Source organism: Botryllus schlosseri, chromosome 16 (genome assembly GCF_051294905.1).
Source record: "Botryllus schlosseri isolate E-star chromosome 16, Bs_hap1, whole genome shotgun sequence".
Taxonomy (NCBI): domain Eukaryota; kingdom Metazoa; phylum Chordata; class Ascidiacea; order Stolidobranchia; family Styelidae; genus Botryllus; species Botryllus schlosseri.
In genome coordinates, this window is record NC_137251.1 from 2522524 (window position 1) to 2658823 (window position 136300).

General features: G+C 41.6%; 6 protein-coding genes and 1 non-coding gene across 11 annotated transcripts; 2 read left to right on the forward strand and 5 right to left on the reverse strand.

The window, feature by feature from the left end:
* Positions 1–3274: 3274 nt before the first annotated feature.
* LOC145458980 (metal-response element-binding transcription factor 2-like) lies at positions 3275–13120 on the reverse strand. 2 transcript variants are annotated; one of them, XM_080337494.1, is made up of 14 exons: positions 12243–13120; positions 11040–11259; positions 9715–9849; positions 8754–8839; positions 8608–8689; positions 7439–7550; positions 6898–7021; positions 6717–6790; positions 6440–6598; positions 6285–6378; positions 5855–5946; positions 5690–5792; positions 4797–4900; positions 3275–3989 (listed from the first exon to the last, which is right to left on the reverse strand). In XM_080337494.1, exons 1-14 carry the CDS (start codon positions 12891–12893, stop codon positions 3773–3775), a joined length of 2253 nt encoding a protein of 750 aa, XP_080193620.1. In that variant the 5' UTR covers positions 12894–13120; the 3' UTR covers positions 3275–3772. The 2 variants fall into 2 exon arrangements, with proteins under 2 accessions (XP_080193620.1, XP_080193621.1); XM_080337495.1 differs by having other exon boundaries at positions 5861–5946; positions 12243–13117.
* Positions 13121–21352: 8232 nt separating this feature from the next.
* On the reverse strand, positions 21353–21424 carry Trnap-cgg (transfer RNA proline (anticodon CGG)). The gene has a single exon. It is a non-coding gene; the product is annotated as a tRNA-Pro (tRNA).
* Positions 21425–23178: 1754 nt separating this feature from the next.
* LOC145459058 (uncharacterized) lies at positions 23179–32859 on the forward strand. 2 transcript variants are annotated; one of them, XM_080337645.1, is made up of 18 exons: positions 23179–23369; positions 25836–26041; positions 26963–27044; positions 27099–27282; positions 27342–27404; positions 27479–27524; positions 27601–27691; positions 27756–27899; positions 29014–29180; positions 29241–29341; positions 29765–30268; positions 30337–30474; positions 30532–30625; positions 30969–31029; positions 31139–31275; positions 31911–31971; positions 32090–32226; positions 32501–32859. In XM_080337645.1, exons 2-18 carry the CDS (start codon positions 25890–25892, stop codon positions 32589–32591), a joined length of 2253 nt encoding a protein of 750 aa, XP_080193771.1. In that variant the 5' UTR covers positions 23179–23369; positions 25836–25889; the 3' UTR covers positions 32592–32859. The 2 variants fall into 2 exon arrangements, with proteins under 2 accessions (XP_080193771.1, XP_080193772.1); XM_080337646.1 differs by lacking the exon at positions 23179–23369 and having other exon boundaries at positions 25793–26041.
* Positions 32860–37294: 4435 nt separating this feature from the next.
* LOC145459059 (uncharacterized) lies at positions 37295–60094 on the forward strand. Of its 2 annotated transcripts, XM_080337648.1 has the most exons (16): positions 37295–37489; positions 37544–37727; positions 37787–37849; positions 37924–37969; positions 38044–38134; positions 38199–38342; positions 39949–40115; positions 40176–40276; positions 40688–41188; positions 41258–41392; positions 41460–41553; positions 41862–41922; positions 42032–42168; positions 42788–42836; positions 42957–43103; positions 43377–43845. In XM_080337648.1, the coding sequence occupies exons 1-15, from the start codon at positions 37346–37348 to the stop codon at positions 43059–43061; spliced, it is 2022 nt and encodes a 673-aa protein (XP_080193774.1). In that variant the 5' UTR covers positions 37295–37345; the 3' UTR covers positions 43062–43103; positions 43377–43845. The 2 variants fall into 2 exon arrangements, with proteins under 2 accessions (XP_080193774.1, XP_080193773.1); XM_080337647.1 differs by lacking the exons at positions 41460–41553; positions 41862–41922; positions 42032–42168; ... (1 more) ...; positions 42957–43103; positions 43377–43845 and adding exons at positions 58050–58167; positions 58442–58582; positions 59223–59283; positions 59401–59537; positions 59805–60094 and having other exon boundaries at positions 37313–37489.
* Positions 60095–64599: 4505 nt separating this feature from the next.
* On the reverse strand, positions 64600–96493 carry LOC145458471 (uncharacterized). Its single transcript, XM_080336845.1, has 14 exons — positions 96008–96493; positions 93686–93862; positions 92672–92793; positions 90517–90661; positions 88787–88930; positions 88569–88730; positions 85038–85229; positions 80420–80509; positions 79268–79347; positions 76831–76927; positions 76250–76305; positions 74400–74549; positions 69243–69393; positions 64600–65680 (listed from the first exon to the last, which is right to left on the reverse strand). The coding sequence occupies exons 1-14, from the start codon at positions 96110–96112 to the stop codon at positions 65576–65578; spliced, it is 1776 nt and encodes a 591-aa protein (XP_080192971.1). The 5' UTR covers positions 96113–96493; the 3' UTR covers positions 64600–65575.
* Positions 96494–100916: 4423 nt separating this feature from the next.
* Positions 100917–103210, reverse strand: LOC145458328 (uncharacterized). 2 transcript variants are annotated; one of them, XM_080336663.1, is made up of 4 exons: positions 102136–103210; positions 101689–102068; positions 101432–101568; positions 100917–101174 (listed from the first exon to the last, which is right to left on the reverse strand). In XM_080336663.1, exons 3-4 carry the CDS (start codon positions 101506–101508, stop codon positions 101084–101086), a joined length of 168 nt encoding a protein of 55 aa, XP_080192789.1. In that variant the 5' UTR covers positions 101509–101568; positions 101689–102068; positions 102136–103210; the 3' UTR covers positions 100917–101083. Both variants share the same exon structure in this region; 1 of them encodes a protein (XP_080192789.1).
* Positions 103211–105703: 2493 nt separating this feature from the next.
* On the reverse strand, positions 105704–130050 carry LOC145458982 (uncharacterized). Its single transcript, XM_080337498.1, has 14 exons — positions 129912–130050; positions 128821–128997; positions 127812–127933; positions 124381–124525; positions 120403–120546; positions 120175–120336; positions 118973–119164; positions 113625–113714; positions 112725–112804; positions 111113–111209; positions 110528–110583; positions 108577–108726; positions 107191–107341; positions 105704–106054 (listed from the first exon to the last, which is right to left on the reverse strand). The coding sequence occupies exons 1-14, from the start codon at positions 130014–130016 to the stop codon at positions 105950–105952; spliced, it is 1776 nt and encodes a 591-aa protein (XP_080193624.1). The 5' UTR covers positions 130017–130050; the 3' UTR covers positions 105704–105949.
* Between the last annotated feature and the right edge of the window lie 6250 nt (positions 130051–136300).

The window sequence follows — 136300 nt, forward strand, 5'->3', positions numbered from 1 at the left end:
GCGCACCCATAGCGTGATAAACCGAACTTATGAGGGCTTCGCCCCCACGAACCCCCTATCGTGATTTCGATGGTCAGCAAAGTTTGTGTGGCCTGGTCGCCCTAGGTACCAAAATTTTCTATAATGCATGAATGAATAGGTGGTAATTACATATATAAGTCGCGATAAACTGAGTGGGCTGTTGTGTAGGAAGATAAAGGGCATGTAATTAATAATTAAACATATTCGGGCGTGCCCGCAGGTACAATTATCCGTTACCAGGGCCGTAAGAGCCCTTCGTCAGCCCCCCCCCCCCCAAACAAAAAACGTTTGTCCTGGGCCCCCATCGGGTGATAAACCAAGCTTCCGGGGGACTTCACTCCCAGACCCCCATTAGGCTGTCCTCTATTTGCTGAAAGCCTGTTAGGTATCTACGTTGGGTGTCCATTCACTGAGGCGGCTAGTCGCGCGAAGCGCGAAAAATTTCACTAATTAATGATTGAATTGGTCAATATCATCAGGTATTGCATGTAACTTGAGATTAATTTTTATCCTCTCTCTGCTCACGTAAACACATTTACCGGTAGAGCTGAGTGAGGTGCAATGTTCCCTCTAAGCTGCGCACGTGCGCAGTGCTTACACGGTCTCTGCGCACAGAAAATCTACGTTGCGCACAACAAATCCGAAGTTATTACCTTTTTTTAGTCGATACGCACTGTTGTCCAGGGTTTAGCGCAGTGAGTTGTTGAGTGTGCGCAGACTCATCAAAACTTAAAGCGAACATTGTGAGGTTTCTTGGCAACTAGGGCCCGTTACTAATAATTAAACATATTCGGGCGGGCGAACCCGTTGGTATGACTTCGTTGCATGATGTTATTTCGTGACCCCCTGTCTGCAATATCAAAAAATATAGAATCGCTCAACGGGGATATCGCCCAACAGGAATATCCCTGTCGCCCAATCGTACTAAACTAAAACACGCACACGATTTCAGATTGGTATTTCTTCACTGACATATAATTTTTCCCTGCCAGATGGAATTCGTCTTCTGGGGTTCAGATTGCCAAGACATGAGCATTCGGTGTCAGTCATTTAGGCGCCCATTGACAATTAAACCTATATGTATTTTGAAGGCTATATGTAACGAAGTTTTCGGTGTTAATTTGCTCTGAATACTCATTAAGGATATGTCCTATCACCACATTATCTACTGCGAAGCCATTTTTCTCCAGCGCCCCCCATACCGCCCCCTGAGCCCAGCGCCCCCCATATCGCCCCCTGAGCGTTTCCGCCCCCCTTCAAAATCGCCAGCGCCCCCTGGGGGGCGCTGGGGGCAAGGTTAAGAACCACTGATTTAAACTAAAGCGAACGAATATCGTTCGCACGTTTATAATTGTAGCCTATATCATGGAGATGTAGGTGGGTATAGCTAGGGTAGCTGGGTATCACATTGGGTATTGATCATTTTTTGAACTTTCCGCGCGTTCGTCGTCCTGTATTTTGGCTGATAAATTGTATAGACTGCGGAGGCTATAGGCCTAGCTACCGCTATATTTGCGTAGTTGTAGCAGTTCTACGTATGCGTGAGCGATACAGCGCCTTTTTGCGTGTATAATCAACTTTTTATTCGGACCTTGATTCAGAATATATGGTGACTTCATCTGTATTTAAAACAGTTAGCAAAATGCACCTTGATCATGTCTCGTACTTTGAAAATTCAACTTGACTCGGCGAGTCACACGTCCAAAAATCAAGTGACTTGACTCGAGTCAAATTGTGCAATGACTAGAGATGACTCAACTCAATAAGTGGCCTACTATAGTTAACTGGACCACGACCTGACACATCGATCTCGCCTTCCTACACATGTCACCTTTTTCTGTCACTTTTTATGTTATGTTCTTTCACTTTTCATTCAGTGCGCATTGTGCATGTGCAATATTGTGCATGCCTCCTTTTTTGCATCGCCTAGGCCAGGTGGGTGTCTGATTTCGAGGACTACTCCAAGTCGTTTCGACACCTTTCTATCATTCATTGTATCGCAGTCTTGTGGTGTATTGAAATGATAAAAATTGTAGCATTGAATTGAATTGAAGGTATAGTAGGCTTACCATATTTTGGAAATGTAAAAAGAGGACACTTTTTGAGAAATTTCAGACATGCAAAACTGGAGAAGAATTCTCAAAAACCGGCAAATTTTTCCCACTTCGTGATCGGCTGATTAAAAAAAAAAGTCTTCTTTTCGCTCAGAGCTAAAATCACCGTTTTCCCTCCGAAATACCCGCCGGAGCTTCACTCCTGCGCTAATTTGCGGCATATCACTCGCAATTTCCTCTAAATCTGACCTCAATTTTCAAAAAAGAGGACAAAATCTCAAAAAAGAGGACAAAAGGGCGTCCTCCGAGGACAATTTCAAAAAAGTCAAAAAAGAGGACGTATGGCAAGCCCAAGGTATAGTGACTTGATCTAAGCACTATAAGTGTATTTTACGTCGAACACAAAGGGGTGCTATATATCTTTTGTCGCGAAAATTATTTGCTGATTATAACGGCAAATCAGGCGGGATTGCGTATAGCTTTTGGAGAAAGGAAATAGTACCAATTCTCAGGCATGCCGCGTAGTACACAACGTCACCAATTTTCGCCGGAAGTAGTCGGTCTACGCTTCATCAACTCGGTCATTTTGACAGCGGCTATACCTGCGATCGAATGATAAAAATCTGCAACGCTCTATTCCATAATACCTCTCCAAGGACTTGATTGATTTTTTGACTGCCAGCCCAGCAGCTTCGGTTGGTCTTTAAAATCGCACTTCTAAGGATGACCGACCCAAGGCCACGATTAAGCAGGCATTCAAAGACAAGTCAACGCCTGGTACAGTAGCGCATGGATGGGATTTATTCACTTTTAACCGGTGTCGGATTCGTGTTTCTGTAGTAACCGCCAACCACATGTTACCAATACAAACGTATCAGTTTTCATTCTCCTGTTTCTCAATAATCGCCAGATTGCATGCTTCTTTCGTTGCAATATTAAATATATAACTTGAACCCGTACCGTACATATGTTAGACTGTTTTTGCAGTTTACTATAAGAATAGCTAATCGTAGATGATTATCGGAGCTTTCGGATCGTATCTCATCGGTCATTGCAAGAATCCGACGTAGGGCTAAAGAATTCGTCGATCCTCCCGCGCTATCGCTCAACCAACACCACGTAACGACGTTGCTTTCAGTAAACTTCAATGACAAACCACACCCTAAAATACACACTTGCAAAAAAACCATCACACTGAATGAAGATACGTTCGTTCTCTTTCACAAAGTATAAATATCCGATACTCCGCCAACTGGATGCATAATCAATTTTAGAAGACTATCCCCGAATAACAGTACATAATTTTCGCTAAAATCTCACCGAAAGCCCGCGACACAGGTCGACAGGCAGCCTGCTCCATCGAGGTTCAGGGCAAATAAATAACGATATCGGGAGCCGAGTGTCGTGTCTCTCAAGAGGAAAAATGCACTAAAACATAATCAAAAATTCGCGCGCAGCGGCTCTTTGTACACCGACGACCGATTAACATCTTCGGTGCGTAACGGGTAGGTACTAGGTAGTCGCACGCGAGTGTAGAACACGATAAAAACTCGCTATCCTGACGCCTACAAACAGTACGGTCATTCCCTAGCCACTGATTTCTCGCCTCTACGAGCCCTAGGACGCGGCTTAAAAACGTAGAACGCGCTCTTAGCGACGCAACAATCAAAATTCCCGGCACGAATCACGACAGCGACTCAAAACTTCTTCATCAGATCCAAATCGGACGCCGTGTAGCCTTCCCACTCGATGAGGTATTGCACGCGGCTGACGCCGTCTGGCCCGGAGACGGTTCTCTTGCCGAGAATGCGAAAACATTCGCCCGCGTTGACGCGCTGTTCGACGCCGAAGTATTTCGACACCGCTTCCTTGTAGGACTGCACGTCGGCGACTGCCTTGTCCGAACTCCAGGAGCTGCACGGAAAACGGTTTGGCCTTGACTTCGGGTGCATTTATTATAATCGATGATTATATACAATTTTGTAATAAATGTTGCAAGTTGCAATGAGAGTCTGCGACTCCGCGCTGTTAAACCCACCACGTGGAAGCATAACTAGTGAGGCGTAACACATATTCTGTGTCGTGATTAAGGCCAAGGCCCAGAAAGTGCAACAGTGAAGGAGTGTGGAACGATGGCATGTCACCTCGTTCACACAGAGATTGCAACAGTGGATGTGACCGCTCGCGAAAATCTTTTTCCCGAGGAAAATTGCTGTAGCCAAATTTTTTTCCACACTTTCATCACTGATTCAAGGCAAAATATTCAGCCCGCAGCTGGTCCCCACTACGGATTAAATCTGGTTTTAGTGTCTCATGGTACGTCTGAGGAGCAAAATCAGCAATGACGCTGAATTCCGGCCGTGACAACGCTTCCCCACCGGCACAGGGATATCTAATAAAACTACTAGAACTTCCAAGCCATCTATACTGCTGTAAAGAACAGCTTGAAATTGTAAATATAACGCTTGTAAAACAAGCGACGCATTAGCCGCAATCATCATATTGTCCAAATATTAGGCAGCAATATGTCCGTCGTTCCACAGACAGTGAGTCAAATCCGCTAGAACGGATGCGTTGCGACTACAACTACAGCAGATTACACATGTCGAAAAGGCTAGCCATGAAAAACACAACCCCCTGACGGGAATCTAAAACTTAGCATACACAAACATCACAAGACCCAGTACAAACCACACTAATCAAAATCAAGAGCGAACCCACCTAGTTGACGCCTTATCGCTCAGCACCGATGAATTACTCCTCCACAACTTGGGCGCGGCAAAACCATTTTCCGATACCTCGCCGGGAGACGATGTTTCCGGCAGCTAAAAAGCAGAAGTGAAAGTTTGCGTCGATGCCAAAAAATCTGAAGGTCGTTTTGACGCTTGCTTAGTGTCCGCTGCCAGGAGTAGTCAGTCCACAGCGATCGCGGACCGCATTCTTTGACGGAAGCTGGACAAGTTATAAATTGGGTTTGACTGACGGCAGTATGCTCATTGCTCACGTTCAAGATGTTGGGACATGGCTCTGAATAGGGCTGGGCTTAAAGTAGTATCGCTACTATGAAGTCACAACAAAGAATATATAACGACAATTCTACAGATTATTTCATATTTTTTCGAACTTAACAAACTGTAAGGAAAGTACCAGTAGCCGTCTCGACAAACTCGTGGTTTTAAGCGCGCGAGTTAAGTTCGAACTGTTCTGTTGGGATGTATACAATAATTTCATCGATATTTCGTGTAAACAATTTCGCGATCTCGTTAAAAACGATACTTCCTTAATGGCAAAAGTTGAGGAACTGCATATTATTCATGGGCCGAATCTGACAAATTAATTTTGATGGGGTTGTTTTTTTGCCCGTTTTCACAACTTTTGGTCACTTCTTTTTGTCATTTTTGCCAGTAATTACCAACAAAATGTAAAATATCGAACTCAAACGCAACAACTCTACTTTCGTTTTACTTGCTGACAAAATATGTCCTCTTCAGGGATTCTGAAAATACTGTAGGCCTATCTACGGTATCTCGTGAAAGGTAGTGTATTAACACTGAGAGAGAGAATTTATTTGTCATCGTAAAAGGTCATGCAACGCTACCGACTGTTAACCAAACCTTTCTTTTCCTGGCGCCTGTCTTGGAAGACGTGGACTTTCGTGAGTCGTCCCGGGCAGCCTTTGGACGTCCTCGCTTACGCCTTTCGGGCGGAGGCATATTACTGAACAGAAGGATACGTTTCGGATTAGCGTGGTGATAATTGGGACACAGCAAAAGTCATACTCATACGTGGCGGGCAGCTTGTCCGATTCGGATTCGGCAAAGTCGAAGAGACGGCTTTTGACCGTGTCTCCCGCCAATTTATGTCCGGGGACCTGAAATATATATATGAAGTTGAAGAGCTTCTTGGAGGTACAGAACTTCAATATACAATTGAGCAGCATATTCCTATTGAAATGAACCTAAATATTTTAGGCTGACACTCGTTAGGGGTAATCGTCAGCAACTTGCAGAGAATTGGAAATAACATTGTATATCAACAATTGTATCTCAAAATACGTCACTGGCATGAAATTTCGAATAATCGGGGCGACGAGATCGCTTAAGCTCAACCTTATAATGACCACGACCAAATTTCCTCATCCTTTATAATCATTAATCAAGCATCACTATTTCTAACAATATCTTGACCGTTCTTCCTCAGACAACTCACCGGTGTTCCGTTGACCTCCCCCTTTTCCAACGACCTGGGTGAAGACCCGTCAAATTGACACGGCCCCAGCTTTTTGAGGGGTGTCGGCGAATCGCTGTCAACACACACATAAACGGTGAACGCAAGAAATCATGTGTCTGTGACCCGAAACTTACCCGGTCGCAGCCGATCCGTTTCTCAAGTCCAACGACGCCAGCGTGTCCTCGGTGATCTCGCCGTGCGCAGGCAGCGGGACAGTGGTTGAAACGGGCGGCGATCTGTTACGCAACCCCCACGACACTTTCGACTTCTTTCCTTCGCCGCTGGACTGAAATCTGACAAAAAGCGTCAGTACACATGGGCACAATGGCATCACATTTAAGAGTCACACATTCGTAATCATAGCGCTCGCTACAATGTAAGCGTTTATCCGATAACATTAACCGTACATACCGACTTCTGTTATGTGTCATTACGTCTACAATTTTCTTTCGAAGGTTCGCACGCGTTCCCACCTCTTTCGCCATCTGCAAAACACGCACAAGTCAGTATACAGAAGAAATGTATAGTAATAAATGGCTGGCAAGACAGTATAAAAGTATATTACTGAGCGGAAGGAATAAATGCCATTTACCTCGCTTGTTAGGCGCAAAGAATCGACGTGTTTATTGAAGAAAACGATCATACTCTCGACGTCGTAGTACTTAATTTTCTTTGCTATCGTGATATTATACAATACGAGATGGACTACGTCAACCCTGTTAACGTAAGAGTATAATTAGCACACGTAACAACATTTCAGGACAATAAAATCAAATTTCCATGTAGTTACAGAAATTTTTGAGTTTACAAGGTTGTAAAATGGACGCCTCTGATAGCTCAAAATGATCAACAACATAAGTCAACTCAAATTATCCCGCTAGTTAGGACTGAGTATTGAACGCCCGAGGAAACGTTGGAAAATTTTGGCTCGTCCGCACCGAGTAGCATTTTGTTGAATAGCTATGACCTACTTTGAGGTTTTGACAGTTTTTTCAATATTTTGCGTTTTCAGACGGGCATAACCAGAGCTATTAGACTTGGAGTATAATGCAGTGAATACAGATCAATCGCTCACGTCTAAAACATTAAACATAAACTGCTCGCATGCACTCAAACGGTCACAATATGCTTACCATTTCATGGGCAGTCTTTTGATGAATTCATTGCCTTCGTTGCAGACGGAACAAACAAACAAAAAGAAACGGTCTCCGTACAAGATCGGAGAGTCCAGGCATTGCAGACACGCTGTGGACACAAAACAATTGAGGAATAGATGGAGAGATCAGTAAGATAACCAGGACACGACAAAATTGAGTGGCTGGAAATTTAATTACGAGCCGACTATCAAGCTAGAAGTTATGTCGAGAATTCAAATATCACCAAAGGGTACAAAGCCAAGTTACATATCAACAAAAAATCATCTGGTAATTTTTGATCACGATCATTTCATGGAACTTTGCTCTGGCTCAATTTACATTAAACAGAATTGTTGTTACCATGGATATACGTAACAACGTGCCAAATGTTTGTATGCTCAGTTATGACGAACCAAGGTTTCACGGCTCCTACGGTCGTATGGAAGTGTCAAATCTGTATTTCTACATGGTAACATCAGTGTGAATTGCGACGGTCTAAAAATTTAGTTACCGTACTCAAAAAATCGACTCTGAGTAGCAAGAGTAGTCATCTTGAATAATTACAATCCATAATTGACTCGGATTCAAGTATCTAAATTGTTTTGCCTGTGCCTCACACTCACACAAGTCATAACACTTTAATTATTGTTTTGCTTACATAATTAGCACATCAATATGGCTACGCTTTTTATTATAGATACATCTTGGCAACAAATACCAGTGATTATTGCACTTCACATTAATGTTCTCATAATTTAATTAGTAAAAGGTTAGACTAGGCTGGTAAATGAGATTTCAAAATTTTACCGACTATTCGATCACAGGCACAATACCAACAAGCTCACAAACTATATCCGACATTCACAGCCCTCAAAAACAACCATTTCGAGACATAGTGCTCACTGCTCAGTGACAGAATAGAAAATCCTTCAATCGAGCTTTTGAGTTAGCCGCGAAATCTCAGTATGGCTATTCTGCCAAGGATATTTTCCGTCTCCATGAATGTCTAAATCAACAATGGGAACTGCTTGCTTCCGAACCTCACATTTGAAAATTCCAATAGCATCAACCAGATAGCATATGCATGTTTCACGTCTGCACATCAATAAGTAGCGAACATTGATCTACTCTAATCCACAGAATCAAAATACAAACAAAAGAATTACCTTCATGGAACCATTGAGTACAACGAGCGCATTGTAGCATCTTCAAGTACCAATCGCCCGGACCACCACAGTAGCAATATTTCTAGTAAAACCGCATGTTAGAGAACGGCATCCAAATCATTGTACGGTAATTGGCACCAATTTACCTCTTCATCATTGATCTTGTGTGCCTTATTCCACGTCAATGAGTGCAGATCGTAGGGGAACACGCGTTTCATTTGCTTCATGATTTCTACAGTAACATCAGCACTTAATAACCAGGATACCCAATGCTAGTTAATGGTGAAAAAGTTCAGGGCATCAAAATAAGTAGTAGTATCGGAAGCAGTCGGAAATTACACATGCAGAAGACATTCCACGAGATTTAACGCTTATAAATAGAAACTAATATATAAGAGCTGAAATTGTTAGCGAGTCCAATCTCAAATTGAAAACGCAAATCCCCGACTGGATGCCGAATATAAAGCAGGACTATTACAAAAATATAATTTTGGGTTCTGATATAAAGCAAAATTGGGACAGTTTCACTCTTGAAGAAAATTATGCAAATATATTGATATTGATAAACTATATACTTGAGAAGTATTTCATAGTTTTGATTAAAGAGAATTACTTGATTGCTGACCATGACCAACTCTTAATAACATAGTAATGTTTTGACCGCTGTGCGGGCTAAAACCATCCTCAAGACAAGCACACAAACAAGCAGATATTGTGCAACAAATGCACAACTAATCACAGTTCAAAGCAACAAATTTTCGCCTTTTGATAAATAGATGACATATCAAAAGCAATAGAATCGAATGTTTGCGCCAACGATGTTATGGCAAGACCTGTCTTGCAACACAAAATATTAATCATTACAAGATAAGCATCTAGGTCAGTGAAGGGACATGGGACAAAATAGCCAAACAATCAGACTTTTAGTTCAAAACACAACCCACCCTACACTGGCAGGCTACCACGGCATCATATACACTCCATCCCTCAAACCTAGACCTTATACAAGTAGCAATGACGATTGATCTATAGTAAAAGTCATATTTTCAGAGGAAGTCTAAGAAATAGCAGTACACTGGAAGATAGTAAACAATATTAAAAACATACCTCCCAATCCATGCTTGACAGCGCCTCCTCGTTTAACGCATGCAGAAAATACACAGTTCCTGCACTGCCAAGGAACTTCCTCGTCCTTGAGCACATTATCATCAATATGAGGTAGATGACAGAGCTGGTGATAGCCTAAAATAGTAAAAGCATGAAAGGTACACAATACAACATTTCCCGTGAATTGTTGTTTTGCCAGGGTTGTAATGACTCGAGTGACGATTTTCTGATGACTCGGGTCATTTTCTCAAAATACCGAAATCACTCGACTCGAGACAATCTGTGTCTTGACTCGACTTGGACTCGAGTCATTGCGCATGACTCGAAACAAGTCATATGACCCGAGACTCAGACTGCCAAGTCCGACATTTCATTGTAATTTCGAAGAATAGTAAAGTAACCACCCTATTGGTACTGGTACTTGAAAATGTGACCTGAAACTGCTAAAAGTGAGAAAAATTAGTATACTATAAATGCGAACCATTCAATATCACCAAGCAGTTATAAAAAGTGGGTTTAACAATACTTTAACTGGAAACTTGGACTCGGTCTCGAGTCATAATACCATGACTCGGTGATGAATTGAAAATGATTCGACTTGACTCGAGTCAAAACTATAAAAGTGAGATTGACTTGAGACTCGGAGCCTTGTGACTTGGTTACAACCGTGCTCTGCTCTATAATATTCTGAATGTTGTGTAACCTTGAAGTTACTGACACGTGCGTTTGATTTGTCGACTATAAAGGTTGCAATAAAGCCATGATCACCAATACATTGCTCTACCTGTTAAAGCTCTGCTCTCATGTTTCTGAACGATTTCCATGAGCTACAATGCCAGGATTGTCTGTCAGAAATGACGCAAGGCAAATTCAGACATGCATTGATGCAACCAGGATTAGAACTTGGGAAGGAGAGAACAAATTTCAGCAATGACATGACATCAAGGTTCCTAACACCACTGAGTTCACAATGACCAAGTCCAAATATTGTAAGGGGTTGAGTACACTACAAGCGGAAAAGAGTGCTTACTGCTTTTCAATACACACTAGCTAGTAGCTACACTAGTGAATGCAACTATGTGCTCGAGAGTGATATAATTAATACATTGAACAAAGAAAAACTAAAAAAAAGCACATCAATAACCCCCACTGTGTGCTGGAATGATAGGTTGATCCTCCGGTGACTAATAACTCATCATTACTTTAATTATCATTATTGACGCGAAATGTAATCGCTCTCGCAGACAAGACATACACATTTAGACCTACTATGTTAACCTTTCTCAAGTGATACTGAAACCAGCACTAACAGTGAATTAGAATACCTTGTCCACATTTGTCGCACAGCACAATCTCGTTCGGTGGTTCGGACTTTCCACCTCTGCATAGAACGCAAGTTACATCGGACTCCACCTCTTCGCCCTTCGGCACATGCTTCTCGTCATCGGAAGCGGACTCTTCGATATGGTGGAGATCTTTGAAATGCACCCAAAAGCGAGAATCGTCTTCAAACTTCATCTGACACTGCAGCTTGTGATCGTACACCTGGTGATGAAAAATTGAACGATGTAATCGTTCCTGGATGTGAAAGATATTCGGTGTTCAATTCAAAACTGGGAGACATTTTTGTTTTTGATTCGGCCTGCCGTAAGCATGAATATTATCAAAACTTCAATGAGGTAGGAAACTGAAAGTTTGAATCTTGGGGACACACTTGTAACCTGCATCTAGAACCCACTTACATATAGTAGTACCAAAACGTAATATATTGCAATGAATGGTAACTTTTATATGATCAATGCCAAGGTAATGATGACGCTCAATTTCAAAAGTATCATGAAAATGCGATGGAAAAACTTTGGAAGGTGCACAGCAAGTTTTCGGCCCTACCGCAACCAATAAAATATGAGACGCAGCAAAACGGCTTTGTCCGTACTGCAAAAATAGCAAAACTAATAGGTAGACCCATTAGTGTCATTATTAAAACTGCAAATAATAACAGAGCCTCTCAAACTTTGAGACGCTACTCCCTAAAAATACAATTTGACAAATCTGTCCCTACCCTTGAATGAAATCAATAGACGATGAATTCACAAATCCAAATTTTTCATGCCACATATAGGTGACCTTCGCTTTAGTTTGATTCATTCGATTAGCCTGAAAAAATGTGGGCGATGACAGCAGAACATTCGTGACGGCAGTTCCTGCATAAACGCATTCCTTTCTCTACCAGTTTTGACAGTCAATCTTTCGACGTTTCAGATATAGATGATAGGTTACACCCGTTACGGGTTGAGAACTCTATAGTAAATCGATAGAAAACTATCATCGTAATTTGAGTTGAATTCTGCAGATCGTTTACATGATTGCTTCATTTCCTATAAAGATGGACGAATCAATTTTTGGAGGATAACTAATCATAAATCAATGAAAGAGGCATTGAAAAGATAACATCACATCATGATGCCCACTAAGGACAGCATTCAACAACAGACCTATAGAGCGTAAATCAGTTAATTTGGACTCACATCGCAAATAACGCCAAGATAGTAAAGACCATCAGACCATCTTGCCAGTAATTCTTGCCCGACTTTGTACCGTCCAAACATTTTCCTGTACATGTTGATACTCGCTGCATGCATCCTCGATCCAGCAATGGCAGCCGCTTGTGTGTTCGCAACTTCATGAGGTCTCGCATTCCGAGATTTCAATGGACTTGTATTAGTGTCATTCTGGGTGTTGCCCTTTGGACAGCCATTCTCAACCACTGGACAAACCAATGCACCAGATGAGCCGTTAAGTCTGCCACGAAGATCGTCAGACAGTTGTACTTTCTTGTCCCCATCCATCGGAAGATAACAAATGTTTACTTGTGGTGAGGATATGACATTGTTTTTCCAATTTTTCAATGTTGAAGAAGTGATCCTTCCCACATCAAGCAACCTGGAAGACTCGGTTTTATCGGATTGGTTCGCATCCTTATTAGCAGCGGCGAGTGTTACCGAATGTGAGGTTGACATGCGTGGAGTGTTTTTATTTCTGACCATAGTTTTAGATTGCTGTTCATTCACAGCATTATATCCTAAAGTTAGAAGTAATATACAGTTGAAGTAGATATCGATATTCTGTTGTCTGCTAAAATATGAAACGTACCCGACCTGTTTCACCTGACAACTCATGATAATAACGTACAACTCTATGCTCAACAGCTCGAAGTGACCCACAATGCAACGCGTTACTATAACCCGTGCACCACCAGTACTTCAACGTCAATATACGGTACTTATTGCGCAGTTACTTTACTACACGTTAATAGTTATATCATATTTGTCACGATACGGTTCGCAGTTATAGCCAAATCATGGGTTATCCGCTACAAAATGGAGAAAGAAAGCAGCACTCGTCATTTCCCGCGTATTCCTGGCACATCTGGTCATCCGACGAAGACCAACTTCAGCTGCCATCTTGCGGTTTTGGCGACCATCATTCTGACTCGAAATATCAACAACGTAATTTCGATGTCGTTTACAACTAATTTCATCCGGTTTCCATATGCTCCTCTTGCAGACCGCGGCCAAGCTGTTCGACCGAGTGCTGCTCCTTCGGATACGTGAGCAAGCAAGCAAGCAAGCAAGCTCCTGAATAGTGTAGTGGTTACGATAAGCGCCCAGCACGCAGGCGACCCGCGTTCGATTCCCGTCGGAGGTTTATCTGGGCTCCTCTTCCCCTGCCGTTGCCGTTCTTACGGCGACAAAAGAGCCCAGAAAAAGACCCGACGAAAGAAAGCACTCACAATGAATGGAAAAGAACTAGTAGAAAGGGCCGCGGCTTCAAAGAGATCAACATCGAAAAAAAGAACTGTGACATCGGGCACTCTAGGCCGAGGTGGATATTAGAGTAAAGGATCGCTACTGATGCGTGTCGTTCTACATCCACCTATCTGTTCATGACATCGCATTGTGTCTTATCGCATTGTACATTGTGTGTGACTTGTTCAGATAAAAATATAACCCAACCATGTTATGTTATGTTATGTCCAGAATGGATTTCGACCATCCCGCGGTACAACAGAGCATATCCTGGCACTGCGCACAATCATTGACGCCTGCCGCTCACACAAAAAGAATGTCGTGGCTGTCTTTGTTGACTTTACGAAAGCTTTCGACTCGGCGAAGATCGGCGAAGATCCTCAGATTCTATGGAATTCTTGAGGTGATAAGGTACGCTATTATGGCACTCTACATTGACACACGAGCGCGAGTCCGAACAGATGACGGCCCAAGCAGTGATTTTACCACTTCGGCTGGCGTGCTTCAAGGTGACACCTTGGCACCATTCTTGTTCGTGATAATCCTTGACTTCGTGCTACGAACGGCCTTCCCGGACAAATCGGACTTCTTTGAATGGCGGCCACGGCAATTAAGGAACGCGTATGCGTACGACTCGCGAGGCTAACCACGTAGGTATTCTTGCCTACGCAGACGACCTCGCCTTGATTGCCCCGAATACCGCATCGGCACAGCGCCTCATCAACCAACTAGAGGCCGCGGCCGCTCTTATTGGCCTCCAGATCAATGTCAAGAAAACTGAGGTTCTGGCCATACCAGCTCTGTCGGAGAACGCGACACCAATTCAACTGGGAGAAGTCAGGCCCAAGAATGTCAAGAGCTTTATATACCTTGGTATTGACGTCGCGGACCCCGGAAAAGCACTGAAGGCGATGCAAGCAAAGGCCTGGGGCGCGGCAAGACGGCTACATTGCCTCTTCCACTCAAGTGCCTCACCCCAGCTCAAGACCCGCATTTTCAGTGCCACTGTCGAGCAGGTTCTTCTATACCAGTAGTTCCCAACCTTTTTCGACTCATCGCCCCCTTTTGAAGCTCCACACCGATCATCGCCCCCCAAATATTGGGAGCCGAAAAACAGCACTTCGTCAGCACTAAAAGACGCACATGATTTCATATTGGTATTTCTTGACTCGCAAATAATTTTTTCCTTGCGGGATGGCATTTGTCATGTAGGCTAGGGTTAAGGTCGCCAGGACAGAAACATTCGTCGCCAGCCATTGAGGCGCCTGTGGACAATTAAACATATATGTATTTTGTATATATATCGAAGTTCTCGGTCTTCTCGCTGCTGATCGTTCTGGCACACTTCTCGGAGTCGCATGTTACATGGCCTCCAACTTCATATGTATTGGTGCGTCGTGGCGCAGTAATGGCCGACGACGAAGTCTTCCATTTGCATAAATCATGCGTATTTTTGTTGGGTGATGGGGACCCCAACATCAAGATACATGAAGATATTAAATCGCGCGCAGAGCGAAAAATTTTTGAAAAAGTCGCACGAATTTCTAAAAAATTAGTCTATCATTCATGTTAATTCATAAATAATTTTGGGCTTCCTTCGATATCTGGCCCCCACCTCCAATTGAGGGGTTGGGGGTGCGGTAGCCATTTTAACGGGCTATCGCTCCCCTATCGCTCCCTTCGTAGTCTTCACCCCCTATCGCCCCCTTCGTCCGTTTTCGCCCCCCTATCGCCCCCTTCGTTATTTTCGCCCCCCTAGACCGCCAAATCGCCCCCTGGGGGGCGATATCGCCCACGTTGGGAACCACTGTTCTATACGGAATAGAGGCACTCACGCTGACTGGCTAAGACACTCAACGCCAACTACGATGCACTCCTCCGCTACGCACTCGGCATCCGCCACCAGGAGCACATCCACCAATGCTCTGCGCAAACTCACAAAAACGGTCCCATGCCGTTTGCTGGCTGCTGAACGAATCTTCAGCCTAATCGGTCATCTAGTGCGGCATCAAGACGATCAACCAGCCGCCGCCATCATCAACAACATTCCGACGGAGCCATGGCGCAGGGGTGGCTGGAATAGAACCACATGGCGCTCGACAATAGAGACCGAGCTAACGCAACGCGGGCTAGCGCTCGAAGACGCCCACGACCGCCCACGTTGGAGGCGCTTAACAAGGCCCCAAACTGATTATCTTGATGTTCTTTTGTTTCCTGTTTTCTTTTGCCCTTTTATTTAATTGAAAGTCGATAGCCTATATATATTATACATTTAACGCCAATGATATGGATAAATACAGGGCCTAGAGCAAGTGTGTCAAACTCAACTTGAATCGCGGGCCGGATACAAACCTTCAGATTGCTCACGGACCGCACTATTATTATTATTATTATTATTAATGATGAGTTTTAAGTGGCGCGTGTCGCCGTTTCCGACCTTGTGCACCACGGACAAAATATGTTATCAAGGATCGAGTTTTGGTGCTCTGGGACATAGGCTTATAATAAATTTCCAACTATATAAACTTTCAAACTATATATACAAGTTACATGCAATAATAAACTCGGCGACCGGCGTAAATAATTGCGGCATAGTAAGTAAATTGGTTAAAGTAAGCGGTACATTGAGCGTGGTACACCGCACTATCCATCAATCAGTTTTAATAATATTTTCATCGTTTCAAAACATCACAAGACTGCGATACAATGAAAAGATAGGAAGGTGTCGAAACAACTTAGAGTAGCCTTTAAGATCAGACACCCACCTTAGCCTGGGCGAAGTAAAGAAGAGGCGTGCACAGTTGCACATTGCACACTGAATGAAAAGTAATGCAGAGAATATAAGACGCAAGCGACAAAATGAGCTGGCATGTGGCGGAGGGCGAGGTCGATGTTAGGCCGCGGTCCGGTAATCCTGAAGGCTGGCTAGTATTCTAGTATACTAGTCAAATGATTCCAAAATATTACCTCAAAACTCTTGCCTTGCCCTTGATTTTCATTTGAATATTTTATTATCAAGCCTATGCACTGCACATTGCACATAATAGAATATTACATTAAATTGCGGATCATAGGGGTTCTATTCTAGCTACAGCGTTATTCGCAAACAATGGAATTATGCAATAATACGATGACAGAGGCTCTCTCGATGATATGAGTTGTCTGACCCTTTGTTTTAGTCGTCTGTACAGTGTACAGCAGGGGTGGGCAAACTACGGCCCGCGGGCCGCATGCGGCCCGCCACACCGTTCTGTGCGGCCCGCGAGAGTCAAAAGAAACTTTTTAAAAATATTGATAAAATCCGTACTAAAAATCGAAATAATGCAGGGACTTAATTAAACTTTTTCTTAGTATATTTCACCATGATAATTTGAAGACAGTGGTTCTAAAACTGGGGTGCGCCCCCCTCCACTGAAAAAATTTTTCGCGCTCCGCGCGATTCTCATTCCCGTCATGATTGTTACTGTGTATTTAGTCTAAATTTCATATTGAAAAATTCCTGATCCACATTCGTAACCTTCCGTGCCATCTAACTATCTGTTAGGTTTGCTAGCACCCTATAGTTGCGTTTTGTGATATTACGATAAGGGTGGCGCGAAATTTTTCACCATCATAAGGGGGGGGCATGTCACAAAAAATTTGAGAGCCACTGTTTTAAGGTAAATACTTTCTTACTTTATGTTTAATTTCTGACGCGACAGCCCGATCCCAAGGCCCACGCAGTTTGAAAGGTTTCAACTATATACTAAACATCACAGAAATCCTAAACGAAATTGATGTAACTCGGATAACGAGTGGGATTTCATATTGGCCACTTCAGTTTTAATTATTTCAGTGATGTGCTTATACAAACGATTTACGCGTGTCTTAGGTAGATTCGTTCTCTGTATGCGTAGAATTGGGGTATTTATATTTTATCCACACATCGTAGATGCGTGTTTCAAGCTAACATGGTTATGATGCTGTGAGTATTGTGTGTCCTGGAACTGAACCAAACGTGGAATTAGTAAATCTATGAACAGATCGCTGCTCATAGATTTTAATTTCAATCCTGTTCTAAGAATCGGGACAACCGATTTTCATCTACATAGTTTTGACAAATTGGTTATTGAGGTCGACCAGCCAATGAAATCTCGCCATGTTTCTGACGTGTGTACGATATCATCATAGCAATGTTTGTTTTGTTTTAAATAGGAACATATATAATCTCCATATGTCCTCACTATATAGTCTCAATTTTACATAGTGCGGCCCGCGAATGACTTTAGATGTTGAATGCGGCCCGCGAGCTCAAAAGTTTGCCCACCCCTGGTGTACAGGTACAGGCGTCAGGCGAACTCTGTATCCACTTTTTTGCCTTCTCGAAATTAGATGTCAAACGTGAACGACTTGTTCCTAGTGGTGACAACAGTGAAATCACCTGCCGGATACGTTTATGGCCTACAATGATATATATGTATATATATTTCCGGTCCCTGTCTTGAACAGACGGAAGAATTACTCTTACCAGGACTACATCGTCATGCAGCGATGCAGCGATGTCGGGGTTCCAATTAAAGCCTTTATCGATAACCCCGATTTATTTTCAGCCGATATTCAACAGTTATGGCATCTAGCTTGAGGCGCATTTCCCAAATTGTAGAGCAAATATTTGACTTGAAGAGATTTGCAGTCCATGCTATATGCTTGGACAATATGGATGGATACGAAATATACCAGAAAGGTTGCATCATGGACATCTGTAACCTATAATACGTGATATATCAGTGTTTCCAGCCTAACAGCGGCAGATTTTAGTTATCTGACTATCTACTGAGACGTTGTGACGTCACCAAAATGGCCGATATTTGTTTGTCTCTATAATGGCCGATACCGTTGGATAGCGTAGTGGTGACGACAAGCGCCTACGAATCGGGCGGCCCCGATTCGATTCCCATCGGAGGTTCATCTGGGCTCCTCTTCCCCCGCCGTCACCGTTCTTACGGCGACAAAAAACTTCCAGACAAAGACCCGACGAAAGAAAGCACTCACAAGGAATGAAAATAACTAGAATGGGCCGTGGCTTCAAAAAGTATCAACACCGAAAAGAACTGTTACATTGGGCACTCTGGGCCGAGGAGGATGTCAGTCTAAAAGGATCGCAACTGCGTGCCGTTCGATATCCTCCTATCTGTTCATTACATCGCATTGTGTCTTATCGCATTGTACATTGTGTGTGACTTGTTCCGATGAAAAATATAACCCAACGATTATTATTGCAAAGTGCGATATCGACTCGATATTATCCGTAAATCGATAATATTCGGTCGGGATCTGGTTAAACACTGCCGCCACGACACCAATGTTTGATGGTTCGAGTCTCGGCTCTGCCATGTTTCTATGTGTCGGAGGTTTATCTGGGCTCCTCATCGCCGATCCCGCTGTAATTACAGTGCCTTGAAAAGCCCAGAGGAGGAGAGAGTCGAACTCATGAAAGAAGGCAGCAAACGACCAGGAAAAGGACGCAAGAGAAAAGCGGAGAAATACATTATGAAATATAGCCTACTGTGCGGGCGCAAATGACCGAAGTGTTTACAAGCGCCGATTATTTCAATAAAACAAACAAACAATACCGAATCGGGCTCATACTGATTGCGTTTTTTCCGAAAGTATTTACACAACAATGATATAATTGTATAAATTTTGAAAAGAAAATTGGTCTTTTTGAAACCGTATTTGTTTGAAACACTCTTCAAAACATGTTTTAAAGAAAGGTTTTAAAACTACTCTTCTTTTAAATGCGACCCTAGTAAAGGCGTATACCAGATTGGTGCGATTGCTGTGGAGAATGATTACGGAGACCGTCACCTGTATTAAAGTGATTGGAATCCTAATTCATACTGAAGTTCCTTAAAGGGTGAATTTTCGCGTTCCGCGCGATTTGCCTCCAATGCACGCGTGTTTCTCTTTATGTAGACCCAATTTCATATTTTTTCATTCTCTCATCAGCATTCATAACCGTCCATACCACCAAACAATGTGTTGGGGTTGCTAGCAGCCCAGTTGGATTTCGTGATATGACGATAAGGGGGGCGCAAAATTTTTCACTGTCAAAAAGGGGGGCGTGTCTAAAAAAAGGTTGAGAACCACTGGTCTAGTATATATAATTCGAAGTGTGCGACGAGCGCTAATAGGGCAGATGATTAATTCACCTCGGCTAGCAATTGTGTTTTTGAAAATGAGTAGTTACAAAAATTTGGTACGTCATGCAATACGAGGGCTCGTCCGGGATTTGAACCCGGGACCTCTCGCACCCTAAGCGAGAATCATACCCCTAGACCAGGGGTGGGCAAACTTTTGAGCTCGCGGGCCGCATTCAACATCTAAAGTCATTCGCGGGCCGCACTATGTAAAATTGAGACTATATAGTGAGGACATATGGAGATTATATATGTTCCTATTTAAAACAAAACAAACATTGCTATGATGATATCGTACACACGTCAGAAACATGGCGAGATTTCATTGGCTGGTCGACCTCAATAACCAATTTGTCAAAACTATGTAGATGAAAATCGGTTGTCCCGATTCTTAGAACAGGATTGAAATTAAAATCTATGAGCAGCGATCTGTTCATAGATTTACTAATTCCACGTTTGGTTCAGTTCCAGGACACACAATACTCACAGCATCATAACCATGTTAGCTTGAAACACGCATCTACGATGTGTGGATAAAATATAAATACCCCAATTCTACGCATACAGAGAACGAATCTACCTAAGACACGCGTAAATCGTTTGTATAAGCACATCACTGAAATAATTAAAACTGAAGTGGCCAATATGAAATCCCACTCGTTATCCGAGTTACATCAATTTCGTTTAGGATTTCTGTGATGTTTAGTATATAGTTGAAACCTTTCAAACTGCGTGGGCCTTGGGATCGGGCTGTCGCGTCAGAAATTAAACATAAAGTAAGAAAGTATTTACCTTAAAACAGTGGCTCTCAAATTTTTTGTGACATGCCCCCCCCCTTATGATGGTGAAAAATTTCGCGCCACCCTTATCGTAATATCACAAAACGCAACTATAGGGTGCTAGCAAACCTAACAGATAGTTAGATGGCACGGAAGGTTACGAATGTGGATCAGGAATTTTTCAATATGAAATTTAGACTAAATACACAGTAACAATCATGACGGGAATGAGAATCGCGCGGAGCGCGAAAAATTTTTTCAGTGGAGGGGGGCGCACCCCAGTTTTAGAACCACTGTCTTCAAATTATCATGGTGAAATATACTAAGAAAAAGTTTAATTAAGTCCCTGCATTATTTCGATTTTTAGTACGGATTTTATCAATATTTTTAAAAAGTTTCTTTTGACTCTCGCGGGCCGCACAGAACGGTGTGGCGGGCCGCATGCGGCCCGCGGGCCGTAGTTTGCCCACCCCTGCCCTAGACCAACGAGCCGACAAGGACTATTGCGGCGGTTTATAAATTGACCTCGGCTAGAAAGTTAGGCAAAATTATAGGGTCAGACAGGAGTGAATCCGGAACCTCTTGACTCAAAGAGAGAATCACGCCACTAGACTGCGGTGATCAGATCGGCAGCGAAGTTGAATCGTCTCAACAACGAAATGGTCATTTTGAAATCAGTGTGGCACAAATATGAAACATGAACGCTGATGTCGCGACTTAAACCTTGGGCGAGCACGCGAGCTTGAAACGAGAACCATACCGCTCGTCTAACGAGCAAACATAATAAAAAAAAATGTGAACCTCGCAGCTCACAATAAAAGTATTTTTTCGAAGACATTCGCTGCGAAAATTAGGGAAAGGTTCCGAAACGGGGCTCGTCCGGGATTTGAACCCGGGACCTCTCGCACCCGAAGCGAGAATCATACCCCTAGACCAACGAGCCGACGAGGTGTTGAACGAACAGCGAAATTTATTCACCTCAATGACAAAATGATACACCAATCTTAGTCACCAAAATGTTTGAGGAGTGGTTACGTGTGTTCGGCATGTCCGTGATTAGAGTAAAAGTGTTTTCATGTACTAAACTATCATTTGGAAGGCTGCGACCGAGGTTTTCTGAATTAAAAAATCGGAACAACCCTATTGGTCATATCCCAGCATACGAAACATCCAACAAGTCGTTGCTGAAGAGATTCGGTGTCCTAAACACAGAAGATATGCGGAAACTAGAAATCGCCAACAAGTGTATGTATCAGTTCCACTGCGATCGTTTCCCCGAATATTTCAATGACTTTTTTTTTACCTCGGAAACAAAAGCGCACAAGTACAACAAACGCGCATCAACGTCGTCCAAATATCATATGATAGACCGAAAAGATCATCGCCCCATCAAATATACCGGCCCTGATGTGTAGAACAGTAACCCGTCGGCCATCCGACAGTCGACGAGCATGTCCACATTCAAGTCGAAATACAAGCAATTACTACTGAATGAATACTAGTCCACCCTCAAGATTACCGGACCACGACTGACCTATCGATCTCGCCTTCCATGACATACCACCTCATTTCTTGTTGCTTGCTTTTTTCCTATACTATCTTCTTTACTTTTCATTCAGTGAGCATACCTCCTCTTTACATCGCCTAGGCCAAGGTAGGTGTCTGATTCTATAGACTACTCCAAGTCGCTTCGACACTTTCCTATCGTTTCATTGTATCGGATTTTGTGGTGTATTGAACTGATAAAAATTGCTAATAAACCAATGACGATGATGCTGTACAATGTCACGCGCGTTAGCGAAAATGGCATATATGCAACGTCGGGATTGACCCACAGCATTGCCACAAATAGCAATGAAATATTTGTGGTCGAAAAATTACCCAATCTTCTTCAATATGATGTAGAAAGATGGGCATTATATTATTTACTGTTGAAAAACGTGCATATATTCAAATTTTCCTCATCATTCATACTGTTATGTCGTCTTAACGAGACATCGTTACTCGGGTCGTGACCTGTAGGGAACACCTGACACTGGCTCACAGAAACGCTGGGGTTTCAGGGAACACCGGTTGAAACCACAGACTTACATCGATACGACGCCTTCGATATTCTACAGTGTCACCAACCGTTTACCGCAATTCTTTCCGTCCAGCAGGAATTCAATGCATAAATTAAGATGCGTTTCTACATTGCCGTGTCTCCACGGTGCCCACATATACGTCCCATGCGATGCCGTTCCGTGTACAGATTTAAACATCACACCTAAGAGTCTAAATAGATAGAAATATGAACCAGGGCGTGTTGACGCACGCCGATTCTCCTCCACGGGGGTATACGCGATAGGTGGATCGTGCGGTGTAAATGCACGGTGCAGGTGGGGCCTGTATATCCAAGTGGTTTAATTGCGACGTATGCATACAAAGGTCTGCACGATGTATTTCAAGTGTCCCGCAGTGATATTCGTTTGAGTAATCTGTTTGAGCCATTCAAAATGTATTCCGTGATTATCGTTCTATGGAGTTCGAACTTGCATTGTTCCAGTCACACGGTAAATGCGCTCAGCGTGCTCATCAATTGAAAGAATATATTTTCTCACCACTTTGCAAACCCTTGCCAGGTGTGAGATCTCTCCCTCCAGCTTTGTAACCAAATTTGACTTACTATAGCTTATAAGAAGCTGGTAGAAGCTGATGAGGCTGGTGAGTACGTGCGTTTTACGTGATTGCCGTGGTGTTCTGGTGACTATCGGACACTTGCACAATGCATGGATAACTGGATGGATAAGGATACGGATATACAGCTGATGCCGCATCTGAACGTCCTGGAGAGCGAGGCCATTACAACTACGCGTCCAATGCTGATCAAGATCACCATTTGAAGCTAGGTAATTAATTATTCACACGTAACTTCATGTTATTTGCTAATGGCACTTATCCATCGTAATGAATCTGCACTGCTACGAATATCTTTATATAGCACACCCTAATATCGCGTATTCGGCGGTGTATAGTGTCGCACTGTATACCGTGTTTCAAGGGTGAATCCATAGTGTGTGTGGGTGCGACTGTGCGTGCATATTTTCTGAACAGTGTGTGCTACTGGAGTTGAAAATTACCGGTAAGCAGGCAATTGCGGGCAGCGCAGAACAATAAGTTGGCAATCTGTTCCGTTTGCGCGGTGTGATGCGGCACCCACAATGATACTTTACTATATGATGAGATCGATTAAATAGGTTAAATTGTTTACCTTGATTTAATAGATGTAAAATTCACCGCATTCGATAAAGTAATATAAAACAAAATGAAGGAACAGTCCCATTCAGTATCCATTTTATGCAACCTCTAGCCAGGAACATGACGTTATTTGCACTGACAAGAACGTGGTAGGGAACTCGCAGCGGCCCAGCGGGTATCACAATTATACGCCGTAACTAATTAGTATTGGCTATCTTGATTGCGTGGCTCGCAAGGTGCCGATCATGTCTCTCTATAGGTTTCTCTCGGACGGGAACCTATCGTACACAATTCGTGCTTATCGTTGTCAGCAGCCAAAACGAAGGTGATTAAACCGCGCGTAGTGTGCGCCTACTAATTATTATAATTTGAATGATGACAGACGCCAATTATACGTGTCAATTGACCGTATGGTTACCTATATTTGTTCACACACAATTTTAGTTAGTTCTTAACAAGTAATTATGAAAACGCCATGGTACCCTTAACAGGAAGTGTGCCCCGGGAAGAAAGGTCTGTTCTTTGAAGTAAACATCAAAATTTAGTTTCAAATGTCCTAGAAACAGCCGAGTACAGCCTGAAACATATTGCAAAGAGCTAAATTGAAACCGTCTCGTCCACGTCCCATCTTCGTGCAATCAACTAGTCCCACCCTTACCACATCTCGGGCAGCATGGAGCTGCAGATACATCTTTATGTATACATTGGTATATTTCTGAAATTGTAGCCAGCAACTTCAATGATGGTATTTTGTTAGGGGCTAACGTACATTCTTCCGATGATGATAGGATATCTCTTCTGCCGGTGCAAACTGCTTGTTTTGATTGGCGAGAGAGCATAGTAGTATAATCCACAGCTTCAACACCAATGGGTTGCGGGTTCGAGTCCGAACGAGGTCGACTTCAGAATTCCTAACCAAGTGTTGGAGGTTTATCTAGGCTCCTCCTCGCCATCTCATTCACGTAAGCGGTGTCTTATAAAACGCCTAGCAATGAGACGTGCTATAAGTCGGCATCTATGGAATAAAAATGAAGAGAATTGGCCTGGTGTAAATCACCATAGTAGTCGACTAACACCATGAATACCACAAACAACAACAAATTTTTTTTATTACGCATGCGGTCGTACCGGCATCTGTGCGTAATGCGTATATTCCAGGGGTTCTCAAACTGGTCGGAGCGCCTCCTTAGGGGTGCGTGAGCGTATCCGAAAGGGGCGCGCGAATTCGCCAGCGCGAAATGAAGTTTACGAACTCGGGATGAGTTTAATTTGTGCTGAAACTTCCAAATCTCCACAACGACAATAATCGAAAATATATTTCGATCTTAAATGTCGCAGTAGCGTTGTACTATCCATACACCGATGTTGGACTGTGACTGATACCGGACCTTGCGCCGATCAGGAGATGTAGCTGAATTAGAATTAGCTGGTGAATGCGAGTGGGTGTTAGCTGGCTGTCTGTCAAGCATCTATGCAGAATGCGTAGAATTACAAAAAGTACTGGAGAAATAAAATATTTGCTTGTCAGGTCATATCATATACCATGTAAAATATGCCTTTTGAATCTACGAAGCAAGAACGTTGCATAACGTCGAAGTAGCCACTCCGAGTACACTTGATTAAGACGCATTTTGTAGAATGACACTCTTAAGAAGAGCATTTTAAGGCAAACCAAGAGTAATCAATTGAATTCTTCTCTTGCCGAACACCTGCGACCCGAAAAGAAAAATCTTGGGTTGTATACCCTGACCAATGAACATGAGACGACAAATTGATTTACCGCTTAATTCAGCGAAACGGCTATAGTTTATTAACCGGTCGAAAGAAGAAATAATAATGTTCCTGCTTTGTCCCAATGCTTATCAAAAAATTCAAGACACGAATGGATTCACGGTGATAATGTAGCTTCCCTATAATAACAAATGACTTGTTCAATTGTTTAATTAACGATGGCGGATATGTTTTGCATGAAAAGATACTTGATAATCGCGACGCGTTGATTAAACATTAAAGACCGCAGTCTCTACTCTTATCAGTACGTTTCTATCTTAATTGCACACCAATACACAGGGTTACCTAAGCTTGCGCTTATATGCGCTTTCGATTCTAAACAAAAGGAGTGCGACGCCCGGATTTTACGTGAGCAAGGAGCGGACGCCACTGCTTCAAGTATGGAGAATTCAAGGACAGCGCATAGATGGATTTTTACGGAAGATCAGCTTCGAAATTCGCCCAGTCGGAAGAAAATTAGCGCAGCGACCGAGTCTGATTACAGGCGGCAAGCTGCGTATCTGATCAGAGACGTTGCGCAGCAGCTTAATTTGTAAGTCTCCAAAATATTATCGTACATTTGACTGCGTTTAGCCCGTTTTCGCTCCACGGAATTGGTTACAGAAGTAGCTGATGGCCAGCATCGTACTTAGATGCAACCGTTTTAAACAAGGGCCTTCTTTTAAACATGTTTGTTTCAAATAGCTTTTTGTTTTAAATGCAACCCTAGCCACTAGAGCAGTGGTTCTCAACCTTTTTTCAGACACGCCCCCCTTCATGATAGTGAAAAATTTTGCGCCCGCCCTTATCGTCATATCACAAAATCCAACCGGGATGCTAACAACCCCAACAGATTGTTTGATGGCATGGAAGGTTATGACTGTTGATGTAAGAATTAATAAATATGAAATTCGGTAAATATATAGAGAAACACGCGTGAATTGGGTGTAAATCGCGCAGAGCACGTAATTTTTTTCAGTTGACCGCTTCTTCGCCCCCCCTTGAGATGCTTTCACGCCCCCCAAGAGGGGCGCGCCCCCCAGGTTGAGAACCACTGCACTAGAGAGTGCTGATTTTCTGCAGTACGACAGCGTTCCAAATATACCTAGATATTGCAATGTTGCAATTACTGGGTGGGTGGAACGCTGTTAAGCAGTTTATGTATATAGGACCGACAGATAAAGGGTTATGGTAAATTATAAAATCACTGTCATTTGGCAAATTGTACGCTAAAAATCTCCAATTAGATAATTGAAAATGTAGCTTATTATCTGACTGCAATATAATTCAGGCGTGAATTTTGCCATTATATTAGCTGATAGGCAGCCCTCAGAGCGACTTTTTGAGTCTATTCTCTAAAATCCACTAATGTCTGGGTTCGGGTGTAGTCACATATATCACTTAGCGTCCATGCATGTATATTATGTTGATTATTATCTACACTTTATGTTAACGTCGACTGTACGTTTTACAGAAATCAACTGGTCATCAGTACAGCGATCGTTTACATGAACAGATTCTATATGTGCCATTCGTTCAAAACCGTTTCCAGAAATGTGAGTATAGTGGAGTCCACACTTTATGCGTTATTAATAGAAGCAAACTTCCAGGATATCGCGATTGCGGCGTTGTTTCTGTCTGCTAAAATTGAAGAGTGTCCGAAGAAACTAGAACATGTTATCCGCACGCGTCACATGCTTGTGAACCCCGGCACGCCGCAGCCAGACTTGAAAAGTTATAATTCCGTTGCAGAAGACATCGAAGATCACGAGTTGATACTGCTGCAAACACTAGGTAAATATTGTCTTGCTTTATTTCGTTCCATTGTGCTGCATAATTGTTTTTTGTTTTAGGTTTCGACCTCATGGTTGACCATCCGCATAAATATATTGTGCAATGCGCGCGACACGTTCGAGGTAGGATATATTCAAGAATACCTATGACACTTATTTATTCATTCACTTATCGTGTGTTGTTTCCTTCAATATAGCAAGCATACAACTTTCTCAAATGGCATACTCCATAGCAACTTACAGGTGAGTTATTGCTGGTTTTATGCATACGACATCAATCGTATTTTACTATCTTAGCGATGTTTTATTTTTTATTCAGCCTTCTCGTGACGCATTTCTGCTTGAAATACAAGCCGACTGAAGTAGCCGCGATGTGCATCCGACTAGCTTGCAAATGGATGGATACGGGGGTTGGTTTCGAGACGGAAAAATGCCGATACTTGTGTAGTTATACGTACAGTCACTTGCCGGCAGGTTTTATTAACATCGGACGAAAAGCCGTGCTGGAAGACCTTGGATACAACCATCTCTGGCGAATTAGTGGAATGTATGGTGTCTGAGTTCCTTACAATATTAAAAAGGTATCCCAAGATGTTGCAGAAACTGAAAAGTTTTGCGGTGAGTATAACAATAGTACATTCTTAGCGGGAAAAAGTGTGTAAAGGGGTGTCAAGATACACCTGTGGTAAAATCAAATATAACATTATACTCCAAATGATGCTCGCAGGTATAGGACGGTAGGAAGGTATTCACGTAAGCCCTTCTATAGAATTTATAATCACGATATACTTCCGAATTAGTTTCTACTTTTGCGTCCCACCCTTGCCATCCTATGCACACTCTTTACGGTCAGTGTGTCGTGTTTGCCTAGTGAAGCTGCAATGGCTTAACTGATCGTAAAATGCCTTTTCTGAAATTGAATAGGCCATTCTCCAGCGATATAATCGTCATGGATTCCCTGCGGAACTAAAGTTTTACATGGGTAATCTCGTGTCCCGCGGCTTCGGCGAACAAGTGACTTATCATTTTTCGAAGAACCAGGGTTGTAATGACTCGAGTCCTTCTCGAGTCACGATTTTCTGATGACTCGACTTGGACTCGAGTCATTGCGCATGACTCGAACCCAGTCATTTGACTCGAGACTAGGGAAGGCCAAGGCCGACATTTCATTTTAATTTCAAAGAATAGTTAAGTAGCCACACTATTCGGAGTTCGTCTAAAATGCGACCATAAACCGCTGAAAGTGAGGAAAATTGGTATATTATAAATACGAACCAATCGATATCACCAAACAGAATTTTCAAAAGTCGCTTTAACAAGACTTTAACTCGAAACTAAGCAGTCAACACAATGTCGTGGATTCGTTCTCGAGTCATAATACCATGACTTGGACTTGACCCGGTGGTGAATTGAAAATGACTCGACATGACTCGAGTCAAAACTATAAAAGTGAGATTGACTTGTGACTCGGAGCCTTGTGACTTGTTTACAATCCTGCAAAGAACATATATCCATATCCAAGGCTTACTTATCAAATCAAAATGAGTTTGCTATGTCTGACGTTACACCGTAAATTTCTAACTCCTATTTCTGCATTACTGCAGTTTTCATTCCGATGATATTCATTTAAACATGAATAAATGCTCGAATATAACAACAGCATTGAACGGTCAAATTTTTTACCGCTTAATTAAGAGGATGAATCGGTAATTATATATTGATGATGTTCCAGGGAAACCCACCGCCGAAAGATACGCCTAACCGGTTGGAACCGTGCGCTACGAAAGGTCCAGATCAAGATCAGACTTCGGGTCGTCCCAAAACGAAGCCTTGTGCAGCCGAGACGAACCGACCCGTTCCAAAACAGTCTCCAGATGCGATCGCTGCTATCAGCTCCAAGTAAGTTTGCGTGTGTTATCGCGACTTTGCGATGTGATCAATCAAAATTTCCTCAAACAGTACAAGAATCGTCAAATCAAAGACCCTGACCGTCGTTCAGTACCAACAAAGGACGAAGATGTCACAATTGGAGAAAAAATCGAAGGACCAATTCGCTAATGGTAAGTTCACTTTATTGACGCATCTTCGGCGCTTTCTGCCTATATACATCTGTAGTTGTGAAAGATGGGTTGGTACATTATATGAGTTAGTTTCGTTACATCAGCTAAACTGAACTGTCTGGGTGATGAGTTTACCTGATTTCATTTGAGACATGAATGTGCTAACAAGTTGATAAGCGACAGTAATGTCTAAGCTATTTATCGACACGTATGTATCTGTGCACGGCGCGGTAGACGGCTAGACGGCCTAGACATTTTTATCTTCTCATTAAGTATCCATGGACCGTGCACTTATCAATAGAGGTAAATAGATTGTTTCGTTGATCAGATTTAGAATTGCTGCAGACAGCAAGTAGCAATACAAAGATAATGAGGTTCCAGCGATCGTCCAAGAATTTAACCTTTGTTATTCGTATCATTCAGTATCAAAGTCACAATCGTCCACTCCCGCCGTTCAGAAGAAATCTGACTTCGAAGCGGTAAATCATGGAAAAGCCGCTGCATCCCAACATCGCATGAAAACAGCAGCAGTCCAGTCGCGATCAACCATTTCCGCCGGTCAGAAGAAAGCTAACCGCCGGGTTCAACATCACACAAAAGCTTCTGCATCCCAACATCGAATGAAAACATCACCAGCAGTGAAACCGCAATCAACTATTCCTGCCGTTCAGAAGAAAGCTGATCTCCGAGTTGAACAGCACACAAAAGCTGCGCCATCCCAACATCGCTTGAAAACACCACCAGTACAAAACGGAGTACATTCAGCAAGCCACTCGTACCGGGAGCAGGTTCAAATGAGTTCGCCGTTGGAAATGTCGAGTTTAAAAGTGCCCAAAGAAGCCCGCAGACCTGAACCTAATCTCGCTTCAACAACGAAGAAGCAGAAGTCTTCAGAATCAAACTCGGTAAAAAGGCACAGAGAACCAGGTATGCTGTTAAGATATATTCATAGCGAAGCGCACGCAAATTAATTTCGTTTTCATTTGATGCATCAGATGAAGAGCGACATCAGACCAATTATTTCAACGGTTGGCGGAACCCCGCTGCCGAAGACACGGATATAGTCAAGAGAGCAAGACACGAAGTGGCCAGCAGGCCATCAACTTCAAATCCAGTCAGCACCAAACCACCAAGTAGGAAATCATCACTCTGATGTGACGTAGACTATGTATTTAACTAAATCGATCAAGGTGCGAAAAAACGAAGAATATACGATTTTTCGGAGCTCTCCGAATCGGAAGTTCAGGAGCTCCGTCAGCGATCGCGAAGATCTACCGATCAAAGGTTTGTAAACTCGGGTTCACCGAAAGCAACCACGGAGCTGTATAAAATTTAAAATTATTCGAGAGTATAACCGGTGAGTGACATTGGCCCTTGGAAGTTGACTGCCGTGGAAATTTTCGAACATTATACGATACTCGGCATTTCTGAAGTTCAACTTCTTGGGAATGTGAAAATGTGCACAATATATTCTTCTCTCGATCCTGAAAGTTTTTAGCGTTGAAAATCCATCATTCAGTCTGTAATATGCTTTGCCGAGGATATTCCTTGTGGTTTGAATAAGGAACGGCATATAGCAGCAGTACGTTCGTAACCAATATTTCCTAACATTGAAAATATTTTTCAGAAGTCTGGGCGGATATCTCTTCGATATGAGCGCCTCCGGTCAACCAACTGCTAAATTTCAAGTAAGACTTATCCGCAGATTCCATTGTGAAATCCTCTCAGCTACCGACAATACGGATTGGGATATTGAATGGTGCTTATTGACTGTAATTCCCTTTCTATGTATTTCAGAAGAAAGCGCTTCGGTCCCAAGTGCCTACAGAGCGCAAGGTTCAAGTAAAAATGAATGGAGCTATATCGAAAGCGATACCAACGAACGGACACGTCACCGCGCATTCTATACAAGCAACAGGGCCCAAAAAACTCACGTGAGACACATTTCGTATAACCGTGTGTCATGCGAAATCACGTTCTCATAGTTCCTTAATGACGGCATAGTCGTCTGACATGTTGGAGGGGCGGATCGCGCTACCCGTGCTGTGAATTTAGCAGTCATATACAACCCCGTTATAAGTCCATCGCTTTCGATCCCGTGGATCTCAGTAATTACTTGTGATATTGTACAACGATTCATCTGCCATGATTTATTATTAATTTTGGGATGCTTCTGTTACGTTTTCTGTGGCCCTGTACCAAGTATGTGTACTGTGTAGTGTTGACGTCCGCATACATTTAATATCGGTGGTAATATGGTTTTACTTAACCTTTGATCCTGAGATTGTTTTGACTATTTAAATTTGGAGACTTACATGACCTAGACTCCAACCATCTGCAGTACACACCAAATGAAAAAGCGTAAGTCCTATCGCCTCGAATAAAAACCTATGTAATACATCGATAGCCATATGACATTATGTGGTCCAGCTGTAGTTAGTTCAATCGAGATTTGCCGAGTCGAATCATGGTAAAATTGGGATTATTATCATCACAACCCTTCCTTCAACCCTACGGTGCAGCAGCAGCAGCTCAATGAGCAATATTTTAAACGGTAAATTATTTTCAGGATTCAACGCAATGGTGTTCACAATGGGACCTCCAGCAGTCGGCATCCTGCCAAAGTTAAGGTAAGACTTGAATCTTTCCAAGATGTTTAATTCGCGTATCAGTGCTCGACAGTAACTACCTATATCAATGCTCAATACTGCCTCTTTACTTGAATATATTGCCCCTTTTGTGTTTTAGAAGGAAAAGCGTCCATCCCAAATGCCAACAGAGCGCAGAGCTAAAGTGAAATCAACTGGATTGTTGGGGAAAGTGATGCCATCGAACGGACATGCCAAAACACCGTCTACACAAGTATCAGGACCGAAAATATTCAAGTGAGTAACTATTGCAACATCAACGTGTATAGTCAATGGGTCGTCGCATTTTGGCGTTATTCAAAGTCATATTGTCACGGCTCGGACTGTTAGAGGATCATAATATTGCAAGAGCTTATTCATCGCCTCTGCAGCGTATATGGAGAATTCTTTCTCTCACTGTACTGATGTTCCTGTGTGCTCGAAGTTTATCTGCAATCTATGGACAATTTTATTCTAATGGTTTTGCTCTTTACCAAGAACCGTATATGTTTAAGTTTGCGATTTCTTCCAGCGGGGATGCACTTAGCAGGAAGTACGGATTCGACCCTACAAAACCGGCGCCATCACTACCTCCAAATGACATCTTCGATAGCGATAACTGATGCATACGGATTAAAGAAGATTCGAAACACGGCAAACCACGAAATGCGGCCTTACGTTTATACTACATCAATGCAGTTCGAAACATTTTATGTAATTTTTCCTGTTTCATGTCAGTGTGAATTTGAATAAACATGTACCCACTGTGCATATTTTGATCGCATATATGCGTCACAGTGTTGTCACGATCCGATATATTAAAAATTCCTTCCACTTTGCCAGATAGCAGTAAGTAAACAGATACTTTGAATAAAATAATGTCTGGAATAAGATGCCGCAACTCAGGAGCAAGTACTTTGATGAGCAGGGAGAGTGAGAATGTGAATGCTCAATCGATTGCGCAACAATGACCAATACACTTGCGGTTTGCGTTGGTCCTCACTTGCTGATTAGCTGTGGCATCGGATTCTGTAGGTAGGCTGTTTCTCATTGCAATAACACGCCACTCCATATATATTCAAGGCCAGGGAGGAGTTTGGGGGTACGGAATTGTGTACTACTTGTGTCGCTGTTAGCATCGGAAGTCTCTGCATTGCGGTGTAACGCACCGTCATCTATCGTCAATGCTCGCCTATACCAGTCGTTCTCAACCAGCGGTCCGTTGCAAGATTCCCGCCGGTCCGCCAAATAAACTAGAATTTTCTATTTAAATTCTTAAATGCAAGAATTTAAAATTAATTAGGGAATTTGAAATTAATAAGGGAAATTAAGCGTCAAATTGTAAATAGATTAAGAAGTTTGAAACGTACTTTCTGCATGGTGTCGTAATGGACAGATCCGTCGTCTACTTTTAGTTTCAGCGTAGGCGTAGGCGTAGGCGTAGGCGTAGGCGTTTAGTACAAAACTGTTTCCAAGTAGCCTACAACTCGTTTGGCACAAGTTATTTGGGAAATCTAATGATACGTTTACAAAAAGTTCGTTAAATTCCGACAGTGCGATTAGGCGTCACTTGCCATAAATATAGAGGCTATAGCAAACAGCAAAGTCGCTCTCTTCCAGCATAACCGAACAATCACAATCTAGTGGTCTCAGATGACTTCGCTAGCTTCGAGTAGAAACTTCAACAAAACCAAGTACAAATGCATGATATCAAATAGACAACATTAAACGAAATTTGCGAAATTACTTTTGAATTGCAAACATTTCTCGTTGTGAAACTTTGGTTAAATTTTGATATTGAAAGGTAGACCGGTCCGTAACACTTGTTTTGATGTTTTACCGGTCCGCCAGGTCAAAAAGGTTGAGAACCACTGGCTGATACCACTTCTCATGATACTAGGGTCCGATGCTTAAATATATTAAGCAACTGTTGAAAATGTCATGCCTCTGCATTTACTTTCCCGGAGTCTTCCGAATCGATATGGCCCAGGGCGCGAACTGCTGGAGTAGGGAGCAGCGAGTATTCACTGTTGCTGTTAGTAAGTCAAAATGGCATCTTGTACCCGCACATAAAGTAGATGCGTGATGTTATAATATGACACGTGTGCAGGGTCGTAATGACTCGAGTCAAGATTTTCGGATGACTCGACTCGACTCGAGTCATTTTCTCAAAATACGGAAATGACTCGACTCGACTCGAGTCAATCTGTGTATTGACTCGACTTGGACTCGAGTCATTGCGCATGACTCGAAGCAAGTCATTGACTCGAGATTCAGACGGCGAAGACCGACATCTCATTGTAATTTCGAAGCCAACACGCTATTGGGATTTCGTTTGTTGGTACTGATGCTTGAAAATGCGACCAGAAACTGCTAACAGTGAGGAAAATTGATATATTATAAATGCGAACCATTCAATATCACCAAACAGAGTTAAAAAAGTGGGTTTAGGAAGACTTTAACGAGAAACTGAGCAGTCAACACAATGACTTGGACTCGGACTCGAGTCATAACACCATGACTCGGACTCGATCCTCTGTTCGCTGACTTGGACTCGGACTTGACTCCGTGGGAATTGAAAATGACTCGACTTGACTCGAGTCAAAAATATAAAAGTGAGATTGACTTGTGACTCGGAGCCTTGTGACTTGGTTACAGCCCTGCACGTGTGTGACGTATAATATAAGGCGGTGCGGCTGTTCTATTGAAAGTCTTACAGAAAGGAGAGGCTCGATCGAAACTTCAATATATACAATGCAAATATGCATTCCTAGCGTACTTGCGTTATGTCGGTCTGTTGTACAGTCGAATATCCATAATTCCGACAGCGGATAACCAAGACAATCGCTTTATTCTACAAGAATGCTCAGGAATGGAACAGACGAAAACTTTCACGTAAAAAACTTCCGTTGTACACAGGTTTGCAATACCTATAGCTATTAGCCAGGTTATATGACACAATTAACAGTGCTCCGTTCGTTTCAACACAAGCTGATGATTATGGTGTAACAATGACGATCCATGCAGTAACGATCGACAGTGTACTCATATATCGGCCTGTATTGGCCCACGAAAGCATTGTGCTTTCTAGATTTGACCTTGGCGTCAACTTCTCTATAGATGATTTCTGCCCGGCGTAAAGCTCATTGCCAATAAATCGTAGTGTTCTGTGGTGTTTTGCTACATCAAGCGAAAATGCGTTTAAGCCAGGGACCTCCAACCAAAAATTGACCAATAATCCAGCTTGGTATAGGCGTCGCCTGCCAAAACATAGCAATATCGACAAACAATGGTTCTACGATACTCCTGCATCAAGCAATCAATACACCGTTTCCAATACATGTTTTCATCCATTCCTGGAGGGCTTGCTGCCTTATGTGTTAAATCAGGGGCGGGCGACTTCTTCAGTCGGCGGACCGGATAAGGGAAAATAAAGTCCTTGGCGGGCCGGATTCCTAAATCGAAGGAATAGTCACGTCTTTATCAACCTATAGAATACATTTGTCGTTATCAATGTAAACTTTAAGGTTAAAGCATGGTAACCGAAAACAATATTTAATGAATTTATCAGCGTAATGTAGGCTACTTCAATAGCTGTCGGAGTCAATGAGAAATCTGTGGTCCATCAAAATTATTAACAAGTTCTTTGACCTCTAACTGCAAGACGAACGTAGAAACTCTTAGTGAAAAATGCTCGTGAACATCGGTTAAATTTGAACGCAGCATTATCTTGTTATTGTTGATGGCGGAAAATGTTTGCCAGCAAATGTATGCAGACCCGCGGGCCACATTATCATGGAAAACTGGAAAATACCTGCTGGCCGCTCAAAATCCAGTCTCGGGCCGGATCCGGCCCGCGGGCCGTTTGTTGCCTGCTCCTGTGTTAGATAGCAATAAAGTATAAGGGATTTGTTATATATCGTTTGGTATCGAACTACTGTGCAATACAACTAACCTGGAAAACACTTGTGCGTTTTACAAGATCAGTTCCAATTACTGCAATATAGCGCAGCTGCAATTCATTTATTACGCAACCGTACAGTATGTTTAATGGGTTATATTGTATGCCTTTACCCATGACTATAAGACAGTGGTTCCCAACCTTTTTGTCTTCACCGTTTGGGAACCACTGCTATAAGACGATAAATAAATTGATGTTCCGCTTAATTCAGCCAAACGTTATCGAAACCAAAGCGTACGAATTAAACGACTGTAGTTTATTTACCAGCCGAAAGAAGAAATACCTATATTCATGCTTTGTCCCAGTGCTTATCAAAGAATCCAAGACACGAATGGATTCACGGTGATAATATACCTCCCTTAGTATCAAATGGCCTTTTCAATAGTTTAATTAACGATGCCAGATTTGGGTTGCAAGAAATGATACTTGATAATCGCGACGCGTGGAATAAACAGTGGGGACCGCAGTCTCTACTCTTATCTGTCCATTTCTATCTTAATTGCATACCGCTAATTGGTATAACCAATACATAGGGTCACCTAAGCTTGCGATTATTTGCGCTCTTGATTCTAAACAATAGGAGTGCGACGCCCGGATTATGATGAAGTGACTTCAGGAATAACGCCTTATCAGCTCTTACATTTTTTCTTTAGCCCCAGTTGTCCATGAGGTTAGAAATACGCACCGTCTATGCCAACACAACGCATTTTACGTGAGCAAGTAGCGGACGCCACTTCTTTAAGTATGGAGAATTCAAGGACAGCGCATAGATGGATTTTTACGGAAGATCAGCTTCGAAATTCGCCCAGTCGGAAGCAAATTAGCGCAGCGACCGAGTCTGATTACAGGCGGCAAGCTGCGTATCTGATCAGAGACGTTGCGAAGCAGCTTAATTTGTAAGTCTCCAAAATATTAACGTACATCTGACTGCGTTTTGTCCGTTTTCGCTCCACGGAATTGGTTACAGATGTAGCTGATGGGCAGCATCGTACTTAGATGCAACCGTTTTAAACAAGAGCTATGATTTAAACATGTTTGTTTTAAATAGCTTCTCGTTTTAAATGCCACTCTAGCCAGCACAGAGTGCTATTTTCTGCAGTACGACAACGTTCAAAATATACCTAGATATTGCAATGTTGCAAATACTGGCCGGGAGGATCGCTGTTAACCAGTTTATGTATATAGGACCGACGGATAAAGGGTTATGGTAAATTACAAAATCACTGTCATTTGGAAAATTGCGCACTAAAAATCTTCAATCAGATAGTTGAAAATGTATTATCTGACTGCAATATAATTCAGGCGTGTACTCTGGCATTTTATTAGCTGATAGTCAACCCTCAGTTCGACTTTTCGAGTCCATTCTCTACAATCCTGGTTTCGGGTGTAGTCACATATGTCACTTAGCGTCCATGGATGTATAATATGCTGATTATCATCTATACTATGTATGTTCACGTCGATTGTACGTTTTGCAGAAATCAACTGGTCATCAGTAGCGCGATCGTTTACATGAACAGATTCTATATGTTCCATTCGTTCAAAGTCGTTTCCAGAAATGTGAGTATAATGAAGTCCACACTTTATGCGTTATTTAATGAAGTAAATTTCCAGGATATCGCGATTGCGGCGTTGTGTATGTCTGCTGATATTGAGAAGTGTCCGAAGAGACTGGGGGATGTTATCCGCACGCGTCACATGCTTCTACACCCCACCACGCCACAGCCAGACGTAAAAAGTTATAATTCTCTGAGGAACAAAATCCAATATCACGATGTGATACTGATGCAAACACTAGGTAAATATTGTCTTGCTGTAACTCGGCCCTTTGTGGTGCATAATTGTTTTTTGTTCTAGGTTGCGAGTTCAGGGTTGAACATCCGCATAAATATATTGGGCAATGTGCACGACACGTTCCAGGTAGGATATATTCAAGAATACCTAGGACACTCATGTATTCATTCACTTAACGTGTGTTGTCTCCTTCAATACAGCAATTATCGAACTTTCTGAAATGGCATACTCCATAGCAACTTACAGGTGAGTTATTACTGGTTTTATGCACACGACATCAAGCGTTTTACTATCTCAGTGATGTTTCATTTTTTATTCAGCCTTCTCGTGACGCATTTCTGCTTGAAATACGAGCCGACTGAAGTAGCCGCGATGTGCATCCGATTAGCTTGCCAATGGATGGATACAAGGGTTGGTTTAGAGACGGTAAAATGGCGATACTTGTGTATTCATACGTGTAGTCACTTGCCGACAGGTTCCACTAACTTCTGAAGAGAAGCCGTTCTGGGACATCTTGGATTCAAACATTTCCGGTGCATTGGTGGACTGTATGGTGTCTGAGTTCCTAAGAATATTAGAAAGCTATCCCAAGATGTTACAAAAACTGAAAAGTGTTGCGGTAAGTATAACAATAGTACACTCTTAGCGGGTATAGGACGGTAGGAAGGTATGCACGTAAGCACTTATGATTTATAACCACGATATAATTCTGAGTTAGGTTCTGCTTTTGCGTACCACCCTTGCCACCCGATGCACACTCTTTACGGTAAGTGTGTCTTCTTTGCCTATAGTGAGGCGGCAATGCGTTAACACAGTAAAGGCCTATAGACTGTTGATCGTAAAATGCTTTTTCTGAAATTTGATAGGTCAGCATTTTTCAGCGATATTATCGTCATAGACTCCCTGTGGAACTAAAGTTTTACAGGGGTAATCACGTGGCACGCCGCTTCGGCAAACACGTGACTAATCATTTTGCGAAGAACCAGGGTTGTAATGACTCGAGTCCTACTCGAGTCACGATTTTCTGATGACTCGACATGGAATCGAGTCATTGCGCATGACTCAAACACAGCCCCATTTGAATAAAATATTCATATTTATTCCCGAAGCTTTTCGGCTGACCCTCGTCAGGGGATATCGTCAGCAATATTGCGAGAATTCGAATAACTATGTTCAACAACAATATATATCGTTAATTATGACGTCACACAGAAAATATACAAAGTTAGGAAAACGAGAGAACTGAAGCGTTGGCATGGAGATAGCGAAGCAAAACAAGTTAATGCGCGATTTTCAAATGATACACAAATTCTTTCTGTCGGCATAAACTAGGTTTACTCATAGTCATGATGGTGGACTCAAGAACAGACAAATGAAATAAATTGTGACCCTTAGCCAATACAGAGAACATGTCCTCGTGGTAGTTAGCAGCACATGTAAGATTTTCTAGTAAATGTTTGTCGATTGAAGATTTTTGACTCATGGCCTGGTTATGTTCTAGAACAAGCGGGTTATGCTGCGATTTCGAGATATATGATTTGACAGGGTCTGTCAAATGTGTTATGAAGTTCTGTACTCCTAGGCGTCTCTTTCAAACACAGTCATATGACTCGATACTCAGACGGCCAATGCCGACATTTCATCGTAATTTCTAAAAATAATAAAGTAAGCACGCTATTTGGATTTTGTCTATTGGTACTGGTACTTAAAAAAGCTGATAAAAGCGAGGAAAATTAGTGTATTATAAATGCAAACCATTCGATATCACCAAACAGAGTTATAAAAGTGTGTTTAAAACAAGACTTAAACTCGAAACAGAGCAGTCACCACAATCAGTTAGATTAGTAATCGAGTCATAGTACCATGACTCGGACTCGACCCTTTTCTTGCTCACTTGGACTCGGACTTGACTCGGTGGTAAATTGCAAATGTCTCGACTTGACCCGAGTCAAAACTATAAAAGTGAGATTTATGTGTTACTCGGCTACAACCCTGCGAAGAACATATATCCTCGCAAAGGTTTCATTTTCAAATCAAAATAAGTATCTTATGTAGGACGTTACACTTTCGAAATCCTATTTCTGCATTAAAGCAGTTTTCATTCCGATGATATTCATTTAAAAATGAGTAAATGCATTAATATAATAACAACATTGAATGGTCAAATTTTGTACCGCCTAAATAAAGAGGGTGATATCCGTAATCATACATTTATGATATTGCAGGGAAACATAACGCCGAAAGATACGCCGAACCGCTTGGAACCGTGCGCTACGAAAGCTGCAGATCAAGGTCAGACTTCGGGTCGACCCAAAAGGAATCCTCGTACAGCCGAAACGAAGAGCCCGGTTACAAAACAGTTTCCGGAAGCGATTGCTACAATCGGCTCCAAGTACGTTTGCGTGTGGTATCGTGACTTTGCCATCTAATCAATCTACAATTCCTCAAACAGTACAAGAATAGACAAATCAAGGACTATGACTGTCGCTCAGTACCAACAAAGAACGAAAATGACTCAATGGGAAAAAATATGGAAGGACCAATTCGCTGGTGGTAAGTTCCCTTTATTGACGCATCCTCGGCGCTTTTTGCTTATACATCCATAGTTGTAAAGGATGGGTTGGTGCATTATGAAAGTTTGTTTGGTTTCATCATCTAAACTGAACAGTCTTGGTGATGCGTGTACCTGATTTTATTTGAAATATGAATGTGCTAACAAATTGGCATGGCGTAAAGTGACACTATATAGTGTCTATGGACGCGTCTGTATTTGTGTGCGGCGCGCTAGATCGCTAGGCCCCCTAGACAGTTTTATCTTTTCCCCTAAGTATCTACGGGCCGTGCACTTATCAATAAGGGTAAATTGGTTGTTTTCGTTGATAAGATCCTGCAGACAACTACATTACTGCAGACAACAATTAGCGGACGTCCTCGGATCTAACCTTTGTTATTCGTCTCATTCAGTATCAAAGTCACAATCAACCGTTCCCGCCGTTCAGAAAAAAGCTGACCTCTTAGCTGTAAATCACAAAAACGCCGCGCCATCCCAAAATCGCATGGAAACAGCATCAGTACAGCTACAATCAATCATTCCCGCCGATCAGAAGAACATTGACCTACGAGTTGAACATCACACAAAAGCCGCTGCATCCCAACATCGCATGAAAACAGATCCAGGAAAGTCACAATCAACTATCCCCGCCGTTCAGAAGAAAGCTGACCTCCGAGATGAACATCACACGAAGGCTGCGTCATCCCAACACCGCGTGAAAACAGCACCAGTACAAAACGGAGTGCATTCATCAAGCCACTCGCACCAGGAGCAGATTCGAATGAGTTCGTCATTGAAAAAGTCGATTGCAAAATCAACCAAAGAAGCCCGCAGACCTGAAGCTAATCTCGCTTCAACATTAAAGAAGCCGAAGTCTTCCAAATCATACTCGGTAAAAAGGCACAGAGAACCAGGTATGGTGTTTAGGATATAGTCATAGCCAAGCGCACGCAAACTAATTTCGTTTTCACTTGATGCGTCAGATGAAGAGCGACATCAGACCGATTATGTCAACGGTTGGCGGAATTCCGCTGCTAAAGTGACGGATAAAGTCGAGAAAGAAAGACATGAAGTGGCCAGGCCATCAGCTTCAAATCCGGTCAGCACCAAACCACCAAGTAGGAAATTATCACTCTGATATGGCATAGCCTGTGTATTTAACTAAATCGCTCGACTTACATCAAGGTGCGAAAAGACGAAGAATATACGATTTTTCGGAGCTGTCCGAATCGGAAGTTCACGAACTCTGTCAGGCATTGCGAAGCTCTTCCGATCAAAGGTTTGTAAACCCGGGTTCACCGAAAGCAAGCATGGAGTTGTATATCTATAATTTAATAACTTTCAAGAGTATAATCGGCCAGTGACAGTGGCCCTTGAATATGCTTGGAAGTTGGCTGCCGTAAAAAGTTTCCAACATAATATTCGACACGCGATACACGATATTTGATACTTTTGGCGTTGAATATCAATCATTCAGTCTGTAATCTGCTTTGCCGAGGACATTCCTCGTGGTTTGAATAAGTGAGCTCTGCGTAGCAGCAGTACGTTCATAACAAACATTGCTTAACATTGAAAATCTTTTTTCAGATTTCTAGGTGGATATCTCTTCGATATGAGCACCTCCGGTCAGCCAACTGCTAAATTTCAGGTAAGACTTATCCGTGGATTCCAATATAAAATCCTCTCAGCTACTGACAATACAGATTGCGATATTGAATGGTACTTATTTACTGAAATTCCCCTTCTATGTATTTCAGAAGAAAACGCTTCGACCCCAAGTGCCTACAGAGCGCAAGAACCGAGGAAAAGTGAATGGAGCGATTTCAAAAGTGATACCAACGAACGGACACGTCACCGCGCCTTCTATACAAGCAACTGGACCAAAAAAACTCACGTGAGTCACATTTGGTAGCTGTCAGACATGCTACATCACGTTCTCAGTGTTCCTTAATGACGGTATAGTTTTCTGACTTGTTAGAGGCGTGGACCGCGCATCCGCGATGAATTTTACAGTCATATACAACCCCGTTATAAGTCCATCGCTTTAGATCCCGTTGATCTCAGTAATTACTTGTGATATTGTACAACGATTCATCTGTCATGATTTATTATTATTATTGGGATGCTTCTCTTACGTTTGCTGTGGCCCTGTTCCAAGTATTTGTAGTGTGGATGTCCCCATACATTTAACATCCGTAGTGATATGGTTTTACTTAACGTTTGATCCTGAGATTGTTTTGAATATTTAAATCTGGAGATTTACGTGGTCTAGACGCTAACCGTCTGCAGTACACACCAAATGAAAAAGCGTAAGTCGTATCGCCTCGAATACAAACCTATGTAATATATCGATACCCATATGACATTATGTGGTACAGTTATAGTTAGTTCAATCGAGATTTCCGAGCCGCATCATGGTAAAATTGCGACTAGGGTCGTCACAACTCTTCCTTCAACCCTACGGTGCAGCAGCAATTCAATGATCAATATTTCAAGTTTCAAATTACTTTCAGACTTCAACGCAATGGGATCTCCTGCAGTCAGCATCCTGCCAACGTTAAGGTAAGACTTGAAGCTTCCCAAGATTTTAATTCGCGTATCAGTGCTCGACAATATCTACCTGTATCATTACTTAATACTGCCTCCTTACCGAAATGCATTGCCCCTTTTTTGTTTTAAAAGGAAAAGCGTCGATCCCAAATGCCAACAGAGCGCAAAGCTAAAGTAAAATCAACTGGATTGTTGGCGAAATTGATGCGACAGGCCAAACGGACCGAACGGACATGATAAAGAACCGTCAACAATTATCAGGACCGAAAAGATTGTTAAGTGAGTAAAAATTGCAACATCAACTTATATAGTCAACGGGTCGTCGCATTTTGGCGTTGTTCAAAGTTATATTATCCCGGCTTGGATTGTTTGGGCGTCATAATATCGCAAGAGCTTATTCATCACCTCTGCAGCGTATATGGATAAGTCTTTCTCTCACTGTACTGATGTTCCTTTTTGCTCGTAGTTTATCCGCATTGTATGGACAATTTCATTTCAATCGTCTTGCTCTGTACCAAGAACTGAATGTTTAAGTTTGCCATTTTCTTCTAGCGGGGATGCACTTAGCAGGAAGTACGGATTCGACACTACAAAACCGGCACCATTACTACATCCCGACAATGTTCCCTCTAATTTATGACGAGTCTGCGCACGCACCCTAACTCTCTGCGCAGACCGTTGGACAACAGTGCGTAACGACTAAAAAAAGCTCAACACTGCCAAGTTTTTGTGCGCAACCTAAATTTTCGGAGCGCAGGTGCGCAGCTTAGAGGGAACATTGCCTCCAGATGACATCTTCGACAGCGATGACTGATGCATATGGAATAGAGAAGATCGAAATACCGAAAACCACGAAACTCTACATCCCGCTAGCTCGATGACGATATATTCTAGTTAGGCATTTTTGGGAATGCGGCCTTACGTTCACTACACCAATGCAGTTTGTAACATTTCATGTAATTTTTCCTGTTTCATGTCAGTGTGAATTTGAATAAACATAGTACCTATACTGGGGATATTTTGATCACGTATATGCGTCACAGTTTTGTCACGGTTCTGAGTCCCGGATTGAACCAGGATCCGATATATTCGAATTCCCACCACTTTTGCGAGGTAGCGGTAAGGAAGCAGATACTTTAAATACTCAAATATTCCTCCAATTTTCTTCAATTTCGGTCTAGCCCAACGGTAGGTGTCGCTCGCGTTCGACCACTGAGTCGAGCAAACTCGTGAGATATAATTGACTGCACTAAGAGCGTGAGAACTTGACGCTTCGCACGGGCAGTATTTGATAGAGAGACAGACAAGCGAAGCTAGTTTACTGCGGAATATTAGACGCCCCACGTGACAGTGGGTTGAATTCTTGACTGCAATTCAACCAGCTCCCATCCCGAAGAGGATCGATAGGTTCACGTGTGCTGTGATTGCGTGCGGTCAATATGACAATATTAATAGTACAATCTAATACAATAGTTCTTAACACTATTATAGTCGTGGTCCACTTTTGACTTTGGAAACATTCTGTGACCGACCTCAAGACCCCCTCGATATATAGAAGGAATAATGTCTTTGTGTCGTGGTAGTGACGAGTATGCAGAGATACGAATCGCAATTTATTACTGTTCTGTTAATTTCACCGCTTGTTTCATAAATGAAATTCTATACTTCTTCTATGCGAGAAGTGCTCTCCATGACCACTATCGAAGGCCACATTAGTAATATTTTCATCAGTAATGTCATTGCTCTGCACTACACGTGTCTTGGACATTATTTACAAGGTAGGTCTAATGCACAATCCATGCTAGACCGCTGATATGCGAAGTCGATAGCAAAGTGGCATAGGATCAAGTCTACCTTGGAGTCGATAGTCGTTTCGAGTCAACTCTTTTCAAAATGTTTCAAGTCAAGTCACGAGTCTCGTCGTGCCAATGTTCAAAGTACTCAAGTCAAGTCAAGTTAGCCATCTCAAATTTTCCATTTCGAGTTGATTCCAAGACACGTTTGGGCTGATTGTGTATGCAAAGGAAGGATGTTGGACTATAGAGCAGTACCGTAACTTCCGCACCCACAACCCCTTAATGGAGGGTGACCGAGCTTGAAGCAGGCCAAAAATTATTTCGTGAATGAACATAAATTACTGAGTATTTTTTTGAAACTTTATTCAACTTTGTTCAACAATTTTTTTGGCGTCATTAAATTTCATGATTATTGGGCGTCTCTCCCCCATGAAATAGGCATGATTTACCTAGGCTTACCATACGTCCTCTTTTAAGAGGATTTGTCCTCTTTTTTGACTTTTTTGAAAGTGTCCTCGGAGGACGCCCTTTTGTCCTCTTTTTTGAGATTTTGTCCTCTTTTTTGAAAATTTAGGTCAGATTTAGAGGAAATTGCGAGTGATATGCCGCAAATTAGCGCAGAAGTGAAGCTCCGGCGGGTATTTCGGAGGGAAAAGCGGTGATTTCAGCTCTGAGCGAAAAGAAGACATTTTTTTTTTCTTTTTAGTCATCCACCTGGCAATGTGGAGTGGAAAACGTGATTTTGAGCTCTGAGCGGAAGTGATGACCTTTTTTTTTTAGTCAACCGATCATGAAGTGGGAAAAATTTACCGGTTTTTGAGAATTCTTCTCCAGTTTTGCATGTCTGAAATTTCTGATAAAGTGTCCTCTTTTTTCATTTCCGAAATATGGTAAGCCTAGATTTACCGCACTAGACTTTTTCCATTAACCATTACCGCGCCACGACGCACCAACACGTAATAAAGTTTAGGCCAACATGGGATATGACAAAATGTGACAAAAATAGACGGCGAGAAAACCTAGGCCGAAAAGGACATGTTTTGGCTGACCGAAAACATCGATATCTAATTATCCATAGGCGCCTAAATGGCGGGCGCCGAATCTCACTGTCCCAGCAATCTGTACCACATAAGACAAACGCCATCCCACAGGGAAAAATATTTGCCACTGAAAAAATCCCAATTTGGAATCGTGTGCGACTTTTAGTCTAGTTCGTTTGGGCGATTTCAATATATATTCACTATCTAACAGTTCACGAAATAATAACGTGTCCTGTCCAAGACGGCGAATCACTCATCTCTATACCAGAAAATTTGATAATTCTGACAATAATAATTATACAATTATAACTAAACATAACAATATATATGCAATTACCGATATTATTGACCGATTCAGTAAATCAATTATGGAATATTTCGGAGCTTCGAACGATTAGGGTACATGGGCTACCTGCCTACACCGAGTAGAATGAATGTGCTCACAAGTACTGGTGAAAACGTCTGCGGGTGCCCCGAGATCAACGTTTTTTGGAGGTGGGCCGACGAAGTGCTTTTTCGGCGCTGATTTTGTGGATGGCCTGATGGCTGTTGTCAGTGGACTTCGTGCCGTACATTGTATTTGCAGTAGCTAGAGTAGCCTACGTTTGGTGCTAGTGGGCAATGTGCAAGGTTACACGATAGGGGGCTTAGTTGCACACCGAAACGCTTCTTCTCACGATATTGTCTAAGACAAGATTATTTTTCGAGTTGGCGTAGTCGGTTAAATCCACGGCCTTTTGCCCGATAGACTGTAAACGATTATCGGCGATCGACTCACAGCATATGGATCATATCATGAAAATTATTAATTACGAAAAAAACCCTCAAATTGTCACTATTTAGCACCGTATACTTGCAAAAAAACGATTGGATACATTACATTTTTGGTTGATTTCAATTTTTGAAAGTCCACCGGCCCGCCATATATTTCTTGAAATTTTACCGGTCCGCGAGATGAAAAAGGTTGATAACAACTGATGTAGTCAATATGCATTCACGCATATTGTTGATATATCGGGTTCCAGTTTGAGAACCTAACCTAACCACGATTACCTCAAGCCGCTTTCATGAAAATGGAGCTTGGAAATGAGCCGGCCAAGAAGCTTGAAACGATTGATCGAAACCAGGGTCCACCAGCTCAAAACGGGTCGCATAAAGCCTCTTCTCAAATTTTGTAGTATACCAATAAAATAGGCCACACAGTTTAACAAGTATACATTTATAAAAACTTTACGTTAGCACAGCGCCGTGCTCTCTAATACGCGATGTGCACAGTTGCCATAAAAGAAATAATATAATATTAAAAAAAAATGCAAATATAACAAAAAATATCGTGATCATCACTTTTTTCTGCTTTGATATGTGAGCTGCGCCCGATACTTGACAACTTTTTGGTGGCTAAAGAATCGATTGGGGTTAGCTGGACATGGAACTTGCTGGAAAACTATCTTGCTGTAAAGCATGATCTTATAGGGAAGTCCCAGTTCTTTTTCTAAGCGCCTTGGTCATGGTAATGTTTGAACCTTTACATGTCAAGGCAATATGCCGTATTGCGCATTCATATCAGCTAATTCTTCATCCATGGAATGCTATTACCATCGCCGACGTCGTATCAGCTATTGAGGTATGGTGATATTGGCAGAGGTGGTCAAAGTAATCGAGAAAGCTACTCAAGTAGAAGTAGAAGTAGCAATGGAAAAATCTACTCAAGTACGAGTAGAAGTACTTCTTCCATATACAACCTAATACTACTTGAAGTAGAAGTAGATTTGACTGACTTTAACTCTACTCAAGTAAGTAAGTAGTTGGGAAAACGATCGGAATTCGTTCGCATGGATTTTCAAAAGCTGCAAATTGAGCTATGCGAAAATACCATGGTATGGCGCCCGCCCCATATTATACGGCCCATGGTTTAGTCGAAGAGAAATACGAAGTTGTATCGGATACGGTGTAAACACTTTGCGCGATTAGTAAACGTTAATGAAAATATGGCGAATCGTAAAAATGCTATATTGTGGGGCTTTATTTTCTGAAATTAAAGGCATTATACTATACTTGCTTTTATCCTTCAACATGTATGTTCTCCAGACAGAAGAACAGATACTAATTAGAACTCAAAGTATGATTCTGGGAATTTAAAGTGAAATGTAACTACTAGTTCTAAAATCGGAAAATGTATTTCATATCTTTAGTCGAGAAAGTTTCAAAGGTGGTACACGTTAATCTGATGCTAAAAAAGTAAGAGTCCATATTAGGACACGCCACGGACTGATAGATTACGATATGATAACTAAATGCTAGATTGCGAAACATCGCAGTTTCGAACGCTATGATGGGGCATATATACTGTGTTGAAATACTTCATATGGGCGACAATTCGGTGTGAACGGAACCGCTACCTAAATTATATTCGCCGATATTTTCGTGAAATCATATTGGTCACTTCATATCCACTGAGCGCGAAGCGCGACAATAACCGTGGGCTTTACTCAACTTTTATGAAAATTAAATGTTGATACTCCGTGAAAACAGCCCCGAACTTCCTCAGGCTATCTTCCTGCTTGGAGGATTAAACTACATCTACTTCACAAACTGAAAATAGCGAAAAATAAGTAAGTAGATCACAAAATATTACGAAGTAGGAGTAGAAGTAGCGGTAAATGAGATATACTTGAGTAAGTACCAAAGTGGCTGAAAACAATTTGAGTACTTCAACAAAAAAGTAGAAGTACTTCGTTACTAACCACCTCTGTATATTGGACACAGGAGAAAAGACGACCATTGATCTAATCAATGAATGTTTCTAGTCTGGGCAATGCAAATGACAGCCCCCATGCTCTGATTAGATTTCAAACATCTGATTTCGCGGATTTCACCAATACGCATACAATTTGTGCAAATGCATGGCTAAAACTCTCAACGTAACCAGGCTGAGTCCACAAAATTCTAAAAGTTCTCATTCCGGTATGCATGAGCTCTTGGGGCCCCTCTAGGGGTCACAAAAGGCCTCTAAAGACAACGATTGGTTGCACATGATGACATGCGTGTTGCATGATTCCATTGATTTTACCAGAGTGTCGAAAGCATTAGGGATGGTGTGAACGTGAGTTTCACGTTCGCGTTTTGTGTGTGACTGTGAATCCTCGGAAATTTAGAGGTTCACGTTCGCAAACGAACCTTGGTAGGTTCCGCACTGTGAACCTTTTTCATATATTACAATTTTCGCTCCATTATAACATCTTTGGTTAAAATTTACTGTATTTCAACTGCGGGCCAGTCTATGCATGGCGCTGGCACTACAAAAAAGTCACCACTAAACGGGCATGCACCTTGACAATCTCAAAAATTTTACTTGATTTGTTACAAAAGTTTGCTCGAAATATCCAGCTTTCCGTTTCTGAATATTTAGTGACTCTCTGGTGTGAACATTAAGAACGAAATAAACTACATGTAGGTAGTCAGCGAATGATGCATATTCATTTATTCAACCAATTAGTGAAATTGATATCATTGTCTGATGTAAAATATCTAGCAGGCGTACGTGGTGAGTCTTGATGTTTATTGTAATATTGTATCATAAAAACCAAATCCGGGCGATTGGGGTATTGGCTACTGCTGTAACTTGTTAAATGGGTAATATCGGTGGCAAGTACACAAACCCGTTTTACACTATGCTCAATATCAACGTATAGCAATACTCGGACGCCGAATATATTGTGCGGTCTGGCCTATACCCTTAAGGCGTAAGCATCCTTGCAAGTCCTCGACGAAATTGTTGGCATATTGACGGAAAATATTGACTTTAGTGGATTATTATATATGATATAGGCCAGGGTTGTAACCAAGTCACAAAGCTTCAAGTCACAAGTCAATCTCACTTTTATGGTTTTGACTCGAGTTAAGTCGAGTCACGTTCAATTCACCACTGAGTCAAGTCCGAGTCCAAGTCATCGAACAGAGGTTCGAGTCCGAGTCATGGCATTATGACTCGAGTCCGAGTCCAAGTCATTGTGTTGACTGCTCAGTTTCCAGTTAAAGCCCCGTTAAACCCACTTATATACCTCTGTTTGATGATATCGAATGGTTCGCATTTATAATATATATATTTTCCTCACTTTTTAACAGTTTCTGTTCGCATTTTCAAGCACAAGTACCAATATACGAAATCCCAATAGGCTGGTTACTTTACTGTTCTTCGAAATGACAATCAAATGTCGGTCTTGACCGTCTGAGTCTCGAGTCATATAACTTGGTTCGAGTCATGAGCAATGACTTGAGTCCAAGTCGAGTCAATACACAGATGTATTCGAGTCTTGTCGAGTCATTTCCGTATTTTGAGAAAACGACTCGAGTCAAGTCGAGTCATCAGAAAGTCGTGACTCGAGTCTGACTCGAGTCGAGTCATGACTCGAGTCATTACAACCCTGATATAGGCTATCACTTCACTGAAATCTAGGGTTGGAATTAGCAAAATGACGTGACGTGACGTCATAAGGTTCACGTTCACGTTCACACAGAGCCTTTAAAAATGGTTTGCGTTCCGACGTACCTGAACCTTTCAGAGGTTCACACCATCCCTAGAAAGCATGTATTGTATTTAGCATGACGCAACGCATGTCCATTTTCCATGTTCATAGAAACGATACTTTTGTTAGACGCAAACGCTACAGGGTACAGCCAGCGCTATGTTTAAGATTAATTCAGGACATGATGAACAAATAATAGCTGCTCCACAAAATCTTTTACAGCATGACTGCATTATTGTGAAGGAAACGGTTACAGCCTAGGCCTACATGCCGTGTTTTCATCGGGGAAAACCGGATCCGGCTCGCGGGACGTATGTTGCCCGCTCCTATGTTAGATAGTGATACAGAATAAGGCATTTGTTATATATCGTTTGGTATCGAACTACTGTGCAATACAACTAACCTGAACAAACGTGTGCGTTTTACGAGATCAGTTCCAATTACTGCAATATAGCGCAGCTGCAATTCATTTATTACCTAACCGTACAATATGTTTAATGGGTTGTATTGCATGCCTTTACCCATGAATATAAGATGATAAATTAATTGATTTCCCACTCAATTCAGCCAAGCGTCATCGAAACCAAAGCGTCCAAATTCATCGACTGTAGCTTATTTACTAGTCGAAAGAATCCAAGACACGAATCGATTCATGGTGATATAATGTAGCTCAGGGTTGCAATGACTCGAGTCCGACTCGAGTCACGATTTTCTAAAGACTCGGCTTGACTCGAGTCATTTTCTCAAAATACGGAAATGACTCGACTCGACTCGAGTCAATATGTGAATTGACTCGACTTGGACTCGAGTCATTGCGCATGACTCGAACCAAGTCATATGACTCGAGACTCAGACAGCCAAGACCGATATTTCATTATTATTTTGAAGAATAGTAGAGTAACCACCCTATTGGGATTTCGTCTATTGGTACTGGTACTTGAAAATGCGACCAGAAACTATTATAAGTGAGGAAAATTAGTATATTATAAATGTGAACCATTCGATGTCACCAAACAGAGTTATAACAGTGGTTTTAACAAGACTTTAACTGGATACCGAGCAGTCAACACAATGACTTGGACTCGGACTCGAGTCATTATCCCATGACTCGGAATCGAACCTCTGCTCGATGACTTGGACTCGGACTTGACTCGGTGGCCAATTGAAAATGACTCGACTTGACTCGAGACAAAACTTCAAAAGTGAGATTGACTTGTGACTCTGAGCTTTATGACTTGGTTACAACCCTGATGTAGCTTCCCTTATCAAATGGCTTGTTCAATTGTTTAATTAACGATGCCGGATATGTTTTGCATGGGAAGGTACTTGATAATCGCGACGCGTGGAACAAACAGTGGAGACCGCAGTCTCTACTCTTATCTGTACGTTTCTATCTTAATTGCATACCGCTACTCGTTATAACCAATACATAGGGTCACCTACGCTTGCGATTATTTGCGCTTTCGATTCTAGACAATAGGAGTGCGACGCCCGGATTATGATGATGTGACTTTGGGAATAACACCTTCTTTATCAGCTCTTACATTATATCTTTAGCCCCAGTTGTCCATGAGGTTAGAAATACGCGCCGTCTAGCCAACACAACGCATTCTACGTGAGCAAGTAGCGGACGCCACTTCTTAAGTATGGAGAATTCAAGGACAGCGCATAGATGGATTTTTACGGAAGATCAGCTTCGAAATTCGCCCAGTCGGAAGAAAATTAGCGCAGCGACCGAGTCTGATTACAGGCGCCAAGCTGCGTATTTGATCAGAGACGTTGCGCAACAGCTCAATTTGTAAGTCTCCAAAATATTAACGAACATTTGACTGCGTTTTGCCTGTTTTCGCACCATGTAATTGGTTACAGAAGTAGCTGATGGCCAGCATCGTACTTAGATGAAACCGTTTTAAACAAGGGATGCAAATTATAGTATTGATATGAAAATGCGATACTAATCCTTTATTTACTAGAAGACCCTGTTTTGTAAAATATCATGGCATGGCGCCCCATCCCATTTTATAAGGCCCCAAGTTTAGGCGAAGAGCAATACGGATAAGTTGTATCGGATACAGTTTCAACACTTTGCGCGATTAGTATACGTTAATAACAAATATTGTGGATCGTAAAATTTATACTTGGTGTAGATTTATTTTCGGAAAATAGAGGCATTACTACACTTGCTTTTATGCTTCAACATTGTTCTGCAGACAAAAGAACTGAAAGTAATTAGAACTCAAAGTATGATACTCCAACTATCATACTCGGAATTGAAAATGAAATACAAATACCACTTCTAAAAATCGGAAAATATATTTCATGTCTTTTGTCCATAAAGCTTCAAAGGTTGTCTGCTAAAATAGGTGTAACGTTCCAAAAAATCAGGACACGTCATGGGCTGCTAGATAACGATAGGATAGGTAATTGCTAGATTACGAAATGGTAGTTTCAAACGTTATGGTGGGCCATATTTACTGTGATGAAATATTTGATAGGAGCGACAATGCGGTGTGAGCGGAACCATAAACAATCCGGTACCTAAATTATATTCGCTGATACTTTCGTGAAAACATACTTGTCACTCCACAACTACTGTGCGCGAAGCGCAACAAAATGTCTGGACATTTACTTGACTTTTTTGAGTATTAAATGTTGGTACTCCGTGAACACAGCCCCAAAATTCCTCAGGCTATCTTTCGTATTGGGGGATTAAACTACTTCTACTTGACAAACTGAAAATAGCGAAAAGTAAGTGAGTAGATCACAAAATATTACGAAGTAGAAGTAGAAGTAGAGAAAGCCGGTCTACTTGAGTAAGTACCAGAAGTAGAGGAAAACTTCTTTAGTACTTCCAAAAGGTAGAAGTACTTCGTTACTGACCACCTCTGCCAATCAGATAATTTAAAATGTTTTATCTGACTGCAATATTTATTCAGGCGAGAACTTTGCCATTTTATTAGCTGATAGCCAGCCCTCAGTGCGACTTTTTGAGTCCATTCCCTACTATCCACTAATATCTGGGTTCTGGTGTAGTCACATATGTCACTTATGTCCATGCATGTATAATATGTTGATTATAATCAGTACTGTATATTCACGTCGACTGTACGTTTTGCAGAGATCAACTGGTCATCAGTACCGCGATCGTTTACATGAACAGATTCTATATGTGCCATTCGTACAAAGCCGTTTCCAGAAATGTGAGTATAATGAAGTCCACACTTTATGCGTTATTTAATGAAGCAAATTTCCAGGATATCGCGATTGCGGCGTTGTTTCTGTCTGCTAAAATTGAGGAGTGTCCGCAGAGACTGGAGCATGTTATCCGCGCGCGTCACATGCTTGTACACCCTGGCACGCCACAGCCAGACGTGAAAAGTTATAATTCCCTTGCGGAGAACATCGTAAATCACGAGTTGATACTGCTGCAAACCTTAGGTAAATATTGTCTTGCTTTAACTCGGCCTTTGTGCTTCATAATTGTTCTATGTTCTAGGTTTCGAGTTCATGGTTGAACATCCGCATAAATATATTGTGCAGTGTGCGCAGTATGTTCCAGGTAGGATATATTCAAAAATGCTTAGGACACTTATGTATTCATTCACTTATCGTGTGTTGTTTTCTTCAATATAGCACTCATCGAACTTTCTGAAATGGCATACTCCATAGCAACTTACAGGTGGGTTGTTACTATGGTTTTATGCACACGACATCAAGCGTATTTTACTATCTCCGTGATGTTTTATTTTTTATTCAGCCTTCTCGTGACCAATTTCTGCTTGAAATACAAGCCGACTGAAGTAGCCGCGATGTGCATCCGATTAGCTTGCAAATGGATGAATACAGGGGTTGGTTTAGAGGCGGCAAAATGGCGACACTTGTGTAGTTATATGTGCAGTCATTTGCCGACAGGTTCCACTAACTTCGGACGAAAAGCCGTTCTGGGAGACCTTGGATTCAGCCATCTCCGGTGCATTGGTGGACTGTATGGTCTCTGAGATCCTAAGAATATTACAAAGGTATCCCAAGATGTTGCAGAAACTGAACAATTTTGCGGTGAGTATAAGAATAGTACATTCTTAGCGGAATAAAGTGTGTATTCGTACAATTGTACCAACCGTGATATATGAGACCAGAACATACCTCCGGCAGACCGCGGTCAAAATCAAATATCACATTTTAATCGAAATGATGCTCGCAGGTATAGGACGGTAGGAAGGTATGCGCATAGGCACTTATGATTTATACCCACGATATAATTCTGAGTTAGTTTCTGCTTTTGCGTACCACCCTTGCCACCCTATGCGCACTCTTTACGGTAAGTGTGTCGTGTTTGCCTATAGCAGTGGTCGGGAACCTTTTTTGTCCGAAGAGCCATATTGGCCCTATTTTTTACATCTTAACTGCCAAAGAGCCATATATGCCAATCAACTGTTACGTCACAATTGAAAATTCGTGACGTCATGGTAGCACTAATTCGATCTGACTACATGGGATTGCTCGTGTGCGTCATATTTTCTCTGTAAAAACTGGTATTTATTGTTCGAAAATAAAGTTTGAAACGAGAGGTAAGGCACAGACAGGCTATGCAAGTCTCACCATTGATAACGCAATTCATCGTAAGTAGCTTGGAATTTATTATAACTGATTTTAATCGAATGTGACTGTCACACTGATTCCAAAAATTTAAATACTTATCGACTTCTCAATTCTCAAAGTCTTCGGCGGTATAACATAACGTCGCGCTACAGGCATATATTTTACCGCCTGTACTACACAGAGCTATATACTTACCAATCAAGAACGTGGATGGCTATGGCGTTGTTTGTAATTCGAGTTTGTTATTGTGAATGTCCAATCCACACCAGTTCATTTCGCGCCGTGGATCAGGAAGACAATGTGCATTTGAAAACTACGTTTTGAAATGGGCGCCGCCATGCTCTTTGATTAATCAACGTATCGCACAATGCAAGATTTCGAGTCGGGTACACAGAATTCGCAAGTGATATTGGCCAACGGCGTGACAGTAACCTAAATTAGATAATTTTGAAATGAGGGGCTCGAGCCCCTAAACCTGAAGATGGCATTTTCTTTACCTCTCAAAGACATGTTTATACTGCCACGAGAATAATTATTCTGGCCGTGATGAAAATTTACCAACAAGTCGCTGCAATATTGATCAATTCCGCACAAAAATAAATATTTGGCAAAGAGCCATATCTTATACCCAAAAGAGCCATATATGGCTCGCGAGCCATAGGTTCCCGACCACTGGCCTATAGTGAGGCGGCAATGCGTTAACACAGTATAGGCCTATAGACTGTTGATCGTAAAATGCCTTTTCTGAAATTGAATAGGCCAGCATTCTCAAGCGATATAGTCGTCATGGACTCCCTGTGGAACTAAAGTTTTACATGGGTAATCCCGTGGCACGCGGCTTCGGCGAACACGTGATTAACCCTTTTGCGAAGATCAAGAATTGTAATGACTCGTGTCCTACTCGAGTCCCGATTTTCTGATGACTCGACTTGGACTCGAGTCATTGCGCATGACTCGAGACTCAGACGGCCAATGCCGACATTTCGTCGTAATTTCGAAGAGTAGTAAAGTAACCACGCTATTTGGATTTCGTCTATTGGTAATGGTACTTGAAAATGCGACCATAAACTGCTAAGATTGAGGAAAATTAGTATATTATAAATGTGAACGATTCGATATCGCCACACCGAGTAATAAAAAGTGGGTTTAACAATAAAGACTTCAACTCGAAACTGAGCAGTCAACACAATGTTTTGGATTCGGACTCGATTCATAATACCATGACTCGGACTCGACCATTTTCTTGCTTACTTGGACTCGGACTTGACTCGGTGGTGAATTGAAAATGACTCGACTTGACTCGAGTCAAAACTATAAAAGTAAGATGCACTTGTTACTTGGGGGTAACCCTGCGAAGAACATATATCCACGCAAAGGCTTCATTTCAAATCGAAATAAGTTTCTTATATATGACTTTACACATTCGAATTCCTATTTCTGCATTAACGCAGTTTACATTCCGATGATATTCATTCAAAAATGAGTAAATGCATTAACATTAACATAATAACAACATTGAATGGTCAAATTTTGTACCGCCTAATCAAGAGGGTGATATCCGTAATCATTTTTGATATTGCAGGGAAACATAACGCCGAAAGATACGACGAACCGCTTGGAACCGTGCGCTACGAAAGGTGCAGATCAAGGTCAGACTTCGGATCGATCCAAAAGGAATCCTCTTGCGGCCGAAACGAACAGCCCGGTTACAAAACAGTCTCCGGACGCGATTGCTACAATCGGCTCCAAGTACGTTTGCGTGTGGTATCGTGACTTTGCCATGTAATCAATCAATCTATTATTCCTCAAACAGTACAAGAATCGACAAATCACAGACGACTGTCGCTCAGTACCACCAAAGGACGAAGATGGCTCAATGGGAGAAAAGATGGAACGACGAATTCGCGGGTGGTAAGTTCCCTTCATTGACGCATCCTCGGCGCTTTTTGCATATACATCTATAGTTGTGAAGGATGGGTTGGTGCATTATGAAAGTTTGTTTTGTTTTATAAGCTAAACTAACTGTCTTGGTGATTCGTTTATCTGATTTCATTTGATATATGAATGTGCTAACAAATTAGCAAGCGGAAAAGTGTCTCTAGACTCGTGTGTAGTGCGGACGGCGCGGTAGACGGCTAGGACCCCTTCTCCCCTAAGTATCTACAGGCCGTGCACTTAGCAATAAGGGTAAATTGGTTGTTTTCGTTGCAAAGATTCCAAATTACTGCAGACAACAATTAGCGGACGTCCTCGGATCTAACCTTTGTTATTCGTATCATTCAGTATCAAAGTCACAATCAACCGTTCCCGCCGTTCGGAAGAAAGCTGACCACCTAACTGTAAATCACACCGAAGCCGCGGATTCCCGACACCGCATGAAATCAGCACCAGTACAGTCACGATCAGCCATTTCCGCCGTTCAGAAGAAAGCTGACCTCCGAGTTGAACATAACACAAACGCCGCGACATCCCAAAATCGCATGGAAACAGCACCAGTACAGTTACAATCAACCATTCCCGCCGATCAGAAGAACACTGACCTCCGATTTGAACATAACAAAAAAGCCGCTGCATCCCAACATCGCATGGAAACAGATTCAGGACAGTCACAATCAACTATCCCCGCCGTTCAGAAGAAAGCTGACGCCCCAACTGTAAATCACACCAAAGCCGCGGAATCCCGATATCGCATGAAATCAGCACCGGTACAGTTACAATCAACCATTCCTGCCGTTCAGAAGATAGCTGACCTCCGAGTTGAACATCACACAAAAGCTGCGTCATCCCAACATCGCGTGAAAACAGCACCAGTGCAAAATGGAGTGCTCCCAGCAAGCCACTCGTACAAGGAGCAGATTCGAATGAGTTCGTCATTGGAAAAGTCGAGTTCAAAAGCGACCAAAGAAGCCCGCAGACCTGGAGTTAATCTCGCTTCAACATCGAAGAAGCAGAAGTCTCCCAAATCATACTCGGTAAAAAGGCACAGAGAACCAGGTATGGTTTTAAGAAATATTCATTGCCAAGCACACGCAAACTAATTTCGTTTTCATTTGATGCGTCAGATGAAGAGCGACATCAGACCGATCATGTCAACGGTTGGCGGAATCCCGCTGCTGAAGTCACGGATAAAGTCAAGAAAGCAAGACACGAAGTAGCAAGGCCATCAGCTTCAAACCCGGTCAGCACAAAACTACCAAGTAGGAAATTATCACTATGATGTGGGGTAGCCTATGTATTTAATTACCTCGCTCAACTTACATCAAGGTGCGAAAAGACGAAAAATATACGATTTGTCGGAGCTCTCCGAATCGGAAGTTCAGGAACTCTGTCAGCTAATTCGAAGCTATCTGGGTACCACGATTTCACCGGAAGCAAGCATTGAGTGAGTTGATTATCTATAATTTAATAACTTTCGAGAGCATAAACGGCGAGTGACATTGACCCTTGAATATACTTGGAAGTTGGGTGCTGTAAATAGTTTCCAACATTATATACGAAACTCGATACACGATATTTGATCGTTTTGGCGTTGAATATCAATCATTCAGTCTGTAATCTGCTGTGTTGAGTATATTCTTTGTGGTTTGAATAAGTGAGCGCTGTGTAGCAGCAGTACGTTCATAACTTATATTGCTTAACATTGAAATCTTTTTCAGATCTCTAGGCAGATATTTCTTCGATATGACCACCCCCGGACAAGTGAAAGTGAAAGTGAAGGGAATGATGTCGAAAGCGATGTCAACGAACGGACACGTCACCGCGCCTGCTGTACAAGCACCAGGACCCACAAAACTCACGTGAGTCAAATTTCATAACCGTCAGACATGCGACATCACGTTCTCAGAGTTCCCTAATGTCGGCATAGTCTTCTGATCAGCGAAATGTTGGTGGAGGCGCGGACCACGCACCCGCCTTGAATTTTACAGTAATATGCAACCCTGTTATAAGTATCGGTTTGGTTCGTGTTGATCTCAGTGATTAGGCCTACCTTTGATATTGTACAACATTCATCTGCGACGATTTATTATTATCAGGGGGATGCTTCAGTTACATTTGCTGTTGCCCTGTACCAAGTCTTTGTAATGTGGAATGTCTTCATACATTTAATATCCGTAGTAATACGGTTTTACTCAACCTTTGATCCTGAGATTGTTTTGATCGTCGACTATTTAAATCTGGAGGTTTACATGGCCTAGACTCCAACCGTCTGCAGTACACACCAAATGAAAAAGCTTGAGTCCCACCGCCTCGAATACAAACCTATGTAATATACCGATAGTCATATGACAATACGTGGTCCAGCTATAGTTAGTGGAGTCGAGATATCCGAGTCGAATCATGGTAAAATTGCGACTAGGGTCATCACAACCCTTCCTTCAACCCTATGGCGCAGCAGCAATTCAATGATCAATATTTTAAATTTTTATTCGTTTTCAGGGACCAACGCAATGGTTTTCACGATGAGACCTCCAGCAGTCAGCATTCTGCCAAAGTTACGGTAAGACTTGAAGCTTCCCAAGATTTTTAATTCGCGTATCAGTGCTCACAATATCTACCGTCATCATTACTTTATACTGCCTCTTTACTGAAATACATTGCTCCTTTTGTATTTTAGAAGGAAAAGCGTCGATCCCAAATGCCAACAGAGCGCAGAGCTAAAGTAAAAGCAAGTGGATTGTCGGGGAAAGTGATGCCATCGAACGAACATATCGACGTACCGTTTACACAAGTATCAGTACCGAAAAGTTTCAAGTGAGTAACTATTGCAACATCAACTCATGTTCAACGGGTCGTCGCATTTTGGCGTTGTTCAAAGTTGTATTATCACGGCTCAGACTGTTAGAGCGTCATATTGAAAGAGCCAATTCATCGCCTCTGCAGCGTATATGGATAAGTCTATCTCTCACTGTACTGATATTCCTGTTTGCTCGTAGCTCATCCGCAATCGATGGATAATTTAATTTTAATGGTTTTGCTCTGTTCCGAGAACCGAATGTTTAAATTTGCCATTTCTTTTAGCGGGGATGCACTTAGCAGGAAGTACGGATTCGACCCTACAAAACCGGTACCATTACTGCCTCCAGATGACATTTTCGATAGCGATGACTGATGCATAAAGATTAAAGAAGATTCGAAACACGGCAAACCACAGAACTCTACATCCCGCTAGCTCGGTGACGAGATATTCCAGATAGGTATCCTGGGAAAGGCGGCCTTACGTTTACTACACCAATGCAGTTTGTATTATTTTATGTAATTTTTCCTGTTATATGTCAGTGTGAATTTGAATAAACATAGGACCCATTGTAGATGTTTTGATTACGTATATGCGTCACAGTTCCGAGACCAGGATCCGACCAGGATCCGATATATTCGAATTCCCTCCACTTTTGCGAGGTAGCAGTGCGTAACAAACTGCGCCACTCGCTTCCCCCAAACAATCCTCTAAATTTTTTTCAAATTTGGTCGAGCCCAACGGCAGGCGTCACTCGCATTCGACGACTGAGTTTAGCAAATCCCTGGGATAATTTACTGCACAAAATGCGTGCGAAATTGACACTTCGCACCAGCAGTATATAGATTTACAGACGAGTGAAGTTTGTTCAGTACGGGATATCAGGCGCCCTAGGCGACAGTGGGTTGACTTCTTCACTGCAAACTATTCAGTTCCCAGCACGATGGAAATCCATAAGTCCGCAAATTTGGGATTACGTTGGCGCAATATGAATGCAACCAACTCATAAAGTGGTTCAATTTCATTCAAAAATATTCCGTGGCCCACCACAAAACTCTAGTCGAAACATACAGTGGAAGGAATTATGTCTTTATGGCGCGGTAGTGACGCGTATGCAGTTTAAAGCACATTCCATTACATGTGTAGTGACATTGGAAATAATTTATTACTGTTTCGGTATTTCCCCGTTTTTTTCATTAGTGAAATTCTGTATGCATATTGCATACAGCATATCGTGAAGTGGCCTACGCTACTCTCCATGACAACCATCGAAGGTCGGTATTGCTAAGAACAAACATAACGGCCACATCACTAAAGCCAGGTAATTGCTCTGCACCTATGAATATTCAGTTTTTGGACCATTTTTACCAGAAAGATGTGAAATGAGTGTGCATCTTTTTACCTTCTCGAGATTTGGTATCAACTGTCAATACAACGACTCGTATGTAACGGTGACTATGGCTAGGGCTGGGCAAAATCGAGTACCTGAGTGATTCGATTCTGAATCACGTTATATGCTTCGAGTCGAGTCGAGTATTCGAGGATCACTCATTATGACGTCACAGCAGGAATGAGACGTCAATTTTCAAATATGTACCTTTTATGCCACCACAAAGAATACAATGAGTGTTATCCATCGCAATCCCATTAAAGATGTTTGGTGTTTTTTGATCATACCGATTTCCCTGCACTTTGTGACAATGTTGTGGGATCATTGCGACTTCGAAAATGTGCTGCTATTTCCAGTAACGGTCGTAGCTTTGTACTATATGTTTCGTATGCTGCGATACGGCCAATCAAGATTTCAAGGCTTTCAGAGGGGATAATTGCATCGAAACTATAATTCCCGTTGATAATTTAACTTTCAGTAGCGAGGAGTGTAGCATTTCAGTACTCGAAAAAATCGTCTTTTACTACTCGACTCGAATCATGGAAATTACTGCTCGATTCAGATTCGAGTACTCGAATCATTGTGCCCAGCCCTAACTATGGCCGATGTTCGACGTCTACTGTCTTGAGATCTTATTTACGAGAAAGTATTCCTTACTAAAACGCGCAACATATGTTGGATATAAGCTGCATAATGTAGATACATATAATTTTCCATATACTCAGAATTGCTTCATGGGCCAGATGAAATGATTTGGTGTGCCTGATGCGGTCCGAGGGCCGTACGTTCGACACTCCCGTGCCCGTATAGGCCTACTTGACGCAGCATTATGAGTGCGAATGATCGTACTTGCATGTATGTTTCGCACTTGCACTTTTTCTGTTATTTGCGTAGTATTCTATTTATAATTTATAATACCTAAACGTACGCGGCATAATTAGTAATTTCTGGATCATATGTTAAGTTGAATGAGTATTCTAGCGTCTCGGAACTTATGGGATGAGAATGTCTCTTGCAATCCGCACATTATTCTAATTATGGGTTGCAGGGTCAACGATTGTTTTGGATACGGTCTGTCTTAGTTCAGTTCGTCACAACTATATCGCCTAGCTGAAGCAGTAGGCATAAACTACACCGCATAAATTTGGGATATTTTTCATGAGAAAAGCATTGCTTTGCAACACTCTGTGGATTTCTGTAACACGTTTGCGAGTCCGTCTGTGGAATGCCGCAATCCAGGTAACAAATGATCCATGAGTATTTGGATGATGCCAACATGTAAATTAGGCTTTGAGTTAATACGTAAATAACTTTCTGACTTGCTGTATATAACTTTTGGATCGAAAGTCATCAAGTATTTGATACTATTCTACATGTAAATTAGCAGCGTACAATCCGTAATCCGTAAAACAGTAGAACAAAACTGTTCCCTTCTGCAGTACAGTAACCTATAATTCTTACAGTATGCGCTTTACGCAAGTCATAAGACAAAATAACAGACGCTGAATAATATAAAAAAATTCATATATTGAAACGAAACAGTGAATAGGCCTTATAGTACAGACAGCATGTGAGGCGGAATTCCTCAGGACGCAAAAATTTCCACGATCAAGGACGCGGCTGCCAGAGCTTCATGTGGTCCATGTTGCTAATCATTTCTTGCGTTTACGTTCAGTCATCGTAATCGAAGATGTCGTCTGGGGGTAGCAATGGTATTGGTAGTTTTGGATCGATTCCATACTTTTTGCTGATTGCTTCTTGACTGAACGAAAATATGTAGGTAATCATCCTTTTCTTAAGATCCTTAAAGTTGAAACGAACGGCATTAAAACTACGTAATTAACTATAAATTAGAATAGGTTTGGTAGAGGAACTTATCTTAACCTCATCGATAGGCCCTAATAATAATTTCTTCATGATTACAAGACTAGGCCGTAATAATATTAATATGGGACTTAGAATCACGTTGGTAAGACGTGAAGGTGGTTGCTTATTGTAGCAGTTCTGGTCATTGCGGAATTTGCCTCACCTGAGTGCAGGTGGTCTCACTGCGGTTGCAGAGGACTCATCCACATTTCCATTCGATGAAATCGCCTTTCCCGACATCCTAACAGGTTTCACTTAGTCTCCACGATTTACAGGGAATCGGCGACGTGACTTTTGCCTCTAAAATACAATGAAAACATGTCTATTACAATAAATAGCGGTATTCGATGTATAAAACCACATCGCCGGGAACTGGTAATATCGTGACTTGACATTAGTGCAGGACCGTAACTGCCGCACCCGAAATCCCGTAATTGGGGTGGGACGAGCTCGAAGGGGGCCCAAAATTATCTCGTGAACGAACATAAATTATATGGAGTATTTTTTGAAATTTATGCGGTTTAATTAATTTTTTTGCCGAATGTTGCCGAATATCTTGATTATTGAGTACCCAACCCATACTCATGATTTATAGAAATTGACATTTCGACCTCGGTCATTACCGCGCCTTGAAGCAGCAAGACATGAAGTTTTAGGCTATGCGACATGCGGTAAATGACAAATTTCGTTGACAATAGCGGCGGTAATGGATATGCAGAGGGGTCTGGGGACGTTTAACAATTACACGTTTTTAAAAACTTTACGTTAGCACAGCGCCGTGCTCTCTAACACGCGACGGGCACAGTTGCCATAAAAGAAATTATATTTAAAAAACAAACAAATATTACAAAACATATCATGATCATCACTTTCTTTCTGTTTTGAACTATGAACTGCGCGCAATACCTGACAACTTTTCAGCGGCTAAAGAATCGATATTGGGGTTAGCTGGACATGGGACTTGCTGGAAAACTATCTGAATGTAAAGCAATATCTTATGGGGAAGTCCCAAGTCGTTTTCTAAGCGTCTTCGTCTTGGAAATGTTTGAACCATTGCACGCCAAGGCAATATGCCCAATTGCCCATTCATATCAGCTAATTCTTCATCCATGGAATGCTATTAACATCGCCGACGCCGTATCAGCTATTGAGGTAGAGTGTTATTGGACACAGGAGAAAAGAAGACCACTGATTTAAACAATGAATGTTTCTAGTCTGGGCAATGCAAATGACAGCACCCGTGCTCTGATTAGATTTCAAACATTTGATTTCGCGGATTTGGTCACTGGGCATACAATTTATGCAAACGCAAGGCTATCACTCTCAACGTAACCAGGCTGAGTCCACAAAATTCTAAACTTTCTCAATCTGGTATGCATGATGTTTCTACGCTCGGGTCCGCGGAACTCTTAGGCCCCTTTTGGGGGTCACAAAAGGCCAAAGACACCGATTGGTTGCACATGATGACATGCGTGTTGCATGATTCCATTGATTTTACCACAGTGTCGAAAGCATGTGTTGTTTTTAGCATGACGCTACGCATGTTCACGTTCATAGAAACGATCCTTTTGTTAGGCGAAGGCGCTACAGGGTACAGTCATCGCTATGGTAAATATTGCTATCAAATATGGACATATTTAGTTTTGGTAATTGTAAATTGTTATTTTCATTCTGATTGTGTGCATGGTACAGATTTGAACTTGTAAATAATTCTTAGTACGTATATGATGTCATAATAAATGGTACTCGATTATTCGACTCGAACGCTTAATTAGTCAGGTACTCGATTTTGTCCTGATCCAGTCGTTAGGGAGAACAATAGATCAAACATTATGTTAACATGTATTGCGTTATGTTCAATTAATGCAGTTCACAAAATAAATATTATTGCACTAGATCACGAAGGGGGTACATGCAAACCAGCCAAAATAGTCCAGGGTCCGCGGTGAAAAGAGTTTAAGAACTCTTGCAGTATTGTATCCCGTATGTATATCGTACGGTATACAGGTTATTCGAACCAAGTCTCTTTGATTATAAAAGAAACAGTTAGCAAAAGAATTAGTATAACACGATACAGTTGTCCTAAATGAAACATTTTTACGTGCTTTAACAGCTTTTCCGCCTCTAACATACTTTCAAGTCTCTTAGCATACAAATATGATGGACAATTCTAAGAATATAGGTAGGACAACCTGCATATTCGTGGAAAGAAATTACTTGTATACCTCGAATCATATAGAAAATCATCATATCAGATAATTTTGTGCGATTGTAAATCACGACATGTGCACTGTACAGTATGCATGCTGCAGAATCAATCGATATATACGTCAGATATGACACAAATCACTTTCCTAACATTGACATGGGTGTAGCTTTGCTGAAGGGTATGAAGAGATATAGATTTTACCAATACCATTACCGAGACGCCAATCGTAATTGCGGTGTAACAGACAGATTGTGGTTCAACCGTCACGATCCAAAATTAGACGGAGCTCTCTGACTCAATCGTTGATAATATTGCCTCCAAGGAAGGCACGCTAGTAATAGAAGACTAATATATTTCAATACACGAAATAACTGAAATAACTGAACAAATGACGAATAAATGTAGGAATATCTTTGTTTCTGATTATGGAACGCAAGAATGTGCAAGTCAAATATAGACTTCGCAAAATAACCATCAATCGTCAATGCCGTCGTGACATCAGAATTTCGGCAAAAACCAGTATGCGTTTAGCTTAGCAGAAGGCAAATTAGTAGTTCGTTTCCACTGCCAGCAAATCTCCCATTTTAAAACTAGAAGCACACGGTGCGAACTATTTCCTCCAGCGGCACCAATCTCAGTCCTTCGCCCCGGTGTTCCCCGGGATTGGTGGATATCGGTAAAGCTGACTCCATATTCTGCAAAAATATGTAAAATTCAATGAAAACTACACACAAGGAAACTCCAAGACAACAACCGATCGATTGACCCGGGTCAGGATAAACAAATTTAGTAGAAATTGAAATTGAAGTCAAGGCTGCTTTCGTCCTATTAAATACTCCGAAAAAGTATAGAGAGAGAGAGAGAGGGAGAGAGAGAGAGGGGTAATTACTATTATTTTACGCCTGCACCATCGAGATGCTTTGACGACGGAGATGCGATGCGGTCATCTAGTCTGCACCACCGTTTTTCTCTTCCATGCAGACACCACTTTTCCAGTCTGACCCGGCCGGGAATCGAACCCGTGACCTATCGATCAAGATGCCGGACGCATCACCATTACACCAGTGTTGGGATCAAGTCACTACCTTCGAGTCACGAGTCATTTCGAGTCATTGCACATTTTGACTCGAGTCAAGTCAAGTCAATCGATTTTCGAAGGTGACTCGAGTCAAGTCAAGTCACTCGATTTTTGGAGGTGACTCGAGTCAAGTCGAGTCAAGTCAAGTCAAGTCACGAGTCAAGTCACAATTCAAGTCATGTTGCCTTTTCGAAGCATGAAGCATGATTACATCATTGTATTTTGCTAGCTGTCTGAATTACAGATTGAGTGGTCATTGATGAGCGAATGTAGAGTTAAATATATACGCAATAAGGAGATGTATCGCTCACATATACGTAGAACTGTTAAACTATGTAATAATTGCATAACCTCAGTGAATAGTTGTCAGCCTTGATAGAGAATAGAGAAACTAATTGATAAGATGTAATACATTACTCATTTATACATATTGCTATGATACACTTCAAGTCTGCGCCAATGGTTGAGGAGTATTTCGATTTCAATTTCAATAAAACAAGAGTTTTGAGTAAGATAAGCACGGAGAACAGAAATATAAATTTACTATTAAATCACTTTAGTAGGCCTACTATGTTTCGACAACGTAAGCTGTAAGCTTCGATCAATTCGATTGTGGTCAATTGATTTGTGAGAGAACAATGCAGTCTCAGTAAAACGCACGATCATTGAATGATTGGTCGCTCTCACGGGTTACACCAGCGTTGCGCGAACAATCCGAACATTGTAAGATACAGTGATTTTTATCGACACCGATTACTTGATGACTTGAAATTGACTCGTGGGATTTTGCTCCGAGTCACGAGTCAATTCACATTTCTGATACGCCGAGTCAAGTCAAGTCAAGTCATTTTAGCAAAGTGACTCGAGTCAAGTCAAGTCATACGAAAAAGTGACTCGAGTCTGACTCGAGTCAAGTCATGACTCGAGTCCTCCCAAAACTGCATTACACTATCTCGCTCGTATTCGTTGCATACTACTACTACTACTGCTACTACTACTCACTCTCACTCACTAATGTATATTTCATAGGGTTACCATATTTTGGAAATCTAAAAAGAGGACACTTTTTCAGAATTTTAAGACTAGCAAAACCAGAGGAGAATTCTCAAAAAATGGTAAATTTTACCCCCTTCGTGGTCGGTTGACTAAAAAAAAGTCAACTTTCCGCTCAGCACCCGAAATACCCGCCGGAGCTTCACTTCGGTGCTGATTTACGGCATCTCAGTCGGATTTTGTTATAGATATGACCAAAATTCTCAAAAAAGGGGACAAAATCTCAAAAAAGAGGACAGAAGGGCGTCCTCCGAGGACACTTTCAAAAGAGTCAAAAAAGAGGACAAATCCTCTTAAAAGAGGACGTATGGTAACCCTAGTATTACAGAGCCTGAACAATATCCATTGGACATGCGGAGAAGTATTGAGTATTGAAACCGGTACAGCCAGCTGGCTTTGTTGCAGGAAGGAGGGGAGTATATGTTTTTCGTCTGCACAAATAGGGTATTTGGATGTATTAAGATTTATCTGTTATTTGTAACATGGGCAGCAAGAAGTCGACTATAAATGCGTTTGGCCGTAAAAAAGGATTTCACTGAAAGAAAATTGGTGATGGCAAAAGAAAGAAGCAAGACTTCGAGGTTAATCCAGCTGATAATTGAGCAGAGACATCTCAAAATAGATCGTCCGCAACAGAAGAATTATGTCGCGAAGATACTTTTCGAATTGTTGGCTCAGAATTTTTGGTCTCATTTGTTTCATTGATGAAATGCTTGGACAATGTAGATTCGAATGAAACACAAGGTTATCGAGTCAGCATCACTATATTACTCTCTATACAACCCGGTAGGTCCGCGTGTATATGGCAGGGGAGACGTGGATACGGGCTTTACAAGCAAGTCTTTCGTCATACCTGGTCGGAGTCGCACCCACAACATACCTACCGAGAACACGGACGCTGTATCACTAAGCCATACCACTAATCAGATGGAGCGACTTTTATCAAAATACGCCAACAAAGTCTGCTGCTTACAGAAAGAGTTCGTGTACCATCTAAAATGGTACGCTCTCTTTGTCCCGATTATTCGAAATTTCATGCCGGTGGCGTCATATTTTGTGATACGATATATACGATGTTCTTTAAAATTCTCTACTAGTTATCCCTGACGATTGTCAGCCGAAATATTGGGGTTCATTTCCACATGAATATACCATTCAATTGTATATTGAAGTAGTGTACCCCCAAGAAGTTCTTTGAATGTATTTTCGGCAATGGCACGAATTAACAGTGTCAGTCTGTCATTTTGCGATTGTCACAAAAATCTACGCCGCTATTTTGAAGCCACTCTCGAATGGTCACTTGATCACAAGGATATCTATAACGAATTTATTAGTGCTAGATATCCCTGACTTGAACCGTGCGACGTCTCGCCAAACCATGCGACGTCTCGCCCAAAACTATCTTTTGGAACTACTTACTTGAGCATTCTTCAAATCTCCACGTCAACTTTGACATGTCTAGTAGGTCCCTACTTTTACTACAGCGATACTTCTACTTCTACTTTGACCACCCCTGCCTGTATCAAGCCTTCGTAGGACGTGAAGCAGGGGCGACCATCTTCTGTCGGGGGGTCTGATAAGGGAAATGAATACTTGGCGGGCCGGATTAGGCTACAGATTCGATACATTATTCGCGCATTTATCCAGCTTTGTATTGAATTTAAACTTCAAGTTTGAGGATAAAGACCGAAAACAGTAGTTAATTAATTGATAAACCTAGTGTACTTTAATAGCTGGTGGAGTCAATCAGACATCTGTGGTCGCTCAAAGTTGTTCTCAAGTTCTTTGAACTCTGGCTGCGTGTCGCATGTAGAAACCCGTAGTAATGACTGCACGTGAACGTTATATTGGAACGCAGCATTGTCTTGTTAATGTTCATGATGGTCGAAAATGTTTGTTCGAACATCGAACATGCAGACTCGAACAGAACAAGTAGTTTCATGACCATACTTCTCAAGTTGATAAACTTGGATTCATTCTGTGACGCATAAAATATTTTTCAGTACTTCCAGATTAGAATTTCACTTTCAGGGTGAAAACTCTCTGCGGGCCGCTCAAAATACCGTCGCGGGCCCGTACCGACCCTCGGGCCGTATGTTGCCCGTCCCTGACGTAAAGTAAAGTACCTTCAACTTCTTGTCTAGCATTCGCAAATTTTCTTTGAACTTCGCGGCTGCCAAATCCGGTCCGGCCATTCCGAAGTTGTATTCGGTGTTTGCGAGAGACAGGTCAAGGCCCGGGGTCGGGATGAAACCGCCAAATATCTTCAAGAACGACCTGAAACGCCATAGTGATAAAATGATATCGCGTCGATCCCAGGTGCGGTGATACTAGAGTTGACCGCTGAAAATACAGGGCAATTGTGGCTCCTTTGACGAAAAAGGCTTCCGACCACTGTCCTAAACGGACCAAAAATACCTTTAACCAGCAGGACTATACATCGTTATGCAGCATTTTTACTGTCGGCGGTCACCATCGTCAAAATACCCATTCCGTACCAGCGATCTATAGCTACGTGCTACAACTGTTGAACCAACGACGATCTATTCTTGAGGGTTCCAACTATATATACGTCGACTATTTCGGGAATATCGCCAGTAGGCTTATATTACATGTTTTTCAAAAGTATTTACACAATTATGGCATAATTATACACCTTTGAAAAATACAATTTTGTTTTTGTAGCATTTTTCTAATACACTGTTTAAAATGTGTTCTAAACAAAGTGTTTTGAGACACGATTTGTTTTAAATGCAGCCCTAGCTGGTACGCATCACAACTATAGGGCAGTACACTATGATTCGAGTACTGAGATTATCTCCATAGAGCAGGGGTTCTCAAAGTATGGGTCGCGACCCAAACACGGGACGAAAAGGGTATAATTTTGGTTCGAGACGGCACCACAGAGATCTTTTAAGATGTATGTAATATTTGTTGCATTTATGGCAGCAGAAAAACTCGTCGCGCTTCGAGCGATATCCTCTGGATCAGTGCTTTTCAACCTGTGTGACGGTTCGCACTTGTGCGAATGAAAAAAATTGCAGTGCGAATGACGAAGGTGGTGCGAATAGTGCGAATGAAAATCCGGATCAAGTGCGAATGACGAAGCGGGTGCGAATGGTGCGAATGAAAATCCGGATCGAGTGCGAATGAAAATCGTAATTAATTGTTAACTTTTCTGACGTGGAATAATTCAAATGAACCTAATAGGAAATTTGAGATCAGTGTTACATTTGTAGTTGCGACGCAATTGTAAAAACTTAATACGACGCACCACTAAACGTATAGCTCTCACAAGCTGTAGTGAATTAATATTCCCGCACTATAATTATTACGTGACCAAGAGCCTGGTTTGGAAGCTGGTGTAGTGGCAGTATGGAGATCTCTACAATCTCTATAGTGGCATACATACGGTATATCAGCCAGTCTGAGCCTGCGACAGGTTGAAAATATGACGTCAAATTGACTTTCTGCTTTCTTTCGCTAAACAATCATCATATTTTCGTAATAACTGATGTTCGATTAGCGCGAGGCACGAGGATAGTAGTAAATACCATCATTACAGATTCACGTTTGCAAGTTAATTTAACGAAAATCTTTACCCCTTCAAGGGTTATTAAAGTTTGGACCGCAAAGGGTATAATTTTGGGTCGATACGGTGCCAGAGCCATCTGTTAATATGTATGCAATATGTATTGAATTTATTGCAAAAATTCCTGCGATCGTTTTTACATATCCAAGATCACTGTGTTGGGTACTGTAGCCAATAAGAGAGACACGCATTAAATACGGCTTCATCATGAGAATTCTTGATAAGATTGGTTATACTGTTTTTTCTGGAAAACATGGTCGAAGACCGTTGGGATGAACTAGTGTAGGCCTGTAGGGGTGTGCAACAAGCGAATCAGGCCTATGAGACTCGTTCATTTCGAGGCCAACCCTTTCAGCGTCGGGGCACACGAAGACGTAAAGTTTGGCGAACAAACCGCTGATAAAATGCAGTGCCAAAAACATAAGCGCCGACAAAACCTCGGTCTAAAAATGACCGATGCGGGATGGCCAAAAATTTCGAGATGGATTGGATATGCTCCGTTGTCGGCACGGAATAGTCCCGTTCCTGCATCTGAGTAGACAGTAGTACAACTGCGATGCGCAGAGGAATTTAATTCGCCCTAATTTGAAATCGCGTGCGTCAGACATGTTTTGTAGAGCTGTGATGGTAGAATTGTGGTGTGCGCGTTCTGCATGTCATACATGCCCGTAAAATCGTAGCATACAACTGTAATATTAAAAATAAATTCCTTTTCATGGGTGAGGCTCGGGTCCTGAGATGCCACAAAAACTCAGATTTTGGTGGTAGTCTAAAAGCTGCTTACCGTTATAAACTGTCATGCATTCTCAAGCTAGATTGAGCTAAAGAGTAGAACACACAGTATCGTAAGTTATTTGCTATTCTCATAAACTTGCGAGACAGAAGTTGGAGCAACGTATCATAAGGTAGCGAGCTCTAATGTGCCTGCTCTCCTTGATCGTTTTGCACCTTATGTTCCAAAGACATAAGGCAAAAGCCTCAACACCAACATGTGGGTTTTTCATCCTTTCGACAAACTGGAGCCTCGCGGTACCTTTGTGTCAGCTCTCATAAGCGATTTCTGCCAGCAAGCACCTTTGAATCGCGAAAAATACGCTACATTTTGGATAGGAGTGCAGAACAGATTTTAAGACCTGGCCATCCAATCACTAATAGACGTTGTTGTACAAATTCTCAACAACATTGTTTGGCTGAAAAGGGTTTTAGTGAAATAATTGAAAGAAATACCAGCGAAAAAAGTTGCCTTTTTAATGAGACACTTGATAGCTTGAGCTTTATAGTAGCCAATTTGTTGCACATCTGAAGAAAATGTTGTTAAGTAGGCCTGTCTTCATCTTCTTTTTGTATAACAATTTTCGATTAGTTTGTTCGAAGGAAATTTATTTTACAAAAAAAGTGCGAACGGAGCTCAAAAAAGTTGAAAAGCACTGCTCTGGATAGTTGGTACGTTTCCTGCGGCCGTAGAAGGAAATTTGTGCGGCCGTGGACACATAACTCAATTAGTATGTGTTGGCAGCCGCCGACATGCCATTTAAATTTACGAATTGACTCCCGATTTCTTGAGAGACTTTAACTGATCTTGAAATTTTCTTCGCGCTGCGCGCGATTCAATATGACTTCATTTTTAAATTTTAATATATAGTTGCGCCCTTTCCAATCAGAGCCCACAGTACAGATTTGCCCCATATTGAAATACAAACTCCGAATCTTGTGCTCCTCACTATACCTACAATCCTGATGGTAGGTCAAGAAATAACGGCATACAACAAAGCAGTGACGTGCGGTCCAATGAGGCAGGTGAGGCAGTGCCTCGCCTGTCGTCTAGGTGCGAGTAAGTGAAAATCGTGAAAACCCTCGATGATTCGATGATTATTGATGTTTTACATCGATGTTCATAAATAACTAAATTTGAACATTTTTTTCACCCAGCATCATCAATTTGCATCATTATTATTAAAAAATACAGCGCGAAAGGAGAGGTGAGGCACAGGTTAGACACGGGCGGGTCGTGCCTCACCTGCGGCAATGCAATTCATCATAAATAGCTCGGAATTTATAATAAATGGTATCAATCAAATGCTATCGTCACACTGACTCCGAAAATTCAAATATTATCAGTGTCAGAGCACCAGAACCCCCAAAATCGGCAATGAAGATGACATTCGGCTTTATGACAGACAATGCCCTCTCAGAGAAACAATGGCCAGGTGAGGCACAAACGAATCAGACTCATGCACTATTCGCTAACAATTGGGCAATCGAAGCGCAGTGAAGCGCTCTATCAATTTCGGAATCCAACAGTCTTGTAGGAATTATATAGTAGCGACGGCCAATACGTAATGCGGAGCCGATACGTTCCCCTACTTACGTAGCTGTTATGTATTTTCCATCCATAGCTACGTTATATTGTTGTATGTGATAGCTACTTGCATAGGCTGCATTGTCATTGTTTGTGTCCTTTATGCTGTATTCATCTGCAATATCCATAACACCTACTTGTGGTATTTGATACAGGCCTACTTACATAGCATGCCTTGTCGTTGTTTGTGGTTAGTGGTGCCACTCCTAGTGTTTTTACACTAGATCTAGTGTATTTTGACTTGACCTAGTGTCCTAGTGCATTTTCTTTCGAGATTCGGCAAATCTAGTGTTTTTTTACTGAAAAAAATTTAAAACTGAGGATGCTATTTTCATGTGCTTCGAATAATTTATACCGATACTTGAAGAGAGTGATTATTATCCGTCTAAACTAGCCTATTTAGCACAATAGCGAACAGTCCTACATGTATTGTAGAATATGGAATTGCAACGGCTATCAGTGTGCAAAGAAAATGCTCTCTATACCCGCTGCCATTGCTATGTGCGTGTTTGTGTGTGTATGTGGGAGGGGGGGGCGTGCCTCACCAGCCATGAACCTCACCGCACGTCACTGCAACAAAGTGACTAATAACAATTTAGCCCGCCCGAAGACGCATCATCATTTATAACTTCAACTTGCCCTAAATTTTAGAAAACACCCCCTCCATCAACTTTACCAGTGAATCTGATCACATGGGCTAAGAAAAGATAAATGTTTGGTAGTAGTATATGAAACCACTAATAATAATGACGAAATTCATTAGTGAAAATGAAAAAAAAAGTTATGGAGACTGGACAGTCCCGTAGCATGACCAAGCAGTCGCCACTCGCGACTTTGGTGCGTACAGTTAGCCTATATGAATAAAAAGCAAAGTCCGGAGTTAACCGGAAATGGTCACAGACACTTTAACACTAGTATTTGGCGTCCAGCTAGTTCATCACGACTATGCCCTGGAATGCGGCCGCATGCTACATCAGTAGTCGAAATGCGGCCGTGAATGGCAGGAAGGTTGGTCACCCCTGCTATAGCCAGCAATAAGTGAGACACGTAGAAAAGTCGTTACTATCCTCTGGATGGTTGGTACGTTTCCAGGGTCACAGTGTGGAACTGGGATTATCTTCTTTGTGACCGCATAAAAGGTTAATATTTGAAATTTCCACGTCATTTATGATCATGACGTCATAACCTGTAATATTTGATTCAGGAATCGAATCATTCAGGTTGGCCGACTCGATTCTGCATAGCCCCAATCACGTCATGCTCTCCCGATGACGAAATAATATAGAAATAAAAGCTGACCCTGGTAAAGCCATGGCCACGCGCTGTACTTGCCTTGTTCTGAGGACATCTCTTTGCCTGATCAACCTTAGGGGGTCGTTCTTTACTTTTCTAGCGTCAATGCCATGTTCTTCCTCGAATCCTTCCCAGTCGTCGACGTTCTCGAATGGCTCGAACGGCACGCGCATTGCCATCGATCCATACCTTGAATGAATTTAAATGGGATTGATAACCATAACACTATGAACAAATGATGAGATATACTTTGAATAACCGTAGTACTGACTTTCGCTACTGGTGAGAGTCAGCGGAAAGCTATTGGGGAATAAATTAATAATGTGAAGTTACTGTTCGCTACAGTTCTGAAGTTCAGTACCTGGATAGGCTTGTTCATAACGCAGTATCAAGATAGCACAACCGTCAGTAAGATCCTGATTAAAACCTGAAGTCCCGAATTTGTCAACTGTGTGAAAGGTCAAATCAGCACGTCATTTCGTAGACATTAGTAGGACTACAGCACACACGACTTCTGTGGTCCTCAGTACAGTATTCAGCCTCGTTACGAAACCTTTTCAATGAGGTCATATGTCGCAAGGTGTCGTTCAACCTCGTCTAGCTTGTCAGTTCGAGTTTATTAACGTTTTCAACTAACTGCCAACTGCGCGGCTGGGGTGCCGAGAAGCGTAGTGGCACGTTACATTACTGCAACTCCAGTCGATACATATTCCTGTCCTAACTCGGTGTTGGAGGTTATCTAGGTACCATCGCTATCTGATCTGCGTAAACCAGTGGCTCTTAAAAGGGGGGGGGGCGTGAAAGCATCTGGAGGGGGCGTGAGAGAAATGAAGTTTCTTCAACTCGGAATGAGTTTAATATGTGATGATACTTCCAAGTTTAAGCAAGGGCAATAATCTGAATTTTACAATACGATTTCAAATGTCATAGCTGCATCGTAGCATCCATACACCGATGCTAGATTGTGACTGATACCGGACCTTGCGCCGGTCAGAATATGTCTCTGAATTAGAAGTAACTAGTGAATGCGTGTAGGGCTGTGGGTTTTATCTGATGCTGTTATGGTCTGTCTGTCAAGTTAATAGGTCGCAACGTTATGGAGAAATAAAATATTTGCTCATAAGGTCATGCCATATGCAATGTGTAACATACCTTTTGGATCTTAGAAACATATGGATTTAAATCGAAGTTAGAACGGCGGCGCGCCATTGGTTTTTGATTTAGCTTATGGCCAGGTATGCGTGAGCCAAGCTCGACTCAGGAAATAGAAGGTATCAGACACCAAAATGACGAAAATAAGTATATAGGCTACTATACGTGCTACCTATACAAATGATTCTTTTTCACAAATTATTCAACTGAAAATTTTTCTCAGCTTCCTTCAATTTACCTCCAGCTAATATTCATTGATTTGTTTATAGTTCTAATTTCATATTTGAGAGGTCTCTCAACAGTCATAACCTTAAATACCAAGGGTGGCGTGTCTAAAAAGATTCATCAGCCACTGACGTAAACGGTTCCCTTACAATATGACCTCTAAAACTCAGAAATTATAATAAAGAATATCGGCCCGGTGAAAATGACCATTGCTTTCAAAAGGAAGTATTAGCTTGACTCTAAGCCATGAATGTAATTGGGGCTAATCAGTAGGCCTACTGTCGTCGTGTTGGTTTTATGGTGTTCCGACTTCTATGTGTGATCGATTCTTATCGTTGGACATGTTCATTTTACCCCAGGCCGATATTGGTCATGGTGAATCCAGAACTTCCGACTTGGAGCACGGTCCACTTAAGTTCTAGCTCGACTTTTGTATACGTAATTGCCGCAGTATAGCTTACCGTGAAGTAAGTGCGTCAGCTAATCAGACCATTGAATTAATACGTACTCACCGGAAAGCGAAATAGCGGAGGTAGCTGTCATGATCGCAGAAATGCATCAGTCCGACCTTAATAAATAACAGTTGAGCGCACAATGCGGAAGTTGATGCATTTGCATTGAAGATGAGCATGAATGTGAATTCGGATATGTGCAAGACGAATTTGGTGATTTGGCCCGATGCCGAGAAATATTATCTGCAGTCTACACGAATCAGACAGCTGCACTCCGATTGAACATGATAAGATAACCATTCGCCACATAAATCTGATTGTCAATCAATAAATGGGTTGGTGACATGACGCGCTCCTCCAGCACGTACAGTATAATTCGGGAATCGAAATGTCTCGAAATATTGCTATGCTTCCCCTTCCAGAAAGTCAGTCTGGACTTTTGTAACTGACAAAGTGCAAGTGCGACAGTGTGACAGTGCGACAGTGTGACCATCAGAAAAGTGTAGAACATCAACAGCATACACAACACATACATTGTAAATGTTGTGTAGAGTTGGAATTTAACCCGATTTCGTTAGAACAACTTGATATTGTATACCTGGGCTCACGGTTCACGGTTATGCCGGTATGAAATGAGATACCTGATGGATACTAGTCGCGATTGCGTCTATCATATTCGACTCGTCGAACCTGGGAACATGCTTGGTGACTTCGCGGCTTAGATCCTTCCATTCTTCTCTATTATGAAAGGAAAACAGTCAAGTACTGAAGTAGCACACTAAGCACAGTTTACAATTACATATCGTAGGTATTGTGGTCATAGTAGTAGTGAATTATGAGTATTGATTATAATAAAAAACGTAAGAAAATTACGTAAGGTCTCGCAATTAATCAAGTTTTCTAGTCTGAAAAAACAATAGATTTGTAGAAGAGGTCGCAGAGTTTTTATGAGTCAATCGCCGCTGGTAAAGTTCAAAATAGCAAAAATCCTCATCGCCGTTGGCGCAAAATGACAAATGACGCCGCGATTATAGGTGCAATTATTAAAATTACATTTCGTTACCAGGGGCTACATAGCCAGGTCGCTATGCCTATTTCAGTCACAAGAGTGATGCAAATCCACGCAAACGCTACTTTTTACATGACAAAATATTACTAGCAGAAAGTACGTAGTTTGACCTGAAAACTGCTGAAGAAGGAGGGCCGGGTGTATGTTACACAAAATATATTTGAGTACTTCCATCACCGGGGCTCCGTAGCAAAAACATGTCGGATATCCTATTCACTGAAGTCAGAAAAACTCGGTATATATGTCTTTTCGCGTGAAATACCCAAATCACACAGGTGGTAGTTGCTTATTGTGTTTCATTAGCGATTACAACGCAATAGTTTTGTTGTCATATAAAACTATTTTTTTATATCTATCGCGCAACAATGGTCAATACGCTTGCGGTTTGCACTGCTCTCACTTGCTCCCAGACGGCATGGTTGCGTCACAATACGAAACTCCGTTACAATGCAACATTAGAGGCTGATTTTGGGGGGTTCCAGGGCCACGAGCAGAATAAAATTTATATTTTCGCAATCAGTACCGAGGTATAGCTTTCGATTGATAGCCGTTTTATCAAATTTAATGCTCGGCAAGCCGATCAAAAGTTACCGTCGAATTGACTTTAGCCAAATGGAAAGTGTTATGTAGAACAATTTCACTGGGCCGTGAGATTTGCTCCTATACACACCATATATGACACTATGGCATGTAGCCTAGCATGTATCGTAGCGTTAGAATATTGAAAGTGGAAGACATTTTCAAATTTGAGGTAATGAAATTTATGCATAGCTATCATCAGGGTGAACTGCCACTATATTTTGATAATCTGTTCAAGATACCTTCAGATACCCACCAACATCATACCAGATTTTCTTCTAACTTGTCTCTGTCTGTGCAACACCACTCTACCAGTCTAGTACAAAATTCGATCAGTTTTATTGGTGTCAATGTTTGGAATAAGCTGCCACCTAATCTCCGCAATTTAGACTCTTGTGCTTTTAAAAAACAATGTTTTCATTGTCTTATCTCTAACTACCACTGAATTGTATTTCAAATTGGTCCATGATACTGTGTCTTATTTTTCCTTTCGTTCGTTACTTTATTTTAATTTCATTTTTTATTCATTAGTTATCGACTGTGAAAATTGCTCCTGTCCCGGGTGGCTCGGCTCTGAAGACTATGTCATATCGAGCCTCCCGTCTACCTTGCATGTCACATTTCACTGTTACATTTGTGTAGTGTTATGTTGATATGTAACGTATACGAATAAAGATTCTCTCTCTCTCCCTCTCTCTCTATGGTACAATCCTCAATTAAGATTTCAAGGCATTCGATAAGCCCGGTACCCCAAACTTACCAAGATATGAATTCATTAGGGTTGAGTACATGGTAAATGCCGATAATGCAAGTCTTCTCGCTTCGACGAACTTACGCGTAAGCTCTACTCTTGCACATTGCGTACACACGTATATAATTACATACAGTTACTAAAATTTGACGTTTAATCGAGTAGTGGGGAATCTCGGCAGACTGGCCCGCAGGCCACATTAGCATTTAAGACGGAAAACTGTCCGCGGGCCGTATGTTGTCCGCCCCTGGTTTAGCGCGTGATAATTTGTACGGAAATTGGACGTCACCAAATTTAATGGGTATTATTGATTCTAAATCGCCAATAGGCCTAGTATCGGTTTATTAATATTTTCATCATTTCAAAACTCACAAAAAATGCGATACAATGAAAAGATAGAAAAGTGTCGAAACAACTTAGTGTAGTATTTGAAATCAGACACCCACCTGGGCCTAGTCGATGTAAAGAGAGGGCATACACACTGAATGAAAAGTAAAGTATTGAATATAAAAGGCAAGCAACAAAATGAGGTGGCATAGGGCGGAGGGCGAGACCGATATGTTTAGGACTTTTAGGCCGTATGTCAATATGTTAGGCCTAGCTTAGTTAGTGGGAAAATTCGTACTAAGATCGTTATGCGTTGTTGAATACTCTACAAAATAATGTCGCTCCATCTCACTTGTCGATGAACGGGATCAGCTGCCTGACAAATTCCCTCGTTACGATGTAGTATTCAGTCAAGAAGGCCATGTAAGGCACCTGAAAATCGTACCATTTAGGAACATTGCTGCGTGTAACTGCCGATGGCGTTGGCTCTTTCGCCGAAATGGAATCAAGACAACAGTGGTTCTCATGCACAGGTTTAATTGTTGTTTATTACGTTACGGTCAGTAACACTTGAATTTGAAGTAGTATGAGCGCGATATCGCGATGGTACTGTCCTGTTTACTGGCGTGCATTGTATGCTATTGCTGACCGTATCGTGGCATATCAATTTCGCTCAGACTGTATAGCAGAACAACCCTTTTCCGTTCATTAACACGTAGTAGCCTATTTATTTGATCTGCCAATTGACCCACTTTATAAGCAGTGTTTGTAGGAAAGGAAAGGTAAGGAAAGGAAAGGATGTAGTTTATTTTTGTCCTTGATGTTTTTGCGGCATATACACCGACTCATGATACACATACACATGATCTGCGCATATATGCATACCATGAGTGTATGATGTGCATATGCCGCTGGACAAGGAAGTGCAGATATAGCCTTTACGGCTTTCCAAGTCATGCACCACCCCTCCACGCTATCCCAATAATGCATGAGCGCCAAGCAGGGAAGCCATGGATACCAGTGTTACTAATCAGGCCTTTGGTCTGACCCGGCCGGGAATCGAACCCACGACCTACCGATCTAGAAGCCGGAAGCTTAACCATTACGCTATCTTATCGGTGTAGGTGCAATCTCGTGCGATGACGAAGTTCGTCTCCGGATGGACGAGTGATTTGATATCATACCACATCCAGTCACAAGTCCTTTTCGAAGTAAATGCTTTGTCGATTTCAGCCTGACCTCTGATGCGCGAAATGCCAACATGATTCATCGCTTCCGGCTACCGGTCTGATATAGACAATTTAGATTACCTAATCCTTAGTCATGCAAAATTGCCAACCGCCCATCTCTATCATACAGGCAGTCACACACGTGTACAAAATGGATCCTGTTTAATCGTAACGCGACCCCAAAGGCAATAACCTACAGTTTTCATTCGCAAATCATAGTAATAAGTCTGCAACGAATTCAAGCAAACGTGCTCATCGCAATGTTATCGACTGACCTTTCTCATGTGCTCGTCGGTAACGAACTTGGGAGGAAACAGGCTGTGCGTGCGTTCTTTAAGCTCTTCCATTATGTTTGCCGGGTTACTCTGTAAAGTGTAAAGTATCGGCAAGCTGAGATCTGTAGTAACGTTCCAAGTTGGGCCCTTCTCCAGGAGAAGTGATAAGGCTTGAGGGTTTATTTAGGGGGCATTTGAATCAGGGCTTTGAAGCCGAAGCCGGAGCTCTACATAAAATTCAGCCGGAGCCGGAGCTGGAGCCAGTTATTTGAGAGGTAGCTCCGGCTCATAAGATGCCAATATATATGCAACAACCGTATCTGCTAAGTTCACATAATTCAACAGCAGGCCTTCGCGAAATTAAGAATCTTTTCTTCTTTGGCGCTACCTTTTCCGACTAACCATGTTCTGGGGATTTAACAGCAGAGCAGTCGTATGTTCAATGATGAATTTTAATACATTAGTGCCAAACCTCGGTATGCGAAATATGCCTGTAAATATTGTGGGTACTCGGCATACCCGCAATTTCATCATCAGCACCACCTTGTTGTCCAATTGTACGGTTCGAAAATAATGATCACTATGTATTACGCGAAATGGGAGAGAGAGAGGATAAAAACGTGATTCCGTTGCACATGTCGATATGACTAGCACGAGCCGAGAAATTCCATCTCATCGTTGCTATGAATCGGATGAGCAAATACTCGTTCTTTCGTGATAGTTCTTTAATCGGGCTGCGAAATTGAACAGTGTTATTGAGTGAGTATGCAACTATGCATGCTAATTGAAATTCATCACTGCGCATCATCGTCATTCACTCCAGTAAGGATTTTCGAGCGTAAATAGGGGATGGCAGAAGAGTAGCCCAGAACCCCATCGTATTTTATGTTGGAGACAAATTACTGATTTGATACGCGATTTCCAATTTGTAATCATCTGTTTCGTAAACTTGTAAATGAGCAATGTGCATACTGCATAGTATAATTCGTTATGGGCATAGCGCAATGTGCATGGCACAGTGTTTAATTCGATTGTTCGATTCGTTTCAACGGGAAAATATTATATTCCGAATCCGATAAACTTGATAGACACCGGATGGACTGGTAACGAGTGCACCAATATCTAACGTCAAACCATTGGCGATTTGGTACAAATCGAATTTCTATTGATCACGTCGTTATATCCGCTCATATTGCTCTTACTACAGTTACAGTTGAATAAAAATCGCACATTTAAAGATTGAATTGAGCTGTATGGCTGAATGTTAACGACTACAGTGCCAGTGTTAAAACGCCGCATCAGAATTTTAATGCTGTACACAACAATGGCACGGAGTAAAGTGCGTTCTATAGTGCAACTATGATGTTATCGACAATTGACAAGGATTCAATATGTCGTCACAAGCCGGCACGGCGGCACCTATGTCTTCGTTGCTGCATCCGATGTCACTGACGGCTGACAGACTCTAGATTACTATAGATAACTAACCTACGGGTAAATTAGTAATCTATATAGACCAGACGTGGCCTTTTCGGCTAAAGGGCCACATGAAATTGACGAACGAGTGCGTTGCCCACTAGCCGCGCCAGGCGCGTAAAAATTTCAAAGGTAATATTATTATTACTTGGGTATATTGCGGGTCGACTGTATGCCGCCCGCTGGGCTTAGTTTGCAAGGACAAGACTATTCGGCAAATGGACATATCGATATCGAAGAATTCCGCTAATATACGACAATCATTTTGTGCCTACATTTCATCGTCGACGATCTTTCTGCAAGCGCAAATGCGAATATACTTTCTCTCGTAATTGCTAATATAGTTAGACTCAATTGGCTTAATCAGGCATTTTTTCATTTTCAGGTAGGGTTAAGCTATAGAGAAAGAAATCGTGTGACAATTAAACATGCGAAGCGTGAAGAAAAATTTTACTACTTTTTTAGTTTATTGTAATGTACGACGATTTACTAAAATGTGACTGCTGGACCCTGGATCTGCCAATGCGTCGGAACTGATATTTTAGTCATTAACATCTCAAGTGTCGCGGCCATACTAATTATATTTTTGGCTGACCTTGCAAGTTCACAATCTGAGCAATTCAATTCCGATAATATAACAGAATTTCGATAATATAATGGGAAATTAGCTCGAGGCCTACTCAAAACCTTCTCGCGGGCCACATATGGCCCGCGGGCCGCGGGGTGCCCACCCCTGATATAGACAGACACCTTCGATAGTTTTCAGAGCCGGAGCCGGAGCTGGAGCCGGAGCAGTTGTAATAATGCGGCTCCAGAGCTGGAGCCGGAGCTGATGTATGATAGAAGAAAGCTCCGGAGCTGGAGCTGGAGCAATGCAAGTTTACGGATGCTCCCAAGCCCTGATTTGAATACCGTGCACCTGCACGTGTACGACGTACGCACGCCTGAAATGGCACTGTGTTTTGGCCTAAAGCCCTATTCGCCATCAGTCGGCATGACGTATATTGCACGTCCAAAGAATGTTGACGTTCGTCTGGATCAGTGGTTCCCCTTCTTCGACCTATTACACCCTTATCAAGCTAGACACAGATTTTCGCCCCCATATTTACGAATCCGAAAATAAGTTCACATAAAGGGGAAATTTATTCACCTAACTCTGATGGCTGGTGAATTGACTGAAAGAAATGTCACTTTTTCGGGTACGGTAGGTGCTCGGGAAACCAGTTTCCTCGTCTATCTTACGTTCAGTTGATCGTTTTGGCCGTGTTAATTAAACAATCGGGAAATGAATATTGAGAAGTGCGTAGCAGGGTTTTGATGCAGTCGTAAATTTTAAACTGCTCCAGCTCCGGCTCCGGAGCCCTCTTGTATGAAGAATAGCTCCGGATACAAGCTTCAGAGCTCATTGATACCACTGCTCCGGCTCCAGCTTTGGCTCCGGCAACTATGGTTCGGTTGTAGCCGTCGCAAGGAACCGCCATTTTGTGGGGGTATGCAAAGTCATGCGACGTGATAATTACTTCATGCCGTCTCTCGATGACGTCATGTCCGCACGAGAACGCAATTTACTGCATGACATTGCATGTACATTGCACACATGAAACAGCATTAAAGCAGTGACGTGTTGTTTTAATACCGGTACTGCGCTCGTTAATATCAAGCCATATAGTCCAACTTGATCTTGAAATGGTTCGATTTGTTTAGATGTAACTGCAGAAATGAGCGCATGTCGCGACCTTATCGGCAGAAATCCGCTTTTTATCATACCATATGACTTCAAATTAGATATTTGTGCGCTCGTTGCCAGTCCGTCCGTCGTCGACCAAGAATAGTGGAGTATAGAAGGTTCCTCTTCAAACGAATCGAATAAACTCAAAATTAGTGTCACTGACAATCTGGTAGTGCATCAATATTTGAGAACTAAATTCAACGTCGTGTACTGTACAAGTCAGTCACCAATAATACCGCAATCTCGCAAGTGATATTGTGCGACAGTTCAAGAATAGGAGTGTATCAAGCAGACAAGAATGAATACACAAAATTGATGATTAGAAATTGAAAAGCCCGCATCCAATCACCAATTGCCCACTTACATTCAACACCACGGGGGTTCGGACACCGCATTGACTCGCTCGCATCGCGGCAATTGTGGGCTATGCGGACTATAATAGCGATTCGGGCTGATTCGATGCATTTCCCTATTTACGTTAGCAAATCGATACTGGAATAAACGATCGTGCACTTGAATGAATTTCAATTCATATGCAAAAACGATAACACACTATCCAATTTGGCGCTACGGTTAAAAAACCATCGACGAAGAACGTGGATTTGCTCGTTCGATCCAGAAAGGATGCGCGCCTCTAAATCAACATGTGCAGCAAGGTCATGGTTATATCCTATGGCGTCGCTTATATAGTCGTCTCAATACTAATTAGGTACATTGCTCATCTCACATAAGCATCGATCCCGTTTTGTGACATGCATGGTTTTAATAATTGTTCGAACCACACAATTGGCCATCCGTGTTGTGCTGATTACGAATTTGAGGGTATATCTATAATGCAGTAATTATGGAATAAGCGCGGCAAATCCAGCCTACCCAGGTTAGGTGCTATGTATAAACAGGGTTATTGGTTAATTAGAAAAGGTGGTGCCGAAGCAACAATTCTTAATTTTTTGAACGATTATCGTGAAATTATGTGAATTTAGCCATCAGTAAAAGTATAGCATCTTATGAAATACATCGGAGCTGGAGCTACAGTTCACAGAACTGGCTCCAGCTCCTGCTCCTCCTGAATTTTATGTAGAGCTCCGGCTCCGCTGAAAATGCTCGGCTTCGTCTCCGGCTCCAAAGCCCTGCTATGTAGAGTGTAGTTAGACCAATATATTGAATAGCACTGATCCACACAAAGTTTGCGAGGTATCTGCTGTAATTGAGCTGTACAGTACAATGATCGCACTGCTTCCTCTGACAGAGGCAAAGGCACGTATTTTTCCCTACCACATTTTTGACTTAAGAATGGTAACCTTGATTTCTTACTATGTCGCAATGAATCCGTTAAGTTATGCTATATTTTCTCCCATATTTCCGTCTCGGCTATAGCAGTAGCGATAAATATTATTTCCATTGTACGCTTACCTTACATAATTCTTCAGCCTCTTTCACACACGCGTCGAACTTCTTTTGGCCTTCGTCGAAGTAATGTTTTTTACATTTCTTGGCTACCCCCTCAAGAAATTGCTCTTTGGTGAGGGGAATCGGTTGCCAGAAAAAGAAAAGCCTGTCCAGAATGGAACGTTTGTTGTTGGTGGCCTTCTGTATCCGAAGGGCCTGAGAACAGTGTTCGGCATGAGTTCAATCAGCGATAGCATTTCCAGTTGAGGAGTTATCCTGATCATGACGAAATCGTATATCCTACAGTTGTCGGAAATCGTCAAAAAATATATAGTTTTAGGACTGTTGACGGTATTCAACCAATAATTGACGACATTTTTAGCGTTGTATTTTAATCAAAGGCGACGAGATGTGATTTCATGTCGTGAGTGTCTGTGACACCACAAAGGAGAAATCACATAGCAACAAAGTTGCGTGTGTTGAACATATTTTCGTGTCATCCCTACGAGTTGCCTGAACTATATAGCGGGACGGGCTAACTGTGGCTCTTTTAGCCATTGATTGCACTGCACGCGCGTTTCGCCATTTTGCTAGGGAGGGTTAACCTGATTATAAATTGATGCAGTCGGTGTGGCGCGACAGCGCAGTGGTATAATCCGCGGCTGCAACACCGATGGGTAGTAGATGTAGTAACGAGACGTGTGGTTCTCAAGCTGCCATTTATTCAGTGACGACCATGCCCCGAAGCATCTGCGATGTCGTCACACCCTAGTGGCGCCATGGAGCTACCACTGCAGTTGACTTCAGAATTCCTCTAGCTAAGTGATGGAGGTTTACCTAGGCTCCGCCTCGCCACCTCGTCCATGTAAGCGGTGTCTTCAAAAAGCCTAGCAGTTGGCCGTGCTACAAGTCGGCAGTTACGGAATAACAATGAAGAATATCGGCCTTGTGTAAATGACCATATAGTCACCATAAAACCACAAAAACAGAAGCTATGTTGATGCATTTTATCGCCCATTAACGATATGAGTATTGTTTCGTGTGGTTTCTGTCCTTATTGCTTACGCAAATTCTCATCTGCACTTAATGGAACTGCTCCGCTCTGCTTAGACGTCATATCAGCCTGATTTCAAACACCTTGTAGCCCAGTTGAAAACACACAATAATAAACTTCATTCGATAGGGTACATTTGATTATGACGTCATAAAATCGTATTTTTGAATTCTTACGTTGTGGCTATGTTAAAGCTAAGATTTTCGATATGCTGCTCGCGAATGAAGCTGGTCTGCCCACCCATGCCCCATGGACCAAAATTTCACTCTAAACTGCGCCTGTGCTTTCAAGCAGTTTCGATGCTGCTTGAAAGCCCTTCAAATATTATGAAGCGCTGAAGCTCTTCTGTGGAGGCTACTGATTGACTGACGTTGCTCAAATTCGTTGAGAGAAAAGTGATTTCAGTACGAACAATTCAGGTCGATTCAACAGCTGTTGAATGGAAACGTTCGTAAAGCTTTTTATTTTTATTGTTTGTTGGCATGGATTCACTGGTCAACACTATTTTTGTTGACTTTGATCAGACAATTTTTTTTGCCTAACTTTTGGGCGCTGAATTAAAAAATGACTTTCGTTTTTCTCTATCACGTCAATTTTTTGGCTTAGACACCCACCACGATGTCTCATAACCCACATAATAGCACTGTTTTTAATATTTTTTGTTCATTGAATAAAACGTTTCGCAAACCACCAGCAGTCGAAAGTAAATCAATAGACTTCAAATAAACATTTGCACTGCTTTATTTGGTTGATTTAAACTGCTATTGCTTATACATGACAAATATAGTGTGAGTTTCAGGGTCCAAATTTACGCTGATAACCTATTATTCTGTAGGTTGTCTAGTTTGATACTCGAGCAACAGTCAGCTAACATATGTAAGCTCCAATCTATTCTGGTATCATACCCCATCATCATCAGATATTGGGGGACAATTTCTCCCCTTGTCCATCTCTGACTATGTCAAGGTTTTTAGGGAGATTATTTAGATATTTTAGCTTTTTTTAATATCTGCTGTCCGACAGAAAGATATGGCAGTGACACCTGTGTATCAGGGTTACATGTGTATCCTTATAGTCTAACCACTAGAAAACACAATATTTCAAAGCTGACACAAATGATGCAATCTTGCTCGTGATATTGCAACAATTGAATGTTTCTGTATTACTCTTAATGTTTCTGTATCATCCACGAAGACTAACTGAGTGTGCAATCGTCACTGCACCTAAGACTTTGCCATTTTGGAGAATGGCACACTTCATGATCCTTTTTGAGCTACGTATAAGCATTTGCCATTCACTTGATTTGAAAATCGGGATTCCCAACTCCTCAGGTAATCCATGGTAACGGTATCTTGCCAATGCCAGTATCACGACAATACACAAGGCTACCGAAAGTAGGCCTACGAAGAAAAGGCTGTTTCTCCTGATCGAAACTGAGATACCTTCTCCACCTTGCCAAGTAATCTTTTCTCACTTCATAAAGATGTTAAAAGCTCCGAAGATGTCTATTCCAAGTCCCAAAGCTTATGTCAGATCAATAACTCGTGTTGATGGACTCCTCTACTTTCTGAATCAACTTCGATTTCAAAATTTTCATCATTTGGTCTGCTATCCCTAAGATCTTCATCTTGATCCAAATTATCGAGCGTATAGGAGTTTCAGGTTACACTGGATAAGCTGAAAGTGGCATTGGACCTATCGCTGATAGTAAATGTCATGTTTATTTTTCTTGCCATATCCTGCAGTTTGAATCAAATATGTGTGTGAAATGTCCTCGGATAATTGCATCCTCTAACCAAAATTGGGTGAAAACATCGGCCTAGATCGATACCAGTACCTTTTCCCTACATAATTCAATCGAGCCCTTGACTATATAACTCATTATATGGTAAAAGTGTGGATTTTTAGATGATATGGAAAAGTAATATGGCTAAATTCGTGAAAATTTGCATACGTCGTAGAGCAAAAAGTTGACGTGAGAGAAGAAAACCAGTGGATTTTTTGGAATCAGCACCCCAAAATTAGCCTAAATCAAGTGCCAAATCAAAGTCAACAAATTTTTCGTTCAAAATTGTTGCCCAGTGTTATGAGTGGATACTGCACGTTTTGTGGTTTTGCTGGATGATATTGAGGATTGACCGAAATAAAACATTTCGTATGATCAATGTGAGTCTACAATTGTCTATTTGAATTGTATATTCATATTGAAATGAACCCAAATATTTTCGGCTGACACTCGTCAGGGGTAATCGTCAGCAGCCAGTAAATGTTATTTTTCATTCTCTTCAAGTTGCTGACGATTACCCAGGACGAGTGTCGGCCGAAAATATTCGGGTTCATTTCAATATGAATATACTATTCAATTGTATTTTGAAGTTCTGCACCTCCAAGAAGGTCTTCGAATTGTTTATTTAAGTCATAACTGAAATCAAAATCTGAAAATTGCAAAAAATATTCATGCCAGGATATGGGTATGTGGAGGTGAAAGAAAAGTACGAGACCTGATAATTGATTCTTTCCGTAAAGCGAAAGTGCTGGTAAAACAGCTTGTACAGCACTCCGTCGGGGTTCAATTTCGTCCTGGAAATCACGGCCAGCGCGCTTGGAAGCACGAAATGAACGTGGTTGTGCGATAGCCCTGGCGCAAAATATGTCAGACACACCTGTAACGTAAGAAACAATCAAACAATGACAGCGTCGGAGACCTTTGAAACTCTGCCTGAACGTGCAGCTTCGCTAGGTTGTAAGTGGGACGCAGTTTAGGGTCGCAGTCCGACGCGTACTCGCTACCGTCGCTCATCTGAATTATTATTTTCTTGCAGTCCGGCCGTATCAGAACGTCTCTGGCATCCCAGTAAAATCCCTGAACAAAATTGAATACTAGGGTAATATTAATAATGAGATTTATACTTACAGAATGAATTACCTAAAAATATTTCATAAATAGATACTGCTATATGTCAACCCGAAGTTTTCCCACGCATATTTTTGTAAAATTTTAATGTCATGCGTTTTCATGTTTATGGCCACCGATAAAGTCGGTTATTGTGAAATTCACTCTAAATGCAGACACGGCCAGTCTACGGGTTACGTAAATTGTACTGCAATGAATGAGGTCCTAAAAGCAATATTAAAGGTTGGTCTATTGAAACTATACTGCTAGCGAGACGACTGCATATTATCACTCCCAAGATGGTACACGAAAATCTAACCCGCTTCACCCCCGGGATATATCACCATATGGAATGGAGTATTGTGGCTCATTTACGCCAACTGAAATAGATGTGAACGCTGAATTTTTTACCAGAAAGTGCCGCAAACCTGACCCTACGCTACGGTGAAAATCTGTAGAATGCTCGGTTTTCGTTCGGAGTGCATCCGCACATACTATGAACACATCGGACATTGGTGTAGAGCAGTGGTTCTCAACTGGTGTGCCGCGGCAAACCAGTGTGCCATCTACGTCTTGCAAGGGTGCAGCGAGAGATTACTTCGAAATTTCGAAATGATAGGCAAAATCATCCTTGTCTATGTAGCAAACGATCAATAATCTACAAGGGGCTCGATGTGAAGTTTGTACATTTGACAAATCAAAATTGCTGTCTTGCCCGCAATCAATTTGATCTGCGAATTCGCTTTACCCGACACCGCCATATCGCGTGCCTTGAAGGCGCCATTCAGTTTTGCAGAATACGTTGAATGATCGGCCGTAGCAGAGAAAAGCAGACGTGGCGGCGCCTGTGTGACAATGCAGTTTTCAAATTCTCATCGTCTTCCTAATCACCAGCGAGAAATGAACTCCTTTGGAAGTGATGTTCACCTTTACCAAATCGAACTACAAACATGGCCACTCACATTACTATTGTTCGGTAGCGTGCCGGCACTGCCAGTAAAATGTAGGCTTGCAGCGCTACGTTATATTCCCCGTCACGAATTTGAGAATTGAGAAGTAGTGTTGATCCAATTATATTAGTTATCACTTTATATTGCGACAGTTACCTAAATATTGGCTTCACTTGGTGTGACCAAGACTGCCTTATCTGTCATGCAAGATTTTAAAAGGAAGCTGTATTGCCAAGCAAAAAGTCGCCACGTGTCTTCATGCCATAAATATATAGGTAGTTCACGGACAAACGTTGCGAAAACATAGCCTGAGTAGTCTTTAGGTAGGTTATATATGAACCCTATGTATGCAGGTGTTCGTGTAAACTGTAAAGTAAACCAATTTGAATAGAATCCGGCAGTGCTGTGTACAGTACAAAGGTGCGCATCTGCCAACATTCTAGTAATTACATGAGCTATGCTAGTCAAAGAGCTACATTTACGGTCGCTTGGCGATTTTACATTTTTCTTACTATGTCTTTGCCATATGGCTCATGATGATATTATTCGAATATTGAAACTCAGGTTCAATTTTTCATCTGGAAGTTTATCAAATTCCCTCTCTACCTGGAACAGGAACAGGTCTTCGAAGCCTTCCATCACCAAGCGGTACATCTTCCTTTCTTCGTCCCATCTCACCGAATGTGCGAATACAGTGTTCAGAATCGTGTACGCAAGTTGTTCGTCTGATATGAGTTGGATCTTTTCTTGCCTAGATATTATACTCACCGAGTTGTAGTTTGTGATCCATCACAACTGATATCGAGGTATCTTAACATCTTGTAATATATATGGTTGCTAGAACATACATCTCGCTCTTTCATTCAAACTATAAAACTTGAGTATTCTGTTTCAGATCGGGATGTGCAGTTCACAATTTAGGATTTTACCATTCCTATTCTTTTTTTTTTCAATCTGAGATTAGATTTCACACAATATTGAGATCCGTAATGATAGACGATTCGTCCCACATATATGTGGGCCACGTGAATTAGAAAACACGCAAGCCACTATCCCGATTTCGATGCTTCCGTCATGTCGGCCATCGGTTCAACTTATTATCGTATTCCGCAGCGGGTAATCTATGTGGATATTTTTGTAGAGGGTTATTCACTGAATCAATAATAATTTTTGAAAATATCGTTATTGGTCAAGAATAGGTCGCGGCCGATATTATAAAGTGATGTCGTTATTAAAGGGAATTACTTATAATCACTTCTGCTCTCGTGAAATAGATCACGCGGAGACAATAGCCGTCTTCGTGTTATTCAGCATATGAGTCGGTACACAGCAATTATTATTGACATAGCTGCCGCTATAAATATATTTCGACTCCAACTCCCTAACATATCACAAAAAATCCGGAGTCAATACATCGGTGTCGGTGATGGCGTGATTTTATTATTACAGATTATATCGATATCGGATGGAGAGCTTAGATATCAGCTAATAAATGGTGCAGAGAGGTCATGATTTATATGAAATAACTCAACGATGCTTTACCAACATAACGGGATCATAAAGAATTGTAACCAACATCAAAAGTTGTAAACCTTTGTTATAGTACAGCAGTCAATATAGCCAGATATCGTCTCGGGGCAAAAAGTCGAGTACCTAAGCCCCACCCCCGTTAATACCTACCAAACATAACGAGAACCTATTATGAACTATCACATAACGCGAATCAATAATCTGAGCCATACATGTGCCGGTGCAAGCTGGTGTGTGGTAGGGGGAGGTCGTGATGCGTTCAAGGAAGATTTAACCCGATAGCTTTATCATAAGTAGAGACGCAGAAGAGATTAAATTGAAATAAGTCGGTCATTGCTATCGTTGTTGTAGTTGTTGTTTGTGGTATTCATGGTGTTTGTCGACTGCTATGGTCATTTACACCAGGCCGATATTGCTTATTTTTGATTTTGTATCTGCCGACTTGTAAGAGTTGTAGCACGGCCCACTTCTAGGCTTTTTGTAAGACACCGCTTAGGCGGATGAGATGGCGAGGAGGCTAGATAATCCTCCAACACTTATGTATAGGGATTCTGGGGTCGACCTCGGTCGAACGTGAACCCACAACTCATTGGTTTTGTAGCTGTGGATTATACCACTACGCTATATCTCGCCACGGTCATTGCTATGTGAAATCAATCTCGAATTAATTCATTGTTGCGCCGTATGTTACTCCTGTGATTGTGATCTGCTAGAAATTTTCATCACAGGAAATAGTTTTTTTTTCATCTATGTCACCGAATCCTCTGAAATAGTGCGTACTAGTGTGCAGTGTACAGTACATAGAACAGTGTTCGGTGATATTTTGTGTGGATAATATTGGTTATAATTAGAGTGACGGTTAAATCAATGTATCCAATTGAAATGCATCATATAGGTATTGGTACATTGCAAGGTGGTTGCTTTGTTTGCCTCACACGGGACTGTCTTTGGCGTCGCATACATTTTATTGACAGACATCCGATGCTGCCGTTCAAATCACAAAAACCAACTGCGCTGCGCAGAGGTAGGTAATGGATTTGACCGCGGACCAATCAAACTCTTTTGTCCAGGACGTATACATGGTTATCTGCGTGACAGCGAAAAATCAATGCAGCATTGTCGGTGGAAAAAGTCCTCATCGAGGCTGGCTCATTATGCCGTAACTTCGATGTAGTTCATAGAAAATCCTGGGACGCAAGTAACACTACATCCGACATCACGCCATATTCACCTGAGCACCGTCTTCACGAGTTCCCAAGGCATTGAGAAACACATCCGCCACAAGTAACCCGGACTTCTATTGAGCAAAAAGTCTAGTTCGTTGTCGGTAGAAACGGCGGATATGTCGGTAACCTGAAAATGCCACATTGATGTTGGATTTCGATGAGTTTGTGATAGGAAATGCAACCATAGGCGTAGCCATGGAATGATAATATGGGGGGGGGGCATTTTGACACATAACGAAAGCTGATGGAAGTGTGCAAGTGTGACTCGGAAGTTTTATCACCAAGTAGGCCTACGATGATAAAGTGTATTGACTGAATGTCAGCTAGGGATCCGTTTTTTTTCTCAATTTCCATTCCTCGATAACGAGTATAAATCTCTATTGACATACGATGAAAGGTAATTTTAATACATTGAGGCAATATCGCCATTTATGACAATTGAATTTCAAAATACAGCCAGAGGCGTTAGTTTGGGCTCATCAGCACGTAATCTTCGCTTGCCCTCAAAATTATAAAGCCCATAGTCATTTACAGCAGAAACCTTCACGATTGAACAATGACTATTATATTTTAAGCCATTTCTTATGGCACCAAAGTTCGAACATGTAATGCAATACAAGAAATAAATATGAAAGCATATAGTTTCAGACGAAGCAACTGATGGATTGTATGAAAAATTGACTTCACAGTGCCGTACTACGCATTCTTACCTGGTATATTCAAGTGACCCTGAGCTTCAGTCGCCTGTACACATCACTGAACATGGCATACAATTACATGATGCATTGCGACGATACGTCGGATATTAGTGAATTTAGCCACAATCGAAGTATTGAAGAAAGATGGTCAGACTATTTTTACGTTCCCCCAGTACTATGCGATGGGTTCAGTATTGTCACTGACTTCTTCGCATCCGTTACGATAGATGTAAATGTTTTCGTATCGAATGTTATTCAATATATATCTTCAATGCTAATAAACACGTGGTCTAAATTTTTCTTCAGCGAATTCATTCTTACCCTGCTACGTCGGCTGACGATGCCAAGCTTTCCATGTTCCACGTAGCCAATTCCTGTTGCTTTTTTTAGCTTCAAAAGGAGTATTTTTTTCTGTACCATAAGATATCCAATAATGTAGAAGGGCACGTAAACGAACATCAAAAGGCAGTAAACTAGGATTCCAAAGGGCTTCTTTACCTGTGAAGTAAAAGACGACATTACGATCTAGTTGGGAGGATGTGATTGCTGGCTATAGCTGCAGGTTATACTTTCAAGACTAAACCGCTTGCCTGTAAGTATGTTTACATAATGTCCCCGATCAATGTTTCTTGATTTGACCTCCCTGCATCGAATTTGGCTATTTTGCAGTGTTGGGATGACTCGAGCCATCTTTTTCGTATGACTTGACTTGCGACTTATTTACTTCGTTTCCATGCTCGGCCGATGGGCCCATTTTCGAGAGACTCGGCCGACGAACGAGAGAATTTTGTTGCGCATTTACAGTGATGCACACCCACGTCGGCCGACTCGTCGGCCATCGAGTGAATCCTTCGGCTTAGCCCTTCGGCCATGCTTGCGCTGTGTCTTCGATTAGCGAATTGGTATTCGCTACTTACAATGCACTTTTCGTATCAAATTAACCATGGCTGCACTCCGGACGGTTCTTGGACGCCTTAAGAAACCAAGAATTATGATCGCAACGGAATTTAGTAGTACCGGTACCGCTACGAATTACCCGTAGGCTACCGAAATCTTCGCGATCTGATCACATACGCTGCTGCCACAATTCGAGGGTTTGTGTTCTGGTGCATGGATACATTACAAACTATAACGTTTGACCACAAACTAGGTAAACTTATTCACATTCCCCTGGTAAGCAAATCATCGACACGACACTGGACGTTTATGTCTGAATCATGACGACGAAACAGTAGTACCGGTAGACTACTGGAGAAGTTACTATTCTGTGCTCAAAATTATTGGACCACGATATCCCATATCTATATCTCCCACATACTGAGATATGCCACCAATTTTCATCTTTTATCCATCTTATTTTATCTTCTGTTAGTTTTAAGCAATTGGTTCATCGTGACCATTTTACATGTTGGGTGAATTTCGTGTTCAAGGTCACAGCGTGTTGTTTGATTGAATGACTGCTACAAGTCATCTCGGCTCATTCCTCCCGAGCCGGATCGCAATCCTGTGATTATTATGAAATTATTACTGAGTAAGCAAGCCCAAAACTTTATCGCGAACGCTTCGTCCACCTAGTTCGGCCAAGTCACGGTCGGATTACGCCTGGTCATGGAAACGCGGCCGACATGTACAACGCATGCGTCATGGCCTTTCGGCCGACCGTCGGCCGAGCATGGAAACGAAGTAATTGACTGCAGTTTGCGCAACACAGAAAACCAATCAGTATCATCGCATACGTAAAGATATTAGTCGCGTGCGCACCCATCCATTGTTTTTGGGTTGCATCTTTATCAACCACCAGCTGCTATATTTTAATATTATCGATGTCAACTTTTCATTTTTAACCTCCGAGCACCCATTCAAGGATTTCCACACTCTCTGGGTCAGGGGTGGCCAGCCTTTTCTGCCAAGGGGCCGCATGAGATTTACGATTCATTGCGCTAGCCACTTGAATGTTGATGACCTTTTTTATTCTTCCGATAGGCGCGAAGCGGATTAGGTAACGGTGAAAACAAGACTAATCTTAACACGCATTAACATAGATAACAATTATGACATGAAGACGCAGTATGGAAACAGGACATAGCCGCGCGCAGAGCGGAAAATATTAAAAGGTGATGAATGAATTCGGTCAATAATAATGGTACTTGCTTATATTGCGGGTCGCGAATGTACACCGCTGGGTTTATTTGGCAAGGGCAGGATTATTCGGCACTTGGACATACAAATATTGAATTTCTGTCAAGTCATATAAATCTGCCTAGAATATTCTATTCTAAGGTCATATACAAAGATCTACGAGAAATGTGACTGGCCCCTGGCTACACCAATGCGGTAAACTGTTATTTTAATCATCAACATCTCAAATTTCGCGGCCAGACTAATGCAATTTTGGCTGGCCTTGCAAGTTCACGATAAATTACCTGGATAATTTATTTTTTGGATGTTATAACTAATTTCGAGAGTTACCTAGCGGGCCACTCAAAATCGTCTCGCGGGCCACGGATTTTCCGCCCCTGCTCTAGGCCATCCGTTTCTAATGCAACCGCTATTGCCGGTACGGCTCGGGTCGACGTTGTGCCTTCGTAAGTAGGCCTATGACGTGGTAGCTTTCTCATCGGAACATTAATTCACGTAACTCACGTATTGAAGAATCCAATGCTCCTCCGATTCTCCAAACAAGTCATTCTCAGACAATCTTCCTACTTTTTCGTCTCTTGCGTCAGCATTCGTCTCAGCCGTCTCCATGATCACTAATCAGACAGGTCGTGTTGATGATGAAGCTTGACTTATCGCGACTGCCGGATTCACCTCAACACCAGCATTAAATAACTGTCATTCAAGTAGAAAGTCATTAGGAAAAGAGCGATTTACAGCCGCGCGGAAGAGGAGGCTATGAGGAAGAGTTGTGACACACAACAGATTTCCACGAAGCCGATGATCGATATCTCACGTTTTACGCGGTAGCAGATCGCAATTACGAGACGGTCCACCAGGTGGACTCGTCTAGTGTATCAACTCTTCAGAATCGGTATACAATACCACTACCGACCGAACAGCATATGATTATGAAGGCGTCAGAGTTGATGGTCAGAGTGAAAAATATGACACAGCGTTCTTCTATGTGCTATTCTTCCATCTGTAATGTTATTTTACATTCGATGTGTTTCAACTTCTTTGTTCAATAATTCCGGGTCTTTACTTTTGCCTATACAGCTATCGGAAATATCTGCCCACTCAGCTTGAATGGCGGGGTAAAGCTTAGTCACGCCCACTGAAACGCGTCATTGACAGTTCTTAGGCCAATTGTGGAAGGATCGCCGAACCACTGCTCATACGTACACCGCAATCACGGTTTCGTTATCTTATTATTTGCACTTTGCTGAAGTTGTTGTGAAGTATTATCGTGTTTCGTTAGTCCATCTACGTGGTTGTTCAATGAGTGATGAATAAAGATCCAGTAAACGGTGTGTATAACATTCCGGGAGTTACGTAACATATATTGAATTCACGAGTTTGCTTTTCATCTTACGGCATTTTATCACTTATATGATGAACGGTCTTGTTTTTATGAAAGTATTTATGGTGTTCCGATTTTCTACTACATTGTTCAGTTCACACCGGGCCAATATTACAGGGTTACCATACGTTCTCTTTTAATGGGATTTGTTCTCATTTTTTGAGTCTTTTGAAAATGTCCACGGAGGACGCCCAAATGTCCTATTTTTTGAGATTTTGTTCCCGTTTTTAGAGAATTGTGGTTAAATATAGGGCGAAATTCGACAGCACTGAAGTAGCGCCCCGGCGGCTATTTCGGGAACTGAACCGGAAAGCTGACCTTTTTTTAGTCAACCGACCCCGAAGTGGGAAAAATTTACCATATTTTCAGGATTTTCCTCCGGTATTGCAAGTCAGGAAATTTTGAAAAATTGTCCTCTTTCAGATTTCTGAAATATGGTAACCTTACCATACTATTTATAATGATTCCTGAGCTGCTGAGCCACTTTCGTTTTGGTATTTTGTAAGACACCGCATGGATCGACAGGTCAGGATTCTATATGAACCTGCATCACTCCGAGAGGAATTGCAGAGTAGAGCTCGGTCGGCTTCGAACTCGCAAACCATTGGTGTTGCGGCTGAGGAACGCACCACTGTGCTATCTAGTGGCCAGTACAGCTCGAAAATTCGAATTTGCGACGCGGGAAGTAAAAATCACCCAACTGGAACTTATGGTTCATCTCTTTAGAGCCGATAGCGGGCATATTGATACACCGATTGTGTTTCGGGCAAAATCATAAACTTTACACGTAAATACGTTTATAATCAGAGAACTTTACAAATATTTGGTAGAAAATTTCCTAGTGGTATATCTTTCAGCAAGGTACGGCCATATATGCTGTGATTATCTCAGTTACGGTGCAAAAATTCAACTTATCGCGCCCATATTATGTTGACACGCACAGGCACGAAACATGTGCATTAAAGATGCAATAACGATAAATGAAATTACTATGACTGATAGCGTTAAGTGATACTGTAAAGCGTACCTGGGTACAATGTGCCTCGATCGGAAATAAACCAGCAGAATTCATAAAATATTGATGTCAAGATTCCGCCTGTGTAAGTCGCCAGTAATATAAGAAATAACGCGACATATTAGCAAAGATAGCATGTCATCGTGTTTTAGGGGTGGGTGGGGCATAATGGGACCAAACAACACATTTTTGTCATAAATCTACTTCGAATCCAAAATGCAAATGAACATAGCGAGACGATGGACGAATAAAAAACGCATATTTTCGATGAAAAACAAAGAGATTGGAAAATACGAAGAAATAACGAAAGCAAAGTCACTTGAGTAACGTGCCTTTTTGTCCCATTATGTCCCATAGGCGGGGAACAATGGGACTAGCGATGGGGGAATGGGACAGTAATAAAATATTTACCACCACCTTAATTAACAAGAAACTGAAGACTCCTGAAGAAAAGAAGTGATGTCCAGGAGTCAAAGAGCAGTTTTAGTTTGCATTCCGATGTGTCTGGAATTTTTACAAAAGTTGTTGAATATCGTTCCCGGCTTGTCGATCCATATTGATTAGTAAGTTGTAAAATAACCTTAATGTCCTTCAGTTATTGCGAAACACTTCAAGGGCAGATATCTCTTCGATATGACCTCCTCCTGTCAGCCAACTGGTAAATTTCAGGTAAGACTTAATACGATCCTCTCAACAACTCTACCGACATTACCGAATACAATACTGAATGCTGCTTATTTAATGAAAATCAAACCCTCCTATATCAGAAGAAAACGTCTCGACCCCACGTGCTTGCAGAGCGCAAAGGGATTGATTGCGAAAGCGAAACAAACGAACGATCGCGACACCGCGCCTTATGCGAGCAATACAATCCCAAAAAGCACGTCAGTCAAATTCCGAAACCGTTAGATCTGCGGCGACATTAAACAATACGTTCTCAGAGTTCCTTTATCACGGCATGGTCTTCTAATCAATGACATGTAGCGGGCGCGGACTGCGCACCCGTTATGAAATTTACAGTAATATACAAGACCGATAAGTCAATTGCTTCGGATCCCGTTGATCTCAGTGATTACCAGTGATTTTGCATAAGGATTCATCTGCCACGCTTTATCATTATTATGTATTAGGATGCTTCTGCTACATTTGCTGTGGCCCTGTGCCTAAGTTGTCAAGTGTGGATGTCCCCATATACATTAACCATCCTGGGCAATATGGTTTCAATTTACCTTTGATCCTGAAATTATTTTGATCGTCGGCTATTTCCACAAGGAAACCTTCCGCGGTACACCCCAAATGAAAAAGCGTAAGACCCACGGCCTCGAATCCAAACCTATGTAATATGACATTATAAACCTTCTTGTCCATAATGGTGCCTAGAGTAGGGTTGCCATACGTCCGGAATTTCCCGGGCATGTCCGGAATTTCACTGTAAAACTGCGTCTGGGAGGAATTTCTAAAATATGCCTAAATGTCCGGAATTTTGAAGTAAGCTCATAATTTTTCCTAAATCAACATAAACAATATTATTTTTGGGCAGATTTACGCTACATGACATTTCTCTTCGCGCTGCGCGCGATTTAGTAACATGTATATTGCTTTTAATTTGGGGACTACGACTACCACCCTCGCAAAACTGCGATCAAAAATAAATTAAAATAACATTCAGTTACAGAAATGAGTCTAATTGTTATCGCAATTACAAGATAACGATATGATCATAGAGTCGGTTTAGGCCGTTTGGACATGAGTTAACGACGTACAATTACGCTCCTTGCATTTTCGAAGTCATCATCCTCCACCTGCTCTGCCGCTAACTCTGACCATGTGGTCGTAGAGAGGATAAAATTATATAGTAATATATGGAAGAACCAATATTATTGACATAAATCATTCAAATCATTTAACGTCCAGATGCATATAGTAAAAGCCCCAGAAGTTGCATCGATTATGATGGGCTCAAGATCAGTGATAATTTGGGCGGGAGGAGGCTGAAAATGTGGCTTCGGCCCTGGTTACAACCTACAACACAGAACAACATACTCCTGAACCGGATCGTGACCACCTCTAGTCAATAGACAAAGCTTTGCTGGTGTGACGTCATATTATCCACAATGTGCTCATACCACATTCTGAAATCCGCTAGTGGGCGCTAAAAAGCGTCCAGAATTTGGATTACAAAAATAGGGTAACCCTAGCCTAGAATAAACGCACAGGTTCTACGATCCATGTGTTCCATGCCTCTGTTCTACATTTACGTGAACGTAATTCTTAATAATACTTGCAACTTTAGTTAGAAACGCGCTGCATAATATGTAGTTATTTTCCATATACTCAGAATTGATTCGTGGGCCGGATGCGACCCATGGACCGTACATTTGACACCTCTGTACTACACGTTGCATTTTGAGGATCGCACCTATGCTTGCATGCACGTACATGCCTTTCTCCTGATATGTTTGTATAGTCCGTAGCTCCGTATGTCCAGTTGAATCAGTGTTCTTAGCGACTCCGAACTTCTGGGGTGAGGATGTCCTCTTGCAACCTCACATTATTCAAATTAAGGGTTGTAGTGTACACGAGTGTTTTGGGTGCGGTTTGATTAATTCAGTTAGTCATACCCATCGCCTATAGCTGAAGCAGCATAAATTTGAGATATTGTTTATGAGAAAATCATTGCTTTGCAACACTGTTTGGATTTATGTAACACGTCTGCGAGTCCGTCCGGGAAATTACAAACGATCCATGACTATTTGGATGAAGCGAATATGTAAATTAGGATTTGAGTTATGATGTAAATAACTTTCTGACTTATGGTATATAACTCTTTGGTCGAAAGTAATCAAGTATTTTGCGTTAGGACCTACTTGATACTATTCTACATGTAAATTAACAGCGGACAACCCGTAATTCGTAAAACAATAGAACAGAGGTGTTCCCTTCTGCAATCTGCATTATAGTTACCTAGCTCTTACCGTATGCGCATTGCGCAAGTCATAAGATATAACAACAGACACTGTATAATATTTAAAGCTTATTTATTGAAACGTAATAGTGGATAGGCCTAATAGTACAGACTGCATGTGAGGCGGAATGTTGAAAGACGCAAATATCTCCACGATCAAGGAGACGGCTGCTAGAGCTTCATATGGTCCATGTTGCAGATTATTTCTCTCGTTTACGTTCAGTCATCGTAATCGAAGATGTCGTCTTGGAGGAGCAATGGTATGGGTAGTGTTGGATCGAATCCGCACATTTTGCTGATTGCTTCTGGACTAAATGAAAAATGTGTTAATCATTCTGTTCTTTACAGCGTTGAAATTGAAGCGAATTGTTTACGGACTGCATTAAAACACACCAAATAACCTAATCTGTAGCTTGGTAGAAGAACTTATCTCAATCATATTAAAAGCCCTATCAATAATATAAATCTGCAACATTTTCATAATTACAAGATCACGCCAACGTGTTGGTAAGACAAGATGGTGGCTGCTTATTCTGGCATTTCTTGCCATTGCGTAATTTACCTCACCTGAGTCCTGGTGGTCTCTCCGCTGGTGTAGACGGCGCATACACATTTCCATTCGATGAAATCGCTTTTCTCGACATCCCAACAGGTTTTACTCCGTCTCTGCAATTCACAGGCACCTGGAGAAGCGACCTTTGCTTCTAAAATACAAAGGAAACCTGTCTATATTAGTAAACAGTATCATCCAATGTCGAAAACGACATTTTCGGGGACTGATAATATCGTAACGTGACAATCGTGAAAAGCTTATATAGTCTTACCTGAAGTTTGGTAGTTGACTGACAGGAAGACCAACTATTGAAGAGATCACGGCGGCAACGACTGAAAAATATATTCGTTAGATAATATATACATTGCTAAATTACTGCTGTCGCAAAGCGGTCACTTGTTCAAGTCATTAAATGGATAAACCCAAGCCCACACCATTGCATATCAAAACTTGCGTTATATAGACAAAAATCAATATTAGGCCTATATATTTGTTAGGGGAAGTTCAAAACAGGGTAAATCTCCCTATGATAAGAAGGTGTGAATTTTTATATGCCAGTGTTAGGTAAAACTTAGTTTAGAAACCTCAGAAGTTCCTGGACTGGCGACTCTAAAAGCTCTGAAAAATCGTATATTTTCCGTCTTTTCGCACCTTAATACAAGTTGAAATTTTTAATTAAATACGCAAACTCTACCTTAAAGAGGTTAATATCTCTTACTTGGTAGTACGTCCTCTTTTTCTCGGCCTGTTTTCCAGATCCTGGGTCCGCCAATGTGAATCCGAGAAATGTTGGCAAGATTGGGCTGATGAAGCTGTGGATCTGAATTATTAAGCGGAATTGTATCGCGGATGCCTCCCATTATATATACTAAGGTAATACCTGGTTCTCTGTCCCTTTTTATCGAATATGAATTGTCTGTGTTATGCTTGCTTGATAATGAAGTAAGATTCACTGCGGCTCTGGTGAATTCTTGAGACGATCCTTTGTCTTGTGAGCTCGACTGTACCATCTGTGAACTCATGAGATTCTCCTCCCGGTGCAGGTGGCTTGTTGAAGACATTCCGCGTGGTGATGGAGACGATATAAAATGGCTTTATGATTCTGCACCTTTTATATGCTCTCGACTGGAGCGCCAGCGGCCGATTGGGGGATTATGAATTTGATAGTACAGAATGAGAAAAACAATTGGTTGGGTTACACCCAGTGTGATGGTTTATCTTCGTATTGCTGCGTTTTTGTCTGCTGTGATTTGAACTCTTATCATATACATGCAATGTCTGTTTCGGACAAGACGCTCCAGACACCAATATGTAGGAATTAATAAGAAAGTACTCCTCGAGTATAACAATAGCTGAGAAGAGACACTCCGTGCTTTGTTTGTTCAGCTTACGCGATTTATAGCAGGTAACGATTCGCATAATAGAAACATACAGATAAGATAAGAAACTGCAAGCTAGTATTTATTCAACTCTTCGCGATCCACAATTATCTTCGCGTGTATAAACCGCATCCTCTGTCCTTAATTGATTGATAACGGGGAAGCGATGCGTTGTGCAGTGTGCATCCATAGCTTGTTCGAAAATTATTTGAAGATTAGACCATTGGCTCGTAACATTTTCTGACACTAGGAACACCTACGTTATCCTACAATTATCCGTATCCTGCCCGTGAATCAATTGTAAGTAATAGATTGTATAGCATGTGCATAAAAATGCTTAGATTTTTGAACATTGTGAAATCACCCGACTGGTCCGGCCCCAGATCTGTCTGAAGTTTTTATCCGGCCCATGAGGCAATCTCAGCTTGACACTCCTGATGCCTACTAGGAGTGGAAGAGTTCATACGAATTTTCACCTCTAGATATCGCGGGTCTGTATTGCACAGCAAGTTATTCGGTTTACGTACAGTGCGCGGGGGGGTCCTTCCCGATTGAATTTCATCAGCAGCGAATTTCTTCCTCGGCATTCATTTACTTTCGCTCGTGAAGAGATGCAATCGACAAACTCCGGACAAATAGATACTGTCACATGACTGTTTGTAGAAGTACCCACTTATAGCACGGCCCAACACTTTCGCTTCTGATTTTTTGCAAAACACCACTTTTGCAGATCAGATTGCGAGGAGGAGCCTAGATAAACCTCCAACACTTAGGAAGGGATTCTGGAGTCGACCTCGGTCGGACTCGAACCCGCGACCCATTTGTGTTGTAGCGGTACAACGGACCACTACGGTAATCGCCACTCATGGTGCTCAAAGTGCAATAGAGTGTGGTGAACAATTTTCCCTTTGAGAAGGTGCCACTAGGTCGAAAAGATGACAACCACGAGACTAGCTGAAGTTGAAGTAACTTAGTGCTATAAGTACCAAGGTTAGTAATTTTCCGGCAATTTCTACGAAATTTGATAACAAATTTCTACCATACGCTGACACATTATTTCTCCTTTACACATAAATACGACGTCGGCGCTGCCATAAATGTCTTCATGCGGCATCTCAGTCAATCAACGCCGAATAAATTCAATTATAATCCGGCACCATTCTGAATAGAGCATACCCAGTTGGCAGAATTTTCTTCGATTTACGTAAATATCCGCGGTGACTCATATGGTTCCAGTCGCTAAGAAATGGCATTGTTGGCGAGTTCGGGATGGTCTAGCCCAGTGGTTCCCAACAGGTGGGGAATTCAATGGTTTCTGGTGGGGAATGGACGCAGTTGTTAAACACTATTTACAGGAACAGGATAATCTACATATATACGGAGACACTTGCGCGATTACCGTTACCAGTTAACTGCTCTGGAATGTATGTATCGAAAATGATATTGCGTGTTGGCTGTTTACAAAAACTCATATTTCAACTCTGGATAACCAATGATGGCGTGCCGGATGCCTTGGTGATGGTGTGGTTGTGTGTCTTGTGTACTCGAACAAGCAGATAGCTGCTCAGTAATGACAAGAGTTATAAGGAAATACGACGATGGTTTTGGGTAGTGGGGAATGAAGACCCGGAATAAATCTGAAGTGGGCAATGAAGACAAAAAGGTTGAGAACCACTGGTCTATCCAATATGCAATCACGTATATAGTCGTTATGCCGGCTTCCAGCTTTGAGAAAGTGAGCAAGTGTGCATTTTCCAATTTCGGCACGTACTTTTGACCATAATTTGTTCCTGAGCCCTCCAGCGCCAACCTAACTAACCGCGATTGCCTCAATCGGCTTCGATGAAAATGTATCTTTGAAATGAGCCAGCCATTCTGATTGTGTGTGTGGTACTATGGTAGATATGTACAGGATCCAGATTTTGGATTCTAACCGGATAGGAATCCGGCAAGTTTTCTGTTTATTTACTTTAATATATTGTTCGAACTTGGACCCATAAGCTGTTTCTGCATTGCACCGCAATTTCTCAGTAGCAAACTTCGGATTTGAATAATGAAGGCGGCGGAAACAGGATCCGAATTGGCAGAGGATTCCATTTTATCGAACAGGATTGGATCCGGATCCAAAAATCCATGATTCCTACATCTCTAGTGCAAGGTACAAATTTGAACTTGTAAATAATTCTTAGTATGTATGATGTCATAATGAATGGTTGTATAAATGAAACATTATGTCACTATGTATTTGATTTCATGTTATGTTATGTAACACGCAAACCAGCAAATAAAATTCAGGGGTCCACGGTGAAAAAAGAGTTAAGAACCGTCCTTGCAATTGTATCCCTTATGTATATAGTACAGTAGACGGGTTATTCGAACCAAACCTCTTGTATAATAAAAGAAACAATTACCAGAGAAATTGTTATAAAAAGATACGAACGATACAGTTGTCCCACATGGAACATTTGCATGGTGCTTCAACAGCTTTTCCGCATCCAGCGTACTAAAAAGTATCTTAGCATACAAATATGAATGACCAATTCTAAGAATGTAGATAAGACAACTTCATATAGTCGTATCTGCAAATTCGTGGAAAGAAATTGGTTGTACCTCGAATGATATAGGACATCATTATAACAGACACATTTTTGTGAGATTATAGAAATCAGGAGACGTGCAATATTGCGTGCTGGGGAATCATTGGATATGTCAGAGATGACACAAATCTCTTTCCTATCATTGACATGGGTGTAGCTCTGCTGAATATTATTAACGAATATCAATTCAACCAATAACGAGGCGCCAAATGTATATTGTGGTGTAACAGATAGATTGTCGTCATACCGTCCCGACGGAGCTCTCTGACTCCCGCGTTGGTAATAATTGCCTCCATGGAAAGCGCACTAGTAACAGAATACTAATATATTTCAAAACGTAAAATAACGAAGCAATTGACGAATAAATGTACGAATATCTTCATTTCTGATTATGGAACGCAAGGATGTATAAGTCAAAAAAGGGCTACATATCGCTACATAACCATCAACCGTCAGTGTCCCCGTGACATCAAATTTCCGGCAAAAATCACTTTGCGCATAGCGTAACAGAAAACAGTAGATCCTTTCCACTGTCAGCAAATCTCTCATTTTAAAACTAGTAACACACGGTGCGAACTATTTCCTCCAGCGGCACCAATCTCAGTCCTTCGGCCCGGTGCTCCCCGGGGTTGGTGGTTATCGGTAAAGTTGACTCCATATCCTGCAAAAATGTGTAAAATTCAATGAAAACTACACACAGGGAAACTCCAAGACCACAACCGATCGATTGACCCGGGTCAGGATAATCAACTTATGTAAAAATTGAAATTGGAATCAAGGCTGCGTTCGTCCTATTAGGCCACAACTCTCAACTTTAGAGCCTCCGCATGTCATGGTGCGTCGGAAGTTCATTTATATCAGGAGGTGATCAAAATAGACAACGTTGCTACCCAAGTGTGAGTATCGAATTCCTACTCAATTAGAAGCAGAAGTAGCAAGTATATGCGGAAATTGTCTGAAACATAACCAGCAGCTGAGTAATCAATTTAAGTTATAGTAGGCCTACTCCAAAATGAAGACGTACTTCGTTACTGTCCACCACTGCCAAAACCCAATGTATATTACAGAGCATGGACAATTTCCATTAAACATGTTGACCAATGCAATCCGATACAGCTTTGTTGCGAGAAGGACGGGAGTATATTTTCGTCTGCACAAACTATGTTCTTGGACTATGGAGATTCGAACGGAATACAAGGTTATCGAGTCAGCACCACTATATTCCTCTCCATGAAACGGCAGTTCCGCGTGCATAAGGCGGATCGTGGATACCGGTTTTACAAGCATGTCTTCCGTCTGCCCTGATCGCGGCTCGAACCCACAACCTACCTATACCGATAACGCGGGCGATCTGTCACTAAGCTATACCACTAAACAGAGATGGTCAGATATAATTTATTTATAGATATAATACTATTTCAGAGTAATCAAGTAAGATTTGCTACTACTTACGCAATAGTTATGTTTTCATACTACTTCCACTTTTTACATGTACAATTTTTGACGCAAAACAGCTTTTTACATTTGGGCTTTTGCAAGGAAGAAAGTATTGTTTAACTGGTTTGCATCGCTAATGAGTGAAACTATAATTGCGAACAGCAGAAGCAGTCCCCATATCATGATGACCTAATCTAAATTCGAAGATTGATCTTTTCGCAGCAATGGTCATGGTCACCAACATGTGGGCTGCGGACGGCATGCGCATATTGCCTTGACCTGCAATGGCCCACACACTGCCATGACTACTTTGTCCACCTCAGCCTGTATCAAGCCTCCATAGTACGTAAAGTAAAGCACCTTCAACTTCTGGTCCACCATTCGTAAATTTTCTTTGAACTTGGCGGCGGCTAAATCCGGTCCGGTCATTCCGAAGTTGTATTCGGTGTTTGCGAGCGTCAGGTCAAGGCCCGGTGTCGGGATGAAGTCGACAAATATTTTCAAGAACGACCTGCAACGACAAAGTGATTAACCCATATCTCGTGTAGGGCTGGATACAATGATTCGAGTGTGAGAGAATCTGAATCGAGTGTTAATTGTAATGATCCTAGTCGAATAATGAGAGCTGATACTTCCGAGTACTGAAATTATACGCTCCTTGTCTCTGAGAGGTAATTTACCAGTGAGAATTATAGTTTTGATAGTATTTTCACTGTGGAAGCCTTGGAACCTCGTTTTGCCGCGTCAAAACGTAATATAAACGTGGTTCTCAACCTTTTTGACTTCTTGTACTCTTTTTGGACCGTCAGGTACCCCCGCGGTTTCCCAAATAAGTTTTAGTTCAAATTTAGCTCAATTATCGTGTAACCGTACTCTTTCTTGTGCAAATATCAACAGCGGGGTAGTGATAAACAGCAACAATTTGACATTTCATGAAAATAACATCATACAAATGCAGAAAGTATGGAGCCAAAATTCATTTTCACAAAGATAGGTGGAGGCGCATGGATTATAAACATTTAGTGCTTCCGACGACACATTTGGATTTGAGCGTAACATATTTGGCATCAAAATTGAGAAACAGATTCGTGAAGTTCTTCTGTAATGTAGATTATGTATATCACTGCAGAAAAGGCATTCTGGGGTGAGGCTTCATGCCTTTTTGTACGTTACAATTTCAATCCCAACTTCTTAGTTTTTCCACAACCGATATAACAAAGCATCTCTGAACAGCAATATGTTTGTATCACTAGGCATACCCGGCCATTCTGTTGATGTGAGTCCTGAAGTTTTAACAGTTATGAAGCGGAACTGCCTTATGTTGCGAATTTAGAGGTTTCGCGGAACCCAGACTGACAACCACTGGTCTACACGTTTGTGGAATTTACATATTTGTGAAGTCATGATCAACCCACGCGTTGTCGCAAAGTGCAATGAAAAAGGTGTAGTCGAAAAAATATACCGAAATATCGTTATGTGGTGTAGTGTAGAGCTGTCACAATATTCTTTGCGACCGCATAAAAAGCGCATATGTGAACTTTCCACGTCATTCATGATGTTATGACGTCATAATTAGTGATACTCGATTCAGTATCGAATCGTTCAGGTAGGCCAACTCGATGTTGCCCTGCCGTAATCATAATAACAGTATATGATGTCCCGGACCCGGTAAGCGGTAACGTAATAATCTCGAAAGAATTTGCCTCAGGTGAACTCCACGACAGTACACGTGCTCGTTGTACTTGCCTTGTTCTAAGGACATCTCTTTGTCTGATCAACAGGATAGGATCGTTCTTTACTTTCCTAGCGTCAATAGCATGTTCCTCCTCGAATTCTTCCCAGTCGTCGACGTTCTCGAATGGCTCGAACGGCACCCGTATTGCCATGGATCCATACCTTGAACGAATTTGAATCTGATCGATAACCGTAACACTATAATCAAACGATGAGATGTACTTTGAATAACCATAATACTGACTTTCGCTGCTAATGAGAGTCACCGGAAAGCTATCGGTGAATAAATTACCGCTGTAAAGTTACTGTTCGCTATAAGTCTGAATTTCAGAAAGGGTTGTGCCTGATTCCGTAACAATGATAGCACATGATAGCACAAATAATATTCTGATTTCAAATTTGAAGTCCCGGATGTGTCAACAACAGTGCGAAATGTCAAATCAACACGTCATTTCGTCATTTAGTACAGCACACACGGTTTCTATGGTATACTTGGTATTCAGCCTTATGACTAGGGTGATCTTTTTTGACATAAAAAAACGGAAGATTATGACCTAAAAAATCAATATTTTGACATTTTTTTACTTTAAAAATCCTAATTTTGACCAAATTGGACCTAGGATATGCAAATTAGGTGTTTTCCCAAATAATGTTACAATTGTACTACTTATCCTCATTTCTCGTTGGAACTGTCTGTCCTTACGATGTAGTTTGACCTGAATAAAAACTTTTATGCCTCAAAAACTGACCAATTTTTACATTAAAAAATTTCATTTTAACAAAATCTGGCCCTATGAAGAATTCCAGTAGTTACATTAGGCATTATGGTAGAAATAATTTTAAAAAATTGTAGTACAACGAAAATTACTTTCCTACATTCTCGGGTAGAGAGTGTGTGTCCTTACTAAGTAGCTTGTCAAGAATTGAGAAAGAACGTTCAACAGCGGCGGTTGTTGGCTGACAACACTGAAGTTGTGCGTACACTGCTGGTGACAAACCGTGTTGCTTCATTCTTCATTGTCTACATCACAATTCTTCATCGTGCGCTTCTTGATATAAGAACCATGCAATGCCCACGCAGTCTTGTTTCAGTCGGGATATTGCGATACGTTGAGCATAACACCATGTTAACCAATTTGTTTCATTTGAATGTGTATGATTCACAAAGAGCAGACAATGGTACGTCTACAACGGTAGACCTATTAAGAAGGCTACAAGCTGTAAAATGTCGAATGATAAGTTCACCGACAGTGCAAAATCTACGATACAAACGACATGCAGGCTGCAAAGAAGTTTCAACTTTGTAAAACATTTGGACATTTTTTGACCTAACACTACAATTTTGACCTAATTTTGATTTGTTTTGACATGTCAAAAAAATCGCCCTACTTATGACAAAACGTTTGTGATGACGTCATGAAGCAAGGTGTCGTTCAATCACGACGCGCTTGTCAGTTCGAGTTTAATAACGTTTTAACCTGTCAACAGCGCGGCTGTAATGCCGAGAAGCGTAGTGGCACGTTGCATTACTGCAACACCAATCGATTCCAGACTCCTGTCTTAGCTACGTGTTGGAGGTTATCTAGGTTTCATCGCTCTATCTGATCTGCGTAAACGGAACCTTAATTTACAATACGGCGCTAGAAGGAAAGTGAAAATGAACGGTAATCAGCAATCATGCTAAAGCATATCAGCCTGGTGAAAATGACCAATGCTTCTAACAAGAAGTATAAGCTTGACTATAAGCCATGAATGCTGTCGTTGTCCTTAGGCCTATTGTCGTCGCTTTGGTGTTCATTGTGGTTCGGCCGTCATTGGCCATTGTACACCAGGCCTGTATTAGTCAGCTTCGTACTTGGAGCACTGTCCACTGTAGTTCTAGCTAAACTTTTGTATACGCAAATAGCAATAACTTAAAGTAAGTGCGTCGGATAACCACTTCATTAAATTATTACGTACTCACCGGAAAGCGAAATAGCGGATGTAGCTGCTATGATCACAGAAATGCATCAGTCCGACCTAAATAAATAACAGTCGCTCGTACAATGCGGAAGTTAATGTATTTGCATAGGAGATGGGCAATTGGGCATGAATATGAATTTGGATATAGGCAAGCCGAATTTGGTGATTTGGCCCGATGCCGAGAAATGTCCTCCAGTCTACACGGATCAGACAGCGGCTTCGCGCTTCGGTGAGCAGCGGCTCGCCGATTGAACATGATAACCATTCGCAAGATAAAGCTGATAACCAATCAATAATGCTTTGGTGACCGTTGGGGACATGCAACTCACCACCAGCACGAACAGTTTAGTTCACCAACCGTCGGGAATAGAAATGTCTCGAAATATTTCTGTGCTCTCAGACAGTCTGGTCATATATAACTGACGGAGTGCAAGGTAAATACGATATGACCGTCACAGATAGTGTCACACGTCAACAGCATACACATACAGCGTAAATGTAGCGCAAAGTCATTTCGTTTGAAGAACTTGATATGGTATAGCTATAGACTCACGGTTCACGGCTATATCGATATCCAATAAGGTACCTGATGGATACTTGTTGCGATTGCGTCTATCATATTGGATTCGTCGAACCTGGGAACGTGCTTGGCGACCTCGTGACTTAGTTCCTTCCATTCTTCTCTAAAAGTAGTTGATTACTGAAGCAGCACAGGTTACATATAGCAGCAGTCATTGTCGACGCTTCCAGATACAGCAGAAATGACTGTGTAAAATTCTACTGAATTATGAGTAGATGTAGTGATTATAAAAACATAAGAAAATTACGCAAGGTCTCACGATTAATCAATTTTTTTAGTTTGAGAAACTAGATTTGTGCAAGAGGTCGCCGAGTTTTTGGGAGTCAATCGCCGGTGTTACGGTTCAAAATAGCAAAAGAATCATCGCCGTTGGCCCAAAATGACCAAGGACGCCGCAGTTATAGGCGCAATTTCCAAAATTACATTCCTTTAGCAGGGTGCTATGCATAGCCCGGTTGCCTTACTTTATTTCAGTCACAATTGAGTGATGCAAATCCATCCAAACGCCACATGTTACATGACAGAGTATTACAGGCGGAAAATACGTAGTTTGACCTGAATACTGCTGAAGCAGAAGTTAGTTGAGTAAGGAATGAAAGTTGACGAAATATAGTTGAGTACTTCGGAAATGCGTAAGTGCTTACACGTGCACTGGGGCTCGCCAGCAAAAACATGTCGGATATGCTATCCGCCGAAGTCAGCAAAACTCGACAAATATGTTTTTGGCATGAAATACCCAAACCACACAAATGGTTGTTGTTGATTATGTTAGATTCAACGATTACGGGGCAGTGGATTTGTCGCCATATCCAAGTATATTTTTGTATCTAGCCCGCGGGTGTTATGAGTAGGGCGATTTTTTGACCTAAAAATGGAAGATTTTGACATAAAAAATCAAAATTCGGACATTTTCCACCTTAAAACGTAATTTTGACCACATTTGACCTAACGTATGCAAATTAGGTGTTTTCCCACATAATGTTAGAATTGCACTGCTCATCTTCATTTTGACAAAGGTGGCTATAGCCACATAAATATACATCACAATGTTTCATTATGCGCTTCGTGATGTAAGAACTATGCAATGCCCCAGCAGTCTTGCTTCAGTTAGGATATTGCGGTACGTTGAGCATAACAGTACACCATCTCAACCTATTTGTTCCATTTGAATGCTTATGATTCGCAATGAGCAGACAATGAATGAATCCAGCCCGAGTGGGCAGACTTCCAATATCTGCTCCTAACAAGGATTTGAAACGGATTTAAAAGTCATTTCGATAAAAATATTCCTTTCTCTCCTTTTTCGAAAATCATACTTTCTTCCCATTTTTGCAGATATCAAAAACTCTGAATAGATTAAACACAACATGAAATGATCTAGGAATTTTACATTGCGATATCAACGCCTTTGACTGCAGGCAATCGAATGGATGTGTTACGTCGGAATTATAGCCGTGGTTTAACGCGTGAGAATTTGCACGGAAATTGACGTCATCAAGTTTATTAGGGGCTACCGATTCTAAATCGCTAATAGGCCTAACTTAGTTTGTGATAAAATTGATACGAATTTATTTTATGTTTCCTGAATACTTTACGAAATAACGCTATTCCATCTTACTTGTCGATGAACGGAATCAGCTGCCTGACAAATTCCCTCATGACGAAGTAGTATTCAGCCAAGAAGGCCATGTAAGGCACCTGAATATCATTGTGTCATTATAGAAATAGGTGCATTTGTCTGCCGGTGAAAGTGGCTCATCCGCTGAGATGGAATCCAGACAACACTGATTCTCATCCATTGGAATAACTACCGGTTTTTCCGTTACGGACAGCAGCATTGGAATTTGAAGTAGTATGAACGCGATATCGCCACGGTATACTGTCATGGATACTGGCGTGCATTGTCCGCAGTTGCTGACCGGATAAGCCGATAAGGTATCGCGGCATATCGATTTCGTTCAGACGGTATATAGCAGAACAACCCTTTACCCTTCAGAAATACGTCATAGCCTATTTATTTTATCCTTCTTTCGACTCTCTCTATATATGTTCTTGATCAGAATGCAGGGGCCTCTTCGAAAAGGCTTTTTTATGTACGCTGTTGTTAACATAGGAAGTGTTTGTAGGTGCAATCTCATGAGATGACCAAGTTCGCATCCGGGTGGACGAGTGATTTGATATCAGACCGCATCCAATTTGCAAGTCCTTTTCGTAGTAAATGCTTATGGATTTCAGCCTGACCTCTGATTCCGAAGGTGCCAACATGATTCGTCTCTTCAGGGTACCGGTTTTCTATAAACGATTGAGATTACCTGGCTCCCAGTCATGCAAGTTGCCAACCGCCCATGTTTATCGTACATGCACTAGATGGCACACACATACACAAAATAACTCCTGTGTAATCGTAAGGCGACCCGAAAGGTAATAAACGACAGTCCTGATTCGCAAATCATGTTAATAAGTCGCCACCGAATCCAAGGAAAAGGGCTCAAGCTCACCGCAGTGTCATCGCACTGACCTTTTTCATGTGCTCGTCAGTGACAAACTTCGGAGGAAACAAGCTGTGCGTGCGTTCTTTTAGCTCTTCCATTATATTTTCCGGGCTACTCTGTAAAGTGCAAAACAAGAGTAAGCAAAGATCAGTAGTAAAGTAACGTCCGCTTTGTCAGGAAAAGTTACATGGCTGGAGGGTTTATGTGGTATTTGAATACCGTACACCTGCGCGCCTGAAATGTCACTATGTTTTGGCCTAAAGCCCTATTCGCCATCAGTCCGTATTGCGCGTCTACTATGCATTTTGACGTTTGTCCGAATCAACAATAGCAGAATGTGATTAATCGATTGCCGCCAGAATTCCGATTTGCAAGTACAGAGAACCGTGCGTTGCATTACCAGGTTTGACATGACGCACAAATTGCCTATTCGGGTACGCGCGGACAGTTGGCCTATATTAGCCTCCGTATATCGAACCTGTCGTGGGCTGCCAGCGTGCATAAAATTTTGCACTTGCCACGCTAACAATACTGATTGAGGTGCCACCAGGAAAAAAATTGACTCATCCACGACACCGACGGTAGCCAATTGCAATGGTTTTACGGTTGCGTTTACACATAGGTTATATTCGCTGCGTCTTCCATTAAGAAGTACCACTCATTAACAAATCGTCTGATTCATTAAATCATTTACATTAATTTTGTGTGAATGCGCAGACAAGCACTGGGACCGATGCCGTACGGCACACCGAGGAAGGTCGAATATCATTCAAGGTATAGCCTACTCTACATGTATAGTAAATTGTACAGTACAAGGGCGAGGCGATTATAATTCTGTCAACCTTTCTAGTTGGTAGTGATGGGTGATGACTAGCAGTGGTGGCCTTACGATTAGGGGGGCCCTAGGCGAAACTTCTGGGGGCCCCCCTTATCTACATTATCGCAACTTTAATGCATTCAAAATTGTTCGAGGGCCGCATTCACCGAGGTCCAGAGTAGTCGAAAAACACCGTGAATAGACCACGTGTGCTTGATATACAAAATTTCCCGAGGGCCGGGTTCTCCGAGGGCCGGGTTCTCCAAGGGTTGGGTTCTCCGAGGGCCGAGTTGGTAGGGCCGGGTTCTCTGGTAATCAACTGAGGGGGGGCCTCGAAAGCGCGTAAATCAACCAGGGGGGCCCTAGGCGACCGCCTACCTCGCCTACCCCAAAAGCCACCACTGATGACTAGGGTGCTTTATTTGACACGTCAGAATTTGTCAACATTTTTCATTAAGTCAAACATTTTTTGACGTCTGCATTTTGTTTGTATCGTAGATTTTGCACTGTCGGTGAACTTATCATTTGATATTTTACAGCTTGTAGCCTATTTTATAGGCCTACTGTCGTGAACGGCTAATTGTCTGCTCATTGTGAATCATAAATGGTCATTTTGTGATACGATCGTTGATATACAATGTTCTTTCCAATTCTCTACTAGTTGCTGACGATTACCCCTGACGAGTGTCGGCCGAAAATATTCGGGTTCATTTCAATATAAATATACTATTCAATTGTATAAATGGTCAAATAAAACAAATAGGTAGACATGGTGTTATGGTCAACGTACCGCAATATCCTAACTGAAGAAAGACTTCTTGTGCATTGCATCATTCATATATTAGGAAGCGCATGATGAAAAATTGTGCTGTTGACAACATTGTCAGAACGAAGCAACTCGGTGTGTCACCAGCAGTGCACGCACAACTTGAGTGTTGTCAGCCAACAACTGCTGCTGTTGAACGTCCTTGGCAAGCTTCTTAGTAAGGACATGCATTTTCTACCCAAGAATGTAGGAAAGTATCTCTCGTTGCAGTACAATTTTTTTAAATTATTTCTACCATAATACATATTGTAACCACTGGAATTCTTCATAGGGCCGGATTTCGGTAAAATATTGTTTTCTTCATGAAAAAAGTTGCCTGTTTCTGAGCCACAAACGTTTTTCAGGCCAAACTACTTCGTTAGGACAGCCAGTTCCAACCAGAAATGAATATAAGTCGTACAATTTTAACATTATGTGGGAAAACACCTAATTTGCAAACGTTAGGTCAAAATTTGGTCGAAATTCAGTTTGTTTAGGCCGAAAAAGTCAAATTTTAGATTTTTTAGGTCATAATCTTCCTTTTTAGGTCAAAAAACCGCCCTAGTGATGACTAAATCAATACTGAATTCCGCACGTTATCCTCACTGTGAGTGGTGTTTGTTAGAACTGATGATCCATCCATACGTCCTTATCGAGGCATGTGGTATAGGCCACCGGTCATCGCGGGGTTACAAGTGCAATATTTATATTTGCACACCTTATTTAACTTCCACGTGCAAAGTAATATATCTATTTATTATTATTATTATTTATTACCAGCACATTAGATCAGTATCAAGTGCTGTTTACTCGTGCACGTAAGAAAGCATGTGATGTTAGGACAGCGGTTCCCAAACGGTGGGGAATTCCCCACTGGTGGGGAATTCAATGATTTCTGGAGGGGAATAGATGCATTTGTTCGAAATTATATACAGAACAGCCTACATATTCACGGAGACACATGCGCAATTACCGTTACCAGTTAACAGCTCTGAAATGTATGTATCGAAAATTATATTGCGTGATGTTCACAAAACCTCATTTTTAACTCTGGATAGCCAATCATGGCGTCACAAACCCATCCAGCACGACTAGTTTGACGTGAAATAACGATTTCGCGAAATTTTGGACGATACTGGTATAGGTTTACAATACGTTTTATGTTGCAGTTAGAGGCGGTTGTCTTGCGTACTGGTGTGACTGTGTGTCTTGTGTAGACAAACCAGCAAATAGTTGCTCTGTGATGACAAAAGTGCTTTGGTAGTGGGGAACAGGACCGTAGCTGCCGCACCCCAAACCCCCCCAGTTTTGGGGGGCGAGCTCGAAGAGGCCCCAAGTTATTTCGTGAATTAACATAAATTAGGTATTTTTTTGTAAATTTATGCCACTTTTTCAAAGATTTTTCGCGCTGCGTGCGCGATTTATTATTGCCGAATATCTTATTATTGGGTACCCGTCCCCCACGAAAATACCAATTTGAAATCGTATGTGCCTTTTAGTTTTGGCGATTTCCATATCTTTTGACATAGCAGATACAGGAGGTCACGAAATAGCATAATGAAACAAAGTCACTATACCAACGTGTCCGCCCGAATATGTTTAATTCTTATTTAGAGGTCCTACCATTTCCAACACACCTCACTCAGCTCTACCGGTGAATCTGATTACCTGAGCAGAGAGGGGATATAAAATTCATAACAAACTATATGCAATTCCCGATCATATTGACCGATTCAAACACGAATTATATAAATTTTTCGCGCTTGCGCGTTTAGTCAACATGAAGTGGCGCACTAAACAGTAGACCAAATGTAGCTGACAAGTAGCGGAAAAAAGCGTACAGGCTAAGCCGGTTCTGGGGGGCTTCTCCCCCCAGAAGTTGGGTTTATCACCCTGTGGGGGCCCAAGACCAACGTTTTTTTGGCGGGGCTGACGAAGTGCTGATACGGTCCTGGTGGGGAATGAAGGCTCGGAATAAATCTGAAGTGGGAATGAAGACAAAAAGGTTGGGAACCACTGTGTTAAAACGAGAGAATATGGAATTACAGTACAGGCATATATAGGTGTCTTACGTCCTATAAATCGATATCTTGCATTACCGTACATTGGAATATGAGAGCGCAGCCTCGCAGGTCCACAGCAAAACCCAGTTTGTAATGCCAACTTTATCATTAACCAGTTCCAGTTAGGCTACTAGACATGCTCTTCCTTGCTTGGGCCAAAACTAGGCAAGTACGCATATATACAAATGGTGATGCCACTATTCGAGCTGATCCACTGGAAAGTTCACCTATAGACAGTTCATCTTTTACCGCTTTTGTCGAAGAATTCTGGACTGTTACAGATTTAATTCGACTTGACAACCCCATGCAGAGCAAAATGAATTCCATCAAGATGTACGAACTTCCTGTTGCAACCTTTTAAGCTGAATTGGACTGTTGAACCTCATTTCTCTTTATACATACGGTAATTTCTAGCAATAAAGATAATTTGGCACTTTTCGAGTCAGTTCGGCACTATTTTCTGAAGAATTTGGCTTCCAGAGCCTTCCCGCAGTTGGCAGCCCTGGATTACACCAGCGCTCTTCAACCGGTGTGTACGTTGCAGCTGAGGGCGCACTAAAATATGCTGGAGGTGCACCACTACAAAACCGGGGCCTACAAGGGTGCATCACAGATTTGTCACAGTAAACCAGAGTTTCGTCGACTGGCAACAGTTGCCACTTATTCTTGCCAATTGCCCATCTTGATTTGTTACAATGTAACATAATGGCATAATTATATCTTCGACATTTCAACTATTCATTCATGATCGGCCTACTATAAAACTTAAGGATTGATTGAGCAGCACCGATCGTATTTTGGTATGAAAGTATCATTAAAAGAGGCACTATGGACCCTTTGATGCAACAGTTAAATCTGCCAGAACACAGAAACGTAGCACAAAGGGCAATTTCTGTGCAGACCCAAATGCTGACAACGAATTTATGCAAAAACGGCTGCTCTTGTTTGTGCGAAATTAAATCTCGAAAGAGGAGTGGGAACACGTATCGATCCATTAGTGAGGTGACAATCGAAGAACATAACATGCCTGTGTTTCAGTTGTTAGTTAATGTGTAATAACAGAATAGTCAATAATTACTCTCTTTGCTAGTTTCTCATATAAAATCGAATTCTGTTTTATGCTATGAAATAAAACTTCCAAGCAGCCCGCAGCCATCGAACTCTCGCCGACACTACGTAACGCTTGGGCAGCTACGTTTGGTATAATTGACATAATGAATATGATATGCATGATGATTTTTCCTATCGCTTTTTACCTCATATTACCGGGAACAGGGTTCATGAGGGACATGACACTCGACCGCAGTGGTTTATATCCTTGGGTGTCGCTAGTGGAGAGGCTGACCTTTTAGTCAGTAATCAGCCCGTGCAAAAAGCCGTAATCAGCCACGCGCGGGGCTGGTGGCCTTATTTTGTTTAGTCACCACATGTACACCAGTATATGGAAGAGCACTGGTCTGCACTCACAGTCTGCCTGGAATCTGCCATATTTGGATTACAATGAATGAGCGGCTTCCTCTGAAAGGCACTTTTGGCTCCTAAATTTGCGATTATTCCATAGTGACTTCGCTTTCTTACTGTCGCAATGAATCCGTGAAATTACATTCATTGTTGAAGATTTTATTCACCCCCTTCCCAGATATATTTATCCTGGCTATGACAATACTTATTTGTTCCAATGCGTGTTACCTCACATAGTTCTTCAGCCTCCTTGACACACGCGTCGAACTTCTTTTGGCCTTCGCCGAAGTAATGTTTTTTGCATTTTCTGGCTACCCCCTCGAGAAATTGCTCTTTGGTGAGTGGAAACGGTTGCCAGAAAAAGAAAAGCCTGTCCAGGGCGGAACGTTTGTTGTTGGTGGCCTTCTGTACCCGGAGGGCCTGAAAACAGTGTTTGGCATGAGTTTCGTCAGCAATCAATGATAGCATTTCATCTCGAGTAGTTAACATGATCATGACAAAGTCGTATATACGATTGTCTAAAAATCAAACTTATCTAGCTTTGGTACTGATGACGACATTCAGCCAATTCTTGGCGACAATTTTAGCGTTGTGTTGTAGTGTAATGTAAGACAACGACATATGATTACGGTTCTGTGACGTCACTAAGGTGAAATCACATAGCAACGCAGTCGCGCGTGTTGAACATATTTTCGTCTCATCCCTAGGAATTAACCGTTGGGGATTAGCGATTTCGATAAGTCAAGGCAGGTGAATTCTGTTTCTATAAAGATGGAGAAGTTCCAGGGATATTTACAGGCATTATTTTGGGCATTCGAGGAACCAGATGGAAAAACTGTCAAAGCGACACTCGAAAAATCCCAAAATAATACATTTAGAAAAATTTGGTTTTAATTTTTATTTAAATAAAAACGTCAACAAGAATTAGATGCCCACCCATTAGGGATATAAATACATGAAGTAGATCTTTCGATGCCGCTTGAACGCCAGACCAGCCCTTCGAAAATTATGAAGCGCTGAAGCCCTTCTGGGGAGAACTGGCAACAGTCTTTCCATCAACGGCTACTGATTAGCTGATTTTTCTCGAATTCGTTGGGAGAAAAGTAAATTCAGTGCGAACGATTTAGGTCAATTTAACAGCTATAACAATCAGCTGTTGAATGGAAATGCGTCCGCATGACATTTTTCTTTTCGTTGTTTGTTGGCACAGCTTCTGAGTAGATACCGAACGTTTTGTGGTTTTGTTTGATAATATTGACCGAAATAAAACATTTTATTTGACCAATTCGAATTATCTAGTTGACGATTCCAAAACTGCCAGATATAAAATTTGAAAATTGCCAAAAATATGCTCTTTTGCCGTTGTAGCGTATGCCAAAAATAATCATGCCTGGATATGGGTATGTGATAGTGAAACAAATGTAAGAGACCTGATAATTGATTCTTTCCGTAAAACGAAAGTGCTGGTAAAACAGCTTGTACAGCACTCCGTCAGGGTTCAATTTCCTCCTTGAAATCACGGCCAGTGCGCTTGGAAGCACAAAGTGAACGTGGTTATGCGAAAGCCCCGGCGCGAAATACGACAGGCACACCTGCGACGTAAGACACAATCGAATAATGACACCGTCGGGGTCGCCACAAAACCTTTCAATCTCTACCTGAACGTGCAGCTTGGCTAGGTTATAGGTGGGACGCAGTTTGAGTTCGCAGTCTGACGCGTACTCGTTTCCGTCGCTCATTTGAATTATTATTTTCTTGCAGTCCGGTCGTATCAGAACGTCTCTAGCATCCCAGTAAAATCCCTAAATGAAATTGAAAACAAGGCTTAAAATAATAGCGAGATTTATGCTGACAGAAAGCGTTACTTAACAATATTCCATTTATGTATGCTGCTATATGTCAATCGCACGTTTTTCCACGCATACTATCATGTCATTTTAATGTCACGCGTTTTCGTTGTTACCAGGCATATGACTATAGATAACTAAGGCAAACCGTTTACCTTAATTATCTATAATATGACTACCGGTACAAGTCGCCGGCGGACAGTGTTCTTTGAAAAATTACATTTGCCATACTTTGTCAAATCGGTTTTCATTCGTATCTCCATTATGTGGTTGTTACTATGCAGTCCGCTCTTGATACGGGGCAAGTCTACGAGTTGAAGTAAATCATACTGCAATGAATGTAGTTCAGAACGCAATACCCAATTTAGAACTATTGAAACTAAACTGTTATCGAAGCGACTGCGTATCACCGCTTGCAAGGTGGTCCACAAAAACGTAGCCCGCTTCACCCCTGCGCTGTATCACCGTATGGAATGGTGCGTTCGTCTCATATACACCAACTGAAATGGGTGTAAACGCTGAATCTTGTACCAGAAAGTGGCTCTAACGCAGACCCTACGATACGGTGAAAATCTGTAGAATACACGGTTTTCGGTCAGAGTCCATACCGCACATACTGTGAACACAGCGGACGTTTGTGTAGCCAGCCCACAGAGAGATCATTTGTTTTCATCCAGCGAAAATACACAACAAATAAGCAGCAATAATGCTGATACCGAAGTAAAAAGCATACACAGAATTCGTTTTCGGAAAGGAATAATCGACATGACCTCAGACGTAAACTCTGGTCTGATCACACACTCGCCGAAATAGGCTACATCTCGCTGCGTTATTTAATAAAGTACTAGGAGCAAATATATTGAACTGGAAACAATGTTTGGGCCAAGTATAGGGTAACGTGGTTAATATGGCGGTAATCAAATAAATATCTTTAAATCTATAATAATAATAATAATGGATCAATTCACGGATATGCTGTGGCAGTGCATCTCAATTGATAGGTCCTGAGTATTTAACACATCTTTCAATTAGCTTTTTGTTTAGTGGGGGTAAGTATATATGTTCTCTGTGACAGAGCGGAGTATCGCGGAGGGGGCCGTTGGTGACCCGAAAACAAGATCTATAATGAAAGTCACACTTTCGGTAAGGTGGGCAGTTTTCGAGGTTTACGAAAATGCTTTTAGGGATATCTAGTGTTTGTGATTCAAATGGAATTTTTCGTCGCATAGGAGCGTTTTGAGGACTATACTAATTTATTTGTCATAGCGCGCAGAAGGAATTATTAGACGTATTTCGGTCACTTCATATCATGCACACATCCGACTTTTCGATTTCGCCACGTGGAAGCGGTATATAGTCTACTTTGAGAACCATATCACTGGTATAGTTTATCACAGAAAGTCGCGAGGAACCGAAGAAAATGGATTGGGTTAGCGGACTTTATGAAAGATTCACTCTTTTACTCCCAAATAGTAAACGTAAATTATTTTCCATTGAGCGTTTCTTTATGGTTGGTGGTAATTTTTAATAGATATATCTCAACGGTGTACAGATGTTACTTCACTACTGACGTCACAAAAGTGTCACGTTATCGAGTTCTGACGTCATCCGATCCGTTTCTCAAGTACATGTCACTCTCGCACACGGTGTCAAGACAGTATATAAAGGAGGCGCCATCTCTGTGAATTCACGGCGATGTTACCCAAATAAATCGAGGCACCGAATTTCTGATTACTGCTGCATCTCAGCTTTCCGCGCTAAATCAACATCCACAGTATTGCCACCCCGATGCCCTTTTTGTGAGTACTGTGTAAGTTATCAACCGCACTATTTCAAGAATCGTAGATATGCTTTTTCAGCACGTGACTGTCCTTGAAACGAATGAATATCACTTGAATACCCATTGCGAGAGACTGAATACTGGTAGCGATTTAAACTAACCTCGTTATACATATTCATTGATTTATCCGTGTTTCGTCTTGAAGTGAAATTGTCATTGTGAAAGAAAAGTTGTGGTCTCAGTATCGATATCTGGTCAAAAGCGCGAGTTCACTATTGCGATTTAACATTTTTAAGGAGACGGTAATTTACTTGTAAGCACAATCTTACGTAGTTTTGCTCACTGACTTATCTGATGTGTTCTTGAATAGGGTTTCCGTACGACTCACGCGCCATGCGTTGGCATACGGAATGCTAAATTATGCGTCCATGGATTCATGCTTACAAGTCCGGGGTTCTCGGTAATGATACTGAGACGTTAATTATTTCCGAGAATGGAGATTTATGGTTTCTATCTGTTTCTAACTTTAATTACCTTGTTACAAAAAGCACTATATCGGGCAACGTTCAAAGAGCCAGCCTATTTACCGCAAATTCGTAGTGTGATTAGCCCCGCCTCTATTCATGGTTTGTGGATGCGACAGCGTTACGGTATACTGGTTTTGACGTGTGACATGACATAAAGGTGTTCCTGTCAACAATCGCGATGACTAAATCCTTAAATATATTTAAGAAGAAACGGCCTGATGAAATTTGACAACGGGTCGGACGTCGCGTACGTTCGTCTTACAACAGTGCTTCCCAAACTTACTGCATTACCCACTTATAATAAATTTCGCGTTTTCATTTCCCAAAACCTAAAACTCCTGCCCTATAAAGTGTCCTCTCCAATAAATGCCGGTAAGACTTTTGTTTGGTGCGAACTACCTACAATAATTGATAGTGACGATTCGTGAAAATAAAACAAGTGGAGAATTCCCCACCGGTTGGGAACCGCTTACTTACAGGAAGCAAGTCGGCAACAATCGCATGTTTTCACAGATTGCTTACTGCCATCGGCGAAATATATATCATCATGAACAATTGCCATTGTTTGGTGTTCATAGTTTATCCTGATGCATAACGCACAATGAAATCACATTGTTGATAAAACGGCAGCGTTGGAAACATCAAAACATTTCCTTGTTCCTCTAAAAGCCTAAACAAAAAGACAACGGTAATGTTGTTCATTCTTTACCGCATTTTCCATTATTAATATTCTATATTACGACTGTATACTATATACATCCTTCACCAGAAAGCATTAATAACCCAAAAAACTTAGGCAGCACTCCAGAATCCCTTCCTAAATGTAATACTGGCTATACCTTTGGTCACGAAGCCCTGAAAATGGGCACTGGGCAGCGATGGAACCTCGGTTGGTAACCTAAATTTTGACGACTTTGCTATTGAAACAATTAAACATAATGGCAGTTTTTCTGAGAATATAAGGAAATCGCAAATTTTGTGTGCCACAACTCCAAATGAGTGGATCAAATTTGGAACGAATATCCCTTATTACAGCTATTAAGCATAATACGCACATCCTTGAGAAAGGCTCTCAAATGGAGCTTTCGACGTTGTCGAAGTAGAAAGAAGAACGTAAAAAACTGCCTATTTCGCCCCATAACACAATTATTTTTTACCTTACTGCAGACCGCAAGGTACCTATAGCTTGAACATTTCCCGAAATTTTCAATAATGGTTCCATGGTTATGGGGTGAACGCATGTAAGTAGAAAATTTGAAGTGGCTTCGGCCGAGACATTTGATCTCCCGGATACGATCCTCTTTTAAGTACTGACCGATTGCAGGATATATCGAGTTACCTATCTGAATGATTTGCAGAAACTATACATGTATACCAGCATTAAACTCTTTGGCAATATTGAAATCTCGATTCCTAACAAGTCTGCAGCTTCTCTTCTCATCACCACACACAGCCTGGAAGTATATCAAATCCCCAATCTACCTGGAACAGGAACAGGTCTTCGAAGCCTTCCATCATCAAGCGGTACATTTGCCTTTCTTCGTCCCATTTCACCGAATGTGCAAACACAGTGTTCAGGATCGTGTACGCAAGTTGTTCGTCTGATATAAGCTGAATCTTTTCTTGCCTGGAAATTATTAGGCACGTTATTGTAACTGGCGATTCAGACCGACTGGACTTGTGGTATTTTAACACCATGCATTATAGTTACTACAGCACATGACACTCCATTGTTGCGAACACAAGACTATTTGGTCGCAATTTCGGAGTTAAATATTACAAATCTTGATTTATTAGAAAAGGCAATCTAGCTATCGTGAATCCAGTCAATGATGTCTTATTTCGCGTTTTATCGGCAATGTGTGGCTGCAATAATGCCAGTCATAAATTCGTTTCTCAATGCGGGCTTATCATTCATACAATCCTGAGATTCGCAATGTTTGAATACAAAATCTGTCCCAGATATACGTGGGATACATGAATTAGAACACACGCAAGCCACTATCCCACTATCTCGATGCTTCATTCATGTCTGCTGTCGCATTACCCTATTGTCGCATTCTATAAAACACGCATAGAGGTACAATGTCCTTGGAATACCTTTGTGGAGGGTTGTGATTATATATAGATAACTAACCTACGTACTAGAGATGGTGTGAGCGTGAGGTTCACGTTCGCGTTCTGTGTGTGAACCTCAGAAATTTAGAGGTTCACGTTCACAAACGAACCTTGGTATGTTCTGCACTGTGAACCTTTATCTTATATAACAATTTTCACGTCATTATAACATCTTTGGTCGAAGTTTATTGCATTGCAAGTGCGAGCCACTATACGCATGGCGCTGGCAGCAAAAAAAATCAACACTAAACGAGCATGCACCTTGACAATCTCAAAAAATTTACCAGCTTTGTTACAAAAGTTTGCTCGAAATAGCCTGCTTTGTGTTTGTTAATATTTAGGGACTCTCTGCTGTGGGCTTGACCCGCAATCACACAACTTTAAGAGAGAAATACGCTACATGTAGGTCGTCAGCGAATGATGCTTATTTAACCAATCAATGAAATTGAAATCGTTGTCTGATTCAAAAAATCTAGCAAGCGTACGGGGAACATCTTAATTTCATATGTTTATTGTATCATAAAAACCGAATCCGTGCGCGATTGGGGCATTGGCTACTGATGTAGGCTATAACTTGTTAATTGGGTAAACCCATTTTAGACTCTGCTCAATATCAACGTAGCAACACTTAGACGCCGAACACTTTGTCCGGTCTGCCCTGGACCGTTAAGGCGTAAGATTATATTCCTTTGCCCTCGTCGAAATTGTTGGCAAGGCGACGGAAGATATTGATTTTGTGGGATTATTATATTATTTGATTGGTTCAGTTGATACATTTGGCGACGTTTAGAAAGTTGGTATGTTGGCTACTTCAGCTTTGTGGCAATATGTGGCCCGAGTCGTCGCTAGTTATCGTGCACATTAATATATCACTTCATTGAACTGAAGGGTTGGAATTAGCAATATGACGTCACGTGACGTTTACACAGAACCTTTCAAAAAGGTTCGCGTCCACACGAACCTCAACCTTTCAGAGGTTTACACCATCCCTACTACGCAAATTAGTTATCTATAGTTTATATTACCACTGATTTTGTAAAATAGCATTATTGGACAAAGATAGTCAACAACGCGACCGAAATTATAAAACGATGAGACTTTGAAAAGGGATTACTTTGCGAATGCATGTCTAGGAGTCTCTATAATAACTCCCCCAAATGTCCTACAATCTCCTAAAATATATCACGTGGACACAATTTCTTTTCTTTTTGTTGTTAATCATAAGCCATAACGCAACGCAGCATTTAATATCGTTATGCCTTGCCGCTATAAATGCATAATTCGACTCCAAATAGCCTACCCAACACATCACAAAAAATCATACATACATCGGTATCGGTGATGGAAATTAATATAGATTATATCGATGTCAAATGGACTGCTCAAATATCGGCCGATCGGTGGTGCAGAGCGTTCTGTGCAATTTAATTCAATATATTGCTGCAATTTCCATTATTTCGCAATGCTATGTGCAATCAATCACGTGACCGAACTCCTGTAAATAGGCTATCAATTCACGCAAGGAGTTAATTCATTTTTACGCCATGTTACGCCTGTGGTCGAAATCTGCAAGAAATTTTCATCAGCACAAGAGATAATTTCTCGATCTGTGTCACCGAACCGGATCCGGCCCGCGACGGGATTTTGTCCGGCCCGCGGACAGTTTTCCCGAGTAACATCATAATGTGGCCCGCGGCCCTAGTCTCCCGAGATCCCTCACAACTTGCTTAAACGTCAAATTTTAGTGACTGTAAGTTATTATATAGCCTACGTGTGTGCGCACTGCGCATCGTGCGAGAGTAAAGCTATTACGCGTAAGCTGGTCGAAGCGAGAAGACTAGGATGTTGCATTATCGATACTTACCATTACTCAACCCTAATGAATTGATATATTGGTAAATTTGGGGTACTATGCCGTCTGAACAGCTCAGGAGCAAGTGCGCACTAGAGTGAGAGTGTGAATGCTCAATCGGTTGTGCAACTAATGGTCAACACGCTTGCGGTTTGCGCTGCTCTCACTTGCTCCCAGACGGCATGGTCATAATACCAAACTCCGTTACAATGCAACATTCTAGGCTGATTTTGGTTGGGTTCCAGGGCCACGAGCAGAATAAAATTTATATTTTTGCAATCATCACCGCGATAGCATTTCGATTGATACCCGTTTTATCAAATGTCGCACTCGGCAAGACGGTCACTAAAAGACAATTTTATTGCACCGTGTGTTAATGGATCAGATAGAAGCAGACATGCTGGCGGTACCTGCATGACAATGCTTTTCTCAAATCTGCATTATCTTCGTCATTATCGGCGAGAAATGGCTTCGAAGTGACATTTTATGTCGTTAAAATACATTCAATAAATACGATTTATTCCGTGTATATGTGGATAAATTGTTGTATAATGTATCGATTTTGCAATCCGGCCCGCCAAGTACCTAATTTTCCTATATCCGGCCCGCCAACTGGAGAAGTTGCCCACCCCTGACATAGAGGGTCGGTTGTTTGCGTCACAAACCTGTTATTGACAGCCATTCGATACTGCCGTTCAAGGTCAAGTCACAAAACCACTTCCGCTACGTCTATGTACGATGTAGGTATAAGTAATGGATTTGACCGAGATTCAATTAACCCCTATTGACCTGGACTATATGCTTCATGTAAATGACCGCGAAAAAACAATGCAACATTTTCGATGGAATATTTCATTTTCGGGACTGGGTGACCCTGCTGTACCGGCGATGTAAAAACTCAGGGGCGGTAATAACCCTATAAAGGACATAACGCCATATCCACCTTAGCACTGTCTTCACGAGTTCCCAAGGCATTGAAAAACACATCCGCCACAAGTACGCCGGGCTTCTGTTAGTCAGAAAGTCCAGTTCGTTGTCGGTAGAAACGGCGGATATGTCAGTAACCTGAAAATGCCACATAAATATTGGATTTCAATGAGTATGTGATTGGGAATGCAACTATAGGTGTAGCCAGATTAACAACATAGCGAATTGACATTTTGACACATAATGAAAGCGAATGCAACTGCGTAAGTGCGATTCGAAAGTTTCGTCGCCTAGTAAGATCAAAGTTTATTGACGACGAATAACAGCTACTGATTCATTTATCCCCAATTTCCATTCCTCGGTATCGAGTATAAATCTCTATTGACATATGAGGAAAGGTAATTTTAAAGTATTGAGGCATTATCGCCATTTATGACAATTGGATATCAAAATGCAGCCAGAGGCGTTAGTCTGGGTTCGTCCATACGTATCGTCGCTTGCCCTCAAAATTCTAAAGCCTTAGTTATTTACAGGTAAAATCTTCACGATTGACCAATATATTTGTACGCCATTTCTTATGGTGCCAAAGTTCGAACATGTGGTGCAATACATGGTAATAGCTATGAAAGCATATAGTTACAGAAGAAGCAACTGATGAATTGTATGAAAAATTGGCTTTACAGTATCGATAAATTAAATGTCCTTGTCCAGTATATTCAAGTGACTTCGAGCTGCAATCGCATGTAGGCATAACTGAATATCACATACAATGATATGATTCATTATGACGTTATATGGGATATTCGTGAATTTAGTCACTATCGAAGTATCCAAGAAGGATAGTAAGTCTTATCTATACGTACACCTGGTACTATATGTGCGATGTCTTCAGTAATGTCGCTAACTTTTCCGCGTTCGTTTCGATGGAGGTTAATATTTTCGTATGAAGCATTATTCAATATATGTCTTCCAAGCTAATACCGACGTTAATGGTCGATGTTTTCATTCCGCGAATTCATTCTTACCCTGCTACGTCGGCTGACGATGCCAAGCTTTCCATATTCCACGTAACCAACTCCTGTTGCTTTTTTGAGCTTTAGAAGGAGAACTCCTTTCTTTACCATAAGATATCCAATGATGTAGAAGGGTACGTATACGAGCATCAGAAGACAGTAAATTAGAATTCCAAAGGGCTTCTTCACCTGTGAAGTGAACGGATGGAGGTGATTGCCGCCTATAGCTACAGGTTACTTTCAATGAAACCGTTAGCCTCTATTCCATGAAAATTGGATTTTACAGTACCGAGAATTACATATCCTTATCTAGTATATTCAAGTGGCTGCGAGCTGCAATGAACCCAATCAATGTTTCTTGTGATTAAGACTTGATTTAGGACCCCGTGTTGTATCGAATTTGGATATTTTGTACAGCTAATACTACCATGACGAGATTGTAAGCAATCCGGTATATCATGCCAACAATAGCATGGTGTATTTGGAAACCGGAAACGTGATATAATATTCGTTATCTCGGTACACATCGGATGCTAGCATATATACGCTAAGATTCATCAGTTTCCAGTATTAACAAGGTACTTGGTCAATACTGTTAGCAGGGCTCTCATAATCAGCGTTTCAATAACTAATTCAGAACTAGTGCCATCCGACAACAGACAAGGTGGGTGAATATCTTCCCCTATAAAATCTACATCGCTAGTCTACATACATAAGTATGTCCTTATCATTGCGAATGCGATTTGTTCGGCTTGGTAGTAATAGCCTTGACTGTGCTGTGCAGTGTGCACTGTGTGCAGTTTGCGCAGCATTGAAAACCACTCCGTACCATCGCGTGCATCAAAATTATAGTGACGTGCGCACTCATCCATTGTTTTTGAATTGCAGGTTTCTCAACCACCAGTCGGTACATTTTGAATTATCGATGTCACATCTTCTTTCGTAACCTCTGAGCAGCCATTCCAGAATGCACTCTAGGTCATCCATTACCAATGCAACCCCTATTGCCGTTACGACTCGCGTCGCCGTTTAGCCTTCGTATTTTTACGGTCGCAAGTATGCCGTGATGGATTTTCAGCGGAATATTAATCCTCACAACTCACGTATTGAAGAATCCAATGCTCCTCCAATTCTCCAAACCAGTCATTCTGAGACACCCTTCCTACTTTCTCGTCACTGGTGTAAGCATTCGTCTCAGCCGTCTCCATGATCGCTAATCAGATAGGCCGAGTTGATGATAAGGCTTGACTTATCGCGACTGCCGGATTCACCTCAACACCAGCATTAAATAACTAACATTCTAGTATATCGGTCATTAGGGAAAGCACGATTTTCAGTCACGTCATCCGGTTAGATATGAGGAAGAGTTGCGATACACAACAGTTTTACACGACGCCGATGATCAATACCTCACTTTTTACGCGGTTGTAGATCGTAGTTACGAGACGGTTCACCAGGTGGCCACTCGTCTCGTGTATCGACCAACTCTTCAGTATCATTATGCAATACCGCTGTCGATCAAATAGCATATTAATGCGTCAGAGTTGACGTTTAGTGTGCAAAATATGACACAACGTTCTTCCACGTGTTTTTTTCACCTGTCATGTTTATTATATTCGCGGTGTTTTAGCTCCGTTGTTCAATAATTCCGGGTCTCTCTCTACTTATGCCGATATAGCTATCGGAAATATCTGCCCATTCAACTTGAATGGCGAAGAAAAGATTTAGTCACACCGAGTGAAACCCATAATTCGCATTCAGTCTTTATCCCCAGATTAGTAACAGCCTTTGAAGAAGAACTATTTAACAGTTCTTATAGGCCAATTGATTTAGGATCGCCCAACCACACTGCTCAGTGCTCATTGCTCAATACGTACACCGCAATCACGGTTTCGTTATCTTATGGTCTGCACTTTGCCGAAGTTGTTGTGAACCTGAACAATTATCATACTCCGTCAGTCCATTACGTGGTTGTTTATTGAGTGATGAATAACGATCCAGTAAACGGTTTCTATAACATTCCTTGAGTTAGCCTACGTAAGAACGTAACATATATTGAATTCACGAGTTTACTTTTCATTCTATGATATTTTATCACTTATATGGTGAACGGACTTGTTCTGGTGTTAGTTTATTTGTTTGTTTTATTCACGACATATATGATGTTCCGACTTTTCACTACGAGTCATATTAGACCAGGCCCATATCCTTTATTTTTCCTGAGCCGCCGACTTTTTAGAGCGACCCGCTTTCGTTCTGGGGTTTTGTAAGACACCGCTTACATGGATAGACTGCTGGTGAGGATTCTATATAAACCTGCAACACTTCGAGATGAATTGCAGAGTAGAGCTTGGCCGGCCTCGAACTCGCAAACCATTGGTGTTGCGGCTGGGGAACATACCACTGTCCTATTTAGCGGCCAGCACAGGTCGAAGATTCGAATCTGCAAACGTGGGAAGTAAAACCCACTTGACTGGAACATATGGTTCGTCTCTTTAGAGCCGATAGCGGTCATATATTTAAACAAGCCATTTGTGGTACAGAACTTCAGAATAACGCGAAACAATAACTTCATATGGTTAATTTATTCGCTAAAAGCTTTTCGACTGACTCTCATCAGTACTATTCTCTGTACTATTCTCTGTCGCCAGAAGGAACGCCTCTACAATCTTGGAATATTTCATTAATGTTGTGTGTTGTGTTCCCGGTTATTTATAACCGAATATGTACTCGTTAATGCTCGTTAACGTTTGTTTTGTACCGTTACTACTGTATCTTGCCCGTCTACTAGTTGTTTGTTTTTGGGATTATTACGTCACACAGACAAAATAGTTATTACATTTCGAATTGGATTCACCCTATCACTGACGTTCGCTACTGATGAGAGTCAGTCGAAAAGCTTTTAGCGAATAAATTAACAATATGAAGTTATTGTTTCGCGTTATTCTGAAGGTCATATATTTACACACCGATTGTGTTTTCAGGCGCAATCATATAATCAGAAAACGCTTACAAATATTTCGTAGCAGATTTCCTAATCGTATATCTTTCAGCAAGTTAAATGTAGCATTATGGGCTGATCTCAGTTGCGGTACAAAGATTCACCTCTTCACGTCCATATGTTGGCACGCACGAAACAAGCATGAAACGGATGCAATAACGATATTGGAACTCACTGCCTGATAGCGGTAAGTGATTCTGCGTGGCCTACATAATTACAATGTGCCTAAACCGCAAATATACCAGGAAAATTCATAAAATATTGATGTTAAGACTCCGCCTGTGGACGCTCCCAGTAATATAAGAAATAACGCGAGTTACCATATATTACATGACATGGTGTTCTAGGAGAGACTGCTGGGGCACAATGCGACCAAAAACACATTTTTACCATAAAATTACATTACATCATTCACAGAGTCTGTGCTCGTATACGTTCTAGAGATTTTAGGCATTTCTCCATTCCCTAACCAAGGGGTCGCGTTGTGGGTCAGATTAAAACCTTCAGGTCGCTCGCGGGACGCACCTTCCAAATGATTCCGGACTGCGATAGGTATACCTCGAAAGCCATCGCCTTGCTTTCACTCGAATACTTTATTTTCAAGCATTATGCTATATTGCGGGTCAACATGGGTTCCATTCGAGCAACACCTTTAGTCGCAAGCAACGGAATTGGCAAAAATACATAGATTGGCCGGTTGAATCCAGATAGAAACCGATAAAACAGTGTCTCTAATGGCGATACAAGTTGTTATGTTTGCCATGCCCCATGCGTATGCGTTGTGAGGAACATAAAAGATTAATCGTGAACTCGGACGATGGATTTATGTATCATTCTCATTTATTTCATCGTGATACGGGTTTTTCTCTGTAGGCCTGCAACCATTTGAGTCAGAAGTGATACAGTAGTACGACAACAGATATTCGAATTATAATATTTGTGTGGCCTAACTATTATATTCTCCATGTAACCTGTGAATATAATTACTCATTGGTAAATTTTTTCATAAAACTCCGAATTTATTGTGAAATTTTCAGCTTCTCGTCTATGTCACCGACTTGTCATTAATATAGTGAGTAGAGTGACGCTATACAACACCACTGTCGGATGGTTATCACGTGGCCTGTGAACATGATCCACATTTGCTGTCTAGAGGGATTATTTAATGGAACTATATTTCATAATAAAATCTCAACAATTGTTAGAAATTTTCTGGATGATACAACTTTTTAATCTACTATAGGAATTGCTTCGCGGGCCGGTTTAAATCGTCTGGCGGGCCGTATGTTAGACACCCCTGCCCTATAACCTATAAGTCATTCTGTCATGATGGCTAGAGACTCAGCTATATCTAGCTAGGAATGTAACCAGTATTATACTATAGCGCAGCCGTGGAGATAGTAAAACTAACATACGATTGAAACTACTCACAAATATATATTTCATCTTAATATATAAGCGTTCATATATATAGATAAATGGAATCTCAAAATCTGCCTACCAACACTAGGACGAATTACTATATGTACGACGACGACTATTTACACGCCTTGAAATCAGGACTCGTCATTTTTCTGACAACTAAAACTTTAAAAGCGAAATTTGAAATAATATGGAATAATATCAGAATCAATCATTTTTATTGACTGTCACGGTGTAGCCCTGTCTGTCAATGCTAAAACCGACATTTAATCCCAGTAGATTGATTATGCTGGGATGTAATAAAGACTTATGGGCCGAACGCGTCATTCCCGCATTTGACAGATGCATGGTAGTTCGAATAGAAACGATAGACACAGCTTCGTCGCTATACATTTCGCCGTACCCAACAAACATTAGACATTATGCTTATTACTATGACTACATACCAACTTGATATTCAGAATATCAACGCTTACACGAAATGTGAGGGTTTCGAGATCGAACTCAACACTTACTCAACAAACTATCACTGTATGAAAATTTGTAAATGCCTCCATCCCTCTAATCCAAAGACATATTCGATCTTCATTGTTCATTTCGTCTGAAAAATATTTTGCCGGAGAATTAGCAAGGCTTATGTTGCTACAAGACTCGGCATTGAATAGACGGACGATATGCTGTGCCAACAGATTCCTCTAATCCGCACTGGAATTGCTCATTTGACACATGGTTGCTGAGAAAAATCGAGTTTAGTGACCCAAAACGCCATAAATTAGTATAACGTTTTTATATAGTTTAACTTCGAATGTCAAATACAATATCCATAAACGGCCCCTAGCACACCATAATATTGTAAACGGTTTTAGGTCCAAATCAGGGGAGTCAAACATACGGCCCGCGGGTCGCATCCGACCCGCCAGATGATTTAATCAGGCCCGCGAAACAATTCTGAGTAGATTGAAAAATTCGTATATTATCGAGCACATTTGTAACAAATGTTGAGATTTTTTGCGTGAAATACTTTCATTGAATATTCGCCCAAGACATCAAATGTCGAGCATATGTTCTGGATGTTCACAGGTCACATTATAACCATCCGACTATACCGTGTTGAGGTTTCACTCTCTCTAATTCGAGAAGGCAAAAAGTGCACACTGAGTTCAGAGTTTTATGGAAAATGGACCAGATAGTAGTTATTCACAGAAGCGAAAACGCTTATATCTCATTCAAATATCTATAATCACCCTGCTGTGTCACTTCCCACCAGATAGGTCCCCGGACTTAGAGAACCCGATTTGCGATTTAATATTAATAATCCAAATTCCAACGTCCACGTTTACAGTTAAATATATTGTATTTATTGTATTTCTCGCAGAGCATACGCTGGGCTAACATCATATTACGACTACAGCAAGGAAAACATAGAAACATGCCAACTTATATCGTCGTTAGCGCCACTATCTTATCGGTTCTTATGTTCTTAACTGTATTCAACCGAACAATCATCATATTTTTGCTAATTCTATTGTTCGCGAATTAACGTGTTGCGACTTGCTAGAATAAAACCCCTATGAGCCGTGCATTATCCATATATGCTTGATAATAAACTATTCAAGTGAAAAACAAGGGCATGAGGTAACACTTTGGAGTCAATTGACTGGTCCGGCCCGCGGGTGACTTGAAGTTTTGAATCCGGCCCGCGAGGCAATTTGAGTTTGACACGCCTGGTCTTCTGAATGATCAGCCGCCATGATTTTCCATTACTTTCAGGGAATTATAGGTGTTGAAATTTGCGTCAAGGATATAAACTCTTGCATATATTTAGATAATTATACTCAACTCGATATTACTCGAATGTACTCGTCGCTCAACAACACCTAAACTTATTCATGAACTTTGGTCCACGGACCGTGAGCTAGTTTTAAGGCGCCCTCGAAGCTGGCAATACATCATCAAGAAACCAAAAAAAAAGATTATCCTGTAATAATGATGTCTTGAGTGGGACTGTAACTATACCTTCTCCAATCTCCATTCATTAGTTGGAATAGCCTAAATATAGTTGAGCTTGGTGATCCACTCATTGGTTTCTGAAATTTCGGGGTACACGAAACCGCTAGCAAAACTTGAATGGGTCCAGTGTATGCAAAGTTTAAGGAAACCTGTTATATCGTGACCAATAATGCCGAAAGAATGTAATACAGCGGTGTCAAACTCAACTGACGTCGCGGGTGCGATTCAACACTTCAGATCGCTCGCGGGCCGCTCCAAAATTCTAGCTGCACTTTTATTCACAAACAGTGGATTGAGCTGCTGAATACAGTTATAAACCGATGAAACAGTGACTCTAAAGATGATAAAAATTGGCACATTTCTATGCTCCCTTCGTTAAAGTGATATATTGGCATCAAACCTACGTATATGCGTTGTGAGGAATGCAAAAGATTAAACTGTAAACGCGGACGTTGGAATTTGCTTCATATTATTATATCGCGACCCGGGTTTCTCTCCAGCCTGGAGACCTCCATTTTATTTTCCTTGTAATGTAATCGCCATATGAAGGCTTGGCATTGGCGTTTTCGCTTATGTGAATAACAGTTTTAGTCAGTCGCCCTCTCTTGCTTTCTCGGAATTGGGTGTCAATGTCAGCGACCTGCTCGTAATGAGGACTAGAAATCCAAACACCGCAGACGGGTGGTTATAATGTGGCCTATAAACATATTCGACATGTGCTGTCTTCGAGGCAGTCAGTCAGGTTTATTAATATTTTCATCGTTTCAAAACATCACAAGATTGCGATACAATGAAAAGATAGGAGGGTGTCGAAACAACTTTGAGTAGCCATTAAGATCAGACACCCACCTTAGCGTAGGCGAAGTAAATAAGAGGCATGCACACTGAATGAAAAGTAATGCAGAGAATATAAGACGCAAGCGACAAAATGGGGTGGTATGTGGCGGAGGGCGAGGTCGATGTTAGGTCGTGGTCCGGTAATCCTGAAGACTGGCTAGTATTGATTTAGAAGAAATTGCTTGTATTTCGACTTGAATGCGGACATGCTCGACGACTGTC

Excerpts from the sequence above, each read along its gene's own strand:
- LOC145459059 (XM_080337647.1), top strand. The coding sequence starts at position 37,346 with ATGTATAATATGCTGATTATCATCTATACTATGTATGTTCACGTCGAT. Across the intron at positions 37,850-37,923 it reads ATGTGCACGACACGTTCCAG|CAATTATCGAACTTTCTGAA; the intron begins GTAGGATATATT and ends CCTTCAATACAG. Across the intron at positions 38,343-39,948 it reads AAAAACTGAAAAGTGTTGCG|GGAAACATAACGCCGAAAGA; the intron begins GTAAGTATAACA and ends ATGATATTGCAG.
- LOC145458471 (XM_080336845.1), bottom strand. The coding sequence starts at position 96,112 with ATGGAGACGGCTGAGACGAATGCTGACGCAAGAGACGAAAAAGTAGGA. Across the intron at positions 88,731-88,786 it reads TAGCGAAGCTGCACGTTCAG|GTGTGTCTGACATATTTTGC; the intron begins GCAGAGTTTCAA and ends CTTACGTTACAG. Across the intron at positions 80,510-85,037 it reads AGGCTGAAGAATTATGTAAG|AGTAACCCGGCAAACATAAT; the intron begins GTAAGCGTACAA and ends TACACTTTACAG.
- LOC145458982 (XM_080337498.1), bottom strand. The coding sequence starts at position 130,016 with ATGGAGACGGCTGAGACGAATGCTTACACCAGTGACGAGAAAGTAGGA. Across the intron at positions 128,998-129,911 it reads AGCATTGGATTCTTCAATAC|GTGAAGAAGCCCTTTGGAAT; the intron begins GTGAGTTGTGAG and ends TTCACTTCACAG. Across the intron at positions 127,934-128,820 it reads TCGTCAGCCGACGTAGCAGG|GTTACTGACATATCCGCCGT; the intron begins GTAAGAATGAAT and ends TGGCATTTTCAG.
- LOC145458980 (XM_080337494.1), bottom strand. The coding sequence starts at position 12,893 with ATGAGTTGTCAGGTGAAACAGGTCGGGTACGTTTCATATTTTAGCAGA. Across the intron at positions 7,551-8,607 it reads TACTCAATGGTTCCATGAAG|CGTGTCTGCAATGCCTGGAC; the intron begins GTAATTCTTTTG and ends TTGTGTCCACAG. Across the intron at positions 6,599-6,716 it reads ATGACACATAACAGAAGTCG|ATTTCAGTCCAGCGGCGAAG; the intron begins GTATGTACGGTT and ends GCTTTTTGTCAG.
- LOC145458328 (XM_080336663.1), bottom strand. The coding sequence starts at position 101,508 with ATGTCGAGAAAAGCGATTTCATCGAATGGAAATGTGTATGCGCCGTCT. Across the intron at positions 101,175-101,431 it reads GAGAGACCACCAGGACTCAG|TCCAGAAGCAATCAGCAAAA; the intron begins GTGAGGTAAATT and ends TTTTTCATTTAG.
- LOC145459058 (XM_080337645.1), top strand. The coding sequence starts at position 25,890 with ATGGAGAATTCAAGGACAGCGCATAGATGGATTTTTACGGAAGATCAG. Across the intron at positions 30,269-30,336 it reads AAAAAGGCACAGAGAACCAG|ATGAAGAGCGACATCAGACC; the intron begins GTATGCTGTTAA and ends TTGATGCATCAG. Across the intron at positions 31,030-31,138 it reads AACCAACTGCTAAATTTCAA|AAGAAAGCGCTTCGGTCCCA; the intron begins GTAAGACTTATC and ends TATGTATTTCAG.